This window comes from Saccopteryx bilineata, chromosome 6, assembly GCF_036850765.1.
Source record: "Saccopteryx bilineata isolate mSacBil1 chromosome 6, mSacBil1_pri_phased_curated, whole genome shotgun sequence".
Classification (NCBI taxonomy): domain Eukaryota; kingdom Metazoa; phylum Chordata; class Mammalia; order Chiroptera; family Emballonuridae; genus Saccopteryx; species Saccopteryx bilineata.
Genome location: NC_089495.1, coordinates 108,419,228 through 108,563,406, shown reverse-complemented (window position 1 = coordinate 108,563,406; position 144,179 = coordinate 108,419,228). Strand labels below are relative to the sequence as shown.

Sequence of the window (144,179 nt, the reverse complement as noted above, 5' to 3'; positions counted from 1 at the left end):
CCTTTGTTTGGAAGGGGGGTGTCATTATTTTTTTTTTGCTACAATGCTTGACTCTTTGGGCACAACTCAGAGGAGAGTAGTTCTGAAGAACTAAGGATTCTACCGCTCTAAACTTCCTGTGGCCCCTTTTTTAGCATTTGTAGTATTATTCATTTAGCCAGATTTATGTCTGACTCCTGACATCTCAGAAGACATTGGTAACCCCTTGTTTCTAGGCATATCCATACCGGCAAGATCTACACAAGATAAATTCATTTTACTTCAGCAAATATTAATTGATTTTTTTTTCCATTCTGAGCCAAGAATTGGGGATGGCAAGATGATTGCTGTCACAGGGCTCACTGTGAGTATCTTTCTGGTGGGACAAGGAGTGGGCTCTAGGCAATTGATGGAATCATCTGGGTCAGTCTGTTTCATTTATTAAGACAATCAAAGCAGCTTTCTGAAGAAGCAGAGTTTCTATTTTATAGACAATCTTCTTGAAAGATGTTTGTGACACTGCTGAAAGTATATGCAATTTACACATATTTATGCCAAATTTGAGCTGATATATGCTTTAGTTTATGACTGGGACAGAGAAATGTATAAAAAGAAACACATTTTTAAAACCTTTAATTTAAACATTTTCAGTTATGGTAAAATGCACACAAAATTGACCATCTGTCCTATTCCGAAGTGTACAGTTTGGTCATGTTGATATATTTCCATTGTTGTGTGGCTTGTCCCTGGAACTCAGGGAAGCACATTTCTTAAGGGTCAACTTCCCAAATGATTGAAGTTCTAACTTCACTTCCTAAGGGACTGTCTTGAGCTTGTTCCCAGCAGGTAATGAAAGCACAGCCCAACATCTGCCCCCCTAAACTTTCCTGGTAGGTGGTGCCTGTGGTTGTAGATTTGAGTAACAATTGTGAAGTCCAATGACCAAATACCCAAAGATGGATGTTTGCATGATGACCAAGCTTCCAAAGGCCACCTGTCAGAAATATCCCCAATCCTGGGGAAATGTGTGGGTCTCTGCAAACAGGATTCCAGTAGACAAGTAAGTAAAAAGTAAAAGTTCATCATGTCTTTTGTCTCCCAATCATTTTCAGAGCCTGCTGATGATGCTAGTGACACCTCTTATGGAGTCCTGTAGAGGCATTGCATAAAGGATGTTCTTTTAAAACTGGTTTTGTTTCTATGGAAACGTCACATTTCAGAAGTTTGAGTTTGCTTGTCAAGAATCTATTTATACTTGCCAAGTTCTAAAGTGATATATACATGTACATCTTTTTTGTTTATTTTCTGGAGAGTTCTGTTTCTTGGGCTAAAATGTAGACTCTGAAGACATAGTTGGTGTGTTTTTGTTATTGTTCTGTTTTCACTATCTCAAGTCTGCCCCACAAAAACAAAGAAGGCATCATGACCTTCATTCTTACCTCCATTTTCTTGATTTGTGTGTCTGGGGCCTGGGGTTGATCAAGCAAACTGATGACAATGCCCAGGTCAAAGGGATTTTTCTGCCGGGCTGTCCAGGGTTAAGGCCTCTAGCCTGTGTCAAGGGGCAGAGCCATTGGACTGTCTCATGAAATGGATCTCTACAGAAATCATTTCCTAGCTGACTCCATTTGTATCTTTATTTCAGATTTGCTGGGTCTCTTTTGTAAACATCTTTACCCTTATTACATCTACACAGTGAGAAAGCTACAGATAGAACCAGAATTCAAGGGCTTCTCTGATTTCAGCTTCTGGCTGATCCCTATAAAACAGGGGTCGGGAACCTTTTTGGCTGAGAGAGCCATGAACGCCACATATTTTAAAATGTAATTCCATGAGAGCCATACAAGGACCGGTGTACTTTACGCATTATCCAATAAAAATTTGATGTTGTCCCAGAGGACAGCTGTGATTGGCTCTAGCCACCCGCAACCATGAACATGAGCGTAGGAAATGAATGGATTCTAATACATGAGAATGTTTTATATTTTTAACGTTATTATTTTTTTTTATTAAAGATTTGTCTGCGAGCCAGATGCAGCCATCAAAAGAGCCACATCTGGCTCACGAGCCATAGGTTCCCGACCCCTGCTATAAAAGAAGAGCTCTCTCTGCTTTAAAAAAAAAAAATTCTGAGGAGCCATCAAAGCCAAATTAAATGTTTGGAGCCAAGACCTGTAGAAATCAAGGCCCCCACCTAGTGGGAAGGTAGGGAGCTGCCACTGCAGTCACTGAGCGAATTCGCGGAAGCTCAAATTCCCCACCAGCTCTTCCTGCCCAGCCCGGCGGCCTCTGCAGAAGCCGGTGGCAGACCTCAGGGCTGTCAGCTATTCTCCGTGAGCCTGTAGGGCAGGAGCGAGCATCCAGGAGCGCTTTGTCAGGGGAAGGCCAAGTCTCCCTCTGTGGAGCATGAGGTGCTCCCGGTCCCCTCTCCAGAGGAAAGGGAAGCCTGACTCAGAGTCAGGAACGGTTAGCCTGCAGGGATCCTGGGCCATTGGAAGGTTCTGGAAACCGGGGAGCCTCAACATTGGGCAACATAGGTGCCCGTGGGGAACTGTCAGGGCCGGTGCCAGAGGGCATTAATGCTTTCATTAATGCAGGCGCAGGGGTTCTACTGTTTCCTAAGGCAGGTCTTGCTCCCTGGAAGTGGATTCCTGTCAAGCCAGAAGCCTTACCAAGCCCTGGAGGGAGATTCTTTTTTTCCTTCTCGTACATCCCAGAGCTGCTCCCTCAGCGGTCCCCTCAGACGCCAGTGCTCCCACTCCCACCCCCACCCCCGCAGCCTGCTGGCCCGTGGGCTCCTGCTGCCTCCCTTTCAGGTAGTCGGCCCTGCCAGGGACTGTCCACTGTCTCTGAAGAAGCCTTTTCCTCCCGCTGTCGCCACGGTTCTCCTCGGGGCCCCTGTGTTTCCTTCCCAGAGCTTATTACAACTGCCCTCGTGTCACCCGTTTCCCTGCTTTTATCTCCCCGCTGGGCAGGGACTGTGTTCCTGTGTGGCTGGAACCTGGTGCAGGGCCTGGGACGGAGAAGGTTCTCCGTGTGTGTAAGCAGGGCTGGGAAGTGGGCTGGTGGCACAGGCCTGGGGAGACGCCCTCTGTGGGCCCTGGCAAGAGCCCTGCCTCTCCACTAGAGATTGTCACTACAGTTGTTAAGACAGTCACAAGGTTCTAAGTGCTCTGCAAATGCAAAGGTCTGCTTCATTTCCTTTCGCTTAGTTCCATTTACTGTAAGTGCCCCCTCCTCCTGATTCCTCTACTAGGGCAGAAGAGGGGTGAGGCGGAGAGGGCCCACTGTCTCCCCGACTCAAGGACCATGCAAGGAATTGCACATGTGAAGGGGAGCCCTTGGTGATCCCCCAATTCAGGGCTTCTGACACATCTGTCTGTCAGAATCAACTGAGCAGTTTATAGCCACAGACCCAGGCCTCACCCCAGAGGTTCTGACTTAATTTATCTGTGAGGAGGACGTTAGGCGTAGGTAGGAAATGGCTCTCAGGGCTGAGGAAGCCAATGGAACCCACCCCAGGCCTATAGACGGGTAAGCAGAGACCAGGAGGATAACAGTAGTAAGTTTCCCCAGGAGATCTGTGCACAGAGGAGGAGCTTGGCCATTGACTTGCAGGCAGGATTTGTCCTATAGCAGGACTGAATCTATGAGAGGCCAGTCTCTTGCCTTTAGGGTGAGGGAAGGTCTTACCAGGTAAAACTGGCAAGACTGGGTCCACATCACACCCTGTCTGTGGTCCACACTTTGTGAATGCCCCAAGCTGGGGACAGGAACCAGTGCAGCATTCAGATCTGGGCAGAGCACCTGGGATGGGGACAGGCAGAACGCCCCTGGAATGGAGTGCTTTTCTGGGCCCAGTGCCTGTGGCCCACATCCTTAGAGCTCCAGCTGTTGCAGCTGCAGCTATTTCCCTGCTTCCAGCAGGGCATGTGAGAGTGGCACAAGCCAGGGAAATGCTGGGAGTTTTTCCACTGGGCAGAAGTTCAAAGCAGGTTGAGGAACCCGGTCAGGTGAAAGATAGAGGCCAGATAGATACCAAGATTAAGGGAAAACCCAGAGCTTCTGGCAAGGGGTGATTCCATTTACATTTAAGAAGATACAGGAGACGTTTCGTTCCAGATGGAATACAGCTCATGGATGTAGAAGAGGAGAAAAATTCTTTGTAGACAAAAAAGGAGCCACGTTGGAAACCCAACAACTTTGGGGAGGTCTGCATGGAGGCTCTTACAAACCCAGAGACCTAAAATAACCACATAGGATGGTCTGAAATTAAAACTTTCTAACTAAAAGTGAATCTTGATGAGTAGCCATGTCCTAGGCCAGTATCTTCGTTGAAAAAGGTCAGTGTTAACCTTAACTGTCTATTGTCTTTTTGTATCTACGATAACATACCTTAGGAATTTCAGTGTAATCCTTTTTGTCCAGACCCCTCAGGGCACAACTTCCCACCAGAACATGAGACCATAGGACCTTCGCTGTTACCTTGTTTGCCTGCATATCATTGCTACGTGCTATAAGTGTTCATTGTTAACTATCCCGTACTCACCAAAGTAAAAGAAATATGTGTCTCTCCATTTTGCTTTTTATCCAATCTTAAGATTTTCTTGCTTTGCTTTCTCCTGCCTTCTTAATCTAACACCAACGGATTTCATGTAACCCCCTCACATCTTCCCCTTTGATTCGGAGGTATAAAATACGTGGTGAAACTGCCATTTTCCAGAGCATTTTATCAATCCATTGAGATTTTGCTTCGTGGCAATTGTCTCAGCTGGACTAAAAAAAACTCATAAAAATTTTCTACAGGTTTGGATGTTTCTTCTGTGGACACCTTCAATGCATGAGTCATTGTCCTGTGTCACTGTGGATCACATAGGGTTCTCAAAAACACCCACAAGTTAGAGGCTCTGAAGTGTAAAAGAAGAACAGACCACTTCTATTTTTTTGAAACATTTACTATATAAACATTGATTAATTCCAAAACAGATGAACAAATTGGTGCATTTTACAAGTTTATAATTAACAAACAAATGCTTTTAACACACACTCAAATATGCAATGTAAGATCGTTGTAATGCTTACAAGATAATTACAGGATTTATAAAAGTTTGAAATTATAATACACTACAAGTGATGGGTCTGATAATAGCAACGATAAGTATAATGACAAGTGTAAAGTTGTAGAGTGCACATCTCTCAGTTCTGTAGATGTATCTCTATGACTGGCTGTCTCTGTCGGCTTGGGCCACTATAACAAAGCAATATTGGCTGAGTGGCATCAACAACAGACATTTATTTCTCAAAGTTCTGGAAGCTGGAAATTCAAGATCAAGGTGCTGGCTAATTTGATTCTTAGTGAATCTCTCTTCCTGCCTTGAAGGCAGCCACTATTTTGCTAACTCCTCACATGGTGGAGAGAGATCTCTCTATTGTCTCTTCTTCTAAGTGTTAGTGGGAAAATGGCACCAGAATGTTACTGGCGATTAGCCCTTGTTTCGGCAACCTTGGTACATGAGTTCAGGCTAAGAAAGAATTTAGAGTCAAGACTCAAATATAAGCAAAAGATTATTTAGAAAGTCACAGAGGTAGAAGTGAGCCATGGAAGAAGTAAATCAGCTGGGCTGTGTGGGCTCAGGAAACAAGCTACAGAAGCAAAAGGAGGGCCCTGGAGCCCAGGAGAAGGAAAGGCAGAGACACACCTAAAGGAAGAAGGCGTTGGCAGCTTGGAAGAGACAGAGAAAGAGCAGACACTGGGTCCCTCTTGAGGGTTTGTAAAGGTGAGGACTTCAGGGAGGTCGCAGGGAGGAATTTCAGTAGAAGATTCATCAGCTCTGCAGGTGTGCCCTTTCAGGGTTGTGGTCTCCGTCGACTAGGTGGCGCTAGGGGTGGGGGTCATTAGTTATTGTATCTGGTTTTGATGTCAGCCAATGTGTCACTCCATCTGGTTTGCTGCTTTTCTAGGCCTGGAGCTGAAACACGGCTGCGACTTAAACGTCATTTCCAGTTTGATCAAAACTCTGAATGTGTAGTAAACAAACCCGAGGATTTGTTTTTAGATTATTTGTTGCGGGCCAGAACCTCATTGTCCTGAGGGCTTAATGCTTAAGAGAATGGTTGTGCAAGGGCTTGTATAGGAGTCATATGAGGCTATTTTCTGGCCCCTCTGTCCCTCTTCTAAGGGAGTCTATCACACATGACTAGAATTATGCTAGGGGAGGAAAGGTCATGGAAGGGTATGAACCACATGACCAACCATATAAAAGGTCAGATCATATGAAAGGTCAGGGGGTCTAAACTGCATGACAAGGAATATGCCAGTGAGGAGAGGTAACCCTACGGGCAAAGTCCTTGTTTTCCCAGTTTTTCTTGTTGGTAGGTATCCAGGGCTTTCTGCTCTGGTGACATGCCATACCTGGCCTATTGTTTTTACTCTGCTCATGACTGTTTAACTCTCTACTACATAAGGACAATGACCCCAGCCATGAGGGCTCCATCCTCATGACCTAATCACCTCTCAAAGGCCCCAACACTGCATGTCATCACACTGGGGGTTGGGACTTCAACATATGAATTTGGGGGAACACAATTCAGTCTGTAGCACTGGATATATCGCAGCATTTGGAAATTCTTTCAGCTCTCCTACTGATATTTTATTTTGAGCCCTTTATGAATGTACAGCTTAAGTCAAAGTGCCCCCTGTCCCCTCCTCTTCTCCAGAGTCTGCATTCAGCTTACCTACATTCTACAAGAATGTAGGACAGAAAGTGGGGAAGGAGAGAGGGAGCCCAGGTGCGGGGGAGTCAGAGACATTGTTGATTACATAAACCCTGATGCTTTTATACCATAGAATACTACGTAACCATTGAAAGTGACTCTGAGGAAAAATATTCAATGATCTGAGAAAAGGCACAGTCCGTAGAATATTGTTAAGTAAGTAAGGTGGGATTCCAAACTTTGTGCACACTGCCGGCCTGTTGCTGTGGAAGCGTATTCTTGCCAGAGTATGAAATTGGAGACTGATAGACTGGGGAACAATTTTTTTTAATTTTCTGTTGCATGAGGTTTTAGAACTATTTCTATATATATCTGCATCACTGATTTCAAATCTGAAATCCTTTTTTTGGTGCATGCTCTAGTTTTTATGCAATTTTAAATTCTTTTTGTTACAGTTAATGGCATGCATTGGTTTTTAAATTGGAGTTAAAGGGCAACGACTCTTGGATTGAACATAACCACAAGGCAATTAATGCTTTATCACTTTTACATAATTGTAGTTGTTTTTAAATGTAAAAAATTATTATCTGACAAAAACACCTTTTTATTTTGTTTTAAGATTTAATCATGGCTTCATCGACTAGGCGTAAATGTAAAAATAGTTTTGACACCTTCTGTTATATATGTGGCTGTTACACACTTCAACGTCAAAGGTGCAATATTTCATCATTTGTGACACGTGCATATATTACCTATTTTCAGCGGTTCCAATTGGTTATTCAACTCATCTGCAAGAAGATTATAATGACATAAAAATTATCCTCGACTTTCTAAAGTATGAGGAGCATAATTGGATCATTTGTGTGGATCTTAAAATGGTAAATTTCTTGTTAGGACAACAGAGAGGTTTCATGAAGTATCCTTGCTTTCTGTGTTTGTGGGACAGCCAAGCTCAGGAGAAACACTGGACACAAAAGAAGTGGCCAAAATGTGAAGCCCTAGAAGTAGGGATGCAAAATATTGTGAATGAACCTGTAGTTAATCAAGACAGGATCATTTTTCCCCCACCTCACATTAAACTTGGCTTAATGAAGCAGTTTGTTCAGGCTTTGAATAGAGAAAGTGAATGCTTTCAACATATTCTTTCTGCTTTTCCTGCCTTGTCTTTCGAGAAAGTAAAAGCAGGTATATTTGATGGACCTCAAATTCGAAGCCTCATACATGATGAAGAATTTGCCAGGAAGATGAATTAGGATGAGAAAGCAGCATGGCAGTCTTTTGTGGCAGTTACAAAGAATTTCCTTGGCAACAAAAAAGCAGAAACACATGAACTTCTGGTTCAAAGGATGCTGTTGGCTTTCCACGACATTGGATGTAACATGAGCGTTAAGATTCACTTCCTGGACAGTCACCTTGATAAGTTTCCTGAAAACCTTGGAGCTGTTAGTGATGAGCAGACTACTGCTGGAGCATCAAACGAGATTGTCCTCAACAAGTACACAAACGCAAGAGCTACAAACGCAAATTTTTGCCTGAATAGAATTTAAATAAGTTTTACGCAAATTTTATGATTAAAATGTGTTTTAATAAGTTATATTTCAAAACTGTAGACAACTTCTGATGCAATCATATCTTTTAGTGTATTAGTGTATTTACTGCATTATATAAGTTATTATATTTTCACAAAGGTGATGCCCAAGAAGACATTCTACTTCATTGTTAAACTAAATGTTGAAAATTTTACAATAAGATGAAAACCTAAAATCTTGAATTGCAAAAAAACTGTAGCTTACAGACAAAAACTAATGTCAGATTTGAGATCAGCACACTCGAATTAGGTAAGAACAAGTGTTTTTGTGGATGCAAAGTTTTGTTCCCAGTGTAGTATATGCACCTGGTGTGAGATTTACCTGTGGTTTTCCTTTTCTTTGTTGCGCTTCTCTGAAATTGCTAGTTTCCATAATAAATATGTATTATTTTTGCAATCAGATAAAATATATGTTGTTTTAATATGAAAGAAAAGAAGAAGGAAAGAAAAAGGAAGAAAGAAAGATAGGCATAGAAGAAGGGAGGAAAGAATGAAGGGAGGGAAGATGAGAAGGAAAAATAGAGCCCACTTCTTTTTCTGTGCGTGGTTAGTTGTTTGTCCTTCTATCTAGGAGCACCAAGAAATGGGAGACAGAAAAGTATAGAGAAACCAGGATGGGGCTGGGTCAAAGTTCAGCCAGGGAGGCAGAGGGAACATACAGTCCTTAGCACAGTCCTGTCCCTATACCCTTCCCCCTTGTGAGGTAAGATACAGACATGGTCTATGCTCTGGGTGGCACTGGTCACAGCCCTGTCCCGACATGGCAGGATTATCAATAGCCACACATGTATGTGGCTGTACTACACACACACACACATGCACACACAGACACACATACAGAAACACAGACCCACATATAGACAAATGTACACACATAGTCACACACATAGAAACATGGGCTCTCATGAGTCCAGGTGCCTGACTCTTGCTGCTCTCCACCCCTGCACCCTCCAGCTACCCCATGATGTCCCTGAGAGTCATCTTGCCACCATGGAGCTCTCAAAGGAGAAGAAGGGGCAGCAAGGAACTGACATCCAGTTTTCTAAGGGCCGAGGCCGTACTGTCTCACTCGCCTCTGTCTTCCCGGTACTAGCATACTGGGTGCTTATCGCATGTGTTCTGGGTGAATGAGTGACTGCATGAATGTACTCTCAGCACCTCTGCTTCACTTGTGGCCCTGAGGGTCTGGCTCCAGTGCTTACCCTCCTGCCCTCATACTCCTCCTGGTCTCACCGGCCTCACCCTAGGGCTGATGAAGAGGTCTATCTCTGTCTCTGTGAGCCCTTCTCCTATTAGATGTGTTGGAATCCACAGGAGTCTGAAAAGACAGAGTCACAGGCTTTTATTGAAAGGAAGAAAAGAACCCTGCCGGGCACTTCTCTGGGGAGAAGGGCACCCGTACAGTCTAAGGGGCAAATTTTATAGGGCTTGGAAGAGCCTGAGAGGATACTGAGTCAAAAGTTCTGGTATGTTCCCTTTTATGGTTTTAGGGTTTCAGCTTTCTGGAATGCTCCTTCTTGGGGCGGGTTGATCAGCTTTCTGGAACTTTTCTGCCTCAGGGGTGATTATCCAGTAAGTAAGGGTGAGGTCAGGCAGCCAGGTGGAACAACCAAAGGGCAGTTGGAATTTCTGGTAAATTCATATATCTATCAAGATGGTCCTCATCTTTAGAGGATGTCAACTCTAGAATGTCTGCCTAAACGCATTTGGGAAGCCTGCCAGACACCCAAGACTGAGACCTGGCGTAAGGCCAGTGGCCACCACCATCGTGGCCATGCAGGTTCACACTGGATTCGGGCAGACGGTAAAGAAACAGTGGAGCCAAAAAATGGTGGGCCATTCCTTTATTAAAGTCTCGCACCAGCAAACAAGCAAACACACAGGGAAAACACTTTCCTTTCACTCAGGGCTCCCAAAGCCTTAACGCATTCTCCGGTTCCACAACCAGGAGAATCTGCTCTGGTTTCCCCTGGAATCAAAGTCCCCCCATAAGCCTCACTAGGGTTCCCAAAGCCACTCAGCACTCTGCATCTGCACTCCTTCTCTCTCTGCAAAACTAGCTTCTTCCTCAGCACTCTGCATTCTTTCTGCTCCTCTGCAAAACTACTTGGGCCTACAAAGATCCCTCTTCCAGCAAACATTAGCAAAACAATGGCCCCTCCCAAGCAGGAATGCAATCTGCAATTTGCAGTCAACTGCCCAGCTCTGAGGGCAAGCACACACATGGCTGCCCACCGCCATTTTTCACAATAAATGTGAGCAAACTCAAAAAATACAAATTTTACAAATTCATTTGCCCAACACCCAGGAACCTGCTCTATCATCAGGTGCTTCTGCAGCAAGTAGCCTCTCCAGAAGCAGCATTTTATTATTTCTCTTCTTTTGGCAGCTCTTAGGTAGAGAACTGACCAATCTTTGACTCCCAGGGTCGAATGACTCAGAATCTAATTAGTTCAATAACTATTTCTTGAGCCTGCTATTCCAGGTCAAGAAAGACAAAGATGTATCTGGAGGCTGCACTCAGCCAACTTGGGTTTTGAATCCAAATTGACCTGGGTTCACCTTCCTCTTACTTGGGAAGGCAGGAGTTAATCTATAGGTCCCATCAGTAGAATGAAAATAACAGCCCAGGTGGCTGTGAGTGTTCAATGAACTAACAGAGGACAAGTGCTCAGCACACACGGGAAGTTGGCAGGCTGGGGGCCCTGCTGGCTGGGTTGGGCCAGCACCAACCTATGGGTCATTGTGGGCCAGTGAGGGAAAGGGGAATTTTCTAGTGGAGGCATCTGTTCTAGCTCCTCCAAGGGGAGCCTGGCAAAGACTCCAATAAGACAGGTCCTCTCTGTCCCTCCACCCAGCTGTGGATGTGGCTCCCCCTGAATGCTAATCTCCATTCACCCTAGTCTTGTGCAGGCCTTCTGAACATTCCACCACCCAGCAACCAAGCCCCTGTATTGGAGTCTCTCGTTTTAAATACACAAGCAATTCCTATGTTTTTGTTAGATCCTGATGAATGCAGAGAGAAAGAGCTACAGAATGAAAAGAGCGAGAGGAATTGAATGAATGGGCTTGCTGGGGAGGGAGCCATGGGCAGCGGCCGCTCAGAACCTGCCAAGCAGAGCAGAGCAAGGGTTCTGAGAAGGAGAGCCTCCTGGAGGTTTGCAAATGATGCAGAGGCCGAGGCTGTGGAGGGAGGACCCTCTTTCCTGGCCTCTCTCCAGGCTCCTCTGAGAAGCGATCAGGGGGTGTTGGATAAACTTTGAGCTGCAGAAGCAGGAGGTGGGAGAGGCTAGCAGCGCTTTCACTCATCCTCCTCGAGGACACAGGACTGCTCTGTCTGTGTTTTGCTGTGGAGGGGTGGCCAGAGGAACCATCGCTAACATCTGCTTCCCACCTGCCTGTGCTCCCGTCCTCTTCACTGTCATGGCCTGGGGGCCTTGCACCAAGAGAGTTCCAGGGTTTCCAGCGTGAGAGACAAGTCCAAAAAGCAGCTGGGGGATAAATTGTGGCAGTCTTTAAGTGGCACTTAAGGAGCTTATATCTACCTCATCGCTATTGTCCAGATTTAATGAGTGCAGGCACGTGATTAGAACTCTGTTGGCTATTATTCCGTCAGGATATGTGAACAATTGCCCCCTCAGTCCCTTTCTTTTTCTCCCCTTTCATCTTTCAAATTGCTTAGACACCTGGTACTTGACTGCTACTGAATTCCTTATTTGCCACAAAAGTCAGATCTGGTCTTGGTCTCTGTCCAGTAAAAACAAAATGAAACAAAACAAAAAACCTAGCAACCACCAACCCGAGTCCTGAGTCAGAACTCCCTTAGGAATCTCTTCTCCTTCCTGGCTCTGTACTCTGGGAAGCCACAGCCCAGGCCAGGACAATAAAATCAACACTGTCACAAACCTATTTTGGACCACGTGACGAGCTCCCTTTTTGCACAGCACCTTCCATTTGCAAAGATATTAGTTTGCAAATGAAACATCACAGAATCACAGAACCTTGGGTGCATGTGGACAATTTTACATATGGATCAGAAGCTAATGCTTTTTAAATTACTAGCTCAACTTGGTAATATCTTAACTTCAAGGAAGTAATTTAAATACTATCCCTTGCATCCCTCTGTCATCACCAGATCATTAAAATAGTTTTGCCTGAATGCAATTACTCTATTTTTATGCTATTATTAACAGAAAAGATCCTTTGTAAAGCAATTAAATGTCAGTTAACAAGATTAGAGGGAAATGTTTATTTTACTTAAGTGTTAAGATAAATTCATTTAATTGACATTTCTTTTCATGTAAAGTACTAGTTACAAATAATTCCTTATTAAAAGAAAAAAATTAAAGTGACAAGTACAATTTCTGTGATATGATAGGTATCCAATAGCAACTGTCTTTGCTGCAATGTATAAGATGTGAATATAACTTGAGGCTCCATCCATCCATACACAGACACAGGCAGGAACACACATGAAATTTGGGCACACTTATTAATTTGGATAGGTTTCCTTTACCTCCAACCTATGCTCATCTCTTACAAAGCAAGGATTGTCCTTGCTTTGCTAATCACACTGACCAGAACTAGGGTGAGCCTGTGAACATGCTGTCCTCTGGTGGAAGTTAGAAGATTTACATGTTCAGCCAAATGAAAGAAATCACGGTCAGCACCATAAGGGCTCAGTAAATATTAGCTAATTATGTTGTGGTTTTATTTATTTAGTGATTGACAGGAAGACAAAACTATGAAGGATACAGAGAAGGAGCAGTTGGAGGAAAAAGAAAATCTATGGAGCCTAAAACAGTGATGAGCACAGAGGAGTCTCCAGCGAATATTTGCTGATTGATTAAAAAGATAAGCCTGGGGGTTGTAGATAATGTTGATTCATAGACAGGCATGGGGCTCAGTGCTGGCAACTGAGGTGAGCTGACTAATTTTGCACCAACACTGAGAATCCTGCTGAATCTTGAAAATTTTCAAGGCACTGTTGGTTGGATCAGTGGTAGAGTGTCAGCCTGGCGTGTAGATGTCCTGGGTTCAATTCCTGGTCAGGGTACACAGGAGAAGTGCCCGTCTGCTTCTCCACCCTTCCCCTTCTCCTTTCTCTCTATCTCTCTCTCCCCCTCCTACAGCAAAGGCTCCACTGGAGCAAGTTGGCCCGGGCACTGAGGATGACTCCATGGCCTCCACCTCAGGTGCTGAAATGGCTCTGGTTGCAACACAGCAGTGCCCCAGATGGGCAGAGCATCGCCTCCTAGTGGGCATGTCGGGTGGATCCCGGTCCGGCGTATGCGAGAGCCTGTCTCTCTGCCTCCCTACTTCTCACTTAAGAAAAATACAAAAAAAAAGTTTAATATTCACTTCCAGTAATCTCTTTATCCAGCCAGCACTGCTGCAGAGTGTGAGGCCTTTCCATCAACTCTAAGGTAGATACAGCCAGCCATTTTTCACTCAAAGGGAGTTAAAGGATTTAGAGATGAACTGTGCATTATTGAACAGTGCAACCTATGTCACGGAACCCTGGTTCAACCAGGCATCAATATTCGATTCACAGTAACAACTTTACTCAGAACCCTAGGGGAGGGAAATAACGTGCTTTGCTGGAAGGGGCAAGCAGGGAGCTCAGAATGTAGTCAGAAGATAATGTGATTATTGGTCAGGATAGACGAGTCCCTGACACATTTGCCAATCTTTCTGCAAACCTTGGAAGTTTTACTGCCCCTAGCTAGACCTGTTCCTAATTTACTTGTCACAAATAAGAGTGGCACCTCCGCCCAGGAGAGAGGCTGTCACTGAGTTAGAGAGGTAAAGCAGGCTGCTAGCGGGCTCTCTCCAGAGTCTGAAACAATTTTTCATGCCTCCTTTCCAGGTAAGACTTGAGGAAGAGAATAATAGCAAATCTTACATGGAGGATTTTCCTACAGAGGAAAAATAACAGGTTTTTGGGGGGTATGACCCCACCAAAAAATTCCCATTGAACTCTTGGGAAAAACAAAGGAAGACCCAGTATTAAAGCCATTGCATGTTATACTAATATAGGAAGTAGGATGCCCACACAGTGAGAAGAGCAGGGGGAGGAAAAGCAGCTGGAATGTCATGGAAACAGCTGGAAGGGCAACCTTAAACATCTAAGGGGCATTTCTCTAAAGCAGGGGTCCCCAAACTTTTTACACAGGGGGCCAGTTCACTGTACCTCAGACCGTTGGAGGGCCGGACTATAAAAAAAACTATGAACAAGTCCCTATGCACACTGCACATATCTTATTTTAAAGTAAAAAAAAAAAGGGGAATAAATACAATATTTAAAATAAAGAACAAGTAAATTTAAATCAACAAACCAACCAGTATTTCAATGGGAACTATGCTCCTCTCACTGACCACCAATGAAAGAGGTGCCCTTCCGGAAGTGTGGTGGGGGCTGGATAAATGGCCTCAGGGGGCTGCATGTGGCCCGTGGGCTGTAGTTTGGGGACCCCTGCTCTAAAGTTTGGTAAGAAAGTGCTACAATTTTTAAGAATCTCTGGGAAATCTCCCACCCAGCCCGGTACTTGCCAAGAAGCATAGAAATCACAGGAACCCTGGATCTGATCTGTTGTGACTTCCTGAGAGCATCTGCCTCTCCTCACTTCCACTCTCCAAAGCACAGACGAGTCCCTCTCATTGGAAAACTAAGCACAGACTGTGGAAGGACGGGGATTCCAGGAGAAGAGGGTCCACTAGGAAGTACACAGTAGCATGGCAAGGTTGACAACTGACAGCACAACACAACCTTAAAGCCCCTAAATTCCTAGATTTACTTACTCATTGTGTGAGACAGGTTATTCATTCAATACATACTAAGTACTTTCTATGTGCCAGGCACTAGGTTAGATGATGGAGGCAGATTTAACTACGTAAAACAGTTTCCTGACCTGCACAAGCTCACATGGGACAGAAATGAGAGACTAGAGGTATAAATAAAGTATTGGAATGCACAGAAGTTAGTAGGGATGTTCACAAGCAGTCTAGTTCTTTTCTAGGTATATGCTAAGATTGTACTACCCCACCTGCTTGGAAGTTGGGAGAGACCACGTGACTCGCTTTGATCCATGAAGTGTGAACAGAAGGGAATTGTGTAATTGCACTGGGAAGGCTTAGGAAAACCTTTCACCATACTCTCTCCCCACCCCCATCATGATTATCTTATTCAGATGGAGCTTCTGTCACCCTGAGTCCCTGAGCAGGGCCCCAGTCAGCTTGCCATGAACTTGCAAAGTGATGGCAGGTGAAATGTAACAAGCCAATAAGAGTTTGGGGTCATTTATTACCATAGCAAAGCTAGCCACACTGACTGACATAAAACACATGACACCTGAGAGCATGTAGTGTGAGGGGTGCTGGGTAAAGGGAAGGATTATGATTTCTGGACTGTTTAATACACTGAGTAATCACCCACCACATGTGGCTTTGATTGAGCTGGTCTCCACAGAACATCAAAGAGGACTGATTAATGAAGGAGATACTGCAGTGAACAATACAGACCCCAGAACCAGCCCCCTTATTTCCCCACTGTACTCAGCAGAGTAGCTGCTTCCACCGGGTTTGACTTCGGGTGATGGTGAGCTAACGGATATAGGATCACTGAGGAAAAATTAAGGAAGCAGTCTTTTAAAAATGTTTTACAAATGATCTTAGAGACAAGAACAGAATTGAAAAAAAGTGATCAGAATAGAGATCCACAAGGTCCCAAAGATATACATCCAATTTTAAGACTAGTCAGGAAGTAGATGATTACAGATTATTCTGAGAAATTGATAAACCTTTAGGTTGGTGTATCCATAAAATCATTTTGCTCTCCCATGGAGGAGAGGTGGAAACTGCAGCGACAGCCACAGCACAGAAGGCTGGAGCTGGCAACCCCCATACCCGAATGCCCGAGGCAGCACTGGCAGAGGGGGTAGCAGGCCTGGAGACAGACCACACCTAGGGAACACAGAAGCCACACCCTTGGACTCCAGTGGCCAAAACCTTATACACAGACAAAATGAGAAGACAGAGAAATGCAACCCAAAAGAATCAAGAGAAATTCTCAGAAAAGGACATGAATGAGTCAGATATAACCAAATTGCCAGATGCAGAGTTTAAAATAACGATTGTTAGGATGCTCAAAGATCTTAGACCAACAATAGATGGTCATTACGAGCACCTAAATAAAGAGATAGCAAATATAAAAAAGGACATTGAAATAATAAAAAAGAATCAGTCAGAAAAGGCAAATACAATATCAGGAATGAAGACCACAATGAAAGAAATTAAAAGCAGGTTGGATGAAGCTGAGGATCAAATCAATGAGTTAGAGGACAAGATAAATGAAGGCACAGAAACAGAGCAGAAAAAGAAAAGAGAATAAAAAAGTCTGAGGAAACTCTAAGAGAGCTCTGTGACAACATGAAGAGAAATAACATCCATGTCATAAGGATTCCTGAAGAAGAAGAGAAAGAACAAGAGATAGAGACTTTGTTCAATCATATCATAGCTAAATTAATGCAGGAAAAAGTCTCACAAATTCAAGAAACACAGAGAACTCCATTAAAGAGAAACCAGAAGAAATCTATACCAAGACACATCATAATTAAAATACCAAAGCTAAGTGATAAAGAGAAAATATTAAAAGCTGCTAGAGAAAAAAAAGCTATCATCTACAATGGAGCCCCCATAAGGATGACATCTGACTTCAACAGAAACACTTGAGGCCAGAAGGAAATGGCAAGAAATATTCAAAGTAATTCAGAACAAGAGCCTACAACCAAGACTACTTTATCCAGCAAGGCTATCATTTAAAATTGAAGGAGAAATAAAAAGCTTCCCAGACAAAAAAACCCCACTAAAACCAAATCAATGCTGCAAGAAATGTTAAGGGGCCTGTTGTAAACAGATCAAAGGAGGAAAAGAATATAGCAAAAGAAGAATACAGCTTTAAAGAATAAAATGGCAATAAACAACTACATATCAATAATAACCTTAAATGTAAATGGATTAAATTATCCAATCAAAAGACATAAGGTAGCTGTGTTGATAAGAAAATAGGACCCATACATATACTGTTTACAAGAGACACACCTTAAAACAAAAGATGCACATAGACTGAAGGTAAAAAGATGAAAAAATATTCCATGCAACTGGAAATGAAAAAAAAGCTGGGATAGCAATACTTATATCAGACAAAATGGACTTTAAAACAAAAGCTATAGTAAGAGATAATGAAAGTCACTACATAATGATAAAGGGAGTAACCCAACAGGAAGATATAACTATTATAAATATCTATGCACCTAATATAGGAGCACCTAAATATATAAAGCAGACTTTGATGGATATAAAAGGTGAGATCAACAGCAATACCATAATAGTAGGGGATTTCAGTACCCCACTAATATCACTAGATAGATCCTCAAGAAAGAAAATTAACAAAGAAACAGCAGACTTAAAGGACACACTAGATCAACTGAATTTAATAGATATCTTCAGAACCTTTCACCCTAGAGCAGCAGAATATACATTCTTTTCAAGTGCTCATGGTACATTCTCTAGGATAGACCACATGTTAGGACACAAAAGCAGTCTCAACAATTTAAGAAGATTGAAATTATATCATGCATTTTCTCTGATCACAATGACATGAAACTAGAAATCAACCACAGCAGAAAAACTGAAAAATACTCAAACACTTGGAAACTAAATAGCATGTTATTAAATAACAAGTGGGTTAACAATGAGATCAAAGAAAAAAAAAAGATTCCTAGAAACGAATGATAATGAGCATACAACAACTCAAAATTTATGGGGCACAGCAAAAGCAGTCCTGAGAAGGAAGTTTATAGCATTACAGGCATACCTTAAGAAGCTATAAAAAGCTCAAATAAACAACTTAACCCTGCCTCTAAAAGAACTAGAAAAAAACCCAGCAAGTAAAGCTCAGAGGTAGTAAAAGGAAGAAAATAATAAAGATCAGAGCAGAAATAAATGACATAGAGGCTAAAGAAACAATACAGAGGATCAATGAAACAAGGAGCTGGTTCTTTGAAAAGGTAAACAGAATCTATAAACCTTTAGCCAGACTCACCAAGAAAAAGAGAAAGGACTCAAAAAAAAAATCAGAGTGGAGAAATAACAAAACTGACACAACAGAAATACAAAGGGTTGTAAGAAAATAATATGAAGGACTGTATGCCAAAAAATTAGACAGCCTAGATGAAATGGAAAAATTCCTTGAAACATATAATATTTTAAAAATCAATCTGGAAGAATCAGAAAACCTAAACAGACCGATTACAACAAATGAGATTGAAACAGTTATCAAAAAACTACCAACGAACAAAAGCCCGCGGCCCAATGGCTTTACAAGTGAATTCTACCATATATTCAAAGAAGAACTAACTCCTATCCTTCTCAAGCTATTTCAAAAAATTCAAGAGGAAGAAAGACTTCCAAGCTCCTTTTATGAGGTGAGTATAATTCTGATTTTAAAACCAGGCAAAGACAACACAAAAAAAGAAAATTATAGGCCAATATCCCTGATGAATCTAGATGTTAAAATCCTCAACAAAATATCAGCCAACTGGATCCAGCAATATATGAAAAAAATCATACACCATGATCAAGTGGGATTTATTCTTGGGAGGCAAGGCTGGTATAGTATTTGCAAATCAATCAATGTAATTCATCACATAAACAAAAGGAAGGAGAAAAACCACATGATAATTTCAATAGATGCAGAAAAAGCATTTGATAAAATCCAGCACCCATTCATGATCAAAACTCTCAGCAAAGTGGGAATACAGGGAACATACCTTAACATGATAAGGCCATCTCTGACAAACCCACAGCCAACATCATACTCAATGGGCAAAAATTAAAAGCAATCTTCTTAATATCAGGAACAAGGCAGGGGTGCTCCTTTTCACTACTCTTATTCAACATAGTCCTGGAAGTCCTAGCCACAGCAATCAGACAAGAAGAAGAAATAAAAGGCACCCAAATTGGAAAAAAAAAAGTAAAACTATCATTGTTTGCAGATGATATGATATTGTGTATAGAAAAGCCTAAAGTCGCAGTCAAAAAACTACTAGATCTGATAAATGAATTCAGCAAGGTGGCAGGGTATAAAATTAATACTCAGAAATCAGAGGCATTTTTATACACCAACAATGAACTGTCAGAAAAAGAAATTAAGGAAATAATCCCCTTCACTCTTGCAACCAAAAAAATAAAATACCTAGGAGTAAATTTAACCAAGGAAATTAAAGACTTGTACTCAGAAAATTATAAAACACTGATAAAAGAAATCAAGGAAGATACAAACAAGTGGAAGCATATACCATGCTCATGGTTAGGAAGAATAAACATCATTAAAATGTCTATATTACCCAAAGCAATTTATAAATTCAATGCAATACCAATTAAAATACCAATGACATACTTCAAAGATATAGAACACATATTCCAAAAATTTATATGGAACCAAAAAAGAACACAAATAGCTTCAGCAATCTTGAAAAGGAAGAATAAAGTGGGAAGCATCACACTTCCTGATATCAAGTTATACTATAAGACCATTGTACTCAAAACAGCTTGGTACTTGCATAAGAACAGGCATATAGATAAATGGAACAGAACAGAGAACCCAGAAATAAATCTATACCTTTATGGACAACTGATATTTGACAAAGGAGGTAAGAGCATACAATGAAGTAAAGACAGCCTCTTCAACAAATGGTGTTGGGAAAATTGGACAGCTACCTGCAAAAAAATGAAACTAGACCACCATTTACACCATTCACAAAAATAAACTCAAAATGAATAAAAGACTTAAATGTAAGGCATGAAACCATAAGTATCTTAGAAGAAAACATAGGCAGTAAGCTCTCCGACATTTCTCACAGCAATATATTTGCTGATTTATCTCCAAGGGGAAGTGAAATAAAAGACAGGATAAACAAATGGGACTATATCAAACTAAAAAGTTTTTGCACAGCTAAAGACAATAAGAATAGAATAAAAAGACAAACTACACAATGGGAGAACATATTTGACAATACATCTGATAAGGGTTTAATACCCAAAATTTATAAAGAACTTGTAAATCTCAACACCAGGAAGACAATCCAATCAAAAAATGGGCAAAAGAAACGAACAGACACTTCTCCAAAGAGGACATACAGATGGCCAACAAGCATATGAAAAAATGCTCAACATCATAATCATTAGAGAAATGCAAATTAAAACCACAATGAGATATCACCTCACACCAGTCAGAATGGTGCTCATCAACAAAACAACACAGAATAAGTGCTTGTGAGGGTGTGGAGAAAAGGGAACCCTCCTGCACTGCTGGTGGGAATGCAGACTGGTGCAGCCACTGTGAAAAACAGTATGGAGATTCCTCAAAAAATTAAAAATGGAACTCCCTTTTGACCCAGCTATCCCACTTTTAAGAATATACCCCAAGAACACCTTAGCACTGTTTGAAAAGGTGAAATGCACCCCCATGTTTATGGCAGCGTTTTTTACAATAGCAAAGATCTGGAAACAACCCAAGTGTCCATCAGTGGATGAGTGGATTAAAAAGCTGGTGGATATATATATATACACACACACACACACACTGGAATACTATGGAGCCATGAACAAGAAGGAAATCTTACCTTTTGCGACAACATGGATGGACCTGGAAACTATTATGTTAAGTGAAATAAGCCAGACAGGAAAATAAAAATATCATATGACCTCACTCATTTGAGGAATCCAATGAACAATGTGAACTGAGAAACGGAATTGAGACAGTGGAGGGATCAAAGGGACCAGAGGAAATGAAGACAGAGGGAGACAGGATAATAGGATGGGATAAACCTTCTGAAGGGAAGGGGGGAGGGCGCTATGGGGGAGAGGGGAAGGGAGATGTTGAGGGGAATACGGGGGAGGAGGGATGCATTCGGGGCAAACTAGAATCTATGTAAACATAATAAATTAAAATCAATAAAGAAATCTTTTTGCTGTGAGCATAATTAATTAAAGGATAAAACTAAAGAACGAGTATTTCATAACCAGATGGTGACAGTTTAAAATTTAAAGTTTATATATTGCCTTTATTTTTTTATCAGATATTCCAGTCACGTGTATATTTCTGATGTGTATTTTTTATATAAATATGTAAATGTATATTCAACATTTGTTAAATTTAGCATTTAGTTTTTCACACACTATTTTCTAACTTGTTTTCTTTGAACATACTATAATTATTTCTTATGTATTGTATTATTTTTTCCACATAACTTAAAAATAACGCATTTGTATTTATAACAAAAACAATACATGGTATATTTATTACAAAGATACATACAAAAGGAAGTAGATTGCACACTTTTACATTGGGGTTTTCTCATTTGTTACACTGTGAGCATCTATTCATATTGTTACTGTTGTTAGGGTATCATCTTTAATAACTGTGTTGTGTTACTTATAAGCATAATTTATTTAGCTAATTCTCAGTTATAAAAAACATATGACCAAATAGTTGTGCACATTCATGATTTATTTAAAGGATAAATAACTAGAAGTGGAGTGGCTGGACCAAAATAAGTGCCAGTTTTAAGGATTTTGAGATGTGTTTCTTAACTATCCCCATAAAAGTTATTCCAACAGGTACTCTTACTGAGAGGGTATGAGAGTATCTATTTTCCTCTTCAACTCTCCCACCCTTGTGACATTAAGTGTTGTTGTAAAAGTCTTTTTCAACAAGTGATTAATGTTATTTTAGGTTAAATGTGCATGATCCTCAGTGAAGTATGCAATTTGGAGTAATTGCATCATCTCCATTTCGGTTCTAGGTCTCTGGACTCTGGGTCAGCTTAGTTGACTCTTTTTTGTGTCCCTTAGGACAGATCCAGTCCCTCATCAGTGTGAATGGCTGACTTCTCATCCTGTTGTCAACCTTTTATTAGTAGCTCAGCTACCAACTGCCACAGCCTGGGAGGCATGAGAGTCCTTAAAAGTTTTCCTGGAAAGTGCAGGTAGGGCAGGGTTTGTTATGATTCCCGTTTTACTGACAAAAAAACAAAGGCTCTCTCAAGATTACATAACAATGATTAACAGATATGGAAATAGAACCTAAGTTTTCAACCTCCATCCACATCTGGAGCTTTTTCCTGACTTCTTAAATCAGAGAGAAATGAAAGGGCCTTTGCAGTGGTGGAAATGGAATATCGGCTATGGGGGCATGGCATCTCACCCCAAATGAAAAGAGAACACGCTACTTCCCTGAAGGTATTTCTCCTTTGACAAATATTCAGCTCACAATTTTTGATGACCACAAAATGGTTGATTCATTTATTCAACACCTATTTATTGAGCACTTATTATGTAACAGTGCGGATCCAGCAGTAAGCATGAGAGGAGAACATACCTGCTCTTCCGAGCTTATCGTGACCTGGAGAACATGCCAATTTTAGCAGTGTAACCTCTAGGGTCCTAATCTCAGCTCCATCACTCAGTGGATAGAAAATGCCTGTGACATTCCTTAAACCAGTGTTTCCCAACCTTTTTTGTGCCATGCCCCACCTTAACCTTTCTAAAATTTTTATGTCCCCCCCTATGTAACATACATAATTTTTAACATTAAAAAATTGATTTGTTCACTTAATAAACATAAATGATAGGTTCTAGGAAGAAAGCACTATGAAATTGTTAACAAAACACAGTAAGTAAAATTTCAAAACATATAATGAAAAACAGAAATTTAAATTCCAAATAATTTTAATACAGATTTTTCTATATTAATTTATTATTTTAATTTAGTGTGATCCTTGTGCTTGATGCTTGCCACACAGAGATTTTATATTAGGTTCCAATTTGGTTAGCTTTAGTCTCAAGTCTCCACGTTGTGTTATATCCAGCTGATTTCTTTTTTTTTACCAGTAAATCATTTACAGCACTAAATCCACATTCAGCTAAAAATGAAGATGGAAACGGTAGCAATAGTTTTCTTGCACATTTGATTGAATTTGGGTATTTGATTTCTGTTTCCTCACAAAGCCATGCCATCGCTCCTTTGATATTAAATAAAGCTTTAACTGACTCATCATTTTGCAATTCTGCGAGTTCTTCTTGATACTGCATATTTGATATATCAGACAAATCCACTAACATTGGCTGCATTATCCATGTTGGGAAATCAATTTGTTTTAAATCAGAAAATCTTTCTTTTAAATCAGCCGATAGAATATTCAAATGATTGACAATAACAAGTAAAGTGGTATCAGTTACTTCACATTTTTGGAGCCAATGAAACTGTTTAAAGTTTTTGTTGTTAATATGTTTCTGACATAACTCAATATTGGTAATGAAACCAAATATCTTTGCTTTTGCATCGACAAGAGTTTTATTTGTTCCTTGAAGTTGCTTATTTAATATATTTAGTTTTTCAAAGATATCGGCTAAATAACTCACAAATGCTTTACCATCTATTGTTAACAGATACTTCATTTCAGGTTTGTCGCTTAAAAAATCACTAAGAGTATCAAACAGTTCCATAAATATTTTCAAACAGTTTCCTTTAGATAGCCATCTTACTTCAGTATGAAGTAAAAGTCTCACATGGTCTTCATTTTGTTCTTCACAAAATAGCTTGAAAAGACGCTCACATTTGGCACTAGCTTTAATAGCATTAACACACTTTATTACTGTATGTAATACTTCATTCAGAACAGACAAGATGTTTTTAGCTACCAAGTTTTCCCTATGAATAACACAATGCACAAGAATCATTTCTGGATTTGCATCTTTCATCAATTTTAAGCAGCCATTTTTCTTGCCCATCATATTGGGAGCACCATCTGCAGCACAAGATGTTATATTTTTCATTGGTATATCATTGACATCTAAGTAGTTTTTTAGCTTATTATATATATCTTTGGAGGTAGTGGTGCTTTCTAATCTTTTACAGAACAACACTTCTTCAGCAAAATGTCCTTTATCAATATATCTTACATAAGTTATCAATACTGCCTCACTGTCTCTCAAAGTTGATTCATCCATTTGCAAGGAGAATTTTCTTGTTTTCAGCTTTTCAATAAGTTGTTTTTCAATATCCTCACTCATTTCGTCTATTCTTCTGCTAACAGAATTGTTACTGAGTTGCATAGCTTTTACATCTTTGTCATCTTTTTCAAGAACCGTTTTAAGAAATGCTGATATTGATGGTTTTATTAAATTCTCTCCTATAGTGTGATTTTCTCCAGTTTTAGCGATGAATAAAGAAATTTGATAACTAGCCCCAAGAACACGATTATTAGTTGAAGTATGAGCAGTAAATAGAGACTTTAATGTTGTTCTTTTTTCAAATTTTTTCTTTAAAGTTTTAAAGTAACTCAGATCTGAATTAATATGAGCACTATGTTTCGCCTTCAAATGCGCCTCAAGACGACCTCGTTTCATTGATTTGTTGGTCAAGCATTGCTGGCATAAAAGACAAAAAGGAATCCGCTCATTGTGAACAGCGGGTATGAACCCAAATTTTAAATATTCCTCCGAATTCTTGCTTGCACCACTCATTTTATTATGGGCTATAATAAAAATAAGATCAACTAAAAACTAATATTAAAATATGTGTTAAAATATATTCAATGTGACATAGAGTAAACGTATACTAAAAATTCATATTTATTTAAATGTATATAACACATTTACTACACTACCACCGCAAATCAAAAGGTATCTATATTTTTTCCACTTGACAAAATTTTCTGGAAAGTTATGCTTCTAAAATTAAAATCGTCTTGCATGCACTATTATAGCCCCAATAATATTTATAAAATATTAGTGCTTTCTAGCCCCGATGCAAGAAGTACTTAATAAAGAGTTTAATATTGATAAAAATAAAATCAAATACTTACCAATTATATCTATACAATATATATATATATGTATATTTATTAAATCAACGAGCTTTTACAACAGTTTTGACTGACACTTATTTCAAATTAACACCAACTGAATGATGTGAAACACTACAGAAGTTGCGATGGGCCAATTAGGTGAGAATAACTGCGTTGTTTAGCGAGTTTTTAAAACATTCGGGGTTCCCCGCGGCAGACGGCACGCTCTGCGGTGAACCCAGGACGAAGTTTACTTGACGACACCAATCACCCAGTTGATATTTTGTTCTCGTCAAATGAAATTATACTTAATAATTATTTACCGCAATTATTTAAGAATTGCATTTTTTGTTAAATTTGGCACTGATATCTAGCATTGCATTTAAATGGCCCAGGGCGAAAGAGTTAAAGTCGTGTTGAGTTCATTTTCAAATTGCCCCCCTTAACTATCGAATTGCCCCCCTGTGGGGCGTGGGCCCCACGTTGGGAAACACCGCCTTAAACTGTCTGCTCCAAAATGTTCTCATTTATACAAGGTGGATAATGATCATTCCTAATAGCTAATGAGAGGATAAAATGAGATAACACAGCTAAAAGCCCAACATACCTTTTCATTGCTTGAAAATGTTGACTACATTTTCACATGAAAATCTCTACAGAAAAAAAGTTACATTATTAACAACAGCTACTACTATTGTATGGCCATTTATTGAATGCTTATAAATAAAGTGTAGACTTAAAAGCTCTACATCTTATCTGTATGAAATAGCAGAGTTTCCTAAACTTTCTTGATAATACTCTTGTGAGTTGTCTGTTAAAAAATTTCCTGATTTATCAGTTTCTCTAGGTCAGTATCCTTGAGAAGCTACATTTTTTTTTGAGAAGCTACATTTTTAATGCAAAAAATAAATTAGATAAACATAAAATCTAACATTTTAACCATTTTAAGTATACTCCCCACTGCGCAGAAGCACGTTCTTGTCTGGGAAGGAAAAGTCAGAAATACTTTCATCTTTTTGCAAAAACCTGAAAAATAGTTTTTTCTCCCTCTATTTCTCTACTTAAGTGCCAGAAGAAGAATTTTCTTCTTCATCTCATTTTCCCTTCTTTCTTCCTAACATCATGAACAAAACCAAACCACTTACACAGAGATTGCTAGTTGCTCCTGCAGTTTTTTTTGGCAAAAAAAGCTGAGATGAACACAAGTCTATAGAGTGAAAAACAACACTTCTCAGCTTCCTGTGCAGCTTTAGTAGCCAGGTGAGTAGATTCTGGTCAATGGAAGTGAGTAAAAACAAGAAGAGTTGCACAGCCTCTACTTTCCCATTTCCCTGTTGCCTAAAACAAGGTTTCCTTACCTTGAGTCATCTTGGCCAATGCAGGCAAGAACAATAAGCCTTGAAAATGAGGGGCAGCAGACTGAGAGGGCCTGGGCCCCTGGATGGGTCACACCACATCTACCGGGTTATCTTCCTCCACTCTGATACACAAGAGAAAACAAAATGGGCACATTATCACTGTATGGAAGCCAAACAGATACTGTACTCTAATCAATATAATACCCTCTAGTTGGAGAGAAAGGGGAAGGAGAAAAAATGGTAAGGGATAGGAGGCGCAAGAGAAGATGCAACAAACAAAGAGGCAGATAGTTTATCTCATTCCAACCCCCCAAACGCTGTCAGGTCTAACCTTTCCCTGGGACTTTGGAAAATCACACCCAATTTTTCTGTTGATAGTCATGTAAATGTTTGATAAAGAAACATGTGTTGAAGTTCATGGTCACATGAAGTGGAGAGGACAGTTGTGAGACTCACATATAGTTGTAAGGAGAGTATCATGGTGATCTGGAGACATGATTATTGCAGGGACAGTGCACCAACCACAAGAACTTAATTTCATGAACAAGCTAAAGTGGCATTCAAGAGCAAGGCTCCAGTCTTCAAGTTCAAGATGTCAGAGTAGGAAGATCTTGAATTCACCTCCTCTTATTGACATAAAATCTACAACCATCTCTGAGAACAACCTGAAGACTATCAGAACAGATTTTCTACAACAAAGGATATAAAGAAAACCATATTGAAATAAGTAGGAGGGGCAGAGACTCAATGTAGTCAGGATGCACCCTATCCCTCATGCCTTGTGCAGTGACTTGCAAGAAGAAGGACTATCACAATTGTGGAGTTAACCCCTGAAGAGCAAGGGGTCCAAGCCCCAGCCTGGAGGAACTGCTTTGGGAAGAGGAGCCTGCATAACACCTGACTTTGAGGGAGAGTCAAAGGGCTATAGGAAACCAAGGTGGTGCTCCTTCCAGGTCCTAGTGCAGAGCCAGCAGTTTGAAAAACACCTGGGTCATACGTAAAGGTGATACATTTACTAATTTTAGAGTGGGTGCTGGAGGGGCAGGGATCTGTTGGAACTTTCTCTAAGGACAGAATTGCTGGTGGGTATCATTTTTTTCCCTTTCTTTACTCTCCTTCCATCTAGCTGATTTGAGTCTAGCAGGTACCATTCCTGACACTCTCCATTAAATGGAAAAGAATGAGGATAGCATAAAGGACTATGGGGACAACATGGGCACACTAATATTTGCATTATAGAGGCTCCAGAAGCAGAAGAGAGAGAGAAAGGGACAGAAAACCTATTTAAACAAATAATGACTGAAAATGTTCTTAACCTAGTGAAGGAAAAAATCTTCCAAGTCCAGAAAACACAGAGAGCCCCAAACAAAATTACCCAAAACAGACACATACTATGACAGATCATAATTAATGTCAAAAGTTAAAAATAAAGAGGCTCCATTTTTATTTTATTTTGTTATTTTGGGTTTTTTTTCTGTATTTTTCTGAAGTAGGAAGTAGGGAGGCAGATAGACTCCTGCATGCACCTGACTGGGATCCACCAGGCATGCCCACCAGGGGGCAATGCTCCACCCATCTGGGGCATTGCTTCACTGCAACAGAGCCATTCTAGTGCCTCAAGCGGAGGCCATGGAGCCATCCTCAGCGCCCAGGCCAACTTTGCTCCCATGGAGCCCTGGCTGCGGGAGGGGAAGAGAGAGACAGAGAGAAAGTAGAGGGGGAAGGGTGGAGAAGCAAATCGGTGCTTCTCCTCTGTGCCCTGGCTGGATTTCAAACCCAGGACTTCAACACGCCAGGCTGATGCTCTACCACTGAGCTAACTGTCCAGGGCTTAAAAAGAGACTCTAAAAAGCAATAAAAGAAAAACAACTAGTTATGTACAAGGAAACCCCCATAAGACTATTATCTGATGTTTCAGCAGAAATTTTGTAGACCAGAATGGAATGACAGGATATAATAAAAGAAAAACCTACAATCAATAATACTCTACCCAGCAAGCTTATTTAGAATTGAAGGAGTTAGTTTCCCCAGATAAGCAAAAGCTAAAGAAGTTTATCACCACTAAACCAGCATTACAAGAAATGTTAAAGGTAATCTTTTAAGTGGAAAAAAAAGGTTAAAATTAGGAACATAAAATGTATAAAAGAAAAAATTTTACTAATAAAGGCAAACATATAATAAAGGTAGTAGACCAACCACTTATCAAGCTAATATACTGCTCACAAAAATTAAAGGATAGTTCAAAATGAACATGAAGCAATAAAATATCCTCTAATTTTTGTGAGCAGTATATTAAAACAATTAAAATGGCAATAAGTACATACTTATCAAAAATCACATTAAATGTAGATAGAGTAAATGCTCCATTCAAAACACATAGGTGGCTGAATGGATCCAGAACAAACAAACAAACAAACAAACAGCCACACATTGCTACCTACAAGGTAATCACTTCAGCTCTAAAGGCACACAGACTGAAAGCAAAGGAATTAAAAAGTAGCCCATGAAAACAAAAATGGAAAGAAGGATGGGGTAGCAATACTTAGACAAAATTTACTTTAAAACAGAGACTGTAACAAGAGACAAGGGTATGATGTAATGATAAAGAAATCAATTCAACAAGAGTACCCAACATTAGAGCTCCTGGATACATACAGCAAATATTAACAGACAAAGTATGAGACTGACAGTAATACAATAATAGTAGGGGGCTTAAACACCCACTTACATTAATGGATATATCATCCAGAAAAAATCAACAGAGAAATATTGGCCTTAAGTGGCATATTATACTAAGGGAATCAATAGAGATATACAGAATATCCCATCCAAAACAGTAGAATTAATACACATTGTTTTCAAGTGCCTATGGACATTCTCCACAGTAGAACATACGTTAGGCGACAAAACAAGTTTCAATAAATATAAGATTGAAATATCAAGCATCTTTTTCAACCACATTGATATGAAACTAGAAATCAATTATAAGAGGAAAACTAGAAAAAATACACATGGAGTCTGAACAGCATGCTACTATGGGTCAATGAGGAAATCAAGAAGTGCCTTGAAGCAAATGAAAATGGAAACAATGTTACAAAATCTGTGGGAAAATCATTCTAAGGGGCAGTTTATAGCAATACAGACCCACCTAAAGAAACAAATGAACAAACAAAACTCAAACAATTTAAACACCTAAAGGAACTAGGAAAAGAAGAATAAACAAAGCTCAAGATTAGTAGAAGACAGGAAATAATAAAGACCAGAGTAGAAGTAAATGAAATTGAAGTTGAAGATCTTATTTTCCCTGATTTTATACAATACTACAAAGCTATAGTTATCAAAGCAATATAGTACAGCACTGGCACAAAAACAGACACATAGAGAACCCAGAAACGAACCTATGCTTTAAAAAATAAATTAAAAGGCCCTGGCCGGTTGGCTCAGTGGTAGAGCGTCGGCCTGGCGTGCAGAAGTCCCGGGTTCAATTCCCGGCCAGGGCACACAGGAGAAGCGCCATCTGCTTCTCCACCCCTCCCCCTCTCCTTCCTCTCTGTTTCTCTCTTCCCCTCCCGCAGCCAAGGCTCCATTGGAGCAAAGATGGCCCGGGCGCTGGGGATGGCTCCTTGGCCTCTGCCCCAGACGCTAGAGTGGCTCTGTCACAACAGAGCGAGGCCCCAGAGGGGCAGAGCATCGCCCCCTGGTGGGCAGAGCGTCGCCCCCTGGTGGGCGTGCCGGGTGGATCCTGGTCGGGTGCATGTGGGAGTCTGACTGTCTCTCCCCGTTTCCAGCTTCAGAAAAATACAAATAAATAAATAAATAAAAGAAAAAAATAAATTAAACTTACAACAAAAGAAGCAAGAATATACAATGGAAAAAAGTCTTCAATAAGTAGCATAAGAAAGATTGGACCACTGCTGAGATCACTTTCTTGTACCATATATATATAGAAAAAAAAAAACACAACAAAATCTCAAAATAATTTAAAGACCCCAAACCATAAAACTTCTAGAAGAAAACATAGGCAGTAAACTCTTTGAGTAGGTCTTAGAAATAAATTCATGAATGTTTCCCTTCAGTCAAGAACAACAAAATAAAAAGTAAACAAATGAGACTACATTAAACCATAAAGCTTTTGCACAGTGAAGGAAACCATAAACAAAATGAAAAAGTAACCTACTGAATGGGAGAAGATAGAGTACTTGCAAATGATATAGCTGATCAGAGGCTAATCCAAATCAACTCCATATAAAAAACAAATAATTCAATTAAAAATGGATAGAAGACCTGAACAGACTTTTCTCTAGAGAAGGCCTACAGATGGCAAGCAGACAGATGAGAAGATGCTCAACATCAACAACTTGTGAGGGACATGCAAGTAAAAACCACAGTACTTGTCAGAAGAAAAGCCTCATATCTGTTAGAATGGTTATCATTGAAAGGAGAAGAAACAGCAAGTGTTGGCAAGGAAGAAAAAGGGAACCCTTATGTACTGTTGGTGGGATTGTAAATTGGCACAGACACTATGGAAATAGTATGGAGCTTCTACAAAAATTAAAAATAGAACTATCATACAATTCAGCAATTCTAGTTCTGGGCATTTATCTGAAAAAAAAATGAAAACACTAATTTGAAAAGATATATGTACCCCTATGTTCATTGTAGCATTATTTACAGAAGCCATGAAATGGCAGCAACCTAGGAGTCCATCTATAGCTGAATGGAATAATGAATGTGATGTATATATATTATATATAATATAATGAAATATTACTCAGCCATGAAAAAGAAGGAAATCTAGCTATTTGTGACAACATGGATAGACCTAGAGGGTAATATACTAAGTGAAATAAGTCAGAGAAAAACATGCTATAACATTTTACTTCTATGTGATATCAAACTAAACAAATAAAATATACTCCTAGATACACAGAACAAACTGAGAGTTGCCAGAGGTTGAGAAGTAGGGGCGTGGGAAAAACAGGTGAAGGAGATTAAGAGGTACAAACTTATAGTTTTAACATACATAAGTCACAGGGTTATAATGTACAGCATAGGGAATATAGCCAATAACATCGCAATAACTTAGTAAAGTGACAGATACATACTAGACTTCTCATGGTGATCACTCTGTAAGGTATATATAATGCTCTCGTTTCTCTTCAGATCGCATAAATCTTTTGCCTTTTACTCTGTAAGGTATATAAATGGCAAATCACTATGTTGTAGTACATCTGAAACTAGTATAATATTGTATATCAACTATGCTTTAAATTTTAAAGAGATTTACACTTCAGAATGAAAATAAGGAACATAAGTGTTCATGAAAAGACTTTTTTCTGAGAGTTCTGCTAAAAACTGCGGTGTGCCATTATGAAAATAATTTAGAATAAGATTTATCTGAATTTATCTTTATATTTATCTTTCCAAACATTATATAATTCACTCCTAATTATCCACATTCCTTTTATATTTTGAAAAAGATGAGACCTATTCTTATAGTGACTTATGACATTTGTATTGGGGTAATATACTCTATTTGCCATTTATCTTAGCTGAGTGTATTTGGAAAGGTAAACTGACAAGATATATAAGATATCTCAAGTCAAATGTAAATAATTTGGAGATCATCCTTAAAAAGAAAAATTTATTCACTGCTTGCTGTCCAGTGAGGTCCTCACAACTCCACCTGGCTGGCCATCATAGCTCCTTAACAGACTGCAATCCCATTACCCTGGTGGCCTTAGTGAGCCATGCCTCCTAACACTCATACCATTGTGTAGTCCCTTCCCCTTAATCTGGTCCTGTGATTTGACTTAATCAATAGAATGCATGGTGCTCATTCCCAGATTAAGCCTCAATGTTGGCAGTTTCTACCTTTGCACTGTCGGAAGCCCTGGGCAGCCATGTAAGAGTGATGGCTACCTGGCTGGAAGGACCATATGGAGAGGGGTAGAGCCTGCAGTACCACCTTTCCAGCTGAGCCTCGCCCCAGCCTACTCATCTATTGAATGCAGGCACAAGAGTGCCACTTACATGCCCGTCAAAAGCCCAGCTAAATTGTAGAATTGTGAGCAAACAAAATAACTATTGTTTTAAGCCACTATCTGGAGATGCTCTGTACATAGTAATAGATAAATGAAGCATTAGCTTTTAAAATATCTTACAGAACTCTTATTTAAGGTTTCTAAGTGGAATTTCTTATATCCCATTTGCCCCAGCATTCTCAGCTCTAATTCCTGGAGCAGTCAGGGTCGTCATAGATAGTTGTTTGGGTTGTGCACTATACCAAGGTACTTGCCAAGGGAGCCGATGGGAACGCTTTACCTGCCCTTCACCTGAGGGAACACTTTTTGTAAATTGCATGAATATGCCTTATTGGCTCCCAGAGCTCTGACAAAAAGTATGCAGTTGAATCAAATCCAAAATTGTTGACCTGGCCTCCAAGCTTCCTTTATCTAACTGCTTGATGCCAGCTTTGCTCTCCCTTAAACTTTCTCCAACCCAATCTCTCATTGCTTGTCTCCAGTCTTGGTCCAGTGAGGCTACCCGACCTCTACCCTCAGACATTCCTATTTTGCCTTCCAAGGCCCAGCAGCTCCCATACAGGAGCTGTGCCTTCTAAGAGAGCATACAAGTGCAGCCACCAAGCCTCTGTGCACTCAGGCACGGGACATTTTCACACTTGTAAACCTCAGAGGATCTGATGCTTGCTTACAGGTGTGTTTGCCGGAGGGGAAGGGGAGGTTCCAAACATGTTAAATTAAGAAGGGGTGGCAAAAATCATCCATTATTTCATTTTCAGTCTCCAGATGTGGAGGGCAAAGCCCAGGGGACATGAGCTACTCTGCCCCAGGGAGGCTGAGCTGTATTGGACAAAAGTCCAAAGGCATAGGACACTGAGTCTGAGCCAGGGAAGCTAGTCTCCAGGGGAAATTCTTTTCCTCACAATTCGTAGCACAACCAAAAAGCAAAATGTTCCAATACGCTGTGCAAATGGACCAACGTGATATGGGATACACGTTGTCGAACTTTGTAATCTTACCCTTCATTAAATATTCAACATGGGTGATTTGATCTCTTCCTTTTCTCAGCTTCCCCCTTCTTCCTCAGCCTTCCCTCCTCCTTTGTGCCTCCTCTCTGTCTTACCTGCCTGCTTGGAAGTGCCGACTCAGAGTTGCTCCCTTGTTAGGGACACAGCCAAGGAGACTTCTAGAACTGGATGAATGTTCAGATTGTTTTCTTTGACTCAGGGTTCTTTATGGGAAGTGCAGGTGCAGCCTAGTGGAACCACTTGGAGATGGGTGTCCCACTGAGAATATTCCAGATTGTACCACAGTGATAGTCAACATGCCACCATGTAGGAGGGAGGTAATTAGGTGCTCACCTAACTTAATGTTGGAAGGGGTTGGGCTTCCACCTGGACAGCTGGACAGCAGGTGGGCCGTCCAGGACAACCAGTATCTCAGGGAAACTCAACATTATTCAGGGTGGTGGGTTAAACTAGCTATCTCTAAGCTGATCATTATTAAGCTGGCACAGCTCTGCCTGTGCTCTTTACAAATACTGAAGGATGAGAAGCCTGGGTGCAAAACATTTGCCTGGGACCATAATTTGGTAGCCATAAGCCCACCATAGAAATAGCTACAAAACAGAAATAGTAATAATAATATTTTATATTACTATAAAAATAATAATTGGTATTTTAGATTGAGCAAATCTGACATGTTAAATTCTATCTCTCTACTACCTCATTTAATCGTTACAACAACTTTGTGAAACAGATAACATCTACTTTTGAGGATGAGAACACTGAAGTTCAGAGTTTAGATAACTCTCCTGAGCTGATAGGTGGCAGACCTGGGACCCTGCACCAGACTCTGAGCATCACCAGCTCCAGCAGCTCAGACCAGGCTCACCGAGAGACAGACAAGCATGATCGCCCTGCTCATACCTTCTGCCCACAACTGCCATCCCGGCACTATGACAAAGCAAATTCCCGGGGCTGCTCTACCTCTGCCTTGGAGTCTGCTCTTTGAGTTGGAGAATTCTGGAATAAAGAAATGTTTGTTACACTGAGACACCTTATGCTGATTCTCTTGGGTCCTGGTCAAGGTCAAGTTTCAAGAATTCTGGTGCTACATAAACAACAGGTCTGGCCCTGGCTGGTTGGCTCAGTGGCTCAGTGATAGAGTGTCGGCCTGATGTGTAGAAGTCTCGGGATCAATTCCTGGTCAGGGCACACAGAAGAAGTGCCCATCTGCTTCTCCACCCCAACCCCTCTCATCTCTCTCTCTCCTCCCCTTCTGCAGCCATGGCTCAGTTAAAGCTAGTTGGTCCCAGGCACTGAGGATGGCTCCATGGCCTCCTCCTCAGGCGCTAAAAAATGGCTCCAGGTGGGCTTTCTGGGTGGCTCCCAGTTGGGGCACATGCAAGAGTCTGTCTCTGCCTCCCCTCTTCTCAATAAAAAACAAAACAAAACAATCCCAGCAGGTCTGGTCTATGTGAGGGAGTGAGGGAGGGACTCAGCTAGGCAACCAACCCCCCAACCCCCCTCCCCTGTTCCAGCAGGGCTGACTGTGGGGCTGAACTGGGGCAGGGGTGCAGGCCCTTCTCCCGTTCCAACTTAGGTGTGTGCCCAGCATTCTCCATGAAGCAAGGAAGAGTCAAATGGGTGCCTTATTTGGGATGAAGTGGGCATTTGTAGTGTCCTCGAAATACATTTTTCAAGACCATCAGTTGACTTCACACTCTTTTCTTCTAGTGAGGCCATGTGAAAATCTAAATAAGGTATAAAGGTAGTTCCCACCAAGGAATGAATTTTCTTGAGCAGAGTTGACAAGTATTTCTGTAGGTAGAGAGCATTCTCTCCCTTCCACTCCTTCAGAAGGAGCCCCAGAGAAAGGGACAGCTTTGAGGGCCGGGTTGGTGCAGTTGGCAGTTGGCGAGAGGGTCACCGAGCTGCCTTACTGTTCACGAAGTGCTCTGCAAGTGACGTCACCACAATTTTCTTCACACGTCTGACCATCAGGGAAATTCCAGCAGAGAAGTAGGGATAGGGAGGAAAATACAGAAGAAGATAGTTCTATTCTCTTCACGACCAAGAGGTTAGTTTCTTGTGACATGCTACATCTGATATAGATTAGATTTCATTTTTTACTATTTAAACTTTTTCTAGATCCAATTAGAGTAATTATTATTATAAGCCCGTTGGCAAAGGTACTGAGAAAGGCCGTATGGTCACAGTTAATGGATTCCTCTAAGAAGAAATTTGGTCAGCACTTGTCCATCTGGGTGCTTAGATATTGTGCCCATGTAAAGTCAGACAAATGGGCTGGATAGAGACCCCTCAGGAGACCTCGAAGCACATGACTCACACACCTCCCAGGCACTCACACACCTCCCAGGACCTCCCAGTCCAGCTTCGCCTGAACCTGGAGCCATTGGTCTGAGGTCTAGTTTCTCACTCATCCAATTGAGACCTTAGTCAAGTCTCCTAATCTCTCCTGGCTCACCTTTTACTCCTGTGAATTCAGGATCAATAATGATGACAATGGAAATGATACTTCTCTCTCAAGAAAGCCATAACGATTCAGTAAATTTATTTATGTGAACGTGTTTCATCAGCCCTAAAGCACTCTGCAAATGTAAGGTGCAAATGTTTCCATGTATTTGGGGCCATCTCACCACAGTGCCTAAGCAGGTGCCACATTTGGAAGAGGTGCTCAATACAGATGTTTTTAATGTCCTTTTATAGCTATATTTTAAAAAGCAAGGTTACTGTTCTAGAACAGGATAGACACCTTTTTAAATTTCTTAATTCAAAGACCTTTTTGATTATCTGATAAACTACGTCTCTCAAAAAAAATGAGGAAAAATGAACCATGTATCCAATAACATTTTGCATACCATTTCTAGGGACTATAGTTGCCTCTAATGTTTACTGCACTTTAAGGAAATGCCTGTGCTAGAAATTGACAGGATTCAGCTCTCTGAGTTGAAGAGACAGACTGCGTACAAAAATGAGTGCAATAATGATATTTAGCATTTGCCTGGAAAAAAAATCCTAGGCGGAATATCCCTGAGATTCTAATGTATTTAAATGATGCTTCTGAAAAAAATAACTTGTGTCTGGTCATAACTAATTTATTTAAATGAAAATGTGCTCAAGCTAAAAAGAATAAGTCTGCTCTATATATGTGGCCGCCCTGAGCTCACTGAGGCTTTTATGCAGAAAGCTGTGTCCTGGATACCTGAATCCTCCTATGTCCACAATGGGCTGCTATCTGGTGACTGCCGAGAGGTCTCCTTACCATGTGAGGCGCCTGCAGGGCGCTCCGATGCCTGCTCGGAGCCCAGCTTATCGGGGATCTGCAAGGCAGCTGCCAGCGCCCTGGCTGCGTGCGCCCTGGCCCAGCTCAGGCAGCGGATTTTACCTCAAGCAGCACACTGCTTTTGGCTGAGTGGCGTCCTTGCAAAGTAGGATTTCATTTTGGATACTGGAGTTCAGGACCAGGGCTAGCTCAGCCCAGGTGGAAACAGTAAAAAAGAAAGAAAAAGAAAAACCACACCGAGATCAAGGCAAACGGAGACCATATCCAGTCATGGAAAATGAAAAGGAAAGAAAATCGTTGAGCAGAAAAAGCATTGTCACGCTTTCCCTATCCAGCTGGGGACTCAATTGGAGCAGTACGGAGGGTATTTGCCTCCAGAGGTGCTGAGAACCAGCCAGAGCGCCTGCTGTTAAGCTCCCAGGATACTCACTACCTCCAGGCCTCAGCTGATTTATGGCATCTTGGTTACTGGGGGTGATTATCTCCCCCATGAGAGATGGCCAGGTTGTCTACCTGACTGAGCCCACCCTCGCTCCTGGAATTCCGGAGATCGGGGGCCTCCCGGGAGGCAGATGGCAGGAGGCCTGCACGCTGGCTTCTCCACCCCCAGCTAGATCAAGTGGCGCAGCCGGCAGCTGGAAGGCACCCACGGAGAGAAACCGAGCACTATGTTCAGAAAGCTCCACTCCCTCTTCAACGCCAGCCCGCAGAGGAAGGCGGAGGTGGCCGAGAGCGCCTACTACGACGGAGCGGGACCCACAGTGCGGCTGATCCGCAGCAGCTCCATGTACGTGGTTGGGGACCACGGGGAGAAATTCAGCGAGTCCCTAAAGAAATACAAAAGCACCAGCAGCATGGACACCAGCCTGTACTACCTGCAGCAGGAGGGCGACCGGGCGTGGATGTACTCCCGCACCCAGGACTGTCTGCAGTACCTGCAGGAGCTGCTGGCTCTGAGGAAGAAATACCTGAGCAGCCTCAACGACCTGAAGCCCAAGCGCGCCCAGGCCTTCTCGTCCACCTCGTCCAAATCCTCCAAGGGAGGAAAGAAGGCCCCTGGCCAGTCCGCATCCAAAGGAATAAAGGTAAGTGCCGCTGAGAAGTGCAATTGAGATGAGAGGTCTTCCAATGCCTGTTTGAAACCTGCCTCATCCATGCACAGCTCAGCGAATGTGCACACTCAGAGCGATGGCGCCGTTGTCCGCAGAAACTGCCCATCGCCATCTCCCAGCCTGGGAAGGGTGGCTGGTTCCCTGTTGGTTTCGCACGTGGAGGCAAGGGGAAGGCACAGTTCCTGGTGGCCCAGGCAGAGCCGCCCGGGGCAGGGTGTGGGCTGCGGTGCCAGGCAGCACTGCGCTGCATGGAGCACCTGTCACTTACCGCCCATTCCACGGATGAGATCGTGCTTGGATGGTGTTCGGTGACAGCAAACCCTTTCTCAGCAAACCATTGCTGTTATTTACATGGTTGCAATCACATCTAAAAATCCCAGCGAAGAGTGAAATATTCATACGAACAAGATGTTTCCAAATATCTATCTGCTTAGCCCCATGTGAACCAAATAACTGGAGGCTTCGCTCCCTCAGGACCCCGGCCCAGGTGTTTTGGGGACCTGTGCAGAGCCACAGAGAGAGTCTGTGTCTCCACGTGCACTGGAGCCTTCAAGCCCAGACAAACTGACTAACCAGGAAATGGGTGAAAGAAATAACTTGCATTTGTCTGGTCGTTTTTACCCACCACAGTGATTGTATACGGTTCCTTTAGTTGAGCATTTCAATGACACTGGAAGAGAAGAGGGTGGCGGCACCCTCTGTGCCACGGAAGAGCAAGCTGAGGCCCAGAGACCTGACTCCGACAGGGCCTCCAGTTCACTCAGTTCCTCATGTCTGTATTTTCTCATATATCTTTTTAATGCCTGAAGTTGGAGGCTGTTTTGTTTTCTATTTCCATTCACCGTTTTCCAGATGATGGGACTCTAAGGCCTGTCTCTCCCACATCCTGAATGTGTCCCTAGAGTGTCCCGCAGGCCATGTAAGCCCCATTAACGTTGAATGACTGATTGGCCCACTATCAAATCTCCAGGGGTTGGCCTCCTCCAACTGGTTTCAACTGTCTGCATTTTATCTCAAGTGGGGGCAGTTTAAATAATCAATTTCTCTCCCACAGTACATTAAGTCAGGGTCCATACAAAGACCCTATTTTTAGGTCCTGATACTGGACCTGCACCAGCTAGCTGTAGATTTGTGGGCCAGTCACTGCTCTTTCGGGGCCACTTCCAATGACAGAGAGGTTGCAGTGGCTTCTGGACTCCCTTCCAGCTTGAGTATCCTGGGGTTCTAGGCTATGGTTAGAGCCCCTGTAAGCACTACCTTTTCCAGCAAAAAGGAGTCCTCTCTGTAGCACCAAGCTCCCTGCCTCCCTCCCTAGTTCGGCTATCTGAAGACAGAGAGAGGGTTAGAGGCAGACTGACAGCTCTGGCAGAGTAGGAATGGTGGGAAGGAGGCTCACAGACCCAGGGCAGTGTATGGACCTCCTCTGGAGATGCCTCTTATCATGGTGTCATCAGAAAAGAGGTTGAAAAGGGCTTCGAAGTCAGTCAGAATGAGGTCTGAAATTTAATCCAATACTTACAAACAAAAGCTGTGTGCCTTTGTCAAATCTCTCTGGGCTTTTATTTCTGTAGTATATGAGTGGAAATATATAATCAGGCATTTGAAACCTGTGTAAGCATGTTAACCAGTGTCACCCCAATAAATTCAATATAAAAAATCTACCTCATGAGAAGGAAGCAAAGCCCTGCCTGTGATAGGACCCGGAGCACACAAGGTAGTCCAGTGTTCACTGACTGAACTGGGACGTGCAGCCTGCAGCCTTCAGACAGCGGCTCCCCGTCATCGCTGCTGAAGAGAGGGCTGTACACGGGCATACCTGAGAAACACTGGGGCAGGCTCTGTGTCCTTGCAAGGCCAGGCTGGCACAGTGCTTTGTGCCTGCCTGGCTCTCTGAGTACCGCAGGGACAGGGGACCAGGAGAGCTCCTTCCTTCTGCATTGATAGAAAATGATGTTCAAGGTTTGGGGCGCACACATTTTTTTCTTGACCCCCTGCTATGTGCCCAATTGTGTCTCTCCCAAATCATATGTTTATGTAATACCTGCTACCTCAGAAGGTGACTTTATTTGGAGAAAGGGTGATTACAGATGTTATTAGTTAGGGTGATTGCAAATGACTAGGATGGGCCCCTAAACCAACATCACTGGTGTCAGAAGAAGGGAAAGTTGGGACCCATGCATGCACAAGCCATGGAACTATCAGAAGCTGGGAGAGGGCCTGGGACAGCCTTCCTTAGCACTGTCAACAAGAGCATGCCCCTGCTGACACCCTGATCTCAGACTCCTGGCCTCCAGAACTATGAGAGAAGAAATTTCTGTTGGTCTAAGCTGCCCAGTTGGTGGTACTTTGTAATAGCAGCCCTAGGCAATGAATACACTTCTCTATAGAATCAGCCTTTTTTTTTTTCTTCTCAAATGTTAGTCTAAACTCATCTCTAACTCTATTGTGGTTGTGAACATGTCCATCTCCCTTGGTGGATTGCAGTGAGCTTGGTGAGCTTGATGGAGCTGAAACTGTCTTTGTCATTTTCCTAGCCCCCTCTATCCTACAGAGCCTAGTGCTGAGTACTTATTTGGCACTTATGGATGCTTCACAGACTTAAGAGTCTGTTGTTTTCATGCAAGCTCTCCCTCCCTCCTCACAAATATTAGCCACGGAACCTAAGTTCTCCTCTCTGTCTCTTATTTTGGGGGAATGATAATGGCTTTTAAACTGTTTTGTTTAAAACTATCAGTAAGAAATAGATTTTAGATGTTTACCCAAACAAATGTTTCACGAAATAGATTTATTCCTATTCTCTGTTTGGTATTCTGATGTTTATTTTTAAATGTTGGTCATGACACACTAAATTGATTTTACAAGCCACCACTGGGTCAGACCCATAGTTTCTCACAGCTCCCAGGAAGGCATTTTAATAGGTTCCACTGAAATGATAGTGTGCATCTAAGACATGATGCACCAGGGTACCAAATGGTATGTTATCTTAGCCCTCCGGAGATGCTGAGAGCCTGGAAGGGCACCTCCATGGACCGATAGAAGGAGGAATTGAGGTGAGCCTGGGATAGGTGTTGGAGTACCTCAGGGTCTCCCCATGGAGAGTCTTGGCCAGGCCTGTGACAATCTGTTCCTCTATCAGCATTATAGGTAATTACAAAAAATGAATGAAAAACATTTTTTGCAACATTTTAAAATCAAAACAAACGAAAATTTCCTATCTGTGGAATTGTGTGTCACTGTTGGGCATAAGCTGTGATTTGGGACTCATTTAGATTGACCAAATGATTCAGTTGGTTTGGATGAGACTCAGTTGGCTTGGATGACAAATGTTAGAATTTTCAGCACAGTGCAAAATTCATGTGGCAGAAGCATGGTGTATTTGAAATGGTCCTGTCCTGGAACATAGAGTTTCAGAACATACAGGGCAAGGCCATCCGACCCTCCTTCCCTGGGCACCTGGCTCGTTTCTGCCATCACAAAGGGACAGAGGAGACTCCTTTACACCAACCTCCCCTGTTTCTGTGCTGAAGCCCAGGCACAACTAGGAACAATCAGCATTTATTCCTGACTTCTAATCATCCTCCAAGCCCAATGTGTTGAGTATTAGCCCCACATTTCAGATGGAAAAACTGGGGCTCAGAGACAAGAAGTGATTTATGTAAGGCTGTACAGCTGATGAAGAGAGAACCAGGCTCTATTGTGCCAGAACTCACACTTTTGTTAATATATTGATGGTGCCTTTCAATTGCAAAACATAGTTTGAGCTTGTGTAGTATATCAGATGCAGGAGCATACACATCAGGATGAGGTGAGGCGATTGCCTCATCCTGCAAATGTGGGCCTGGGAGAGTCATCCCGCCCCACGTGGACTCTGTGCTCAGGTGCAGCTCCCACACGGGCTGCGTGGCCTGGGCTGTCTCTGTCCAGGAGAAACCTGGACCAGAAGTGTGGCGAGAAGGTATGCTCCAGGCTCTCTCCTCTCCACAACTCATCAGTTAAAATTCCCTCTATCTTGACACCTTCTCTTCACATGGCTAACTCTTATCCCCCTTTTACTCTTGGTCTCCTTAGCATTGAAATGTTGAGTTTGTACAGCCTATCTTTGCACTCATGGAAACAGCTGGGGAAGCAGCGTGAGCACTGCTGCACTGGGAGCTTGATAATGGATAGATAGTGTGTCTCCAAATGATCCCCACAGAAATACTTTCATACTTCCCAATTCATTCTACACAGTATCAGAGTGAGTCACACATCAGCAGAATAAAGTAGCAACGGAGGTTGGAAAATCAGGAGAAAAAAGAATCAACAGAAAACCAAAAGACTATGCAGATCATGCAGCCAATTTAGCTGCTATATGTGAGCTTCATATTTGGCTCTGTACTTCCTGGAAGCTACAATAAAAAGGGAGCTGGACTCGTTTCAAAATTCTACCTATCTGAGAGGAAGATATAACCATTGCTTAAGGAAAGCGTTATTTTCCTCAGCTTTAAATTTCAAAATTTCTCATATGAAAGAATACAGGGAACCAAATGTAATGTGGCTGGTAATTCTCTCAGTGACATTTTAGTAACATTTAATCAATACATATATCATTAGCTCATTCTTCATCCACCAACACATTTATTGAGCATATGTGTTAGGGATTATTCTAGATGCTGGTAAGCAAGTCGAAGTCCCTGTCCTCATGGGTGATCACTCTTGTGGGAGCACTAGGTAATGCACCAATACACAGATTTCTGATGGCATTGTCTGAGAGCCCCGGCTGTGACAACCAAGGGCACAGCATTGCACCGGGTCTTAGTGAGGACCTAGGGAAGGATGTGTACTTCTGCTGCTGCCTCTGGGTCCAGCGAAGAATTCACATGCTTGTGGCATGGATGGACCACATAGCCTTCCCAGATCTTTGTCAAAATCCTCTGACTATGTAGCTTATCCGATGAAAGAAAAAGGCCTGTAAAAAGTAAAAAGTTGTCCTATTGTTTCCTGCAATTTCCCTCCCTCATCCCAGCATTTCAGAAAGACACGACTGGAACCAGACTGGCCTTGGCCCCTCACCCTCTTGTTCCCATGGTAATTTCTTCTGGCTGCTGGGAGGGACTGTGGGCTGCCTCACTTTCCACTTCTCACTCCTCCTTGTGGGCATCGCTCCTCTCAGCTAGTCTGTCTTTTCTTTTTTAAATAGCAGCTTTAATTTACATGCCACGGAACTTACCCTTTAAAATATATGACGAGTGGTTTCTAGTATTTTCAGAGCTCTGCAACCATCAGATAGTGATCTGATTCCAGATGTTTTCATCACTCATTTTAGCATAGTTTGTGTATGTGTATGTTAAAATAATAAACATAATATAAAATTGACCATGATAAAAATAGCACTTCATAGCTCCTTAAATGAGCACTTTTCAGTGTCTCCAGATTATGGGCAACAAAGTTCATCACAGTTAATGAATTCTTAAGAAATTAAGTGCTTTTCTTTGAATGATTTTATATAAATTTCTTTTCAAGAACAATGTATACCTTTTCAGATTGTTGTCAGACAATAACCAGAGGTTACCACCACACTAGACTTTCATGAACTTTTCCAGATTATCATTTATATAAGCCCATAATAATTCATCCTAAAGACTATTAAACCTTAATATATTTTTGAGACCTTATGTATGTATATATAGTTAGAATTTTATGTAATATATTTATAGTACACTAGAAAATAGGTTCCTTAAGAGGTCATGGAAGCTCTAAAACTAATTCATTTAGAAATTAGGAGAATGCTTTCATAAAAGATTTGACAATTTTTAACTTTTTTAAAATATAAAGTAGTCTTTTAAGTAAAATACTTAAACTTTATTTTTGTATTCACTATTCAAATAATTTCAAAGTGTACAGTAGCATTAAGTACATACACAATAGTACAGCTAACCACTATCTATTTCCAGAACTTTTTTTTATCACCCCAAACAGAAAGTCTGTATCCATTAAACAGTATCTCTATACCTCCCTCCCCCATCCCTGGTGACCTCTATTCTGTTTTCTGTATCTATGAACTTGCCTATTCTAGGAGCCTCATATAAATGGAGTCATACTGTATTTGTCCTTCTGTGATTGGCCTTTTTTCACTTAGCATAATATTCTCAAGGTTCATCCATGTTATAGCGTGTGTCAGAATGCCCTTTCTTTGCATGGCTGATAGGTTTGGGTATTAGAGGGAGATGAAAACGAAATGTTTTAGATTATGCTCTGACTCGGACCAAATGCACATTGGCATCTGGGGTCCTTACTGAGGTCCTCATACTTTATTTAAGCCCAGGTGACTGGCAAACAGTCAACATTCTACTATGAGAACAAGGCTACACAGGCAAGAGCCTCAGGGAGCCAGGACGGGCCCAAGGAGGCAGTTGGGTTGGCTGCAGTGCCCCCTGGACAATTGCCCGGATGGTTTGGCCTGGACATTTTTTGAGGCCGGGGTTACCCATCACCTACCACACCAGAAGAAACTTCATTAATTCTCTTGTGAGTCCTCTGGTTCTGGGCAGCTTAGATTCCTGATTTGTCTGCCTGGATGAACTAATTTCAAAATGTTATCCCTTTCCTTGCACTACCCCCCCCAACCGACCCCCTGACTCAACTGAAAAAATTCACCTACCACAAGAATGATTTTAGAAGAACCAATGGGATTCTGGAGAATACCTGCCAAAAATGATTGATTTGTATTGAAAGTAGTTTTATCTTGACAATAGTCAGCTTTCAGAATCAATTTTCTATAGAGGCCACTTAATCTTGTTTCAGGAAATAAGACCATGTCAACAGCCAATAGAAGATCACTCTCCTCTATGACAGGAGAGCCTGAATTTAATTCATCTGAAATGATTCCAAATTATCTCTCTATAAATTGCACATGGGTAAGGAAGCAGGTTCTGGATCTGTTTTACACAGCTGAGAAATATTTTTCCAGATTCTTTGGGAGACTTTCTGCAAGCACATTTGATATTAAAATGCAGGCGTTCTGGGAGCATCAGTCATAGGGTGGCGGCGGGGTCTCTATCACGTGGCCTGTATCTGGTTTGCAGAGCTGAAAGGCAGTAAAAATTCAATATGAGCTGCAAAGAATATTCCATTATGCTTGGCAGAGCTCTCCACAAGATGACAGACAGTATAATAATGATTGATAACAGAGCATATAATTCCTGTAGCCCCTCTCAGGCTGCTAAATGGGTAATTATATTTTCCAATCTATCTTTCCGGCACACGCTGTTTGCAATGCTTCCTCCTCACTTTTTTCTCTCCATCATGTTCTGGTCACCTGGTTAACTTCTTACCTTTCTCAGGAGGAAGAGAAAGCCTTCCCCAGGAAGCCATTTCTCACATTCACAATCTAATCCAGTGGGTTTCCCTCCTCCAGCGTCCGACCGCCGTCTCAGCACTCAGCACCCAGCACTACTACTCCGCACATAGCGCTATCATAGTCTGTTCATTTGCCATTTCTGCTACTGACATTGAGTCTTATTTATTTTTTCATCACCAACCTCTAGCAAGGCTCCAGGCACATAGTAGATGTTCAATAAACCAATAATCTGAGAAACTCCAACTGTAATTGAAGAAAGAAACTTAAAAAGTGTGATGGAAGATCTAGAAAAATAATAGGTCTATGGTTTTTAGTGAGTGAAAAATTACTTTTTGTCTTTAATGGAGTAGAATACAGTTTGAGTATATTCATGTGGAATCAGATCCTAATAATTAAAACATCCAGTGTATAATGGATCAGAGCTCACCATCAAAAGGACACTTTTTTAGGTAAACATAATTTTTCTGATGATAAAGTTGTATTTTCTCATTAGGTGAAATTTGCAGAATATAGAAAAGTATACAGAGAAAATAAAAGTAACTTAGAACTCTATAGAGATAACCACTATAAATGTATAAAATATATTTAAGTGAATAATTTGATAAGCTTTGGCATATGACACAGCCCTGGAACCAGCACCACAAGCAGGATAATGAACACTTCCTAACCCCTAAAGCTTCCTTCCTTCCCCTTATAATCCTGCTTTCCCTCCCTCAACCTCCACCCCATCCCCAGGCAACCGAACCTACTTGTGTCACTAGAGATTACTTTGCATTTTCTAGACTTTTATGTAAGAGGAATCATAAGTTATGTGCTCTTTCTTGTTTCTGGCCTTTTCACTCAGCACTGCTATTCTGAGATTCATCTATGCTGTCGCATGTATCAGTAGTTCATTCCTTTTGCTTCTCCACTCACTGGTTGATGGACATTCAGGTTTCCAGTTTGGGGCTATTCCAAATAAGCTGCCAAGAAAATTTGTGTAAAATTTTTGTATTTTCATTCTTTTAAAAGAGAAATGGCTGGGTCATATGGCATGTGTGTGTTTAACTTTTTAAGGAACTGCCAGACTGTTTTTCAAATTGATTGTACCATTTTACACAGCTAAGGCAGTGTATGAGAATTCCAATCGCTTCACATCTGATATTGATCTGGTATGATCAGCTGCTTTAACCTTAGCCATTCCAGTGGGTATGTTAGTGGCATTTCCTTAATAACTAATGATGCTGAGCAGCTTGTCAGGTGCTTGTTATCCATGTATCTTTTGAACAGATACTTAACTCAAAAATGTATATTTTCTTTCAATCACTATTTTCTGTATTTTTGTATATATGTATATTAGGGTTGCCAGATAAAATAAAGATGAATATTTAAAATTGAATTTCAGACAGATTTTTTTTTTACTGTAAAAATGTCCATGCAATATTTTGGTATATATTTATACTAAAAATGTATTCATTGTTTATGTGAAATTGAAATTTAATTGCCATTTGATATTTTTATTTGCTAAATTTGGCAACCCTAATGTATGTATATGTATAAATTGACTACGTCTGGTTCATGCCATATACTAGATTTCCCCATATATAAGACGCACCCTTTTTCAAAAAATCTGGGGTCTAAAAACTGGGTGCGTCTTATATAGTGCTTGTAGATTTTTTTTACTTGCATTTCCCGCTTTTTTGTGCTTCTTTTTGCGCTCATTGTTGTAGATTTTTTAACTTGCATTTCCTGCTTTTTCAGGCTTGTTGTCTTTGCATTCATTGTTTTGCACTTGCTACCTATATATTACTGTAAGTTACATTTTGCCCCATTCTGCCCCGAAATGGCTCTGAAAATATTTTTGTACAGTGCTGAATTCAAGTTAAAAGTGATTCAGTTCACAAAGTGAATGGAAATAGTGCTGCTGAATGTAAGTGTGATCCTCCTCCAGCTGAAAAATCAATCCAAGACTGACTACAGGAAGAAGAAACCCTACTGAAAACACCACAGCAGAAGAAGGCCAGGAGAGGCAAGTCAGCAAAATGGCCTGATTTAGAGAGGGAATTGAAGATATGGATTGAAGAGCGAAGGGTAATTGGAATTCCTGTGTCCACAAAGATGGTTCAGCATGAGGCAAGAAGAATTGCTGATGAAAAAGAAGTTACTGATTTCAAAGAAGGACACAATTGGTGCTTCCGGTTCATGAAACAGAATGGACTAAGCATGCGTACATGCATCAGAATTGCCCAAAAGATGCCTAAAAGCTATAAGAAAAGGTCCTTGAAGTTCATCATTTTGTCATTCAATGTTGGAAGACACATCAGTTTGAGTTGGAACGGATTGCAAATATGGATGAAGTCCCCCTTCAATTTGATGTCCCAAGTAACAGAACTGTTGATAAGAAGGGGGTTGAAACTGTAACTGTGAAGACAAGCAGACATGAAAAGAGTCATTATACAGCTGTTCTAGCTTCTTGTGCTGATGGAACTAAGCTGCCTCTTATGCTGATTTTCAAATGCAAAACAATGCTAAAAGAAGACATTTCTTGAGGAGTGATTGTCCATGTTCATGAAAAGGGTTGGGTGGATCAAGATGGAATGAAGATCTGATTTGAGAACATGTGGAGAAGGGAACCAGATGGGCTCTTGTGCAAACTTGCCCTATGGTGCTTGATCAGTGCAGGGCACACATAACAAAAAACACAAAGAAGATTGCTGCAGAGCAAAAACAAAACTTGCCATCATACCTGGAGGCTTGACATCCCAGCTCCAACCACTTGATGTAAGCATTAACAAACCCTTCAAAGCTGCCATGAGAGATGAATAGAACCAATGGATGAAGTCTTCTGGGGACAATTTGACACCAGCAGAAAGAATGAAGAAACCAACTTTAGGAGAAGTTTGTACCTGGGTGAAAAAGTTTGCACATGGGATAATATCAAGATTGAGGTAATTGTCAACTCATTTAAGAAGTGTGGCATTTCAAATGCCATAGGTGGAACTGAAGATGAGGCAATATATGAAGATAGTGATTTGTCATCAGATACAGATGAGGACAAGATAATGGATGGGAATTTTGACATTGATGAGGAGTTGTATGAATTTTATGATTAATAAAACTTGAGTTCAATAACTTTATGTAATACATTTTTTTTCAAATTTTGGGCCTCATAATTAAGGTTCGTCTTATACATGGGGAAATACGGTACTTGTTACAATCTCTCTTTTTAGTTAATATTATATATTGTTGGTTCTTTCCCATCTCATTAACTAGTTTTTGAAAACTCAAGTTTTAATGGAAAATATGTAATAACTTAGAGTTTTTAAACAGTTGTTAAAAATTATAAACACATTCATCTTATTCTATATCTATAAGTCATTTTTAGCAGTGAATCTTAAAGAGTGATTAATGGGTCAAGAATTATAGGTCACTTATTTTAAAAGAGTTTTATTCATACTGCTTTCAGAAACATTTTATAATTTACTCTTTTATCAACAGCGAGTTAGAAAACCCTTCTTTTCTACATTTTTAAAAATTATAGTTATTGGGGTGACATTGGTTATTAAAATTATATAGGTTTCAAGTGTACAATTCTATAATACATCATCTGCATATTGCATTGTATGTTCACCACCCAAAGTCAAATTTTCTTGTTACCATATATTTGACACCCTTTACACTTTTTGACCTCCACACCCCCATTCCCTCTGGAAATCACCATACTGTTGTCTGAGTTTTTGTTTGTTTGTACTGTTCGTTCATTTGCAGCTTGCAGTTTTACATCCCACATATCAGTGATATCATATGGTTCTTGACTTTTCCATTGGACTTACATCTTTAGCATGATGTTCTCAGGGTCCATCCATTTGTCACAAATGAGAAGCTCTTCTTGTTGCTCTTTGTCACACCACGTATTATCATTAATTTAAAAGTTGATTGTTGTAACAGATGAACTGCATTATTTTATGTATATTTTTATTATTGCTCAAGCAAAGAATGATCCTTTTATTTTATCACTCCAATGTGGTATTTCTTATTTAATGGGTTGTTCATTTATGTCTTTATAAATTTTTTGGCTCTATTAAAGATTTATTATTTACTTATATGAAATGTTCTTATATTAATGATATCAATACATTATCTGCCATGTCTGTTAAAAATATTTTCTCTAAGTTGTCATGTATCTTTTAACTTTATTTGACATTATCTGTTTTAGAAATACTACTGATTTTTATGTAGTCAAATATTTCACTTTTCATCTTTGATAGTTCACTATTACGCTTATGCTTAGGAAGTTCTTCTGTGCCTCAAGGTCAGATGCATATGTTCCATTTTTCTCCATTTTTAATAGTTTCATGAGAAAACTCCAATTCTCCCATTAATCAACAATTTATTTTGACATGTAGTGAGAAGTGAGAATTCAAATTGAATTTTTCCCAAATAGCAAAGTTTTCCAATATTATTTATGAACAAATCCATCCTTTCTTTCATTGCATGTTAAACTTATTGGATGTGAAGATTTCAAAGATGTTAATTCAATTCTATCAGTTTGGCTTTTAACAGTTTGATAAATATGATAAAAATATTTTCACTCGGTGTTTTGTTAAAGTGAAATGGCCATTTAAATGATATTTAAGACGAGGAGTTACCAGGTGCTAGCTAAATAAATAAATAAATAATGACCTTAAGATTATAAAGCTGGGAGAAAAAGGACCAAATTTATGATCCTGTAAGTCTAGAACCTCTAATGCCAAAGATAGAAGACGTGCTTCCAAAATGATTATGATGTTTAGATATGATAGGTAATACCAAGGCTAAGTTGTGACAAACTTTCTTCTTTTTATCTTTTTGACGTGATTTTTTTAAGCTCTATTATTTGCTTCACTGATTTTTTTTCCCCTCAGTTCTGGCCAGTCTACCATTTAGCTTATCTATTGAAAATTTGTATGTGGCTATTTGTATATATGTTTTTAAATTTACATAGTTATATATTTTTTCCCATAATTATATCTTTTTCCAAGTTATTTCTCATATCTACACTTCTTGTTTCATAAACTCTCATTCTTTTTTCACAAACTCTTATTCAGTTATGGGAGTGCATTTCCTTAGGTGCTCTAATATGAAAGGGATTAGGTAAATATTTGTTGAATATCTATGGTGAGGATGGCAGAAGGCAAAGTGGATGAATTAGTCAGAGCTCTTAAGATTTATTCTTTTATTAAAAGCTTCTTTTAATGATATTAAATTCCTTGTAGAAAAATTTGCACTATTTTGCCTTTAATGTCACCCAGCTGAATGATACAAAGGAAAGTGATCTCTCCATTCTAGACTGACTCTACACTTGATCCTGGACATTTTATCTCAATTATATTGGCATTTAGATTTCCAGGTATTATTAGTTCAAGAGATTATTATCAGTATTCCATAAAGATAAGGAGTACAGAATTCTCAAAATTTGCCAAACTAAATCCAAGAGTAAACATTAGCAACATGCAAACTGGTTGGAGAATATAAACATTAGGTAATGGCATGTGTACAGCATACATTCATTCTCTCAACAAATAGTTATTATTCCATACCAGCCACCAAAATATAGGTGCTTGACATTCACAGATGAAAAGATAATCCATCTGCCCCCAAAGCAGCCCATACCACAGTCTAAAGCTGCAGTTGCAACACCATTACCTGGACCAGACTGGTGTGTTGAGTTTCCTTAGAGGAGAAAGAGGTAGAATTACAACCAAGAATGTTAGAATCGTGTATGTTGTACAACCTGTCTCATGCATGCAGGGGCTGGTGGTGAGCATTTATTAATAGACAATTTTTTCTATGAGTTGTATTTGCCAGAGCTATCTCAAACAAGAGTTTAAGGACACTGGTCTGCTGGGAGTTACGAGGGTATAGTACCATGTGCTGTGGTGACTGCTCGCACAGGCAGGATGTGAGCATGAGGAGAGGGGCCCACCACTGTTCGCTGCAATGAGTGAGTCGGCCCTCTGAAAAGGTGAGGAGGGTTGCCAAGGAGTGGTGAGAAAGAGGCTAGATGTTTAGTGGTGGTCCTCTTGGCTTTGAGTGGGCTTAGACTGCCCCCCCTACTACCCTAACCTTTAAAACAATATTGCTCTTTACAACTGGAAGTATATTTTGTAGAATCTAAATCTCATGCAAGCAAATACTGACAGATGCCAGAAGAAAGCGAGCAGGTGGAGAAGGCCAGGTGCCCAGAGGGCAGGTGTACCAGCAGGATGGCAGCTGATAGGAAATGCAGAAAAAGATCATAAACTGCCCTGGGCAGACTCAGAAACTAAAATTAGAAGTACAATGGGGTTTGGATTGGAAAAATGCAAAGGTTTCCATTGGGGCAAAGTAATCTGAGAGCCAGGCCTGGGGTGAAGGGGTAGGACGGGGAGGCTTGGAAAACGATAACCCTAATGCGGGTGGAGGTGAAATGTGAAAGGCAGACTGGGGCGGAGTCGCCACGCAATGCAGATGCTCACAGAAAGCGCCTCCTCCCCAGGTCTGCTGTAGAGCTGACGGCCTGGAACATGAGCCCCTGAAACTCGGGCCTGACCGGGTGCGGGAGGGTGCAGACTGCGTTACATGCATTACAGCGCTCAGGGCTAGAAAAAAGTCAAGTTTGAGAGGGAAGCAATCCCCTTTTATCTGGAGTTCTGAGTTCAGGGGAAAGGATTATTTTTCTCTCACCCAGGGCTGTTGATGACTGATGTCCCATTGTATACTACCACCTGTTTGTAAAGTAGATTTTCCAGTGGTATGAGCCCGAGCCCTGACCCTTGAGCCTCAGCTGATGTAGCCCATGTGCTAGTGGTCTCTGTGAGCATCGATCAAGAGAATGTCCTTGTAGAGGTGAGAGAGGCCCATGGAAGCTGTGGGAAGGCTGAAAAAGCTAGACTCAGCCACGGGTCCCTCCCCCATGCCCCTTCCCTACAGGGTGGTGGCTGTCACCTGCTGTGCATTAGAATCACTTGATTATCTGAAGTAGTTGGTCAGGGAAAGGGCCAGGTAGAGATATTCTTAACAGCCCCCCAGGAGATTCTGATGCCTGCCTGGAATGGGGCTGGACTGTCACAGAATTGCCCTGACAGGGTTGAGCGGGAGGCATCCCCTCTCCGCCTCTCAGGCCTGGCTCTTAGACTTGGCCAGAGGCTGGACTTTCATTTATAGGGAAGAAAGGCACGGCTAAGTAAGGAGGAGAGCAAATTGCTTACTCATTAACATTTATTTATGTCCCTACCTCATTGCATGAGGGGTTTGGGGAGATCTGATGAGGGTAATTGGGGTAAGGGGTGAGGAAAAGCCCTCCTTTATGATGAGACTTGCGGTTCATCCATAAATAATGTCACCAGAGTGTACCAATGTCTTGTTCTCCAGCCACATCAGTATCTAAAAGCTCTTAACAGAAACAAGTTTTATAATGCAATGTATGGAATGACTCAGTAGAAACCCTGGAAATGGGACCTAGAGAATGGGACTCTTCGTGTTGTCTAAGGGACTTGTCAGTGTCTCAGGAAGGCAGTCTCTGCTGAGCACAGCAAAAAGGGCAAGGTACAGTGAGGGATGTGATTCATTCTTTTTTTCTCAAAAAGAGCTTTATTGAGTTATAAGTTACATATAACATAATTCACCCATTTAAGTATACAATTCAATGTTTTTTAGTATATTCATGAGGTGAACACCCGTTACCACAATTTAATTTCAGACAGTTTTTTTCCCCCTTAATAAAAAAATCTCATGCCTATTAATAGTCAGTTTCTGTTTCCTTCTAACTCCCCAATGCTAGCCCTAAGCAATGACTAATCTACCTTTTGTATATGTATTTGCCCATTCTGAAAATTTCACATGAATGAAAACATACAGTATGTGGTCTTTTATGTCTGGCTTCTTTCACTTAACATGTTTTCAAGGTTTGTCATGTTGTAGCATGTGTCAGTACTTCATTCCTTTCTGTTGCCATATAACATTCCATCGTATGGATGTATCATATTTTGTCTATCCATTCAGCAGTTGACAAACATTTGGGTTGCTCTAGTTCTTTAGCTATTACAAATAATGCTGTTATAAGCATTAATATATCAATCTTTGTGTGGATGTCTGTTTTCGTTTCTCCTGGGTATATATACACTTAGGAGTGGAATTACTGGGTTATGTGGCAACTAACTCTACATTTGCCTTTTGAAGAATTGCCAAATTGTTTTTCAAAGTGTCTGCACCATTTTACATTTCCACCAGCAATGTATGAGGGTTCTAATTTCTTCAGTTTCACACAAACACAAATCATCTGTCTTTTTTTATTATAACTTTTCGGTAGATGTGAATAGTATTTTATTGTAGTTTTGATTTATATTTCTCTAATAATTAATGATTTTGAGCATCTTTTCATGTATTTATTGGTCATTATGCAATATCTTTTGTGAAGAAATGTCTATTCAAATTATTCACCCATGTTTAAAATTGGGTTGTCTTTTCACTATGGAGTCCTAAGAATTTTTTATTATAGGTACATTTCTCATTTCAGATATATGATTTGAAAATATTTTCTCCCATCTGTGGGCTGCTTTTTTATTTTTTAATTTTTATTTTTTTATTATTAATTTTAATGGGGTGACATTGATAAATCAGTGTACATATGTTCAGAGAAAACATCTCCAGGTTATTTTGACATTTGATTATGTTGCATACCCATTCCCCAAAGTCAAATTGTCTTCCATCACCTTCTATCTGGTTTTCTTTGTACTCCACCCCTATAACCACCACACTTTTGTCCATGTCTCTGAGTCTCATTTTTATGTCCCATCTATGTATGGAATCATACAGTTCTTAGTTTTTTCTGATTTACTTATTTTACTCAGTATAATGTTATCAAAGTCCATCCATGTTGTTGTAAATTATCCAATATCATCATTTCTTATGGCTGAGTAGTATTCCATAGTATATATGTACCAAAGCTTTTTAATCCACTTGTCCACTGATGGACACTTGGGCTGTTTCCAGATCTTCGCTATTGTGAACAATGCTGCCATAAACATGGGGGTGCATTTCTCCTTTTGGAACAGTGTCCTTGGGATATATTCCTAAAAGTGGGATGGCTGGGTCAAAAGGCAGTTCGATTTTTAATTTTTTGAGGAATCTTCATACTGTTTTTTACAGTGGCTGCACCAGTCTGCATTCCCACCAGCAGTGCAGGAGGGTTCCCTTTTCTCCACATTCTTGCCAGCACTTACTTATTCTGTGTTGTTTTATTGATGAACACCATTCTGACTGGTGTGAGGTGATATCTCATTGTGGTTTTAATTTGCATTTCTCTGATGATTAGTGATGTTGAGCATTGTTTCATATGCCTATTGGCCATCTGTATGTCCTCTTTGGAGAAGTGTCTATTCATTTCTTTTGCCCATTTTTTGATTGGATTGTTTGTCTTCCTGGTGTTGAGTTTTACAAGTTGTTGGGGTGTGATTCTTGAGTCCTAAAGCTTGAAAACAATCAGCATGTTTGAATATTTGGAGTGACTAATGAGTGTGCAGCTGAAAGAGACTCTCTCCACCAGTTTTGATGGACAGAGTTCAGTGGTTAAAGTGGTGGTGTTTATGCTAGTGGTTTGTGTAAAGCCAGTAACTACAGCTGCCATTAAAGCCGCCTGGCCAACACAGGTTCAGGTTTGATTCGGACAGATGGTAAAGAATTAACAGAGCTGAAAACTGGTGATTCTTCTTCTTCTTTTTTTTTTTTAATCCTAGCTCGCACCTGGCGAGTGAGAATATATACACAGTGGAAAACACTTCCTTTTCCATTCAGGGCTCCCAAAGCCACTGACTTATCTGAGTTTTCCTAGAATCAAAGGCTTCCACTTTACCAGTCTTATTCACCTCTGTTCCCCATCTCCTTCTCCTTCATGAACTGGCCTCTCCTTCCCTCATTCTGCCATTTTGGCTGCCTCGTCCACATGGCCTCCCTGCCCTGCTCCAGCATGGGTTGTTCCTTTCCACAAAAACGTGATCACTCTTCCTAAAATGGCCTCCTAGCGTTTTGTTTTAAAACCTTTTGGCACGAAAGCCCTCTCCAACACATATTAGCATAACCACACCTCTTCCCAAGCATGAAGGCAATTAATATTATTACCTACCAGTGGTCAGCAAACTCATTAGTCAACAGAGTCAAATATCAACAGTACAACGATTGAAATTTCTTTTGAGAGCCAAATTTTTTAAACTTAAACTATATAGGTAGGTACTTTCCTTATCGAGGTAGTGCCCGCACATGGTATTTTGTGGAAGAGCCACACTTAAGGGGCCAGAGAGCCGCATGTGACTCATGAGCCGCAGTCTGCTGACCAGGGATCTAGGCGATGACCATCCACATGGGCAGCACCATTTTTAACAAAGTGAGCATAATATATCTTATCTGCCCAACAGTTTGTTTCTTTAATTTGTAAATATTATTCTTGGAGGATAATACTTGAGGAGGTTCGGGAGATTCATAAGAGGTTACGGCAAAGGACTCATGTTAATGTAACTAATGGTAGTGTGCTCACTATTTTCCAGCCCTTTGATCATTAACACACCAAAGACTCTCTTCTAAACCCTTCTAACTGAAAGCAACTGCTTTGGGCTGCTCTTAACTGATTGCTAAAGTCTACTTCCTGGAGCTGTTAAGGAATGAGTGGCTTGCATCTGATGTAGGGTGGCCCAAATAAAAAAGGATGTGATGCCCACATGCAAGACATAGTCTTTTGCAGTAAGCCGAACACTGATGGCCATTGCTACTGGAGAATTAAGACACATACTCTCCATGAGGAGATGAATTCTGAGATGCAAAAACCTATGGACCTGGCATTCCTCTTAAATAGTATTCATACTTTCTTTGGGGCTCAGTCCAGATTGGTAGCTTTTTTCCCTGTTTGTTTCTCTCTCTTCCACTTCACAAAAAGAAATCTCTAAAATGGTATGTCTGAGAATTGAATTAGGAGAAGGTGATCTTCCTGGAGAAGAGGATATCTCAGTCAAGTTTCTTTCTTTCTTTCTTTCTTTCTTTCTTTCTTTTTTTCTTTCTTTCTTTCTTTCTTTCTTTCTCCTTCCTTCCTTTCTTTTTTTTTTTTACATTCAGTTTTATTTTAATTAATTTCAGGTGTACAGCATAGTGGTAAGACAGTCATATGCTTTACAGAATGTTCCTCCCAATAGTTCTGTTACCAACTGGCACCATAGGTAGTTATTACCATATTATTGACTGTATTCTCTATGCTGTACTTTACACCCCTGTAACTATTTGTAACTGTCAGTCTGGACCTCTCAGTCCCTTCCCCTTTCTCCCCCAGTCCCCAACCCTTCTCATCTCTGGCAGCCATCAGTCTGTTCTCTGTATTTATGTGTCTGTTTCTGTTTTGTTTGTTTATTTATATTTTTCTTTAGATTTTACATATGAGTGAAATCATATGGTACTTGTCTTTCTCTGATTGATTTATTTTAATTTGCATAAATACTGTCTGGGTCCATCTATGTTCTCATAAATGGTAAGGTTTTATTCTTTTTATGGCCAAATAGTATTCCATTGTATATATGTACCAAGCTTTTTTATTCACTCACCTATTGATGGGCACTTGGGCTGTTTCCATATCTTGGCTATTGTAAATAATGCTGCAATGAACCTAGGGGTGTGCGTGTTCTTTCAAATTAGTGGATTTCTTTGGATAAATACCCAGAAGTGGAATTGCTGAGTTGTATCAGCCAAGTCCTGATAGATGAATAGGAGTCAGCCAGATGAGACATCCAAGGCAGTGGGGCCAGAAAGAAAGGACACAGGGAAGATAAAAGAATATTGACTTGCCTATATTTATGAGCTCCCCTGTTACCTGACTATAAGGAGAATGCATGGTGGCCTGGATTGCTGTGCTCATATAGACTTTCAACCAATCCTTTATTAGTCCTGCGTCCTACTCCCCACCTTAGTGTGTCTGGTGTTGTCAAGTCCGGAGTATTTTTAGTTTCTAAGATATAAAACGTTTCTTTCCTCAGCAGCTCTTCCCACCCATGAGGCTCTGAGAGGACAATCCCTCTGCTCTGTTACACCAATTACCCTTCTGCTGCTGCTGTCCAACTGACAGAGCTTTTTGGAAATCCATCTTTCACTGATAGCCTCTCTTGCTCTTTTTATCCTTGGGTTTCTACTTTCTGCACTCTTTGCTTTCATTTTAGTAGGCCTTTTGAAGGGGGAAGGATAACCACATTTGAATAGTTTCCAACCTTTAACAAAAAAGATTCAGATGTATGTTGTGGTTCTTTAATATTTTCTGTAAAACAAACAAACAAACACAACAAACACTTGATCCAAAAATTTTTCTAATAGTACAATATACATACATTTCACCAAAATGTTGTACATTCATTTCCTAATGTGCCAGTCTGTAATAAAATCATATTTATTTTTAATACTATCCTACTTTCAAAACGCCCACCTAAAATAAAAGAATTCTACTCCTTTGCATATGCTCAGAATAGCCCAGCTTAACACATATTGTCCCTTCTGAATTCTCTTATTTCTTGAGTTCCTCAGAGAACTTTTTATTAGTTCATGCATTGATTCTGTGCCTCTCATGGTGAGTTCTCCACTGAGGTCTACCATGATGTCAGTCACTTGTGGCTCTTGGTGGGCTCCTGTGTAGATGATAAGGGGAATGAATCAGGGCAGAGGCCAGAACCTAGCTGGGCACTCAGTAGATTTCTATTAACTATACACAATAGTTTATTACTTATTACATTTTTCAAACAATCATACTACTTTCTCTTCAATTTATTCCATGACTTGAGTGTAAGTTTTCCCGGTTTAGGCACTGACAACTTTTAGGGAGTCCTTCTAACATACCTTGTGTTTCTTTCCTCCTGTGAGGAACAGTTTAATTGCCTATTTGGGTGTTTATCAGCAGGGAACAAAAAAGGGCAAAGAAATACTAAGTATTTTGCCTAATGGTCAACAACCATCCTTGACTAAGAGAGAGGCAGATCTTTTTATCCTTTCTCTTGAGATAATTGGTAATCCACTGACCCATAGCAATGTAGACGTGGAGTATCTATTTTCCTTACACAGAGCACTTACCCAAATTTACCTTTTAAACTCTGCAGATCTAGAACTTCGCATACATTTAGTTTCAGCAACATTTCATTTTTTTGGCAGTCACGGCTGACTGGTGTGAGGGCGCTATCAGGTTGGCTCAGGCCTCTCTCTCTGCTCCCCTTTACCCGTAACAGAAAGCAACCCCCAAGAAATACTCGCAGTTCAGCGCGGATGTGGCCGAAGCCATGGCCTTCTTTGACTCCATCATCGCAGAGCTGGATACAGAGAAACGGCCGCGGGCTGCTGAGCTGGAACCCCCGAATGAAGACGTGGACTTCGATGGTGAGTGCCATGCCTGGGGGCACAAGGTGGGGGCGTTGCGGTCTCTGGAGCGCACTTAGAAATGAGGTCTCGGGAATCCCACCTCCCGATTACAGGGAAACTCACCTCTGTGCGCCAGAGCCTGGACCTGAGCTTGCTCTTCTGTTGGGCGTTCCCTGCTTGAGTTGTCTCTGCTGCCACTGCCTCAGCCTGCCCCGTCAACCCATATTTGGATAAAACTTCTTTCCTGACGTCCATTGCCCCCGCTGAGACAGGGTGAAACTCTTGTAAGACTCCAAGAGGCAAAACTATAGAGAAATGATTGAAAGAAGACATTAGATGGGGAGGTGTTAAATGGGCACAGAGTTTCAGTTTTACAGAATGAGAGTTGCGGAGATCTGTCACTTAATGCAAATATACTCAGCACTACTAAACTGTCCATTTAAACATGGTTAAGGTGGTAAATTTTATGTGATTTGTATTTTACTACAACTTTGAAAAAAAGAAGAAAAAAGGACAAACTATATATTTTTTTCTTAATTTATTATTACTTTTTTTAAGTGAGAGGAAGGGAGACAGATTCCTGCATGCGCCCTCGACTGGGATCCACCCCTCAACACCCTTCTGGAGCTGCTGCTCGAATCAACCAAGCCCTGGTCACTTCTCATGTGTGCCCTGACTGGAGATCGAACACAGGATGCTGGGCCAATGCTCTATCCACTGAGCCGATCAGCCAGGGCCACGAACTGTATTTTAAAATATAGCTTCTTACCAGACCTGAGCAGCTTGCCCCTGTTGCAAGGCGTCACCCATTTTGTCATCCCTCTGCACTGCTTCCCCCAGCATTCCCTCTGTGGCCTTCATGAGTCACCACTCTGGGAGGATGTGCAGGGCAAGAGAGGACCAGGGTGGTTGCCCAGGCCCAGCATGGATAGCCAGAGAGGGCGTGAGGTGAGGGCTGGGGGCAGTGGTTTTCTCCTTGTCTGGGTGTGTCGTGACTCTCCTGAAGGAGGGAAAAGAATTCAGCCATGTTTGTGAGTAGAGGTGAGTAGAGGCCAATTTTAAATTCCATTACTCAACTGTCAGTTTTCTTCATCTTTGACTTGCCCCTCTTGATGTAATTAATGGTGATTTTATTCAGAGCTGACTGAGGTAACAGCTTTTGGTACCAATATTAAATAGTTCTTGAGTATTTTATCTAATGATCAGAAGATTATATTCTTGTTGTTTGTTGTTTTCTGGCCCCGATTGCCCTTACTCTTCGAGACTTCTCTTCTCACTGGGTTCTGCAGAATTGCGGAATGTCACGGGTTACTCCTGCTCTCCGAGCCTGCAGGGCGGCTGCCTGTGCTCCTCTCCACCCAAACCCTCAGTCCCCGGCAGAGCAGCCCCCTCCCTAGGACCTGAGCCCAGTGATGCAGGGCACTGGTGAGAGGACAGCAAAATCCACTGAGGATGCAAGTGTCATCTTCTGTCATCTTCACAGTTATAACTGTTTGCAAATGACATTATGGTTTTCCTCTGATTGCAATAGTATCATATGGCCATTGTAAATCAAAGGAACCAAACGACACCAAAACCTGAAGGAAAAAGTAAAGAACATGATCTGTAATACTGCCATCCAGGGAATAATAGTCACTGTCAACATTTTTAATTAATTAATTTATTTTGTATATTTCTGAAGTGAGAAGCAGGGAGGCAGCAAGATAGACTCCCGCATGAGCCTGACCGGTATCCACTTGGCATGCCCACCAGGGGGCAATGCTCTACCCATCTGGGGTGTTGCTTCATTGCAGCCAGAGCCATTCTAGTGCCTGAGGAGTAGGCCATGGAGCCATCTTCAGTGCCCGGGCCAACTTTGCTCCAATGAAGCCTTGGCTGTGGGAAGGGAGAAGAGAGATAAGAAGATAGGAGAGAGGGAAGGGTGGAGAAGCAGATGGGCGCTTCTCCTGTGTGCCCTGGCCAGGAATCGAACCCAGGACATCCACATGCTGGGCCAATGCTCTACCACTGAGCCAACCGGCCAGGGCCACTCTCAACATTTTGATGTATGTCTTTTCAAAAAGGTTTAAAAACAGATACACAGATTCACTTAAAATTTTAAAAACAAAAAAAGGATCTCTTTGCTATTTTGTCATCTTCTCGCCTAAAAATTTACAGTACATCGTGTGCATCTTTCCAAGTAAGTAAATATAGGCCTGTGTTCTTACTTTTAATTGACACAACTTCCCGCTGTATTCCTGGACCATGATTGCAGTCACACAGTCCCTTTGCTTGGCTCTCCAGTCCTGTCTAGGAATTTGGTGCTGTGTATATGCATTTGTTGTAAGTTCTCAGCCATGTCCACTATCTCCATTGGTTTCTGCTCCTCCTGATGGTGAGTTCTCCTTTCTGGGGCCCCTGCTTCTCTTTTCCAGTGGCCACGAGCTCCCGGGAGCACAGCCTGCACTCCAACTGGATCCTGCGGGTGCCACGCCGGCACTTTGAGGACAGAGCGGTGCACACCGTACACACGACAGACGGCCAGTTTCGAAGGAGCATGGAGCGCAGAACCATTGGCACTCAGAGGAGACTTGAGAGGCACCCCATTTACTTGCCCAAGGCTGTGGAAGGGGCATTCAGCACCTTGAAATTTAAGCCCAAAGCCTGCAAAAAAGAGTAAGTGCTTGGGTCACACAGTATCACCAAGATGTCTCATGTCCCTCAGATTCTTGAGATGGCTTTTAAGATGCCTTGAGTCCCTATCTCACAAGCCAAAAATTATTGCTGTGTATTCTGGATACAGAGTCTTAGTCAAAATAATTATTTTTATATTATATACACTCGTCTCATTCACTGCTGTCATCACTCTTGTCGCTTTGGCTTCAAACTCCCTTTCCTTCTCTCTGGCCCACTTGGTCCTAATGCCTTGTGCCACTTTCTCGCCTTGTTTCCCCTAAGTGCTGCAGGCATGCTGTGTGCTAAAAACTCTAAGGAACAGTTTGGGGTTGAGGAGGACATAGCACCAATTAAGAACCAGCATCAGACCTATTAGAATGCCCTTGCCTTGGGAAGGCTCAGATAACTTCTTGCTGGCTGGACCCTTCTTGCCATCTTGCCACCATTTCCTGGCCCCTCTCTCTCTCCAGATCCTTCTTTCCCAAGACAGGTGACCATCTCTAGCCCCAAATTCTGCGACCTCCTCATTCAGAAAAGTACGTGCTCTCTTGCCTTGGTCAACCCAGGCCACCCAGGGGATTCTCCCCGTCTACAACAGAAAGGCCCAGGTAGGCTTATCCTCCTGTTTCTCTTTGTTTCTCCAAGAGATAAATACAACGCTGATGGATCCAGGGTTTTCTAAATGGCATTTTCCTCCCATAGTAATGAACCATGTGCTGGACATGTTAAAACAGTGCCCCAGACCCATCACCTACCCTTCTCCTTCAAGCCCAGCTCGAGGTCCAGCTGAGGTCCATCCATAATCCCCATGATAACACTGCGTTGTCCTCCACAAGGCCCAGCACTGGGGGAGTATCTAGTGGTCTCCAGCAGAGGGGTAAATCAGAGCAGCCTTTCTCTGTGCAGCTGGCCATGCCAAGCTTAACCCCTCCACTGCCTTCCTCCTTTCCAGCCTGGGGAGCTCCAGACGGATCCTCTTCAACTTCTCCAGAGAAGACATGGAGTGGGATGCGGAGCTCTTTGCGCTGGAGCCACCGGCGTCTCCCGGGGAGGACTACTTCGAGACAGAAAATCCCAAAGGGCAGTGGCTGCTTCGAGAGCGACTGTGGGAACGAACAGTGCCCTGAGTCCCTCAGCCCTTCAGCCTGGCTCAGGCTTCGGTCCCAGAAAAGGTGTCTGCTTTCAGCACAGAATGAGGTTATTGGTAGTTAAAAATGGGAACCTCAACAAAGTCAAGTCCATGAGCACACAGCTGGTGCCCAGATCGTGCCAATCATACCCACATCTCCCAGGACTCGCCTTTGGAGACTTTGGGAGCTGGGCTTCCTCTGCACAGGCACGTTAGCAGGTGGTAACAGCCTGACTGGTCTTGAATAGCAGAAGGAAGGGAAGGCCTTGAGTGTGAGTGCGCAGGCTCACTGCCTGGCCTCTCCTGGCCTGTTCCTAGCTCTCCATGCATCTGGCCAACGGGCTGCTAGCATCATGCTTTGTACAGGAAACAAACTCGCCCAAGGATTTCTGGGCCAAAGTTTTCAAAGAGGAAGTTCCTCTCTCTATGGGGCTCAGAAACACTCTGGATATGTACTGAGGTTGCATTTTTTTTTGGGGGGGGGTGCAGAATGCAGTTCAAGAAGCAGCTCCTCTCACCCTAACACTTCACAGTGTTCTAGAAACTTCTGCTGGATTAGGCTAAAGATAAGCCCAGTTCTGTGGCAGTGGAATGGGAGAAGGAATGTGTTGGACACTGTCTTAGGGCTATGCTGTTTCCCCCAGACCCAAAACTCAGCTCAAGTTCTCATACGCAGTTCGCTGGGAAAGGAGAGAGATGAAGTGGTGCTTTATCTTTCTAATTCTCACACAGACAATTCTTACAGCTACCTAGGTTATGATAGATTATGTCTCTCTCTCTTTCCTTAATTAAAAGGGCACTCAGAATCATTAAGTTCTTTTGGACTAGAAAATATTTCTGTGTTTCAGTAACTATTTGAATCAGAGTTACATTTTTAATGTATTCTTTTTATTTCTCATATTCTTTTTACATTTTTGTTTATACTTATGCCTGCCCAGGTTTGAGAGCCACTGGTTTGGAGACTACACAGCACTTTGTCCATCCTCACCTATTTTTTTTAACAGATTAAAAAATTTTATTGAATTTATTGGGGTGACATTGGTTAATAAAACTTTATAGGTTTCAGGTGTACAGTTCTATAATACATCCTCTGTGTATTGTATTGTGTGTTCACCACCCCAAGGCAAGCCTTCTTTCATCACCATTTATCTCCCATTTACTCTCTTCCTCCTCCCCACCCCCTTTCCCTCTGGAAATTGCCATACTGTTCTCTGTGTCTATGAGTTTGTTTGTTTGTTGCTTAATCCCTTCACCTTCTCACCCAGCCCCAAAGTCCCCTCACCTCTGACAGTTGTCAGTCTATTCTCTGTATTTATGAGTCTGTTTCTATTTTGTTTGTTAGTTTATTTTGTTCATTAGATTCCACATATAAGTGAAATCATTTGGTATTTGTCTTTCTCTGACTGGCTTATTCACTTAGCATAATACTCTCCAGGTCTGTTCATGTTTTCATAAAAGGTAAGATTTCCTTCTTTTTATGGCTGAGTGATATTCCATTGTGTAAATGTACCACAGCTTTTTTACCCACTCATCTAGTGATGGTCACGTGGGTAGCCTCCAGGTCTTGGCTGTTGTAAATAAAGCTGCTGTGAACAGAGGGAGCATATATTCCTTCAGATCAACAATTTGCATTTCTTTGGATGTAGTCCAAGAAGTGAAATCACTGCATCATAAGGCAGTTGCATTTTTAATTTTTTGAGGAAATTCCATGCTGTTTTTTACAGTAGCTGCACAATCTAAATGTCCACCAACAGTGTATGACTATACTCATATCCTCACCAACATTTGTTGTTCTGACAGGTATGAAGTATTATCTTATTGTGGTTTTAATTTGGATTTCTCTGAAGATTAGTGACATTGAGCGTCTATTGGCTATCTATTTAGCCTCTTTAGAGAAGTGTCTATTCATGTATTTTTCCCATTTTAAAATTGAATTGTTTGGTTTTTGGTGTTGAATTTCATAATTTCTTTATAAAATTTGGATATTAACCCATTATCAGTAGTATCATTGGTGAATATGTTCTTCCATTCAGTGGGTTGTCTTTTCATTTTGTTGATGGTTTCTTTTACTGTGCAAAAACTTCTAGTTTGGCTTGACCAGGCAGTGGCACAGTGGATACAGAGTTGGACTGGGATGTGGAGGACCCAGGTTCGAAATCCTGAGGTTGCTGGCTTGAGCATGGGCTCATCTGGCTTGAGTGTGGGCTTACCAGCTTGAGTGCAGGGTCACCGGCTTGAGTGTGGGATTGTAGACATGACCCCAATGGTTGCTGGCTTGAGCCCAAAGGTCACTGGCTTAAAGCACAAGGTTGCTGTCCTGAGTCCAAGGTCACTGGGCAAGGGGTTGCTCACTCTGCTGGAGCCCTCAGTCAAGGCACATCTGAAAAAGGAATCAATGAACAACTAAGATGCCATAATGAAGAATTGATGCTTCTCATTTCCCTCCCTTCCAGCCTGTTTGTCCCTCCTTCTCTCTTTCTCCTCTTTCTCTAAGAAAACAAACAAAAAACTTTGTCTGATATATTCTCGTTTGTTTATTTTTGTTTGTTTCCCTTGCTGAAGGAGACATTTCAGAAAAAATATTGCTATGAGAAATGTCCAAGATTTTACTACCTATGTTTTCTTCTAAGATGTTTATGATTTTAAGCCTTACATTGAAGTCTTTAATCCATTTTGAATTTATTCCTGTATATAGTATTAGAAGGTGATATAGTTTCATTTTATTTGCATGTATCTGTCCAATTTTCCCAACACCATTTATATAGACTATCTTTACCTCATTGTGTGTTCTTGCCTCCTTTGTCAAATATTAACTGAGCATAAAGGTGTGGGTTTATTTCTGGACTCTTTATTTTGTTGCATTGATCTATGTGTCTGTATGTATGCCAGTATCATAGTGTTTTGATTACTATGAACTTGTGTAATTTGATATCAGGTAGAATAATTTCTCTTTATTTGATCTTTATTCTCAAGATTGTTGTAGCTATTCAGGGTCTTTTTGTAGTTTCGTATAAATTTTTAGAATATTTGTTCTAGCTCTGTGAAATATGCTGTTGGTACCTTAGTAAGAATTTCACTGAATCTGTAGATTGCTTTGGGCAGTATGGCCATTTTAATGGCATTAATTCTTTCCATCCATGAACATAGTATATGCTTCCACTTATTTGTATCTTCTTCAATTTGTTCTTCAGTGTCTTATAATTTTTTGAGTGCAGGTCTTTTACATCCTTGGTTAAATTTATTCCAAGGTATTTTATTTATTAGTTTGTTTATTTGATACAATTGTAAATGGGATTGTTTTCTTAGTTTTCTTTTCTGATAGTTCATTATTGCTGTATAAAAATGCAACTGATTTCTGGATACTTATTTTGTATTCTGCTACTTTACTGAATTTGTTTATTAATTCTAATAGGTTTTGGTGGAATTTTTAAGGTTTTCTATATATAGCATCATATCATTTGCAAATAATTACAGATTTACTTCTTTCTTTCCAATTTGGATGCTCTTTATTTCTTCTTCTTGTCTGATTGCTGTGGTTAGGACTTCTACTATGTTTTATAAGAAGGGTGAAAGCTGACATCCCTGTCTTATTCTTAATTTTAAGAAAAATGTTTTTAGTTTTTACCTATTGAGTATGATGTTGGCTGTGGGTTTGTCAAATATGGCCTTTATTACATTGAGATATGGTCCCTGTATGCCCAGTTTGCTGAGAGTTTTTATTATAAATGAGTGCTAGATTTTATTAAATGCTTTTTCTGCACCTATTAATATGATCATGTAATTTTTTAATCTTTCATTTTGTTTATGTGATGAATCACTTGAATTGATTTGCAAATATTATTATCAACTGTACCTCCCTGGAATTAAGCCCACTTAATAATGGTGTATTATCTTTTTAATGTGTTGCTGGGTCCAGTTTGCTAATATTTTGTTGAGGATTTTAGCATCTATGTTCATCAGGACTATTGGCTTATAACTTCTTTTCTTTGTAGTGTCTATCTGGCTCTGGAGTTAGGATAATGCTGGCCTCCTAAAATGAGCTTAGGAATCTATTCTACTCTTGAATATTTTGGAATAGTTTGAGAAGGATAAGCATTAATTCTTCTTTGAAAGTTTGGTAAAATATATCTGTGAAGCCATCCAGTTCAGGACTTTTGATTGTTGAAAGTGTTTTGATTACTGCTTAAATTGACAGTTGTGGGAAGGGGTGGTTAGGGGTAAAGTAGGTGAAGGGATTAAGCAAAAAAATAAAAATAAAAAAATAAAGAAAAAAACTCATAGACCCAGAAATCAGTATGTTGATTACTATAGAGAAAGGGGGTGGGGACAGGAAAGGTGGGTAAAGGGAGCATAAAAGGTGACTAAAGGAGACTAGATTTTGAGTGGTAAACTCACAAGACTAATGATGAATTATAAAATTGTATACTTGAGACCTATATAATTTTTTAACCAATGTAACCCCTATAAATTCAATTTTAAAAAGTCACCTGGTTGGGGGGGGCGTGCATGACCACAAATGCGAGAGTGTTAGTGGGCATCAGGGACAGACTAGGAAAACCAATCATACAAATTAGCCAGGACGCTCCCAGGTGTGGCCAACAGTTTGTGCCCCCAGGCCAGATTAGAAAAAAAATTTTTTCACAAGCCAGACAAAATATTAAAATTAAAAAATGTTAAATACAAAAATGATTTGTTTAAGTAAACAAAATTTTATTATGTAATTTTTTTATAAATAAATGTAAGTAATTTATAGTACAAGTTAACAAAAAAACTAATGTGACACGTCGAGGCACTTTGCATCGCCTATTATTTTTTTAATATCTGGCTCTATACTTGTAGTAGCTATTCTTAACACAGCCTCCAAATGTAAATCATTCAATCTTGATTTTGTTGTACTTTTATTTAGATTTATTAAAGAAAAAGCTTGTTCACAAATATAAGTTGAGCTGAAGATCACTAAATATTCTTTGGCAAGTTTTTTTAAATTTCCATATTTTTCATTATTCAATTGCTTATAAAAATTGCACAGACGAGTACAAAAGTTGCAAATCTTTATAATGGAATTTTTTTAAAAAATAAAGAAGTATCGCGACTCCATTCGACCAATTATTGGAAGTTAACCCTAGATTAGTCACACACAGAATTCTTTTCCACGTATCACTATCTTCTTAAATATCTTGATTTCCAAATCAAAGATGCTTCCACTTCTGAGTAGCTGAGATTTTAACTTTCATTGTTGTACAATGGTTAGATATCATAGTTGATGTATAATGATTTAAAAGTACCATTTATTTCATTTTCACAGTGCGTCGTGCAGAGAATATTAAAAATTTAATCGCAGGCCACATAAACTCATTCCGCGAGTCAGATCTGGCCCACGGGCCGTGTGTTGGCCATGACTGCCTAGGCTAAGGTTACTCTGGGAAGTAAATAAAGCTTCCTTTGTGCCAGGCCCATGTGATGATATTCTTATTGTTCAATGTTTTAAGAAAGAACCTTTTATTTATGTGAGTCTGATTACGTGAATCTAAGTATTTATAACTTCTATAGAAAAAAAAGTCCTAATGAGTATGTGGCATTCTTATAAATTTTATATCAACACATTTTCAGAATGAAAATATACTGGAAATGCTTTAATACTTGCCTTTATAATTTTTTGAGTGCCAATGTCAATGTCTGGGAAGTTTCTTTCATTTTGTTGCTTATACTAAGCCTAGTATAATAGAAGCTTAATTGAAAAATAAATGTTTGGGAGATTTGTTTTATAAACAACATTAATGCACACCAAGTTGACATCTCCATGTATCTTTCTTTTTCCCCAAATGTGGCTTTGTTTTGAAACCTCCACAAATGAAAGTTCACTGCTGCGGGTAAACTCAGAAGAAAGGTCTCTTTACTTTGCCTCTTATCAAACTATCGTTTATCTTAGACAGACCCTCACATTATGTGGTAAAGACACTGTGTACATTTTGCTTTTGCAGATAAGAAAAAAATAAACATGACAGAGAGGATGTTTGGAGTCTTGCTTTTTTTTTAAAAGCATTTAATGCTATGGGACATGAAACTATGTTTTTCTCTTTTCCTTCATTTTTTATATATTTCTGTCTTTAATGAAACTACACAGAAACTGCATGAAAAATCCCATGGTTCAGGAACATAAAGCTGGCTTGTAATAGGGATGATTTTGAAATTGGTGGTAAACCCCAGGATCTGGGCTCTGCCTGGGGAGCCCTGGGATGGTATCTTCTGGAGTTTTGACATAAGTTAGTCAATTCAGTAGAATAGCTGATTTGATTGATTTGTTTTCCCCTTTGAAAAGGCCAGGTATTTGATCATCTGGTCCCTGGGGCACTACGTTAGTGTCTTGAAATTTCCCAGCACTGTCTCAGTTTTGATCTGTGAAAATCTAGACAGAATATCTAAAAAGAAGATGTGGGTCCCCCGCATCTGGCTCGTTCTTTAGTCCTTGGTCTCTAGCTCCCACCTCAAAATGTCTTCTCCTTTGTGGAAAACAATACATGGAGGCTTTAGATTGAACTGTATATGCTCAGCCCTTTTCTTGGTCACTGGGCAACCAAGAACATGGTGCCTCCTCTTAGACACAGATCCCAGAGTGGTTCTAGGAGGAGATGGCACTCCTGTCATTATTTATGGCCTTTATATGGTGGATTAGTTTCCTGTTGCTGTTGTAACAAAGTATCATAAATTTATTCCTTTACAGTGTAGAGGTCAAAAGAACCAAAATCAATTTCACTAGTATAAGTCAAGGTGTGGGCAGAGTTGGCTGCTTCTGGGGGCTTTGAAGAGAGAATCCATTTCCTTAGCTTCCCCCACTTCCAGAGGCTGCCTGCACTCCCTGCTGGTGGCTCCTTCCTTATACCACTCCAACCTTTGGCTTCTGTTGTCACATCTTCAACTACTCACTCCGATTTTCTGCCTCTCTCTTGCAAAGACCTTTGTGATTACATCAGCCCCACCTGGGTAATCCAGGATAATCACCTCATCTCAATATCTTTAATTTAATCAACCCAGCAAAGTACTTTTGCCATGTAAGGGAACATTCTCAGATTCTGGAGATTAGAGTGTCAACCTACCACGCATAGTATCAGAAGATGTTCTAGTCATTTTTATAAACCCAGCCAAAATGCCTTTTCAATCCTAATTGTAACAGCCTAATACACTAACTTAGCTGTCATTTCCAAATGCCTTTGTTTCTAGTTGCAACCCTGTAATTTTATTAAAGTGAAATTTTATCTAGTCTGACAGATTTCTATTTCAGAAAGACTTTTCAATTATACAGAATTCCCATTAGAAACAAACATAGGGAAGCAACCAACAGCAGAGACAAAGAAACAGGCCCCAAATGAAGGAATAGGAGAAATCTTCAAAAAAAAGAACTAAATAAAATGGAGCTAAACAAACTGCCAGACACAGAGTTCAAAATAATATTTATAAGGATGCTCAAGGAACTTAGAATTTCAATAGCATGAAAAGGGACATAGAAACCATAAAAAAGAACCAGTCAGAAATTAAAGATTCAGTAACTGAAATAAAGAATAATTTATAGGGAATCAACAATAGAGTAGATAAAATCAAGAATCAAATCAATGGTTTGGAATATAAGGAAATAAAAAACATCCAATCAAAACAGCAAAAAGAATTCAAAAAAGTGAAGATAATGTAATGAAGTTCTGAGAGAACTTCAAGTGTACCAACATTTGCATCATGAGGGTGCAGGAAAAAGAAGAGAGAGAGTAAGAAATTGAAAACCTATTTGAAAAAATAATGACAGAAAACATCCCTGGAAGTGCAGAGAGTTCTAAGCAAGATGAACCTAAAGAGGCTCTCACCAAAACACATCATAATTGAAATGTAAAAGGTTAAAGACAAAGAGAGAATCTTAAAAGCAGCAGGAGAAAAGCAGTTAGATATCTACAAGGGAGCTCCCATAAGACTGTCAGCTGATTTCTCAACAGAAATTTTGCAGGCCAGGAGACAATGGCAGGAAATATTCAAAGTCATGAAAAGCAAGGACCTACAACCAGGACTACTCGACCCAGTAAAGCTATCATTTAGAATTGAAGGATATGTAAAGAGTTTCCCAGACAAGAAAAAGCTAAAGGAGTTCATTACCACCAAACCAGTATTACATGAAATGTTAAAGGATCTTCTTTAACAGGAAGGAAGAAAGGATAAAAAATATGAACAATAAAATGACAATAAATACATATTTTCAACAATTGAATCTAAAAATCAAAATAAACAGCAGAACAGGAACAGACTCAGAGTACGGAGAACATTTTGATGGTCACTAGATGGGAGGGTGATTGGGGGACGATGAAAAGGGTGAAGGGATGAAGAAGTACCACTTTGTTACAGAACAGTCATGGGGTGTAAAGTACAGCCCAGGGAATACCGTCAGTAACTTTCTAATAACTATGCATGTTGCCAGATGGGTGTGAGATTTATTAGGATGATCACTTAGTAAGTTATACAATGTCTTACCAATGGGTGTATACCTCAAACTAATATAATACTGTATGTCAATTGAAAAATAAAAGAAATCATAAAATAAAGAAAAATAGCTGTAAAAGAGAAATTCTAAAATGTTTTGGACATAATTGAAAAAGTGTATCACCTCTGAAAAAAAATGGAAGAAGTTAGCACTGAATCAGCTTAAGGTTGAGTGGGCTCTGCTGTCCGAGATCTGGCTTGAATCTCGGCTTCTCCACCCACTGCTGGATGGCCTTGGACATGATACTAAACCATTCTCAGCCTGTTTCCTGACTGTAAGATAACACAGCCCTAGTGTCTATTTCATGGAGTATTATAAACACCCGAAACAATGATGCTTGTACTTAGCACAGTGTCTGGCACACAGCAAACATGCAGTAAATATTGCAATCTGCATTATTCTGGGCTCTGGGAAAAGCATCAATATATAAGTGATGATGGTCCCTAGATCACATGCTTCATTTGCAGCCTTTCTAAAAATTAAATAGAAGTACAGTTAGGTTAGATTTGAAGATTGCTGAATTTGGTTTTAATCGGGCCCTACCAGTAGTGCCACAGCCATTGTTTGACTCCTCATTTCTGTAGGTAATGGTGCAGAGGCAAATGTATAATCATTTCATGGTTCCCGCACTGCTGTCTCACCCTTCCAAAAGCTCAGAGTCCCATTTTACACCAAGAGAAATTGCCACTCAGAGGAGACAAGTGACTTTTCATTACTAATCTTGACCTCGGGTACCCGTCCCAGAGGGCAGACTCAGACCTCTGTCTGGTGCTCTCACCAGCAACCACCTGGTCAGGATTTGTGGGCTGATCAAAGCCACATATCTGGCCTCCCTTCTGGTGGAGAAAACATGCTGTTGCTATGTGGTGTGGTCATTTGGCCACACGGTGGCGCTTCGTGTCTAGCTATTCCCCTGGTCCTTGTTCTTTATCGCTGAGGGTTTAAAATTCAAATAGAAAGGAAAGGAGCGTGACCTTGGTTGGAATGATACAGATAGCTGTGCCAGAGGTCATGGGGTTTTTAGGGATGGTGGAAGGGAGCTGGGTTCAATAACTGGGGAAAAGCCTGGGCTTTTATTGATTTCATAAGTCTTAAGGGCAGAGCCTATTTTTCAGGATCTTGCCCCAACATTGCACCAACTCTACGTAAGAAGTTAAACATCACCTACTGGTGTGGTAGGTGAACGAAATGTGGCCCATGTGAGCTGGAGTTTTGAGTTTCTTGAAAAAAGAGATTCTTCTGAAGATTTCACCTGACTCCAAGAGAGGCCTCAGCTTCTTCCAGAAAAAAAGAGAGGGGTCATTACCCACTATTTTCATTCTTTTATTAGAGGTTATTTAGGACATGGGGTTGAGTATGGATACCAGCTCTTAAGGAAGATTAATTTTGTAGTATTCTAGCCCACTGGGAACAACCAGTGTCATGTGAAAAAAACCTACTCAAGACACAAACTGATGTCAAGAGGAAGAGGGTGAAGCCTGCCAAGGAGGCAAAGAAGACCTGAATTTCCTTCTCCCTCAGCTTTTATTGATCAGAAGCAGAACAGAGGTAACAAGATTACAGGGAGGGAGGTCAGATGATAAGGGGAAAGAATGACTAATGGGACTTTTTGCAGACTTGGAGAAAGTGCTAATTTGGGTCAGTACATTCTTTTTCTTTTGCTAATTGACAAGCACAAAGGGTGGGCAATCTAGAACCTATAGGCCAATTTTCTAAAGCCTGTTCACATGCATTGCTTTGTGTCTGCACAAAGGCCACCCACTCACAAGGCTTCTTGGTGTTTGCATCCAAGAGATATTCACTCAGGGCTTTTAACTAAAGTTCCCCAATCCAAGGCATAGAGGGTTCAAGGTTAGATAGGTGATTCCCTACATAACTTAACCTCTCTGACCTTGATTTTCTCATCTTTAGAGAGGATTGGTGATAATAAAACCTACTTTATAGGATTGTGGTAAGGATGAATTAATGTTAAGTTGAATCAAATGAAATCGTCAATATTCAATGGTCTTTGATGTAGAGGAGAGGCAGCTTCATGTGTTTCATCCTACAGTTCTTGGTTCCTGCATGTCAGGGAGGTTTGGTAGGAGTGAGCTGTTACCACGCCCAGCACATAACAAGCACTGTCTATGAACATGTAGAAAATAAACTGCCCTGTGTTCTAGAAAAAAAACTTTTGTTCCTGAAAGTTCTTACTGATAGGTAACTGAGTCTGTGTGCTGAGGTTCAAACTATGCCTGAAAGAAATCTGGCTCTCTACCACAGCTCTACCTTCAGCCAAGTCATCCTGACATCAAGCCATCTCAACAAGACAGTCGGGGCCATCCAGGGAGAATCAAGGCCAGCCAGTACCACCTGTGACCTCAGAAATGCTCTCACTTTCGTCCCCTTTCTGTCACTATCTGGGACCTCCCATTGCCATCTCTTGCAGAACTTGCTTTCCAAGAACACTCTACACTTTGGAGTGATATTGAAATTGCTCTCTTTTAGTCTCTGTAAAGCTAGTATTCACGGCCACCATCACAGCCGTCTGGCCATGCAGGTTCACATTTGATTTGGACAGATGGTGTTGGGCGGATAAGGTATATTATGCTCACTTTGTTGGGGATGGTGCTGCCCACGTGGAGGCTGTCACCCAGGTGATGTTAATGTGTGTTGGGGGTGGGCTAAAGGCAGGCAGAATCCTTGTAGCCTGGGGCTTGGTTTTGGGATTAAGCCTTTCCCACCCATCTTGATGTGGGGTGGTACAATCCAATCATGCCTCAGAGAAGTGACTTTGTATTAGAGACTTCCCTGTTTTGTATATTGGACTAAAGGTTTGGATTTCTGCACTATAAAATAGGGGCAGAACGGGAGCTTGTGCTCTTGGTTCCTGGGATGATTAGCATGAGAGAGCAGAGGGAGCAGAGCAGAGAGCAGAAAGAGGCCATGTGGCCAGGAGAAGCAGCCAAGATGGTGGAGTGCTGAGTGAGATGCCAGTTTGTGTAGAGTTTGTGTAGAGAGAAGGAAGGAGATGGGGAACTGAGGAGAATAAGGCTGGTGAGCTAGAAACCTTTGATTCTAGGAAACTCGGATAAGTCAGTGGCTTTGTGAGCACTGAATGTGAGTGGGTTTTGGAACCCAGTGTGTGTTTTTACTTGCCCGCCGGGTGCAAGCTAGAATTAAAAAAAATGGCCTATCAGTTTTTGGCTCCATTGTTTCTTTACCGACTGTCCGAATCCAATGTGGACCTGCATGGGCCGGGCGGCTGTGATGGTAGCTGTGGCTTCTGGCTTTACAGACGGTAATGAAACAACAGAGCCAAGAACTGGTGAGCCATTAGCTTTAATCCTAGCTTGTACCTGACGGGCAAGTAAAAACACACAGTAGGCTCCAAAACCCACTCATTCAGTGCTCACAAAGCTACTGACTTATCCAAGTTTCCTAGAATCAAAGGTTTCTAGCTCACCAGCCTTATTCACCTCTGTCCGCCATCTCCTTCTCTCTGCAGAAACTCTGCACAAACTCACTTCTCCTTCAGCACTCCACCATATTGGCTGCTTCTCCTCTCTTCCGCATGGCCTTTCTTTGCTCTCCTCTCTAATGCTAATCTCAGGAACTGAGAGAGAGCAAGCTCAGGATCTGCCCCATTTTATAGTGTAGAAATTAAAACCTTTAATCCAATATACAAACAAGGAAGTCTCTGATACAAAGTCACTTAGGATGGGAAAGGCTTAGTCTTAAAACTAAGCCTTAGGGAATAACAACCCTGTCTGCTTACAGCCTGTCCCTCACACCCAATGCAAACTATGAGTGAGAAAACATATATATCATATTTACAAACTTATTTGACCAACAGTCTCTCTGATGTGTGCACATCAAAGTTTATCTTTTCTGTGCCCTGGTCCATTTTAGCAGTGATGGGATTAAAATAATTTAACAACTAATACTCTACCCTAATGACCATTTTAAGTATAAAAACAGTATACCTAAAGGTCGTTTGTTATTTCACGCACTTAATACTTAAATAAAAACAACAAAAGAGGTATACAAAACTAGATTGTTATAAGAGTTTTAAAATATTAACAAAAAATATTTACTAATACCTGACAAAAAACCAATAAAACTGTTATTTAAGATATTTTCATATTGTTTCTTGATTGGCATCCTCACTGCAATTTTTCTTCACTTTTATCTGAGCATTATCTGCTCTGTGATTTATCCTTAACCATCTTTTGACTGTAGTAGTTTATCAAAGGTATAGTGAGTGTTCTGAAGTGAGTAAATAAATATTACAAGCATAGTTTGGTCAAACTTTTCACGTGTTGGACGAAATGAACATTATTGTGGTGCTTAGCATATTCTGCTATGAAGATGAACGTTTAAAAAATAGTAAGGAATGTAAATTTATGATTCCCACATTGGGCGGCTGTCTAGGAGCCCACCTCAGAGAGAGCCCTGATTACAAGTGCCATTTTAACAACCGGTTCACTGAACTCAACAAAAAATTAGTTATCAGTTCTGCTGAACCGGTGTGAACTGGCTGAATCCCACCACTGCCTCTTAGCAAGCCAGGTGAATACTAGCTAATTTCATTAGCCAAAGGAATACAGTATATGCTATTTTTATTTTGTTAGAGGTTTTCAAAGCTGTATCCAAAATCAGAGAGAATTTCACACACCCAGCAGGCCCAGATGGGGGATAGTTTTGATCAGAGGGGCCTCTGGGAGCCCAGCAGCTTGGCTACATGGCACCCTGGGGTCCCTCTGCATTAGGCCCTGCAAGGAAGTCCATGGCAGCTCTGAAGCCGGAAGCCAAAGGCGGACCGGGAGCAACAGACTGAGAGTAGGTGTCCCCACCCAAAGTAAGGCAGCTACAGTCACAGACATGCAAAATGAAACAAACAAAACTCACGTGGTGGTGATAGTTTATCAGAGAAAAGTTCCCCTGGGGACTCTTTCCCTGCACGCTCCCTCTCATTTCTTTCCTCACACTGCACAGATTTACTCTATGAAACTCTCTGTGGTATCCCCTCCCCCCCCACCCCCCCACCCCCCGGAAGTAAAAGGCTTCCACTTCTTACTGCACATCAGACCTACATCACAGGAGCGGAGAGGTGTCTGTAGGATCTCATTAGGGGTCACAGGATACGGAGCAAATGAGGCTGTGTGTTTAGAGATGTGTGCAATTTGGGGAATGAGGTTTGAACAGTGCACCAAACTTGGGTTAAAAAAGTTAAGAAGCCGGACCCAGACGAAAACGGACTGAATGGTTGAATTTATAGAAGTTCAAGCAAAATAGTCTACCGAGATAGTCACGAGAACAGTGACTGAGAAGGGGAGCCAGGGAATTTCTGGGGTGATAGACATATTTTACCTCTTTATTAGGGTGTGAGTAACAGGGGTAGACATTTGTTAAAGTGCACAGAACTGTGCACTGAACATCAAAGTGCCCTTCAGAACAGCACTGGCAGCGAGGAAGGAAGGCCTCGCGTTGTGGGAGAGAGAAGAAACTTTCCACATACCCCAAGTTCCTCACTAGGCGGTCTGAGCCGTCGACAAACAGAAAACGTCAGCCAATTTCCCAAGCAGCTTTCAAATCCAGGGACATTTTTCTTCGTGCACGCACTGCCTATGTCTTTTCAAATGTTTACAGAATATGTACAAAAAGTAGTCCTTTGGGGACAGTTGTAATTAGGAAAACTGGCGGTGAAAATTTACACATACCATAAAAGAGGGATAATGACTCCACTGCCATATACAATATTATTATCAAATGATATTCACCAAGGAACCCGGTTGGTCCATAGCAGCTCAATCTCGCAGTCCCACGGACGACCCCCCTTCCTTGTCACCCTGAGGTTAAAGCTGCCATGGCCCACGAATGATAGGCCACCTGGGACTGAACGTCAGAATCCAAATGAGCTTGTGCTTTTTTTGTGTGAGATGCTGAAATTTATTAGAAAATCAGAAAGCCTAATTTCCACCAAGTTCCTGAGACCTGCCATCTGCTGCATGAGAAAGAAAATGGAGGTGTTTTTTTTAAAAACCATTACTTATTGTGAAATGTGAGAGTGCTGATGTGTTTGCAAAAGCAGGGTTGGGGGCTGAGTGGAGGGGGCTCAGGAGAGAGAGCCAGAGCAAGCCCACTTGGCAGGGGAGAAAGGAGACTGTCAGCTGAATGGTGGCAGAGTGTTGGGCAGCATAATTATGGAAATCACCTATCCCAGAGCCTTTCTTCTCCCCCGGCCACATGTTTTTTCCACACAGGAGCAGCATAGAGAGGCCAGCTTTTGAGAATTCAGAAAGGAAGACTGCGGGTTTAACCAGTCTCTCCAAGTATTAGGTCCTGCCATGGGGGCGGGCGCGGGGGCGGGGGCAAGTCATTCAGGAGGGAACAGACAAGAATGCCAGAAAAGCTTAATGGATGGGGAAACAAAGAGAGCTTTCTAAGGGGGGAGGTGAAAGAGGTGGAGCCAACAGTGGAGAGGGATCTCATGTGGGGGCAGTGCAGGAGTGTCTATTGGGAAGGGAGAAGTCTTTCCACGTTGTTTGGAATTTTACTGTCTGTGTTGGGTGTTGGGAATCTAAAGGTAAAGATGCTTTGTACTTTAAGGAGGGGGTTCCTTTCAGGGGGCTGCCTCAGTGTCTGGCATTATCGGGTTCATGTGACGCTGCCTTGACCATGAGTCACATTCGTGGGGCTGTCCTATGTCTCAGCAGAGCACTGAGCCCCAAAGTGCTCACCTAAGCCTTTGATTTTATTGGATTTATTTATCTTTACTCTTGTTTTTGCACTGAAGCCGGCATGCCTATTGGAATTGCTGTGGACTAGTGACACTCTCTCCCTTCTGATCACGCTGCTCAGGACACAGACCTCTGGCCAGCAAGTAGCCCGCCTGAGCCTGGAACGGAGTGGGGATGGGGACGAAGGTGAAGCTTTAAGGCAACACGAATTTCACATGGTAGTCAAGTTTTGGCCAAGCAGGCCATTCTTGGATCATATCCAAGGAAGTTTAATTAAAGAACTTAAACAAACAAATAAACAATATCATCTACAAGGCAGGCTTCCAGCAGGATCCCAGGGGGCTCCTCAACGACAAGTGCAGGGATCTAGGGGGCTCTAGGCCAAGTGCCCCACACTGTTCACCTGGAGCACAGCTGACACCCTCCGCCCCTACACTCCCCCATGCTCATCATGACACTATCACAGCGGATGGCCAGCAATGAAATGTGAAAGGAAAAGATAAGTTACTTTGCAAAAGACTGCCATGTTTCGGGAATCCTGGCGGCCTACTTGAGCCACTCTGGGAAAGAATGCCTCGTGAAAAGTCAGCTGCCAGTCTCTCTGGAGAGGACTGCAGGGGACAGGGAACAAAGAGAGCGAAGGAGCAGCAAGATGAAGAGAGGAGTGACGATAAGCGCTCGAGTCCCGCATGATGCAGATGCGCTTGTCCTCCCAGCCTTCTCCCACAAGAGGGCAGCAAACTGGAGAGAGCCGCTGCCCCTTCCCCCCCGCCGCCAGCCCAGCTCTGCAGGTTTCTGCCACCTTCAGGCCCAGGGGCTCTGAGCTGGCAGCATGGTGCTGTTGTTGTGTTGGCACCTAGGGGACAAGATCAGGTTTTAGACTGACTCCCCCCTCCCGCCCAGGGCTTAGCATTAACGGTGTGCGCACCTGGGGAGCCTGGCAGCAGGTCCCACAAGATGACCTTCAGGGCAGCCTTCCTCTTCATTCCCTGGGCGGTGAAGGGCCCAATAGTCAGCTCCTTGCCTGGAGGCCCCGACAAGCCCCTGATATCCCTGTGGACCACGGGACCTCTACAAGACAGGCTCTACTGGGGATCCTCGGAAGGACAGGGGCTGACAGGACGCTCGGAAGCTCAGTGCCCTCCAGGACCGCCGGCCCGCGGACCGCTGCTGCGGCACCATGGTGAGCAGCTGCAGCACCCTCGCCCCTGACTGCCCCGCTGAGTCCGTCTGTGCAGCCTCTAGGGCTCAGAATGGTATGCTCTAAGAAGAGTTGTCATTTCCTGAGCATTTGCAATATTCCAAGTTCCACATACCTATTATCTCACTGAATCCTTATGGCAACCCTGTGAGGAAGGGGTTTTCTCACCCCCATTTTCCATACAAAATAACTGAAAATGAGTGAAATTTGGTGAAGGGCCAAGGTCACTTGGTGAGACATGGGGTCAGCAATCAATCTGTGTAGTGTGACTCCAGAATCTATTCAGTAACCCCAACAGCGGCCTTCCAAAAGCATAAGCACTATTACTCCCAGCTTCAGGAACCTCTAAACACCAGAGACCAAGTGCTGTCCCATGTCTGACGGACCCCAAATTCATCAAACTGAGACACCGTGCCATGTGACTGTAACCCAGAGCAGACCACTGCTCCCTGCGCCCGTTTCCTCTGTGGACACGAGGCAGGTGTCACTGGTGCTCGGGACCCAGGCAGTGCTTCCCTCTGACTCTTTTGCAGAGATCACTGGGATAAACAGTTGGTATCTTTGTCCACCTTGGATTGCTTTTAAATGCCTGGAGGTAATTAAAGATTTTTATGAATTCAGATTTGAGGTTTCAATTTAATATTTATTTAATAAATATTTATTAAATACCTACTATGTGCCAGGCACTGTCTTGGCACATGAATCAAACTATAGATAAATTACACCTACTTCCTGATCCCAGGAAGCTTGTAATTTAGCAAAGGAGAGGGAAACAATCTATTTGTAAAAATAACAAAAATAATATATTATATATAATGTATATTATTTACGTATCATATTATTTTTATGAAGATACCTTTTTAAAACTGGGCTCCTTGGGTGCTTTCAAATATAAGCCAGTAAAGACACTCTCACAAGCCCCTGTGCTGCGGACAGTGCGGGGAGGCATGGGTTGTACGCCCTTCACTAAGCAGTGACATTTCGGGGCCCTCTTTTTCTATTAAAACTTTTTTTTACTCTGAAGGAAGGCGAGAAGGAGGATCACAGATTAATGAGCAATCCTAGTAGAAAATGCTTGCTGTTAATCCTTGTATTCTGTATTATTGTTGCCTCTCCTTTCTTTTCCTCCACTTTTTATGTCTTGCTCCATACACACACCCATCTGTAGATCCATTTCTGTGAAGAAAATTGTCCTTTCACTGCCTTTTTGACGTGATATGAGTTGAGTGACCTTGTCTTCACCCAGAGCATCTCTTTTGCCACTGTTGTGTTTTTGAAGTTTTTGTTTAGCCAAACAATTCCCTGCTTCAGGGGTGATTACAAGGAACCACTTCTAATTCTAATCTGATTTCAAACTTAGTTGATATATTTTATCTTTGAAAATGACTTTTGCCCAAGCTAGGAATGGACATAGCTATTAAACAAGAAAACTGATGAGGAATAGAAACAAGGTATAATAGTCAATGTCAATGACGGGAGATGTCATGCTTTATTAGCAACGTTTCCCCTCTTGTTTTGTGTTCTAGTATGGATTTATCAACACCTGTCTACAATCTCTTGTAATAGAGAAATTTGGTGAAGAGACATGGGATAGATTGAAGTAAGTATATTAAAGGAAAGATGAAGAACTCCCGGTACAACTGGTAAGGTGCCTTTTTTTTTTTAGGGTTACGAGTTTTTATTAATGTTTTGATTAAATCAGCAAGTTGTTACTAAGGAGATCAATTCCAGCACCTTAAACATACCTATGAGAGATACAGAAAAACCTGATACAGTCTACTTGTTAAAGATATCAGTTTCAAACCAGCCTTACAACAGGGTTCCAATGTGAATAATCCCAACATTATTCTACCTTGTAGTCCATGAATGAATTCTTATTTGTGCTTTTAGTCACAGAAGAAGAAGCAACTACATTACTTCCATTGCACATAAATAGGGCTGCTGGAACCTCACAGAAGAGGACGTATCCCTTCAGGTTTAGCCAGGAATTCCTCCTTAGGTATTCTTTCGTTAACTGTAGAGTTTTTCCTCTCTGCCTCCCTCGGGTGAACCCGTCACACGGTTATTTACACGACCATCCTGTCTGATTCCTGTAGTCTTGCGTTTCCCATGCTTTTTGGGAAGCCGCCAGCCTTACAATGTTAGAGGGTGCAGCTGAAAGGGTTTCAGAAATCATGTGGTCCTGTGAAGAGGGAAGAACAACTACGTGGAAAAATGATCAGGCTCCTCATCAGTCAATGGCATGCAAGTGAAATCCATTAGATGCTGCTTTGCCTATTAAATCTCCAAAAAACGTGAAATGATATAATCCATTCTGGTTAAGATGAAGCAAAATGGTAACTGTTGATGGCATTGTAAATCAGTGCTGCCCTTTGGGAAAGCAATTCAACAGGCACCAAAAGCTTTGAGGATGAGGAACTCCTTTGAAGTAGTAATTTCATTCACAATCATTTATTCCATAGAAACTCACATACCTATATACAACATACGTGTATGTGTGTGTGTGTGCACGCATGTATGCAGTGTAATGTAGCCTTATATTTATAAATAATTAAAGAAAAATCGCCTTTAACATTCAAAACAAACCAACCGACAATTGGAATGGCAAATGCAATATGCGATCATCATTAGATGCAATGATTAAAAAGATCATAGAGCAGCCTGTATAATTTTATGACAATCTTAAGAAAAATAAAGAAACACACAAAACAAAACCTCCCAAAACAAGACACAAACTTATGTAACCACTAGGTAAATCATGCAAATAAAAAAAGGACCAAAATAATGATAGTGATTTAACTAGAGAGATGAAACTCTGGATGACTTATTTTTTTGTATGTTTCCATAATTTTATATGTTTTCATTGCTTTGGTAATATAAAAACAATTTAAAAATCTTAATGTAAACTTTTTCCCACCCTACCCCTCCTCTCGTTTTGCAAACGATAACCAGAGCTGAGCATGCCCGGGACTTATGTGCGTGCCCTGGGGGCTGGTCTGGGCAGGAGCCTGGCGCCATGGCCTCTGCTGCTCTGCACCCCCACCTTGGGGGCGGGGCACGTGCATGCGCATGTGGGGCCTGGCTTCTTAGGGCAGGGTAGCCCCAGGCCATTTCCATGGCATCTCCAGGGTAATTCACTTAGCTACAGTTTGGGTGAGAAAAAGAAGCTCTGATCGCATAGAGGTCACATAATTCTCATCTCCTAATATTTCAAGGGTGAATACTGAGTAATTACAATCAGAGAAAGCTTGGGAGATCAGGTAGCCAAGATCTCCTCACTTTACAGGTGAGAAAAACGGGGCCGAGAGACATTAAGTGACTTTCCCAGGATCGCACAGCTCAGGACACAATGTCATCATCTCCAAGGGCTCCCTTTCAACCCCCTGAGCTGCACTGAAGAGGGGAACATTTGAAGACTCTGAGAATACTTTTTTAACTGGTTATTATATTGTTAAGGCTAACAGGAAAAGTCAGCGAGGACCTGCAAGGCAGGCTAGTGTCTCCTTTCACCCAGGAGGAAACTGAGTCCCAGAGAGGACCTTGCTGAGGCCACATAGTTAGTGAAGTCACAGGCCTGGGACTGACTACGGAGGCTCCTCTTTCCAATGGGCCACACTGCCTGGGGGAAGGAAGAGTGACGAAGCAGCAGGAATGAATTCTCGTTCACATGGAGTGTCTGGGGGAAAAGAGACACTCTTTTATAGTGTGCCCGGCGCATCTGAAACACAAACATGGGACTAGAGTCAGGGAGAGACATCACATGTATGCTTGAGACACAGGAACTAGATAGTGGAGGCCCATGACCCATGGGACACTGAGATCCTTTGCTCTGTCACCAACTGGACAGGAGCAGGTAGGTCAGTCTGCCAGGGGGTTGGCTGCCCCTACCCATGTACAGTCAGTCCTGAGAGAAAGAAGAAAGGACAGGTGGTAAGTGCAGAATGGTCATTGGGTGGACATTACAGGACAGGCTGGGAACCAACTTGGGAAACAGGATATTTGTACTATCAGAAATCATTGGAAATGGCTACCAGGGCCTGGGAAGTCGTAGCTGGTTTCAGCAAGGACTCTGAAGCTTGGGGTTGAAGCCAGAGTCGTTGCTCACAGTACATTGACTTGGGAAGTTAGTTAGGCACTCTGTGACCCAGGTGCTTCATTATAAAATAATGATAATAAAACTACTTAGCCCTGGCCAGTTGCTCAGTGGATAGAGCATCAGCCCAGCGTATGGACATCCCAGGTTCGATTCTGGTCAGGGCGCACAGGAGAAGCGATCATCTGCTTCTCCACCCCTCCCTCTCCCTCTTCTCTCCCTCTTCCCCTCTCACAGCCAGTGGCTCAATTCAAGTCCTGGCTCTGCTGCTGGGCACTGTGCATTCTTGAGCAGGTTGCTCCACCTCTCTGATGCTCTGCGTCTTCACTGATAAAAAGGGAAAACTGCACCTATCTTATAGGGATGAGGAGAGGATTGAGTACAAGGGAGGTATTCAGTAGGTGTTGTTTTTCATCATAAGGTGCACCAGTAACATCAGACTACATTTGACATTAACAGGCACCTATTTGCTGCTGGTCAGATTACTGTGCCTTTCGTCTTGATGAAGCAGAGGTTTCCAAGGCATCCTTTTTGCCCAAAGGAAATCTGGCTCCCTAATCATTGGTACCTCTGCTCCTCTGTTTAGATGGGTCTTCCCAACACCCAGTGTGGGCCATTATCTAGCCCTGCCTTGAGGACCCCCATAAATACTAGTAACCAGCCCATTAGAGAGAGGGATAAACTTATATTGATTGATATTTGACTCATAATCCTGTGCTGTCTGAATTCTTGGATGGGACCTTTGGCCCAGAAAAGTGTGTCCTGACTAAGGGAGAGGTCAGGGCTCTGAAGTCACCTGGAAATAACTAGATGTAACTGGAGCACTGAGACACGAGTGGAGGTAAAACAACAAGGTGTTCTGGAGGCTGAGATGTGCTATTTTTTTTAAATGAGAGGGGGATAGTGAGACAGACTCCTGCATGTGCCCCAATAGGGATCTACCTTGCAATCCCCATATGGGGCTGATGCTCGAGTACTGAGCTATTTTTAGCACCTGAGACTGATGCACTTGGACCAATTGAGTTATCCTCAGTGCCTGGGCCCATGCTCAGACCAACTGAGCCACTGGCTGCAGGATGGGAAGAGGGCGTGAAGGGGTAGAGGGAGGTGGGGAGAAGCAGATGGTGGCTTCTTCTGTGTGCCCTAACCAGAGATTGAACCTGAATGTTCATATGCCTAGCTAATACTCTATCTACTGAGCCACCGGCCAGGGCCAAGATATGCTATTTAAAGAAGGCCTCTTAACCTCTCCTACATTACAAAGCACAGGTAGCATGACCAGGACCCTGATTGGTTGATATAGAAAATGTATCTTTGCAAAGTCGGGAAGAACACAGCCTGTCATAAGAAGTGGATGGAAGGGGCATTTCCCATTTTGGATCTTTGATGTAACCTCACTGGAAAGAATGGTACATTTTCTCTTCCTGCTCTTAGAGAAACAGTTCTCTCAGCATTCCCAAACAGACAGGAAGCCCTGGAGTCCACTGGAACTTCAAGGCCATAAGGGCATTTGGGTGAGTGATGCAACAGTATGCGAGGGCATCAGAGAGACATGTCTTGGGATGGAACATCCAGTGAGACTATGTCCTGAGTTTGTGTCACTAGGTTTTACATCTTAAATCTTGAAGTACCACCTGACTAGGTGGTGGCACAGTGGATAGAGCGTCGGACTGGGACGTGGATCCAGGTTTGAGACCCCTGAGGTCGCCAGCTTGAGCGTGGGCTCATCTGGTTTGAGAAAAGCTCACCAGCTTGAACCCAAGGTCGCTGGCTCGAGCAAGGGGTCACTTGGTCTGCTGAAGGCCAGTGGTCAAGGCATGTATGAGAAAGCAATCAATAAACAACTAAGGTGTTGCAACGAAAAACTGTTGATTGATGCTTCTCATCTCTCTCCGTTCCTGTCTGTTTGTCCCTATCTGTCCCTCTCTCTGTCTCTGTCACACACACACATACACAAAATTTTGAAGTACCAATTCTCTGCTTTGTTGATTCTCAAAGGATATGGTTGTATATAGACCACTAGACACCTAAGAGATTGCATTAAAAATGCATCTTTAAACCAAAGGCAAAGCCTAATAAGCTCAACCAGCCATGAAAATTGCATCATACTAAAACTTGTTTTTAAAAAACAACTATAGTGCAGAGAACTCAACTTATAAAATGCAAATTAAGATGAGATTATTTGCTGTGCAAAAGGATTTGCTTCAGGCTACATTTAATAACAAATTCCCTGGTGCTTTTAACATAAAATTTTATCTAAAACAAGAGAAGTGCATCAATTCCTACACAAATTTTAAGAAGAAATAATTAGGTAAAATGAGGTATGTCTCCAAATTTTATGACATAAGTTTTACATAAAATAATTAATAACAGATTTGTCCCCTCCTTTGCGTGCATTGTTTATTTCCCTCTCATATAACCTATATTTATAGATTTCTAATGATGTGAACTACTCTCATATAACCTGGCTAAAACCTTTATCAAGACTTAACAGTGAGGAGCACTGGGATGAGTGAGGCTTCTAAATGGAGTTAGATGAAGCTCTCTAGTTTTCCTGGCTCATTTACCAGCTGTTTGACTTGAGCAAGTTTATTTATTCAGCAAGTATTTATTAAGCTCCTAGTATGTGCCAGACAGAATTCCTAGCACTGGGAATAGAGATGAAGGAAACTGATAAGTTCACTCTTCTGTAGGAATGTGCATTCCAAGGTGGGAAGGCATACTGTAAACAAGTAAATTTTAAAAATAAGCAACAATCTCTCAGATGTGCTAAGTGCTATAAAGCTATAGGGTACTTGGTAATGACCAGGGAGAGAAGATGTCAGTTTCCCTGCAGTGGTTGGAAAAAACTTCTTGGCAAAGGTGGTATTGGAGCTGAAAGTCAGGAGGAGCCCACCAGCTTAGAGTCAGAGAGGTAGGTGTTTCAGGCAGAACACAGCAAGTGCCAAGGTCCTGACGGGGGACTTTGGTGAATTTGAGAAGAAACGTCATTGTGACTGGCATACCACAAGCCAGGGTCTGGTAGGAGATGAAAGTGGAGGCGTTGTTCAGGATCAAAATACATAGGTATGTGGAAGGTAGAGAGGAGTTGAAATTATATTCTTACTGCAATGGTTGCTGAAGTCTCAGAGCCTTGGTGTCCTCACATGTTAATGGGAATAATAATGGTGCTCGCCTCATCTACTTGGGAGGACTGGGGTGACTAATGTAGGTGAAGCACCTGGCACTTTGGTTATGGAACTCACTCCAGAATTTCGTTTGCAAGGATCAGCAGTTCATTATGCAAACCAAAGTTCACAGGAGTTAGGAGGACCCAGGGGACTCAGCTCAACTGTGGGAAGGACAGAGAGACCTAGAGGAAATGGAAGATCAGGCCACTGGCTATTTCTGTGCCTATCTTCATATTTACTCTTTTTCTGGCTCTCTGTGCAAGTCTCTTGATTTCTAGGGATCACCATCACCCGTTTGGCTCAGTTTCTCAGGGTCTCAATTCCAGATGCCTGAGGCAGAAGATTGGATGGCCAGACTCTGGTCAGGTACTTGGAGTCTGAACAGGTGGACTTTGGAGAGTTCCTGAAAAGAGGTTATGAGGAGAGCCGCCATGACTGACATGTCTTCTTCATATATAAACAAATGCATGGAAACAGAATGCATCTATATGCATATAAATAGAAGATAAATCAATAAATGGTTGATCGATGGATGACTTCCAAGCTCAAACCAATCCATTTGGGACAGAGGTGGATGGGATGACATGGCTTTTCTCTGTGTCAGGAGTTCTTAACCAGAAATTCACAGATGGGCTTGAGAGTGTCTGGGAGCCTCTAAATCACCTATGAAACTGTGTACAGCTAGTGCTTGACTTACGACCATGATTTGGTCCAACAGACTGGTCGTAACACGATTTGGTCGTAATTTGAGTAGGCTATATGTACAGTACTGTGAAATGATGTTATAAAAATCTTTAAGTCAAAGACAAAGACAATTTCCTCTTGGTAGATATCTTGGGAGGGGTTTAATGAAAAATATCCAAGACACAAAACACAAATTGCTGTATTGAATCTGGGATAACAGTTGAAATGGTGCACACGGAGATGGTAATGCTGCCGGAAGATGGTCCGCACTGTCATACGCCCAGCTGGGCAACGTTTGTGCTGCCAGACGCGGAGCAGTTGTGGCTAGCGATTGTGGTCATAAAGTCGAACGGTCGTAAGTTGCATAGGTCGTAAATCGATCAATACCTGTATATATGTCTACATGTGTTTTCTAGGGAGCGGGTCCATAATAGTCATCAGAATTCCCTAGAGCTTTGTGACCTAAAAAGTTCAAGGATCCCTCCTTACACATTTTGAGATTTTTGTTCTTATTAGGTAAGATGCTCCTAACGTTCCGACATCTTGTGAAGCATCCCTTCAAATACATGGAAAAACAGCCTGAGCCAGGAAAGGACGGTTCCCATTCATTCTCCTTGGCTCTGCCTCCTCAGTTCCACCAGCTCACCCCTTTCTTATAGGCTGAAAACACTGACTCCTCTCTACTTTGTCTATAAATAAAGTCTAGGTAAAATAGGGCTGAAAACAGAGAGTTTCTACTCTCTAACTTTTATCTAGTAATGCTACCTGTCTCTCCACTCCTAGTCTGTTCCTGGCCCTTAATGTTCGTTGATTTCTCTGGCTGTCTAAAGTCATAGGCCATTAGAACTAGAAGATCCTGAAGAAACCCACCTGGTTAGGATAGCTCAACTGGGTCCAACTTACTCCCCAAATCATACCAGAGTATCTAAGGGCTTAGGGAATTTAAAAAATATAGTTAATATTATGATATTATTATACATATATGAAATATACATTATTTTCCTAATAAAGGGTATTGAAGATAAAACTTGACAAATATTTTTATTTAGTGGTAAAAATGGAAGATAAATTTAGCAGGAGTAGGAACAGATATTATAAGGCTTGGACTTATGTAATTTGGAGAGTCTGTTTACTTTTTTAAAGAGTATAAAATTGCAAATAAAAATTTAGCTACAAAAGTGAGTATTGATTTAGAATGACAAAAGTTTAAAAACCTGACAAATAGCATAAACATTAAAAACCCTAAAGGTAACATTTATTTATTATTATTATTAAGTAGCTATCTTTTATGATATTTCCCCTGCATATTTGGCTGCTTTTGGTTTACTCATTCCTATGACAATGATTTAATAAGATCATTTTTTTCATAAAGAGAATAAAATAAATACTTCTCTAACATAGCTGGCTGAAGATTATTTTATTGTGTTTTATTTTTATTGGTAGCTTAGACAAGTTTCTGCACATCTATAACTTTCTCAGCAGTTTTGTTGTTTGTTTTGTAGAGAGAGTGCTCCTCTCCTGGTGGCAAGCTCTAGCAGCACACCAGCTCTTACTCCCCCTCTGCACGTCTCACCCCTCACCCCCCACTTTCCCGCTGCTGTGTTAGGGCAAGTTCTCTGGGCACCAGAGAATTGCAGCCTTTCTTGTGGATGCCTTTTGGGGGGCTTGCATGAAGAACTGGATGCTTGCTGTGTCTACCAGGAGGAAGTGGCTCTGAGGACTGTGTGACCTGCAGTCCCTCCCACAGGTGCCCAGGACCACCATCAGGGCATACAGGGAGAGCCCCCAGGCTGAGGATGGCTCCAAACTAGAGGGGGCGGGGCATGGCTGCTTCTCTCCCAGAAGACTTAGCTTCATGAGCTCCCAGAGCATATCGGATTCACTCTGGCTTTAAATTAGAAGTTATTGAAACATTTTGGACTTAGGAAACCTTTTTGCTCTTAAAGATTATTGAAGACCCCAAAGAGATTTTAGCTATCAGAATTCACAATGTTAGAGATTATTTATTTATTGTTTTATTTATTTATTGATTGATTGATTGATTGTATTTTTCTGAGGTGAGAAGCGGGAGGCAGAGAGACAGACTCCCGTATACGCCCAACAGGGATCTACCAGGCATGCCCACCAAGGGGTGATGCTCTGCCCCACTGGGGTGTTGCTTTCTTGCAACTGGAGCCATTCTAGCACCTGAAGTGGAGGCCATGGAGCCATTTTCAGCGCCTGGTCCAACTTTGCTCCAGTGGAGCCTTGGCTGCAGGAGGGGAAGAGAGAGATAGAGAGAAAGGAGAGGGGGAAGGGTGGAGAAGCAGATGGTCACTTCTCCTATGTGCCCTGGCTAGGAATTGAACCCAGGACTTCCACACGCAGGGCCAACTCTCTACCACAGAACCAACTGGCCAGGGCTCACAATATTAGAGATTAAAAGCTGAGAAATTTTAAAATGGCTATATTTAATTCATCTAAAATTAACAATAATATTGCATTATGTAAATGTACCACAGGTTTTTTATCCACTCATCTACTGATGGACACTTAGGCTGTTTCCATACCTTGGCTGTTGTAAATAATGCTGCAATGAACATAGGGGTATATATACTACCTAACCATAAAAAGGAGGAAATCTTGCCTTTGCAAGAGCATAGATGGACCTAGACAGCATTATGCTAAGTGAAATAAGCCAGGCAGAAAAAGACAAATACCACATGATTTCGCTCATGTGAGGAATCTAATGAACAAAATGAACTAAAAAGCAAAATAGAGATAGACTGCTAGACAGAGAGCAGGCTGACAGCTATGAGGTGGGTAGAGGGACTGGGCAGAAAAAAAACCCCAGAAAACAAACTCGTGGACACTAACATCAGTGTGGTGATTGTGGAGTTGGGGGAAGTGTAGGAGGGACAGGGGGTAGATGATAATGAACAGAGTTCCTTGGAGGGTACTGAACACTGTATGGTGTACAGAGATGTGTTGTATAATTGTGCACTTGAAATTTGTATAATTATGTTCATCTGTGTCACCCCAATACAATTAATTTAAAAGAAAAAATAAAAGAAGACTTAGGAGGGAGACCAGGAAGCTGGGGCAGCTAGAAAAAAAAATAACAGTAATAAACTTATTGCATGTCCGCATAAATAATATTTTTATGAAATAAAAACTAGCAAGAAGAGTGACTTTCTTTTTCTTACAGTTTTGCAACTCTCTTTAATGTTTGACTTACCAGAACATAGCAACATTCTATTTTCTGCACTTTGTTGTGATCTTTGGTTTTTCACTGACATACAAGAAGACAATATAGAAGGAGGAAGTGCTTTAATACTCTTTTCAGATAATTGTGGAGTCTTTTAAATCTCATAAAAGATTTAAAAGTTTCTCAAAGATCAGTTACAGTGTTGAGTGTGAAACCTTACCAGTGACCTTTTTCACACTCCATTCCATGACAATCCTGGGCCTGTGTTACACTTTGAAATAAACTTCACTGTCATTTGGTAGTACCGTACGTTAGTCATTTGAGAAATACTGGCTCGTCAAGTTTTGCAGCTCTTATAAATTTTGACATAATACATTATACAATATCAAATCATTTGTCAATATCATCACACTCTCATCAAAGCCTGTAAAAATTGAGAAACTAATGAGCTCTCAGTAGCAGATGCAAATTTTACAAAATTCTAGTTTTCACTCGAAAGCTTGAGTTTTCTCATTGGCAACAAATTCTGTCAGCTATTTTCCTTGAATGACAAGCTAAGTTTGTTCTTTTTTTTTTTTTTTAAATGTCTGCCAAATATCGAAGTCTTAGGAACTGTTGTTCATCTGTCAGTGATTATTTCAAACAGAAGTGATGTTCCATGGAAAGGGGCTAATTCAGCTACAAAAACAACCATAACAGTGCTTTTCCTTGAGGTGACCATCCGTGCTCTGTGTACAGCTGTATGTGCGGACTTTCCGTTTTGTTACAGAGTATTCAAAAGATGTGTGCTCAGGGCCAAGATTTAATAAAGTTGACCATTGTTACTGCATCATTAAGGACAATCTGAAGCGAAACTAGCGTTTTCTTTCTTTCTTTCTTTCTTTCTTTCTTTCTTTCTTTCTTTCTTTCTTTCTTTCTTTCTTTCTTTCTTTCTTTCTTTCCTGCTAGTGTGTGGCAGTGAGGAATACACAGCCTACTTATTACAGATTAGTGCCACTTCCTCAATTCATGGTCAGGCCCAGCTATTTTACCCACCAATGCTTTTGCACAACTAGCACTAACATCAACCAGCGAAAAAGGCAAATAATGTCTTAATTTTATTATGAAAATAGTTTTGACCTGATGTGTACCTAGAAGCATCTTAGGGACCCCCAGAGCTTTCATGGAACATACCTGGGAAACTGCTGGTTTAAGTGCCAGCATTTGTTTCAACAAATCTCATCATGTGTTGGCTGGGAAGAGCGGAGGTGGGGTTAGGGGAAAGTTGAACATCCAAATCTCCATGAAAACATTGAACTGACTCAATGCTAATGTTGTAAAGATGAAAAAATGGAGGCATGCCTGACCAGGTGGTGGTGCAGTGGATAGAGCGTCAGACTGGTATGTGTAGGACCCAGGTTCGAGACCCCGAGGTCACCAGCTTGAGCACATGCTCATATGGTTTGAGCAAAACTCACCAGCTTGGACCCAAGGTCGCTGGCTCGAGCAAGGGGTCACTCAGTCTGCTGAAGGCCCACAGTCAAGGCACATATGAGAAAGCAATCAATGAACAACTAAGGTGTCGCAACAAAAAATTGATGATTGATGCTTTTCATCTCTCTCCATTCCTGTCTGTCTGTCCCTATCTATCCCTCTCTCTGACTCTCTAAAAAGAAAAAGACAAAATGGAGGCACAGTGAGATTTGTTCTGAGTCATTTAGCTCAACTCTGGTTGAACCACAGCTCACTCCCAGGACCCCTCACCCACACACCGTGAACATGCAAGCCTCTGTTAGGCTAAGTCTCACAGCTCCTAAATTCTCTGACAAATCTCTATTGAGCTCCTATTGTGTGCCAGTTACAATGCTAGGTATTGAAGACTCAACATGAAATGACACTTTCCTGCCCTTTGGGACCGTGTAGTCTAACAAGCATGCGGACAGGTAAATCAAGTGTTATATGTGCAGCCAGACAGGTAAATTGGGAAGGCTAAGAGGCTCAGAAGAGGGACGTCTGAATCTGACTGTGGCTCTGAACCAGCAGTGTCAGTGATCATTAAGCTAAGTTGGAAGGAGGAACAAAGATTAGCCAGATAAGAGAGTGAGGCCCCTTCCGGTGGAGGGAGAGTCTGGGAAGGGTAGGGAGGAAGGAAATGTCATGGCCCATCACAGGCACCTTAGGTAGAATGGCTAGGGAGTTGGGTGGAAGTAGATGGGGTGTTGCAGGTGGAGGATAGTATGTGACAACCAGGAAGTCTGGACTTTACCATGAAAGCCTCAGGGAGCTAGAGAGCCCCTGGACTAGCTGGAGTGATGATTAATTGGTGCTTCCTCTAGGTAGCAGAGGATCATGATATCAGGACAAGCTCTTCAACTGTCAGGCCTCACTTCCCCAATTACAACTTTTTAAAGATTTATTTATTGATTTAAAAAGGGGCGAGAGAGAGAGAGAGTGAGAAAGGGTTGGGAGGAGTCGGAAGCATCAACTTGCATTTGCATCACATATGTGTCTTGACCGGGCAAACCCAGGGTTTCAAACAGGTGACCTCAGCATTCCAGATTGACGCTCTATCCACTGCGCCACCACAGGTCAGACCCCAGTTATACCCGAGGCACACAGTGACACACGTTTGTTATGTGAACTGCCCACCTACCAGAAGGGAGCTCTGGACGGAACAATTGCTCATGGCTTGGAACTGATCCATATTTTTGGCCTACAATTTGCTACAAAGTGCTATATGGCTCACTTCAGACCCTTAGAAACCATTACATCAGTTTAATACTGTTGAACAATGTAAGTTCTAATTTTTTAATTTGTTGCTTTGTCAGATTAAATCTTAGAAAGTGTGTTGAGCAGTGATTTTTCAAACCTAGGGAGTCATCTGAGACAATGGTTTAAATGTGTGTGTGTGTGTATTTTCAGACAGTAGCCCCAGGCCCAGGAATCTGTATGTTCATTTTGCTCCCCAAGTTATTCTGGAACATTTGTTGGGTATCACTAGTTGGAACTAACAAATGAAGAACACACATTTACTAGTTGACTGTTCCAGTTACGTATTGATTTGTCACCTCTTCTGACATGTATATATGACCACCTATGTGGTTGACATTGTTCATGTTACGTGAAATGCCCTCCTCTTCGTGCACGCTGGAAATGTCTCCTTCTTTATTTTCCACATCTGTTGCTTTTCCAATCCCCAATCTCTTTGAAATGTTTTCTGATGGTCATTTTTCTTTTCTTCCCTTCATATCGCAGGTGTGGCTACATCATTAGCAGAATACAATTGGTTTATTTTTTTAAATCTTGGTGAACATATTGTTCCAGTAAACCAGTTTGAATGGCTGTATACGCTAGTATGCACTGGCTCTGTGGGAAGTGTTATATGCAAGATTACGGAGATCAATAAACAAGGCTGACAATCCCTGTGTAATCATAACAGTCTGGGCTTCTCTGGCATTCCAGAAACGTGCAACATATATACAAACCAAATAAATATTTGACACTGAAGTATTATCAGTTCAGCTTAGAGGAAAGCAGAGGCCCCCAGCTGCGGAATGCATGCATGCCCCCACTGCAGGCTGGGGAGTGCTGCATGGGTTGTCACGTTTCCCAGTGTCCTGGAGACGGCATATTCCTTCTGGGGCCTTCAGAACAAATGACGACAACACATCAAGTTTAAACTTGGGTCGTGACCATTGTGTCTCTATTTTGTTCCCAGACACAAAAGGAGGTCACACTTTGTCACAGAGGGTCTGGGAGGTGGGGAGGGAGATGCCAGCGGGCCGAGAATACCGTGGCGGCGGGTGTTGAACAGCATCTCTCACCTGCCCTGGGCCTCCAGTCAGCTTCTCTAAACATCTGACCCTGATGGTGCTTAGAGGCATGGACCGAGCCAGGAAATCTTGCAGGTGGAGGGACACTCAGAGAGCTTCTAGTTCAGTGATGTTCATCAGAGGGGGAAGAGCCTGGGAACTGTTTGAGAGTCTTCAGAGAATGTGCATGGGAGGGAAACACGGATAAAAAAGGAGGGTGAGGGTCCTGGCTGGTTGGCTCAGTGGTAGAATGTTGTCCCGGCATGTCGAAGTCCTGGGTTCAATTCCTGGTCAGGGCACACAGAAGAAGCAGCCATCTGCTTCTCCACCTCTCCCGTTACCCTTCTCTCTCTCTCTCTTTCTCTCTCTCTCTCTCTCTCTCTCTCTCTCTCTCTCTCGTCTCTCCCCTTCCTGCAGCCATGGCTTAACTGGTTGGAGTGCATCAGCCCTGGGCTCTGAAGATGACTCCGTGGAGCCTTCACCTCAGTCGCTAAAAATAGCTCAGTGAGAGCATGGCTGCAGATGGGCAGAGCATTGACTGCAAACAGGGGTTGCTGGGTGGATCCCGGTCAGGGCGCATGGGGGAGTCTGTCTCTATCTCTTCTCCTCTCATTTGGAAAAGAAGGGGGGAAAAAAGAAAAAGAAAAAAAGGAAGGTGATAAGTGCTGATCTCATTGGCCACCTCCCTTATTTCACACATAGGGAAACTGAGGCCCAGAAAGGGAAGTGATTTTCCCTGAATCTCACTGGTGTCCAGCAGAGGCCTGAAACCGCAGACTCCTGGCTGCTGGGCATGCTCACCCCATAATGCACCATGTCACCTCAACGTCCTCGTCATTGTCACAGCTCCTCCTGCCCACAGGTGTGCTCCTGCTTTCTCCGAGCTCTCTCATGTCAGTTATCCTGTCCTCTCCTCATTGACACTCCCGTCAGAGATATGGGACAGGTAGCATCTCTCCATTTCACAGTGAGGAAGATGCATGAATTCTGGAAAGACAAATGAGTGTTTAGCCTAGAAAATAAAAAATAAATAAATAAAGACTTAAGAATAAATAAGCATCATCAAATATTCGAGGGCTTAATGCCCGAAGGTGAGGCCACTGGTTTGCATTTCCCCAGAGGTCAGAGCTGGACCAGTCACTGAAACCACAGTGGCAAATGCAGGAGTTATTTGGGCACAGGAGCCCAGAGCCCAGAGCCTTCCCTTGTCCTCTGGGTGGTCTTTACCCTTTCTGAGCATCAGTTTCCTCTGCAGTAAAAAGGATGATCAGAAATAATCTGTCATCTCTTCGGCCAAAGGAGATGCTCAACAAATAGAAGGCATTATTAGGGCTTAGAAGATTTTATTTTGACATAAGAAATAACTTTTTATCAAAGAAAAGAGTCTGTAAATGGAATGTGCTGCTTTGCAGAAGAGTGAGCTTTCTGTCACTGGAAGCATTCAAGAGGCAACAGGAAGACTAGCAGTCAGAGATAGTGTAGGGTGGAAAGTGAACAATTAGGAAATTTTACAACTCTCCCATCTCTGGGAGTCTGTGATGTGTCCTGGGATGAACTCAGATGTTCTGTTCCCTCTTCTGTTCATTCTCTCTGCTGCTGTGGAGCCTGTGCTTCCTTCACGAACCCATCCTTCAGCCTCAGTCCAACCTCCCTTCTCAGGGAAGCCTTCCCCATGCAGCCTCTTCCCCTTGAACTGTCTGAATTACTAACTCCCATGTGATGGTTCTCACAAGGACCAAGCCTACAGGGCAAGCTTTCTGACTACCAGGTTAAGCCTCTTTTCACCAGATTTGGTTAGTTGTTCCATCAGTAACCCCTGCAAGCCAGCCAACCACATGGTAAAACAGTGAGATTCTCAAGGAGCGGCTCTGCCCAAGTCAAAGAACAAGGCTTCACAACCGCCGAGTTCCAAGTTCACTACCATGTATTGGGTTCTCGCCATGTGCCAAGAGCAGCACCCTTTGCTAGGGGTTCAAAGGTAAAAATAGCTCATGATCAAGGAGTCTAGGCTAGGGGATAAGACCAATAACCTTGACTTATGTTGGGGAAACACATGACCTACTGTGGGTACTTTAGAAGGGAGTCTTTGGTTCCAATTTGGGTCTAGGGAAGGCTTCTTGGAGGAGTTTGCACCACAGGGCTCAATTGCCTTGCGTTCTTTATGATAAGGAGTGTTCTTGCTACGTTATCTGTTCCTGGGGCAAAGCTCCAGTTGCTGGGTTCTTAGAGCACCATGATTTATGTTTCAGAGCTTCTGCTGAAGTGCAGGATGCCTTCATGATGTACACAGTGTATGACGACAGCATCACCATGAAGCTCATCCAGGAGGCCTGCAAGGTTCTGGGTGAGTGTGAAAAGGGCTTGTGTTGGTTTCCTGGGGTTGTTGTAAAGAAGTACAGTCAGTTCTCATTATTTGGAGGAGTTCCGGTCCTTAAATTTGGAATACTGAATTAGCAAATACGGAGCCATTGCTCTTGGGGGAAATGTAGAGCTAGGTTCCTGGGAACCTACGGTCACGTGGTCACACCTTTTCATCAATTGATAGATATCTAATCATGTTTTGTGTGTGTTTCTGTTTAAAGACCCCTTTGTTTAATATATATTATTATTCCTTAATATTGGACTCCCTGCCAACAGCACTATAACTTATGCCTGAATGAAGTTTATCAAATGCACCTATTTTCTTTGAAAGACTTTCAAAGAAACCTTTTTATACTGAAGAATGTAGGACAGCACTTCAGCACTATGCTTGGGGGGCATTTGAAACAGGAGAATCACAAACTAAATGTATAAGAATGTAGAAACATAGCACTAAATAGACTGCAAAAAGGTCACTTGTTTATGGTATAAGAACTGAAACAAGAACACAATGTATTGCCTTGTTGGACCTTAGCTAAATATGTGCATTGGGCAACTCAGATATTTCTCTGCTTTGTACATGTCCGTGAATGGATTTGAAATCTCTGTGAGTATTGATTTTGGACTTACAAATACATTTTAGCAAGTATGTAAATTTTCAAATACAGAATCTGGAAGTAATGAGGATCGACTGAATTACAATCAATATACTACCACAGACTGGATGGCTTAAAACAACAGAAATGTATCCTTTCGTAGTTCAGGGGACCAGAGGTCCACAGCTGAGGGCTTGGCAGGGCCATGCTCCCCGGGAAGGCTCTAGAACCTTTCCTCCTCCAGGCTCTGGTGCCTCAGGTGTTCCTTGGGCAGCACAACTCCAATCTCTGCTTCCATCTTTCATGGCATCTTCTCCCTGGGTGTTTATGTTTGTATATCTAAATGTCCTTCTTCTTGTAATGACTCTAGTTGTATTGGATTTAGGGCCCATCCTAATCAAGTATGATCTCATTTTAACTTAATTAGACCTACAAAGCCCAAGTTATCAAATAAGGCCACATTCATAGGTTCTGGGTGGTCGTGAATTTTTGAGGGACACTATTTAACCCGTTACAGGGCTCATATGTTACCTTTTCCATTTGAGCAGCCTGAGGCTTCTTACAGACAAAAAGGATGAATGTCACTGAGTTTCACCATCCATACCACCACCAGCATGTCAGGCCTCGGTGTTGGCTTTGACAGGTTCTGAAATACCTTTGCAGTGGATAGCCATAATTATCTCTGGGTATCAGGAGGGGCAGCATTGAGAATCTTGTTATTCCAACCACATTCATGTTTGTTTGTAAATGGACACGGTGAGCTTTCTAAGGAGCTGAGGGCCTTTCTCCCCATCTTCTCAGCCAGGGAAACATCTCATCTGCCTGGACATTACAGTGCCATTGTCAGGGTCATAATTGGGGGACCATGTCCTCCTTACAATGCACATATAATACCAGGATGATTTCTCCCATGGATGTATTAGCAAAAGATGACTTATTCTTTTAACTTGCTCCCTTCCTGGGCTCTGAGGGGAAGAGGAACAGGACAAAGAGAGAATGTAGCTCTGCCTCCTTCTAGTTTGATGACCCAGAACAAGTTATTTACTCAGTAAAAGTTTTTCATTGGTCAAATAAGAATAATAAGAATAATGTTTACCCTTCAGAGTTTTTTTGAGGATTAAATGAGATAATGCATGTGAATATATCAGAGGTGGTATCTGATATAATAAGCTCTTAAAAACTTTTCTTCCTTCCTTCCCTCTGTCTTAGTTTCCTAGGGCTGCCACAACAGGACCCCAGACGGGGTGGTTTAAACAGCAGAAATGTGCTTTCTCACAGTTGTGGACACCACAAGTATAACATCAAGGTGGCAGCAGGGTTAATTCCTTCTGGAGGCCTGAGGGAGACGACTCTCTGTCCCCTGACTCTCCTGGCTTCTGGTGGCTGCTGGCAATCCTAGGTTATAGCGGTGCCACTGCCACCCCTGCCTCCACCTTCCCATAACCCTCCTCTCTGTGTGTCTGCACGCACTGCCTCCACCTTCCCACAACCCTCCTCTCTGTGAGTCTGCACGCACTGCCTCCACCTTCCCACAACCCTCCTCTCTGTGAGTCTGCACGCACTGCCTCCACCTTCCCACAACCCTCCTCTCTGTGTGTCTGCACGCACTGCCTCCACCTTCCCACAACCCTCCTCTCTGTGTGTCTGCACGCACTGCCTCCACCTTCCCACAACCCTCCTCTCTGTGAGTCTGCACGCACTGCCTCCACCTTCCCACAACCCTCCTCTCTGTGTGTCTGCACGCACTGCCTCCACCTTCCCACAACCCTCCTCTCTGTGTGTCTGCACGCACTGCCTCCACCTTCCCACAACCCTCCTCTCTGTGTGTCTGCACGCACTGCCTCCACCTTCCCACAACCCTCCTCTCTGTGTGTCTGCACGCACTGCCTCCACCTTCCCACAACCCTCCTCTCTGTGAGTCTGCGCGCACTGCCTCCACCTTCCCATAACCCTCCTCTCTGTGAGTCTGCACGCACTGCCTCCACCTTCCCACAACCCTCCTCTCTGTGACTGTACGCAGCTTTCTGGGAAGGACACATCGTTGGATTTAGGGCTCACCGTAATCCACTGTGATCTATCTTCATTTAACTACTTAGAACTGCCAAGACCCCAGTTCCAAATAAGGTGACATTTGGAGGTTCCAGGTGGACTTGGATTTGGGGAAGACACTACTCAGCCTGTCCTCCCTCCTGCCCTTTATCTTTCCGTCTCACCACTTCCAGGCTCATTGACAAAATGCCTCTTTCAACCCCGGTTGACATTCCTTTGCCCATTCTCACAGGCAGTGTGGCTTTGGGTCATGGCAGACGGCATTTAGGGGTCCTTGCAGGCAGGTGTTTATCAGCACCCTCACCTGGCGCCTGAGGCCCTAGGGGAGACCTGTTCGGAGCTCGGGTGAGGCTGGGAATGCACAGCTTTCATGCTGGTGCTGTGCAGCCTGGAGAGGGTTGGGCAGCGGGCAAGGCGGATTTACCGGTGGGTGCACGGGGCGCGCACCCTGGGCCCCGACTTCTGAAGGGCTCTGCAAGCCCCCCCAACTTTACATTTTTTTCTAATGATGCCAACTTTGGTTTCATATGTGCAATTTTAATGTTAATAGTACATAATGTTTTTTATTTATTTAAAATATAGTTAACATGTAACATGTATTTTTATTTTCTCTGTCTCTCTTTCCTTTTTTTTTTTTTTTTTTTTTTTATTTTTGCATTTTTCTGAAGCTGGAAACAGGGAGAGACTGTCAGACAGACTCCCGCATGCGCCCGACCGGGATCCACCCGGCACGCCCACCAGGGGCGACGCTCTGCCCACCAGGGGGCGATGCTCTGCTCCTCCTGGGCGTCGCCATGTTGCGACCAGAGCCACTCTAGCACTTGGGGCAGAGGCCAAGGAGCCATCCCCAGCGCCCGGGCCATCTTTGCTCCTAATGGAGCCTCGGCTGCGGGGGGGGGGGGGGGGGAGACAGAGAGGAAGGTACGGCGGAGGGGTGGAGAAGCAAATGGGCGCTTCTCCTGTGTGCCCTGGCCGGAATCGAACCCGGGTTCTCCGCATGCTAGGTCTCTTTCTTTTTTTAAGGGGCCCAATATTTTCTTCTGAACCTGGAGCCTCAACCAACCTTAATCCGCCTCTGACAGCTGGGGCTGTGGATTCCAGCTGCTGTTTTTTGTGTCTCTGAGGGCCCCGCAGAGCTGCCTGCTGTCCTCGGGGGCTCTTCCTGAGGCAGTTACAGGAGAAAGACTTTCATGCAGGAACCAGACCTCAGGGGTTAGCTCTGTACAGCCAGTGCTGCCCCCACTTCGAGACTCAGCTCAGCTCCTAAGTAGCGGCCTCTCTGCTAGAAACATCACTTTAACACTACCTGCCAGAGATCTTGTGGTTTATTTTCTTAACCATTGCTTTTTAAAACCTTTAAAATACATTATTATGATGTTAAATATGCTTTATAAAATCGAATAGGTGGACACTTGAGCCCTCCGCCACTCTAATTTGCACTCCCCCACATGTCCGAGGCCTGGACGCAGCCCTGCCCTGGCGCTCCACGGGGATGCACTCGAGTGGGGCTGCCGGCCCTCGGTGTGCCTGAATGTCTCTGCACTGGGGGTTCTTTGGGTTCCAACAGTCTTGACATACGATGTTTCGAGTTTACAACACTCAATCTCATAAAAACTTAAAAAAATTGAGACATGACTCTTTTGGCTTTTAGCATTGTACTTATGGACTATGTTAGTGAACTAGTTTTGTTGCATCCAGCAGAAGAATGCACAGTAAGGCGGCGCATGAGTGAGGGATTTGGCGTCCCCTAGTACGCTTACCTACGCCATTTTGGACTGTTAAAAGTACAAGTGTTCCGTTTGTGTTAGGGTAGGGTGTGTTTCGACTTACACCAAAATTCAGGTTACATCACTGTTGTAGGAACGAAACTGTGTCGTAACCCGAGGACCCCTATAATTGCCTCCTTTCTTCTCACTATTGGGTTACCTTCCTTCTACAGAAAGAAAAAATCCTCAGGTGCGAATTCTGTACTGAGAGCTGACTATTGAGACTTGACCCAGAAAGCTAGTGTTTCTATAGTTTAGAAAATAAAAGAGCACGAAAGCTTGGACTGGGTGGTAGAAAGAAGCCTGCCTTCAGTCATTTCTTAATTTTATTTCCAAGAATCCCCGCAGCAGTCGGCTATGTGGCTACCTCACCCCATCTTAGTCTGTCTCAGCTCTGCTGGAGGGTATTGTATTGCTATTGGACTAGAACGAGCTTGAGGGGTTGAATTCTGCTCTGTTGCCAGCTGTGACCTTGGAATTTCACTGGGAGCTGATATTCCTTTCAAAAGGGAGTAATATTTACCTCAAAGGGTCACGGAAAGGAATGAATTAAATCAGATAACAGATGTAGCAACATTCAGGTCACAGAGGTGCTCAGCAGGTGTGAACTGAACGGTGGACCTGAAGGGGAGGCAGGGGCTGTTGTCCTCAAAAGTAGGGACAAGTTTTGCTGTTCACCTTAAATGACTGCACTATAAAATAATGTTCTGAGCTCTCTGAGCAGTAGTCAGCAAACTACGTACAGCCTATGCGCCAAATCTGGCCCCTTGTCTGTTTTTTGTAAATAAAGTTTTATTGGAACAAAGCTACACATTTTGTCTGTGGCTGCTTTTACACTACAATGGCAGAGTTGAATAGTCATGACAGAGACCATATGACTGCAAAATTGGAAATATTTATTGTTTGCCCTTTACTGAAAGTATTTTGTCATCTCATGCTCTAAAGATTAGATCTATAACACACAGATCTTTTTGAAGATTTTGAAAATCTCATTTAATTGAGAACTAGTATTGACTAAGTTAGGTCTCCTTCACCCACTCCTTCACCCTGGAGAAAAAAATCATGTGTTGAAAACCCAAACCCCCAATATGATGGTATTGGAGATAGGGCCTTTGGGTTATAGTCAGGTTTAGTGTGGTGATCGGGATCAGAGCGCTAGCTTGCTCACACACCCTCTTCATCCCCCAATCATGTGAGGACACAGTGAGAAGCCAGGGAGAGAGCTCTCACTGGAACCTGACCATGTTGCACCTTAATCTTAGACTTCCAGCCTCCAGAATTGTGAGAAAATAAATTTCTCTTCGTAAGCCACCAGCCTACAGTTCTGTGATGGTAGCCCGAGCAGAATCGTACATAAACTCTAGGAAGTATTTCATACCAGGCCACTTTTGTAACTGTGTGGGTGTGACGCTGTGTGGTACAGCAGCGTCTTTGGCAGAGAGATGCCATCACACACCTGCCTGACTGCATTCACTTTCTCAAACCAACTGACATAGTCAGAGGCAGAAACAGGTTTATAGTCCGAGGTAAGGGGCTGACCCACATCACCTGTTTACCAAAAGCCAAAGTATATCACTGTGATTTCTTCCTGTCTACCTGTGAAAATCAGAAGAATATTTTCTTCTTGTTTATCTCAGTAACAGGTGTTGCCTGTGCCTGAAAGGGTACATAGTATGGTGAGTGCATTTTTTTTCAAATTAAAAGCTGGGATGCAAAAATTAGGTAAAGACATGCGTGAGTCTTGGAATCAGGATGCTGCTTCAACACAGGCCACGTGGTCTCTGTGTTTCTCTGTCTCAGTCTTGGACTCTGTCTCTTTCTGTATCTGTTATCTATCTATCATCTATCTATCTATCATCTATCTATCTATCTATCTATCTATCTATCTATCATCTATCTATCTGTATCCCAGGAGTGAGAGAGAGCAGCCCCTGCCAGAGGGAAGTTTGAAGGAAGGACATTAAGTATATTTCACTGTCTTAAGAAAATCTGCCGATCAGTTGAGACTCATTTCTCTCTTAGACAAAGAGGAGAGCATGCTAAGTTAGCGCCCGGGCTTCGCCTTCTCAGTGGGCTCCCTAATGGCCTTTCCTTCCTGTCAGCCCGGGTTGTGAGTTTCCCACCCACTCTGCCGCACAGTCCTGGGCTTTCTTATTAGCATCGCTCCGCTGGGACCAGATGGCAGGCTGAGCATTGCGTAACGAATTGTTCTGTATATGAATAAGTGCCTACTTAGTGTGTAAGTGGGTTATTAGTGATCTGATGTGACAACACACACAACAGCCATTTGGCACAGCTGTGTCACTCTCGACTTTGCTTGCTAAGAAACCAGCAGTAAAACGCATTTCAACAGTTAGCTATCAGCAAATGCCAACAAGCATCTCTGCACCTACCTCTTTAAAAATAAGAGGAACAACTTAAAACTTACAAAGTCCTGAAATCAGGCATTAGAATATATACTCTTTACTATGACTCTCTGTGGTGAGACAAGTAAACCCGGCCATGTGACCCACTGAAAATGGAGACTGGACCTCCGCCGTGCTGATTTGCAGCCTGGTGCTGAAGCCTGCAGTCTGGAGGGGCAGTTGACGGGGTGGGGGGTGGGGGCATGAGGTCTCTAGCAATGGCTTTGGAATCAGATAGACTTGCATGAGCCCCCTGGCTATATGGTCTCCTAATAATGTCACACAGGGCAAGTTCCCCATTGGTAATCACAACAGCACCCACCTCAGAGATGATTGTAAAGATTAAATCCACCCTTCTTCCTGTCCCCTTCTCAACGCCCCCCCCCCCCCCCAGTAGACTCCTGTTTCTGTGCTCTCTCGTCCTTGGTCGGGCTGACTGACTTCTCTGTTCCAGAGTTTCCAGGGAAGCCGACTGCTCATCTACAGGCTTAAGTGAGACTCACTCCCGCCAAGCTTCTCTACGCCCAGTGACCTTACTGAACCCACCTTCCCGATTCAGTCTGTCTCCTCCTTGCAACTTCCAGTATCAACAAGGTTTCTGTTCCTCTCCAAATGACTTCTCTGTCCATTACCTCATACCCGGCTTAAGTGACACCATTTGATAAAGAGGGTACTCTAGATGAATGGCTTTCTCCAGATATCTGAACCTTATTTCTTTGGATACTAAAGATTTAGAAAAAAATTACCCACTTTCAATGAAAAACTTTCTAAAGTGCCCGGCATACACTTCCCTGTCCTGTGGAGGACTGCGAGCGTTTCTGGGTGGCTGAGGTGTGTTGCCATGAGGAATGGCCTTGCTGCCTGTCTCTGGGCAATGGGAGGTGGGCAGGGGCTCGGGAGCTCCAGCCCCAGCAGAGCCTTTGCCCAGGAGGCTGTGGAAGGCAGCGGTGGCTCTGTGGCACTCTGCCTACCCTCACTCGGGGCTTAGCGGGCCTCTCCTCCTTGTCCTGGACAGCCACCCCTGCTGCTCCCAGGCCCTTCAGCGGTCACCCAGCAAGAAGTAAATATTTCCTGGTGACAAGGAAGAAACAAGCCTGTGAAGACAGAACGCTTGAATTTATACATCATTCTAATGAAAAGCTTCTTAGAAGTCTCCATGCCTTTCCTGGGAAGCCAAGGGCAGGTACTTAGTAGCAATTATTTTCCTGCCACCAACGAAGTCTCCTATTTAAACAAAACAAAACAAACAAACAAACAAAGAACACTTTTTCATAGAATGTTGAACATGTCCACAAATGTAGAGAGAACTGTGTATTGAAGCCCTTGTAGCCTTCATCCCAAAATTAATGTTTTGCCAATCTTGTTTCATCTCTCTGATCCCTCCACCTTTTCTAGTTTTGTTTTTGCTAGAGTGTCTTAAAGCAAATCTCAGGTGTCCCCTAATTTTACTCATAAATATTTCAGTATGAGTCTCTAGCAACATAAAGACATTCTAAAACATAATCATAACACCCTGATTACACCTACCCAAAATCATAACGTTACAGAGGCCGGTCCCCACCAGCTACATCTCCGCTGGTGATGGCTAACTGTGGTCTTTGTGGCCTTATTATAGATTTCTTAAGGTCTTTTCAGGACAAACAGCGAAAACCTTTTTACTTTGACAGAATTTCAAACTCACAGAAGGTTTGCAAGAACAGTACAAAGAATGTCCATATCCTCTTCACCTATATTCCGCAATTGGCTCTGTCCTATCTTGATTTGTACCAATAATGTATTTTCTTTGAATTGGTAGTATGACACAGACACAATGTCTCTTTATGCCTAAAAATTCTCTTACATGACTACACTGCGACTATCCAGCTTGGGAAATAAACACTGATACAGCTGAGACTTTTCTAATTGTCCTGATGATGTTCTTTAGAGCAGAAGAAAACCCTGGATTGTGTCAGTTGCCATGTTTCTTCAGCCTTCTTCCGTCTGAACAGTCTCTGAGTCTTCCTTTGTGTTTCCAGAAATCTTTGGAAAGTTCTGATCAGCCATTTTGTAGCATGCCCCTCAATTCAGGATTATACGGTATTCCCTTCTGACTCAATCCAGGCTAGCCTCTTTTGGCAGAAGGACCACAGAAATGATGTTTTGTCCCTTTCATTTAATCATATCAGGAGGCATGTTATGTCAGTTTGTCCCATCATTGGTGTTAACTTTGATGGCTTGGTTAGGGTGGAGGCCACCAGGGTTCTCCACCATGAAGTTACTCTTTTCCCCTTTGTGATTAGTATCTTGTGAAAAGATGTTTCTGACTATGTAAATAGCTTGTTGCTTCTCAGGCTCCTCCTTCCCTAGTTTTAGTACTCGTTGAGGATTCTTGTTGGAATCAGTAATTCTGATGATGGTCAAATGGTGATTTTGTAAGTATTATCATTGTTTTTACACTTGTTAGTTGGATTTCTACTATGAGGAAGAATTTCCCCCTCTTCCTCATTTATTTATATTAATGTGAACTCTTGGTTCTTATTTTAAAAATAGGTTGAAATCCTTTACTTTCATTATTTATTTTGATACTCAAATTCTCCAAGATTTAGCTAGTGGGAGCCCCTGTCAGCTGGCCCTTGAGTCCTACCATGATACTTTGCTCATTGCTTTTACTCTCTGGAACGACAAGATGTTATACACTTATTTTTTTCCTGCCCCAGCCCTGAAATTTGACATTTCTCCAAAGAATTCTGACCCCCCCCCACACACACTCACACTTTTCTTTCTCCTTCCCTCCCTCCCTCCTTCCTTCCTTCCTTCCTTCCTTCCTTCCTTCCTTCCTTCCTTCCTTCCTTCCAACTCCTTCCTTCCTTCCTTTCTTCCTTCCTTCCTTCCTTCCTTCCTTCCTTCCTTCCTTCCTTCCTTCCTTCCTTCCTTCTTTCTCTCTCTCTCTCTCTCTCTCTCTCTCTCTCTCTTTCCTTATCTATCTATCTAGCTAGCTATCCATTTATCTATCTAAAATCAGATTTGTTTGTGGTCTTGCTAAGGTAGGTTTTCTAATCTACACCACAGATTTCAATCTATTCTCTCCTTTCCATAACTATATTCTCACGAAATGAGAAGCCAGGCTCTCATCATCCACAATGCAGTTACTTAGATACTTAATACTTGAATATTCAGAAAATCATTTCAAATTGCTAGCCCATACCATGTGAAAAGGAAGTCTGCTGACTACAGTTAAATATTTATTTAAAGTTCTTTTTGCCTTTAGTTACCAAAATACTATGTTCAAATGTTACTAGGTTAATTTTTTTCCTGGTTAATTAGGTTAATTCAGAGCTGTTCTGTAGAAATATTGTTCTGTTCATCTGTTTCTGTTTGTATTCCCTCTTAGGGTATTTCCTGTTCTTAGTGATCTTATTTATTTTCTCAAAGTATATGAGTCATTAGTGCAATAACCTAAACCAGGACTGTTCAAAAGCTAAGCTCAGAGCAATGCCAGTCCCCCAACCCAGCCAACAATGTTTCTCGCCTTTCTATCTCATTCTCACGGATCCCTTGTAGGTCTGTCCATGTTATTGTAAATGATCCGATGTCATTGTTTCTTATGGCTGAGTAGTATTCCATAGTGTATATGTACCACATCTTCTTTATCCAGTCCTCTATTGAAGGGCATTTTGGTTGTTTCCATGTCTTGGCCACCGTGAACAATGCTGCGATAAACATGGGGCTGCATGTGTCTTTACGTACCATAGTTTTTGAGTTTTGGGGGTATATACCCAGTAGAGGGATTGCTGGGTCATATGGTAGTTCTATTCTTAATTTTCTGAGGAACCACCATACTTTCTTCCATAATGGCACTAATTTACATTCCCACCAAAAGTGAATGAGGGTTCCTTTTTTTCCCACAGACTCTCCAACACTTGTTATTACCTGTCTTGTTGATAATAGCTAATCTAATAGGTGTGAGGTGGTATCTCACTGTAGTTTTGATTTGCGTTTCTCTAATAGCTAGTGAAGATGAGCATGTTTTCATATATTTGTTGGCCATTTAAATTTCTTCTTAGGAGAAGTGTCTCCATTTTTTTTATTGGATTATTTGCTTGTTTGCTGCTGAGTTTTGTGAGTTCTTTATATATTTTGGATATTAACCCCTTATCTGAGCTGTTGTTTGCAAATATCTCCTGTTTAGTTTGCTTTCTGTTTTGTTGTTAGTTTCTTTTCCTGTGCAGAAGCTTTTTAGTTTGATGTAGTCCCATTCATTTATTTTTTCCTTTACTTCCCTTGCCTTTGGGGTCAAACACATAAAATGTTCTCTTCAACCAAAGTCCATGAGTTTAGTACCTATGTCTTCTTCTATGTAATTTATTGTTTCAGATCTTATATTTAGACCTTTGATCCATTTTGAATTAACTTTTGTGCAAGGAGACAAACTGTAGTTGAGTTTCATTGTTTCACATGTGGCTTTCCGATTTTCCCAGCACCATTTATTGAAGAGGCTTTCTTTTCTCCATTGTGTGTTTTTGGCTCCTTTGTCAAAGATGATTTGCCCATATATATGTGATTTTATTTCTGGGCTCTCGATTCTGTTCCATTGGTTTGTTGGTCTATTTTTCTGCCAATACCATGCTGTTTTGATTATCATGGCTCTGTAATATAATTTGAATTCAGGTATTGAAATGCCTTTGGCTTTGTTTCTTTTTCTCCTCAGGATTACTTTGGTTATTCAGGATATTTTATGGTTCCATATGAACCTGGTGATTTTTTGTTCAATTTCTTTAAAAAATGACATTGAAATTTTGATGGGATTGCATCAAATTTGTATATTGCTTTGAGTAATATGGCCATTTTAACTATATTTATTCTTCTTATCCAAGAACATGGGGTATTTTTCTGTCTCATTGTGTCTTTTTTGATTTCCTTTAATAATGCTTTGTAGTTTTCAGTATATAGGTCCTTTACATTGTTTATTATGTTTATTCCTAAGCATTTTATTTTAATTTTTTGCAACTGTAAAAGAGATTATTTTTTAGTTCATTTTCCAAAGTTTCATTGTTGATGTATATAGCAATAGACTTCTGTATATTAATTCTGTATCCTGCAACCTTATTGTATTGGTTTATTGTTTCTAATAGTCTTTCTGTGGAGTTTTTGGGGTTTTCTATATACATGATCATATCATCTGCAAAAATTAAACCTTTATTTCTTCGTTTCCTATATGAATGACTTTTATTTCTTTCTCTTGTCTAATTGGTTGCTCTGGCTAGAACTTCCAGCCCTATGTTGAATAGGAGTGGAAGGATGGCAGCCTTATCTTGTTCTTGATTTTAGAGGAAAAGCTTTTAGTTTTTTACCATTTAGTACAATGTTAGCTGATGGTTTTTTGTTAATGGCTTTCATAATGTTGAGGTATTTTTCTTCTATATCCATTTTATTGAGTGTTTTAAACATAAAAGGATGTTGTATCTTATTGAATGCCTTCTCTGCATCTATTGATAGGCTCATATAATTTTTGTTTTGTTTTGTTGATGTGGTGTATTATGTTAATCATTTAACATATGCTGAATCATCCTTGTGCTCCTGGGATGATGTCTAGAGGTGGTGGGAGAGGTTGCAGAGCCGTGCACTGCCCCGCGGGTGTGAATCTCATCCCAGACCCAGCCATTGTGGGGATGTGCAGCTCTGCGTCCTCTCCGGACCGTAGGAAAGTTTATGCCTCAGGGGCCATGGAAAAGATCGAAGTAGAGTTTGAGGGGACTTATGTTTAATGAGCACCTACCAGGTGTCAGGACTGCATGGAGCTTCTCAGTGTTCTAACAAGCACTTTACTGGTGAGGAAAGTAAAGTCGTAGGAGGAGGACATTAATGTATCACACAGTAAGGAGTTGAACTCTTTGGAAATAAATGAGAACAAACACTTGCAGGTGCTTTTATTTTGAGGGTTTGCTTTGGATTCCTTAGGTGTCTCCGTGGAAGCCATTCTGAAACTCTTCGGAGAATACTTCTTTAAGTTCTGCAAGAAGTCTGGCTATGACAGGATGTTGCGGACACTGGGAGGAAATCTCACAGAGTTCATAGAGAACCTAGATGCCCTGCACAGCTACCTTGCACTTTCTTACCGGGTAAGGTGATCTGAGACTGGTCTTGGTGGTCCTGAGAGGAAGCAAATGTCTCTAATCATTTGGGGCTATTCAGTGCCATCTTCCTGCCTCCTCAAAAAGGGGGCAGTTACAGGGAGCTTGCAGAATGCTTGGTACCTAGTGTCAGTAGACTGAGAAGTTTTCTGGGGGGAAGGAATGGAAAATCAATACCTGCTGACCACTTGGATAAAGTCGAACAGTCAAAGAAGGGTGAGCTGGAGAGGTCAGCTTTGTAATGGAAGATGGCCTGTTTTGATGGGGCTGGTGTGGGTTTGGAAATAAATCTAGAAGATCAACTGCAATGGGAACAAAGGCTGGGACACAATCATGTTTCAGGGGATTTGCAAAATCTCTCCTCAGGTTTCCTGGCCTGGATGGAGCTGATTAACAGCTCCTGTAGCCAGAGTCATTTATTCATGTTTCAGAAGCAAAGGCTTGACAAGGCCAAGATCCAGAGTCAGACACCATCCAACTCTGACAACCTCCGGGGTGACTGCCTGAGGTGGTAGTACTCATTTCCCTGCTGAGAAGTTCACTCCTTGGTTTTCTTGTTTGTAGAGATCATTGGAAATTTAAATGCTTAGGGAAAAAATGCTTCAGTGAGAAGACAAAGCAGCATTTACACATACCATAATAATGGTTTCTTATTTTGTATTAAATAGTTTATATTTATGTTTCAGGCCCTTTATAGTTTGCTAAGCTTTTTCTTCACCGTTTTTGTATCTAACACTGATAACCACCTTTGAAGGATTTTTATGAAGATAATGTGGGATTATGTGTGCTAAAACGTCTCATGAACCATCTTATTTCCTCTAATTTTCAAGGAGGGAATAAAAGGCTTGGGAACCTAATGACTTCTAGCAGATGAGCAGTTGGGTCTTTCCTGTTGTTATCGTATGAATGATTCAAAAGTAGGGACAGTGGAAAGAGCCCTGGCTCGGGGTCAGATGCTGCCACATACTGGCTGGTGGTCCCAGACAAGGCATTTTTCCTCTCTGGGCATCAGTGTTTTCACATATTTATTTAACAAATATATATTCACCACCTACTCTGTGCCAAGCACTATCTTAGGCATTAATGACAGATTTTTTTTATATCACATTGTTCATCTGAAAATTTGGCTAACATTTTAAGTCGCAGTTCTAGAGAAGATATTAATAGTCTTCTATTCATTCATTAAATCAAAACCATTATGGCATATCTCTTATGTTCCAGATACTGGTCTCAGCATGTGACTGTCGTTCTGATAAGAGGGAAAGGACTTGAGGTTCTAAAGTACCAAGTCCATTGTTTCCGAACCCTTCCTGCTATCCTTCTTCTGGTGGTTATTTCTTCATATGCCAAAACCAATGCTAGAGAAGCAATAGAATGAAACTTCTGTAGGACTAAGTGAAGATATTCTGCATAAAATAAAAAAAGACACGTAAATGTTGTCATATGCAAGTTGAAATAAAATACAGACAATGATAACTGATGGCTACACCGTGCTGCTTTATATTGGGCAAAACATTATAAATAGTCTCTTTTGGCAAAAATAAAATAAGAAAATGCTAACTTTTTTACGTCTGTCTCTAATGATTTGGCAATCCCTTAAGGTGTGCATTTCTGGTTACAACTGTGCCTTTAATCTGGTTTTTTTTAAGGTAACTTTCACTGAGGGCTGATTATGAGGCTGGGATTGGGCTAAGTAATATATAAACATTGAATTATCCTCTTAACCCCTAAGGTTAAGTACTCTTACTTTTCCCACTACACAGCTGAGGAAACTGAGGTCCAGCAAGGTCAAGAAACTGTAGTGAATCGCTCAGGCTGCGGGGGCTGAGCGAGGACCCCAGCCCAGGTGTGCCTGTAGCTCATTATTTTCCCTGTGCTCTGATTCTCATTATTTTCCCTTTGCTCTGATTCTCCACTTTTATAAAGCCCTATTTTAATCAAGAAATAAAAGTGTAATTCTATTATCTGGAGAGTTGGAGCCAGAGGTCAGAAGAATTGAAAGCACAAACTGAGAGTGTCTCTGGGAAGGCGGAGGCTGTGAGCGAGAAGTGAGGGCATAGACGATGCTGGCAGTGGGAAGGGGAGACTGCGAGAGAGAAGAGAGGGCATCGACGGTGCAGGCAGTGGGAAGGGGAGGCTGCGAGAGAGAAGAGAGGGCATCGACGGTGCAGGCAGTGGGAAGGGGAGGCTGCGAGAGAGAAGAGAGGGCATAGACGGTGCCGGCAGTGGGAAGGGGAGGCTGCGAGCGAGAAGTGAGGGCATAGACGATGCTGGCAGTGGGAAGGGGAGGCTGCGAGCGAGAAGTGAGGGCATAGACGGTGCCGGCAGTGTGTTGATTTTTAGTTTAGCCCTTCTGTACTCTCTTATTTTTTTCCCACTATTTTTTTTGGATAAAACTTTTAAAATAATTTTTAATTTCCTGTTTTATCATAGGATTTTCTATGTGCTACTTCAAATCTTTAGGTTTAAGATATAAATATAACATACAGACAAACATATACCTTTTCCATATACAGTATATTCTTTTGGAAAGATAAAATAAATGTTTGAAAAATAAAACCCTCTCATTTTAACTAGCAACCCTCCCAACACACACCTACCCCCACCCCCGCCCTCACCCTCGCCACACCTCACCACAGGACTGAGCAAAGGGCTCAGAAAGAACCCACTTCCTTCATCTGTCCCTCACTCAGAGTGACAGCTGTGAGCCAGGGTGCTGAGCTGCCGACCGATCAAGCAGGGGAGAAACTGCTTCTCTCAGAACGCCCTGCCCCAGACAGAGTCTTTGTCCTCATCTCTTGACATATGTCCCGTGTAACATCATGCATTCTTGGATGGCAACATTCATTCCTGGAGAGAGATGATCTCTGTTCGTGTGTCCTTGATTTTCCAAATGTGCAACTTTTCAGCATACAGGACATTATTCTTCCAGAACAAGAAATGGACCCTTCTCCACTTGCAAATTCCTCCGAGCCTCCGATCTTTCTGAGAATGAAGATAGCTGTGCTCACTTGGTCGCAAACCAAGCACGGCACCTGTTGGAGTGTGGGGAGGAGCAGCATGACATGGGGGAAAGTCTCATTGGAGGGTCAAAATGTTGTTCCATTAATGTAGCCTTAGCTGCCCTGTTACTTTCCTCCTCTTTAAACTAGGGATCACACTTGCTATATAGAGTTGGTTAGGGGTTAGGTAGAATATGAAATTTCAGACATACAGAGGTAAAGACCATGGTAGGTTTTATTTTTGTGTGACTAGAGGGGGATTTGGAAGATAGCTCTGTGTGATATAATGGATAAGTTCTTTTGTTTCACAAAAACTTAAAAAGCATAATTTAAACAACTTGCGTTCACGGGGAAAATTCTGTTTTATATTTTAATTAGGACATGAATGCACCATCGTTTCGTTTGGAGAGAAGAGCAGACAGGAAAATGCTTCTTCATTACTATTCTGATAGAAGTGGTCTGTGCCACATTGTACCAGGTATGGGGACAGCTAACCACTCCCACAGCTATGAGATCTCTGGAGGGAAGATGGCTTTCCCCAGACAATCTCCAGGATGGCCTTTGGGTAGGACATTAATACTCCATCTTTTCCAGAGTCTGACTCTTTGCCATCTTGACCATTACTCCCAAAGTAGGAGTCTATAAAATAAATTTTTGAAGTGCCAGAAGAAGGAATAATTTTCACTTTTATTTCAACACTTAAAATTATGCTGGCTTTTATATAATTGTGTTAATTCTGCATATATTATTTTGTATCAACTTTTTTTTGGTATTCAGAATTATAGGAAAATTATCCTTCTCTGTTCACATATCTGCAAAAACACATCTTTAATGGCTGAATGATATTCAATGTTATAATTAATTAGTTCCCTATTGTTGAGATTTTAGTTGATACAACTGTTGCTATTGTAAACAATGCTGTGATGAACATCTTCAAGCATGCTTTTACCATTTTTTATAGACCTAGGATAGATTCCCGAGGAACACTTAAAAAGCATGATCATTAATGCTCCTACAATGAATTCTGCCTACAATATCTCCAGAGTTTATGTATTTGTTTGTTTAATAAGTTAAATGCCTTCCTGAAATAAACCAACACATGAATATATGCTGAACTAGAAATTAGAGTGGTAGGAATGTATTTTGTATCCAGCCATATGTAACTTAAATCTCTGTAAAGTTATTTTGTTTTTAAATTTTATTACTGTGTCATAGGCTGCCTGTCTTGAGGCAGGCCCCAGACTTGGTGAACTCTGAAATATTCATTGGAAGTTATATAACTTGATTTTTTTATGTTTTTTGCTGACACAGCTGCCTTCTGCCACCCCTCACTAAAAATGTTCTTTACCTACCTGGCTGCAGGGATCATTGAGGCTGTGGCCAAAGACTTTTTTAACATTGATGTGGCTATGACTATTCTTGCCATGAATAAGGAAGTGGAGAGGACAGGGAAGAAGGAGCATGTTGTGTTTCTGATTGTGCAGAAGCCTCACACACAGATGAGCATGGCAAAACCGAACAGCTTACAGGACACTCAGGACATCCAAAGAGACCAAGAGGTACTGGGTTTGATGTTTTCAGAAAGCACAGTGCGCCCCAGTGGGACAGGCAAGTGGACCTTCCAGTAGTGGAGTGAAGGCAGGGTTACTCAATCTCAGCTATTGGCATTCTGGACCAGATAATTCTTTGTTGTGAGGGGCTGCCCTGTGTATTAGAGGAGGGTTAGCAGTACCCCTGGTCTCTACCCACTAGATGCTAGGAGTACCCTGCCCCTAACTGTGACAATCAAAAATATTTCCAGGAATTGCTAAAGGTCCCCAGGGTAGGGACATGAGACAAAATCACTCCTGGTTGACAGCCACTGGTTTAAGATAAGCTGGGTATATGCTACAAGGCTTTCTGGGGTGTACCTTAGCCTGGGAATTTTTCACCTGTAAAAATACCAAGATAAAGGGCTTGAACTTTGGGTCTTGTGGCTTATTTTGTAATCATCCTAACATAAATTGAACTTTCAAGTCACTGGTGCCCCATTTCTGCAGCTGGGGCCAGCAGGGGTCTGTTGTCAATTCATTAACCTGTGGTTGGCGCCTCAGGTGTGACTCGTAGAGTGTCTGTAATCTCTGTTCAGGTGCCACACGAGTTAGGCGCACACCTTTTCTGTCCATGTAGGTTGTACAATTACCCAGCTGAGTCTGTGATTCCTGTAGCACACCAAGTATATCTTGCTGCGTTCAAAGCCCACCTCAGGTCTGTTCACTGTAGAGCAGGGGTCCCCAAACTTTTTACACAGGGGGCCAGTTCACTGTCCCTCAGACCGTTGGAGGGCCAGACTATAAAAAAAAACTATGAACAAATCCCTATGCACACTGCACATATCTTATTTTAAAGTAAAAAAACAAAACGGGAACAAATATAACATTTAAAATAAAGAACAAGTAAATTTAAATCAACAAACTGACCAGTATTTCAATGGGAACTATGCTCCTCTCACTGACCACCAATGAAAGAGGTGCCCCTTCCGGAAGTGCAGGGGGGGCAGGATAAATGGCCTCAGGGGGCCGCATGTGGCCCGCGGGCCGTAGTTTGGGGACCCCTGCTGTAGAGTCTTCAGCCACAAGAAGAAACCATGGCTGCATGTGATTGTTTTTCCAGCCCCCTTTTGAGATTTTAGAAAAAGTTCTTGCTGCCTTTGAGAGAGAAACAGTATGAAGATCAATTATCATATATAAAAGTCTTGGAGCTTAAGAAGTCTTTGTAGAATTGATCTTGCAAGGCCTTGCTGTTCCTGTGCCCCAGTCACAGCAAATGGGGCTTGTGCCTCTGCAGTTCCACTACCAATGGCCAGTCACATGACCAAGCACGCGTTCTCTCCCTGACATCTGCAGTTCCTTGAGCCAGCTTTCCTGAGGATGAAGGAGAAATATTTGAGTGTGTCTGTTTGCCCTGTGAAGAAATCCCCCTGGGAAGTTGTGAGAAGTAGAGTCCTGTTTGGAAAAGGTGAGTGGGCTATTCTCCTACCTTGGCTCTCTGAGCGCAGTGATTGCTTGGTGCGTACAAATGGGCAAAGTCCTGGATCATTACTATGACACTGATTCTGCAGAACTTGACTATGGCTGACATTGTTTTTAATGTCAGACTCTAACTCGCCTTCCTCTGCCCCTTTCATTTGTGCTGGGTGACATGGAGACCCAGTCTCCCCAGATCTCAGGGGAAGCCACGGGAAGGAGGACTGGAATCAGTGCCCCCTGGTGACTGTGCTGAAGAGAAGGAGGAGTACTGACATAGTATCAGGAACAATGATCTTTTCACGGCTCCTCAGGCTTCTGGACTGGCCTGCATTTCTGGTCTGGAAGTCTGTGGACAGTGACCATAGTGTCCAGTAATGCAAAGGGTACTGTATCAAGAGCCAAGAGAGCAGATTTCTGGCTCTGTCCCTGAAGAGTTATATGGCCTTCAAGGTCCTTCATCTTCCGTCTGAAAAGTGAAGGCGGTGGTCTTGCTGCTGGCTCGTCTCACAAGCAGCACCTGGTGCCTGAGTCAGGGTAAGGGCCCCACGGGGAGAGGGAGCTAGAGTGTCCTCATCAAGTCCCCATGGATCATGATGACATGCGTCTGGGAGAAGGTCTGCAGGGCTCAAAGGGCTGCATTTTAAGTCCTTCCAGCCATGGCAAGCGACTCAGACACACAGTTGACATCCTTTGTCTAGGAGATTTTCATATCAAAAAGGCTCCATTTTGAATCTCAACGCTTTGCCAAATAGGGCTGTTGGTTAAATTTTAATGTGCCACCCCAAACTGTCAGTCTAAAAAGCTCCATGGCAAATGTCCCTGACGCTGGGCCGGGCACACATACCCTGCTCTGTGAGCTCATTGTCTGGCTGTCACCCTTTCAATGCAGACTCTGTTTTCATGGTGAGACGTTCTCAATTGGCCTAGAAACTCCTCAGCGTCAGGCAGAAACTTGGCGGGGGCATGGGCGTTTCTCAACCCGGTAGCAAGTTTTCTGTTTGTTTTAATTTGGAGGAGGAATTGCCATGGCCATCTGGAGATGCTGCGGGAGCCATGCGGAAGGGTGGGGACTGCACTTTGCCTGGAAAACATTTAAGACATGATCCTGAGCCCCGCTCTGTTCCAGGTTGGTGGCACGAGTTGCCTCTGAACAGGACTCTGTTTTCGTACATCCAGGGCATCTTCGGAACACCTTTGTGCCGGTTTATCCTGAGCAGCTCTGGATTGAAGTTAAGACATTCTGCAATGCTTTTCCTTTCCACATCGTATTTGATGAATCAGTAAGAGGCCCTTTCCTCTGTAGCTTGGATTGGGGTTAGTCTGTTGTATAGTCTTTGTGGCTGGTATTTGAGGAGTCCTTGGGGTTTGGGTGACCAGGATTTAGCTTGATAAGACCACTGACTTCCTTTTTATTGTGGCAGCCTCCAAAACCAGAATGCCTGATCTTCTTGGTAGATATAGGAGGAAGCAATGCCAAAGGGTTTGAACCAGTAAGTGCATGAGAAAGTTTGCCATTAGAGAAAAGGAAAGTGACACTAAAATTCACTGTACCAAAAGACAAGATAATTAGTCAGTAGCAATGGCAGGGGAATTCTAAACGTGCCCACTCATCATCCTTATGGCTGCCATGGCATGTCAATCCCATCGAGCTCCGCCTTCTGCATCTTCAAGGTACGGAGAGGTCTGTGCCCACTTACGCCACTGTTCTTTGAGTGTTGTAAGAATGACCATTAATAGGTAATGTTTGGTCATTTTCTATTTTCTTAGATAAAATATATGTCAATTGAATTGATTATGAACACATTTAAAAGTCATTTAGGCAAGACCCTGGCTGGTTTGCTTAGTGGTAGAGTGTCGGCCTGGTGTGTGGATGTCCTAGGTTTGATTCCTGATCAGGGCACACAGAAGAAGCACCCATCTGCTTCTTCACCCCTCCCCCCTTGCTTCTCTCTCTCTCTCTCTCTCTCTCTCTCTTTCTCTTTTTATTTCTCTTCTCCTCCCCTCCTGCAGCCATGGCTCAATTGAATGAGTTGGCCCCGGGTACTACTGAGGATGGCTTCATGGCCTCGGCCTCAGGCACTAAGACCTTGGTTGCTGAGCAACGGAGCAATGCCCTAGGTGGGCAGAGCATCACCCCCTAGTTGGCTTGCTGGGTGGATCCCTGTCAGGGTGCACACGGGAGTCTGTCTCTGCCTCCCCCCCCCCCCCGCACTGGATTAAAAAAAAAGTCATTTAGGCAAGTGAAATTGGTCCAAAAAATTAGTTAAAATGCTATCAGCCATTGTGGTTTTCTCTGATATTTATTTGAATGCATAGATATGTTGAATCATCACTTCCAGGTGAATTGCTGGTAATAGGTTCTAAGACACTTACTCATTTAAGGATCATCTCTCTCTGCTTGCAAAGAATTGATCTGACTAAGGAAATCAAACATCCCATAACAAATAACTAGGAAATTATAAAGCAAGGTACCTTGGCTTTTCCCTGATGCCATGAGGACATTAGTACTGTGAATCTTAGTATTTTAAATTCCAATCTACTTTAAAAACTGTACTTCTTTTTAAGAAAATTTGATACTATCATTCAGAAGGTTGGGTTGATTTCTCTAGCCTCACAAAGTCCCCATGGTTCGTTAAGCATTCTTGGACAGCTAGTGCCAGCACTGGGCATTTCGCAGAGAGGGCACTCTGCTCCTTCCTCTCTGTGTTCCCTGGATGTAGCAGAAACAGTGTCTCCCAAACTTCTTCACCCAGGCCTGGGTGTCAGGCCCAATGCTACAGAATTTGTAGTTTCTTTATCAATTAATTTCAAACAGAGGGAGCAGGAGAGGCAGAGAAAGAGAGAGAGAGAGAGAGAGAGAGAGAGAGATATCTCACAGAGCTAAAGAAACACTGTTAGCCAAATTGAGAGCTTTACTTCTGTTTCTTGTTAGTCAGAAATGTGCTTTTGAGCACTTCAATGATATCCTTTTCTCTTTCAGAGATTAGCTGCATATTTTACTTTTAAAATAATATTAGTACTTCCCTGGTGTTTATTGCCTTGCTGACCCCTTTCCCCCGAATGAGTCACGAAGCATGGCCAGAGTGACATCTCCAAAGGGGGGCCGGCCGCAGTGCAGGCTGCTTTGCTCTCTTCGGTCTCACCTCTGTCCTCTGTGCGCAGCTAAGGGTCAAGCAAGCTGGAGTGAATATCCAGAAGTATGTCCCAGGACTCCAAACCCAGAAGATTCAATTAGATGAGGTTTTCTCCATCATCCATCCTCAAGTTACTTTCAACATTTTCAGCATCTGCAAGTTTATCAACAGTCAGTTTGTCCTGAAGGCACGGGAAGAAACGAGGCCTGAAGCACAGAAACATCAGCCCCTGCTCAAACTCAGAGGTAGAAGCTCCCTCCTTTCCCTTGCTCTCCGCTGTTTGGAGGATTGCTTAGAAAGGAAAGAGGCAGAGCCTTCCAATGTCCTCAAAAAATTTTAGATAAAAAGTGGGGCTGGGATGGCATTCAGAACAGTTGTTTTTCTGACATTTCTATTGTGCTTGATATGTAATAAATTCATTTTATGTCCTTAACCATTTCAGGTTCAGACATAAATGGACTCTAAATATCTATCTATATCTATATCTATATCTATATCTATATCTATATCTATATCTATATATACTATTTTCCAGAATTTTTATATATTATATATTTATATAAAATATAAATTTATTTAATAAGTATATAAATACATTTTAATTTATAAAATATATAAAATATATTTATTTTACATGAAATAAAATTCTGTTACCAAAAATTTTGGAATGCACATTGATACTAACTTAATGTCTGTTTTTTGTATAGTAACATGGTCATTTGACCTACTGTCAATAGGGCGTATATTTGCATTTGTTTTTGTTTCTTTGTAAATTTATTTCTTTGTAAATTTTATATAACATAAATACAGCAAATCAAACAAAGGTTAAAGACAAAGGTTAAACAATGTATCAAATTCAACTCAAACTATAATAAATAGTTAGACACAAAAAAACAAAAAGGTCTAAACTATGACAACAATAACATAAAATATTAAAGGGGAGTAAAATGTAGTTCTTATAGAATATAATTGAACTTAAATGCCTAGCCAGTTAGAACAGTCTTCTATAGGTAAATAATGATACACATGAGCCTCACTGAAAACCACAAACCAAAAACCTACAAAAGATTTAGAAAGAATAAAAAGAAAGGAAATGAAAAAGAAAAGCTCTAATAAAAAACAAAAGACCCACAAGGCAAGAGATCAAGAAAAGATAAGAAAAAAGGAGAACCATAAAAACAACCAAAAACAATGAACAAAATGGCAATAAGTACATGCTTGTTGTTAATTACTTTAATGTAAATGGATTAAATGCTCCAATAAAACAACATAGTTAGGGTGGCAGAATGGCTTAAAAGCCATGAGCCATCACATGCTGCCTACAGAAAACTCACTTCAGGTCAAAAGACACATACAAATAGGAACGAAGAGAAAGCTGGAGTACAGTACTTATATCAGACAAAATAGACTTTAAAACCAAGTGGAATTGCTGGACTGAGGGTCATTCTATTCTTCACTTATTGAGGAACTGCCATACTGTTTTTCAAAGTTGCTGCACCATTTTCCGTTCCCATTAGGAGTGCACAAGAATCCCACGTTCTCCACATCCTCAGGACCACTTATTATCTTCTGGATGTACATATATAGACACAAACATATGCTGCAAAGTACTGACAGTAATTATATGGTAAAATTATGAGTAATTTTTATTATTTTCTTCTGCTTTTTTCCTTTTCTGCAACAAACGTATATAACTTTTATAATAAAATAATAAGCATATCTATTTTTAAAGAAATAGGCATTTTGAGTCTGGAAAGCCAGGTTTCCTCTGGAAATGCAGTCTCACTGTCAGCATGGTGTAGGAGGCAGCTGTAGGATGCTAAAAGGCAAGACTACAGGACAGATCCCTGAGGAACACCAACATTGAAGGAGTGCACAACAAAAAATACCCAAAGGAATGACTGGGAGAAGTAGGGGAGATCTCAGGGACAAAGCAATGTCAGGGACATCCCTGGAAACAAGACTTCAGAGATGAGGGCCTGCTTGGCACCAGCAAGCAGCAGACTGGCTGAGTAAGGAAAGGACAGACACACCTGTGTCAGAGCAGGTGGTTGGAGGCCATGGGGGGAGGGGATGAAAAAGTGAAGGCAGAGAATATAGATAACCTTTGCAAAATTTGGCTAAAAGGGAAGGAGTGAGACTGTGCAGCGAATAAGAAGGCACATTGTGTGGTGGTGATCTGGTGAGCCAGGTCATCTGCTGCTGGTGACACGCTTTCTCGTACGTTTCTCCCGTGATGGAAGGCCAGATGATCTGGATGGAGTCCGTGCGGTGCATGGCATACCTGTGCTCCCCGAAGCTCCGCAGCCTGCAAGAGCTGGAGGAGCACCGGATGCATCTGTCCGACCTCGCGCCCCATGACACCACCAGGGACCTCATCCTGCTGAACCAGCAGCGCCTGGCGGAGATCGAGCTGTCCACCCAGTTGGAGAAGAAGAAGGAGGAGCTGCGGGTCCTCTCTAAACACCTGGCCACAGAAAAGAAGAAAACAGAGACCTTGCTCTACTCCATGCTCCCCAAACATGTGGCCCAGCAGCTGAAGGAAGGGAAAAAAGTAGCTGCAGGTAAAATGCTCCCTTCCAGTCACAGGGACCTCTGAGCGCAAGGCAATGTGCTTTAGTGCTTAAGGGCATGGGATCTGAACAAGGCAGATCTGGGTTTGATTTCTGGCTCCATCACCTGTGGGCACTGGGGTCTTAGGCTAATTACTTCAGCTACATATCCCTGGTTTTTCCCTCTCAATGTTGAGAACAATGAAAATAATACAATAGTAAAAATGGATTAAATAAAAATGCTTGCCAACTACACCAACATGTAAAACTTTCTCTAAGAATTTAAAGCTGTATCCTAAGACTGGCCTCTTTGTTCAGTGGCCATCACTGGAAATGCTCGCCTATACATTAAATCGTGGAATGCCTCTTAGGACTCTTCTGAGGCAGCAGCCTGTTTCTGGAAGGAAGGATACCACGTTTACTCTGAACTCACTTTCCATTTGTAATGGCTGTGTTTGTTCACCAGACCCGCAAAGTGAACTTACTCAGTGCTCGTGCATACTGCCCAGCTGAGCAAATTTATACTCACCCCAGTTTATGAGTAAACCAATAACTTCATCTTATTCCAAAATACGAGCTCTTTCCACCATATAGGGTGCTCTGGAAACACAGATGACAAGGAGATGAACAGTAAATGGATGTCAGAACAGAAAGGCAGGGTAGGGTTGTGAAGGCTTATATAAACTGTGTGGCACTTGAGTTGGGCCATGAGGCTGAATACCAGCAAAAAACCTGGAGGAGGCACTTCTGGAGAGTGGGAATAGCAAGAGGAAAGGTAAGGCCATGTAAAAAGACTGTTGGTTTTGTCCTTAGAACGGGGGGTCCAAGGCAAAGTGGTGCCATGTAAAGCGGGCTCCTAGGATGAGGTTCAGGTCGTACATGATGCGTCTGGAGTGCCATGGGAAAGTCTCTAGTATTTTAGATGTGGCAGTTCAGTGGAGTTATTCTTTTCTTGCAATGAACGTGACATGATTAGCTTTGTAAATATGGTTTTGGTTGCAGTGTAGTGCACACATGCGAAGGAGGCATACCGAAAGCTTGTCGGAGTGCAGGTCAACGATGGAAAAGGCTTGAATTAAGGCAGCATGAGTAGAAATAGTAGGATTTCATAACTGATAAGATGGAGGAGACAAGAGATAGGAGTGAGTGGGAGGTTTCTAGTGGGGAAAGGTGGGGTGATTTATCCTAAGACAGAATCAGGAAGAACAGGCTTGAGGGCGGCAAAGTAGGTCAGTTTTAGAACTGTTAATTTTGAACTGCCTGTGGGATGCTGTATGTAACATGACTAACTGGTAGTTAGGAATTGTAGGGAGAGCTCAGTGGAAGTTCTAGGACAGAACTATGGATCTGGGAGTTACTCCAGGGTGGGTGGTGGTGACATAGACCCTATGAATGATGGATAAGGTCATCTTGGGGTAGGAAGTGAAAAGAGAAGACAGTTGGGTACTGAACCTTAGGGGACAACTGTTATGTAAAAATGGAGAAAAGCCAGTGAATATATATAAAACAAGGAGATGAGAAAAGAAGTAAAAATATAGAGGGAATGGTAAGCCAGAAACCAAAGGGAAGAGAAAGTTAGATTAATAGGTTATTGCCATAAATATAAATAACCCAGAAGGCACCCAGCTCTATTCAAGGAGATATCCATTTAGTCACTCAATTTATTGAACATCTACTATGTGCCAGATCTTGCTTTAGGTACTGGGGATAAAACAAAGATCAAAACAGTCTCTCATCTCATGGAGCTTATGTTCAAATGAAAGAGATCAGAAATAACCTAATAAACAATTTTATATGAAATGTCATGCTACATAAATCTTGTGGGGTGAAGGGCAGCATTCAGGCTAAGAGGACAGAGATCTAGGTACTGTTATTTAGATAAGGGGATCCATAAATTTCTCACTGAGGTGGTTACATTTGAAATGCAGAGACAGAGCCGTGTGGGTATTTGAGAAAAGAGTGTGTCAGGCAGAGTAAATAGCATGTGCATAGGCCCAAGCAGGAGGCACTTGCTGTGCCGGAAACACCAGGAAGGCCAGCGTTGCTGAACTGGAGTAAGCCAGAGGGAAAGTGTGGAGACGTGAGGTTAGAGAGGCGGTGGGGACAGAGTGGGTCCCTTGTTGGGCTATGGTAAGGCTTTTGTGTTTTAGTCTAAATGTGATAGAAGTCTTGGAAGATTTGGGTCAGAAGAATCAGGGATCTGACTTAAGTACATCACCTGGCTGCTATATGGAATGAGCTGTATGGGGAAAGGAGCGGAAGCAGCCAGAGGAGTTGAGGACATGCTGAGGATATGGGAGCTTCTCCACTGAGCTTCGTGGTATCCTGTTTCTACCAGCCCTAACTCTGGGTCTCCTGTGGGCAGGCTCTGCCTTGACCTGATAGGGCTTCACTTATGTCAGAGTCTGCCCAACCCATATCTGTCATCCATGGCATTTGGCACATCTTACTGAGTATCTGCTTACCTGTCTGTCTCTGTCTCTAGACTGGCAGCTCCTTTAAAGCAGGGTCTGCATCCATTCATGTTATATCACTTTCCCAGCTTGATGACTAGCACATAGCCGGCACTCAGTAAGCATCAGCTGACTGAATGGTGCATGGTCAGTGGTGTCTGGCTCCTTTTCCTCAAGGCATAGTCAGATTTAGTTCACAATGGACTCCTGAATTCAGAAGTTACAGAATTATTATTCTATAACCTTGGCTACTAGTAATTCTTGGTTTCTGTTGCAGGAGAATTTAAAACCTGCACAATCCTTTTTAGCGATGTGGTGACATTTACAAACATCTGTGCTGCCTGCGAACCTATCCAAATAGTGAAGATGCTGAATTCAATGTACTCCAAGTTTGACAGATTAACCAGTGTCCATGAGGTCTACAAAGTAAGTGTCTAAGTAAGGGTAGGCAGGCACTTGGTGACAAGTCTTTCCCTTCACTGGTCAGGGGGTTGGTGTGAGTGCGAACAGGCGTGGGGAAGAGCTAACAGGAAATTGGAGGTATTTCAGAAATTTTAGTTACTTAGAAATTCTTCATCATATCCAATGCTAAGATGCTCTTGACAGTACACTGCTTTCCTAGAGTTCTCCTACTCCTTAAAGCAGCACATCTAACCCAAGTAGTACATGTTGAACATACAGCCTCACACCCTGACCCTAGGAGTTTCATCTTCTCCGGGCTTTGTTTCCAGTCAAAGTGAGGGTGGGGGGCTTTTGGCTCTCCCTTGGTTATTTTCTGAGTCAACTTTCTCCTCCCCCCCACATACCTCATACTCGTAGCAAATAATCACCACTGTTCCAACAACATAGGAAAATATGAGAAAAATGTCTAGTGATATGTTTGGTGCATCTAGGAAAACCTCTGAATGTTCCTTTTTTCCCTCCTTACAGGTGGAAACAATAGGAGATGCTTACATGGTGGTAGGGGGTGTACCAGTGCCTATCGAAAGCCATGCTCAAAGAGTGGCTAATTTTGCCTTAGGGATGAGAATTTCTGCAAAAGAAGTGATGAATCCTGTTACTGGAGAGTCCATCCAGGTAGCGAACAACTGAGTCCTTTATGTAACACCAACCATCTCACACGAAAAGTAGGGTTCTGTTTATGAGTCTGCTCAGATGGTTCTTGGGTATGTTACAGCAATCCAAATGAGTGATTTCTCCCAGCTCTTCCCTTCTCTGGCATATATGACTAAGTAATGGAGATATTAGTCAGGATATAATTGTCCCAACTTCTCTCAAATTTCAGAAGAGGCTTTGGAGCTTGGGATTTTCATGTGATTCACTGCAAGTTTCTTTGTCTGTAATTTAGGACAGAACTGAACACCTCTTCTCATTTATTTTGTAGGTTTCCATTCATCTTAGAAGCCATCTCATTTATAATTCCTACTTTTTTTTTGTTCACACATTTCAACAAGTGGTCAGGTTTATTAAATAGCCAACATTCCCTGCTTAGAAAAACTGTGTATCCAACTTGCTGTCTGACAGGTTCAGAACTCAAACTGAGGTGTGAAACTGCCTCTAGCCAGCAGGCCAGACTCTATGGTGCCATAAGATATTCAGAATAGCTTTCCTTCCACCACGTGGCTATTAGTGAGACATCTGCTCTCCCTTCTCACAGGAAGCTAGCTACTCTTATAGCTTGTTCACTTTATAAAAGTTGGACAGTTTTAGAGATGAAAAGTAGGTCTGCCCTCTGTCTTCTCAGCAGATCCAAACTGCCCTGAGATGGCTTACAGTGGTGTCTCTTCCTTTTAAAACCTACTCACTTCCTCGCTTCAATCAGTCTATCTTCAAATATCCAACTAAAAATAAATCAAATTATGAGACACAATATGATTTTTCCAATTAAAAGCCCTATGCAGAAGATTCTGAAAATCTGTGCCACTTACCCTCACCACAATAATTTTGAGGCTGAGAAATACTGCTGATCCTGGTTATTGTGTCCACTGTGGTCTTCTGAGTCCAAGTTGGCTTTAGGTGATTTCAAGAATATGGTGTCCACAATACTTGGCCTGTTGAATGCACACAGATACATCTGTTAAATAAAACCTCCAATGTAAGAGAAAAAATCAAGATGGGAGGTAATGAGGGAGTAGAGATAAGAGGTAAGTGTTTCAGTTAAAAGACCAGTGGAAGCTATTGAAGAAAAAATAATTGAAAATATACTGTTGTGTAAATAGTGTGTGTGAAAGAAGCATAGCAACAGAGATATAAATCATGCGACAACTATAGGAATGAAATTGAATAATGAATTCCTGGAAACTGTCAAGGTGGATTTACCAAGAAGAAAACAGGAAAAGATATAATCAATTCCAAGATAAGAATAGGGACATAGCTGGGAGCATCATTAAATATCCACTAGAAACAGCATGTCATGTGAGTTTATTTAAGAAAGTAGGAAAAGGACTAGAAACATTTTCTCTCTTAAGATAATTGTGGTGCATTTCTCTTTTTTTTCACAAGATAATGAAACACAGCCAATTTTATTCAAATTCTCCAAAACTTATACGCAGTATACTGTTTCCAAAATGTATGGCATCCTTTATATAATGCTTTTATTATTCAATCTTTCCTTTATAGTTTTTTTTATTTTTTATTTTAGTTTTTGGTCTTTTCTTTACATTCATCAGTAAAAGCCAGAGTCTTGAGTTACCAGTTAGAAGCCCCTGACCTACTATTCTGATTAAGTTTCTTCTTAATATTCATGGCCAACATCTGGCTTCTAAACGAAAGGCTCTTGGTTTTCCCAGTGACTTGCTGATGGGTGAGACCACATTGTTCCCCACAACCATATGACCTAATTTAGAATCAATCTTGTCATCTGGTCTTGCATTTCTCATCAAATTTAAAATTCACCTCTCAGGTTCTTCTGGAGTCATGTTCAGTTTATCTTGTGCTACATTTCTACAGGTTTAAAATTAGTGCTCTTTGAGGTCTTCTATTATTTCACTCATATGGCCTTTAATATACATTTATAATTGTCATACTATGCATGAGACAATATTACTAGGTACTTTGAAGGATTCAGAGAAATATGTAACAGACTCCTTTCCCAGAGGAATTTATAATCATGAAAACAAAATGACAAGTAAATCTGATTAGGATGTAGAAGGCTCCAAGAGACTTCTATTTCAATATTAGCTCTTAAAAAACAAAAACAAAAACAAAAATACCTCAGAGAGCAAAGAAATATAAATAAGCTAAAGTCTGGAAATTGACAGGCCCTTTCAATGAGAAGGACCCCATAATTACATTCACCACTAGTAGAGCAGCAGAAGAAGTAACCCACCAGAGACGAGGGTAAGGAGAAACCAGTCTAAATTTTAGTGAACTTTTCATGGCCACATTAGGACTGAAATGACAGGTTAGAATCCCCCAAATCCTGTCCTTGATATGCCCTCATTACAGAGGCTGTACCCATCTACCAACTCTTATCCACAGGCCCTCACTAAGTATCAATACATTAGGTTATTCAGCCAAAGGCTAGGAATAAGGAAGGAGAGTTGAGAGAGATTTCAGTTTCTGAGGCATATGGGGCCTTCCTCAAATGCAAAGAAGTGGGGCAAGGAAGGATGGTATTACAGTAGAAGAACTAAGGGAAATTCCTTTGAGGTACTCGGCTTTCAGCAAGTACACTACAATGACCCTTTGAAATCTGGAGGCACAGGGAAATCTCCTCAGGTAGAGAGAGCCATGGTAAGATTGATGAGTAAGGAGAATCCTCAAATCTCACTGTTGGTCTATAAAGCAGAAAGAGATCTCCAATAACTCAGAAAGGTGGTGTGACTGTGCAGTATGAAGAGGTTCTCAGAGCCTTGCTGGTTCTCAGATCCTAAGCTCAACTGGAGAGAAAGTCTTGATATACCTATGTAATATTTGAAGTCAGTGTTGCATGGAAACCATCAATATCTCAAGAAAAGCCCAGACCCCACTCAAATATATATTAGTTCATTCAGTCTCCATTCTTGCAGTCTGACATTAGAAAGGGTATAAAATTTTCTGAGGGGTAAACATTATCTACTTCAGTATCTATTGTACTTTCACATACAATATGGGATATATAATTACATAATTTAAAATATGAGGTGCAAGAAGAAACAAAAAAGTAGCCAAGAGAGGAAATAATCAATAAAAACAGATCCAGAGATAGCTTAGATGTTAGAATTATCATTCAGAGTCTTTAAAATAACTATGATAAATATTTTAAAGGATCTACTGGAAAAAGGGAAGAAGTTTGATTAAATCATAAATACATACACACTTTATCTCTTTTTACTCTATTATCTATATATCATCTATCTAGCTATCAATCTATTAATCAATCTATCCATCCCATGGAAATTAAAAAAAATGATATCAGAAATCAGTAATAAAGAATTTATTTTATAGGATTAAAAGAGACTAGACACAGTAGAGGAAAAAATCAGAGATTTTGAAAACAGACAAAAGAAATTATCCAAACTGAAATACAAAAAAGAAAACAGTGAAAAAATTAAACAAAGCATCCCACAATATCAAGTGGATCACCATATGTGGAACTGGAATCCTAGAAGGAAAATAAAATTCAAATCAGTTAAATAAAATATTTGAAGAGACAGTGGTTGAAAAATTTTAATGTTGATGAAAGATATCACTCCACATATCTAAGAGCTCAGCAAACTAAACCAGAAAATTACAATAGATCTAATATATAGTCAAGTATGTTGAAAGTCTTACCAGCATGTTAAAGCAGAAAAAGAAATATAACACATAAAGACTGGAAAGAAGTAAAATCGTCATTATTTATAGACCAAATAATGTCACATCTAATAAACCTCAACTAGTTGTGATAAACTACCAGATCTAAAAAGTGTCATAAGACACTAGGACGATACACTAAAATTAGTTGAATTTTTATATTTAAGGACAAAATGTTGGAAAATGAAATAAAAACAAACTATTTAAATGTAGTCTTAAATCTTAAAAAAATAAAATAAAATTAGAAGACTTATGCTACCTATTCTCAAGCTAGAGTAACTTATTTATTTATTTATTTATTTACAAGAGACAGAGAAAGAGAGTGGAGACAGACAGACAGGGAAGGAGAGAGGTGAGAAACATCAATTCTTTGTTGTGTCACTTTAGTAATTCATTCATTGCTTTCTCATATGTGCCTTGATGAAGGCTGGTGGCTCCAGCTGAGCCAGTGATCCCTTGCTCAAGCCAGCAACTTTGGTCTCAAGCCAGTGAGCCCATGTTTAAGTTGGTAACCTCAGGATTTTGACCTAAGTCCTCAGCATCCCAGACCAACACTCTATCTACTGCATCATTGCCTGGTCAGGCTCAACCTAGAGTAATAATGACAGGGAAGAATTAGCAGAATGACTGGAAAATAATCACTGGAGCATTATGGCATGTCAAGCAGTATACAGTATACATATTTAAAGCCAGCTAATTTTTGACCAAGGCATCAAATCAATTCAGTGTGGGAAGGAACCCTTTTTGAGAAATGTTTCTGTTACAATTTAATATTCATGTGGAAAGAAAAGTATACCTAAATTCTATCTCAGTTACATATAAAAATTAGTTTAACATGTATCACAGATTTAACATAAATGTTAGAACTATCAATCTTCTTAAAAGGAAATATAGGAGAGTAGTTTCATGGCTTAGAGTAAGCAATGATTTCTTAGAACACAGAAAGCACTAACAGTTAAAGAAAAAAATAGATAAAAGGCAATGTTATGGGACTATTATTTCCCCCCGCCCCCTGAAATTTGTATGTTGATGGTTTAACCCCTAGTACCTCCAAATGTAACTATATTTGGAGGCAGGGTCTTTAAAGGGGTGACTAAGTTAAGATGAGGCTGTTAGGATATGCTTTAATCCAATCTGACTGGTGTCTTTATAAGAAGAGGACCTTCGCATACATGAACAGATTCCAAGGCTGCATGCACACAGGGAGAAGACTATGTAAAGATGCAGCGAGAAGTGGCCATCTGCCAGCCAAGGAGAGAGGCTGCAGGACAAACCAAACCTGCTGACATCTTGATCTTGGACTTGCAGCCTCTAGAACTGTGAGAATGTAGATTTCTGTTTTTTAAGCTACTCAGTTTGTGGCATTTTGTTATGGCAGCCCTAGTAAACTAACATATTCTTAAATTTTTTAAATTTCTGCTTATTAAAAGAATTGAACATACAAATTCACAGTATAGGGAAAATATTTATTAGGAAAAAATATATATCACATATCCAAATATATATAGAACTCTCATATATATATATATATATATATATACAATAAAAGATAAATACCTCAATTTTTTAAATGAGCAAAAGTCCTGAACAGACTTTTCGTGAAAGAAGATATGTGAACGGACAGTGTATGCATGAAAATGTGCCTAATATCATTAGCCATAAGGGAAATGCAAATTAAAACCACAATGAGATATCATTTCATGCCCTTTACAAGACCAAATGTTGGTGAGAATGTGGAGCAACTAGAAGTGTCATACTACTGATAGGAATGGAAAATGGTCCAAAGACTTTGGAGAATTGTTGGGCATAATTTCTTTCTTTCTTTCTTTCTTTCTTTCTTTCTTTCTTTCTTTCTTTCTTTCTTTCTTTCTTTCTTTCTTTCTTTCTCTTTCTTTCTTTCTTTCTCTTTCTCTCTCTTCTTTCCTTTTTTCTTTTTTTATCTCTCTTTCTCTCTCCTTTCTTTCTTTCTTTTTTTGTAGCATTAAATACACATCTACCTTGTGACCCAGAAATTTCACTTCTAGGTATTTACCTAAACAAACAAAAAAAAGAAAATGTGTGTCCACAAAAAGATCAGTGCAAGAAAGCTCATAACACCTTCAAATTGGAAACTGGAATTAACCTAATAATGTTCATGCTCATAAAGAGGAGACTAGATAGGTAAATTGTGGTATATTCTTATATTAGAATAACATTCAGCAAAAATAATGAATGAACAACTGATACATACAACAATATGGAAAATCTCAAAGATATTATGTTGCATAAACAAAGACTGATTCAAAACATGGTATACTATATAATTCCATTTATGTGAAGTTCTAGAATAGGTAAATTAATTCATGATAAAACAGATAAAAAGGCCATTGCCTCTGCAGAGAGGAGAGAAGTGAACTGGAAGGGGCTTGAGATAATTTTGTGAGGTCTATGTTATAGCCTATATTTTATTTTGAATGATAGCTACAGGATATATCAAAATACTTACCATCTGTCTTTATTTTATGTAAATTATTCTTTAATTTAAAAGTAAAAGCAAGAATGTTTAATAGTCTCTTTTCAGTGAGGTTTTCTCTCTGCAGATCAGAGTAGGAATTCATACTGGGCCCGTCTTAGCGGGTGTCGTGGGGGACAAGATGCCACGGTACTGCTTGTTTGGTGACACTGTGAACACAGCTTCTAGGATGGAAAGTCATGGGCTTCCCAACAAAGTGCATCTTAGCCCCACGGCGTACAGGTAACCACTCATTTATCCATACCTTCCTTTGTCCCTTCTTCTAGACTTACAGAGGGCCTAGCAGCCATGGGACGGGGTAGTGGAGGAAACCAGTGTCTTTCCTCCCATGCCACACCGGCTTACAGAGGAATGTTGTTAAGTCTCTGCTATAGGTTAGTTTTTGTTCTCAAAGAGTGTAAGATCTGGTGGCAAATTACAGCCCACAGGCCAAATCCAGTCTGTCGCTTATTTTTGTAAATAAAGTTTTATTGGAACACAGCCATGCTTTTAATTTACACACTGTCTATGGCTGCTTTCATGTTACAGTGGCAGAGCTGAGTAGTGGGGATAGCTTGTATGGCCCACAAAGCCACTGTCTGTTCTTTTACAAAAAATGTTTGCTGATCCTTGATCTAATATTCACAGATCGTTATTTTAGAAGTGTAGTAAGAACAATGGTAAAGATATGCATAAAACAATACTTAGGGTTTCTTGAGAACTTAGAAGAGGTGACATTCTGGCCTAAGTTCTTTTACATGTGTTAGTTCATTGACTGTTTCAGCAACCCTATGTAATAGTAAGATATACTGTTATAATTTTCCTCTACAGATAAAAAAAATCAGGCAAAAAAGGGTTATTGAGTTGCTTTGAGTTGCAAGCAGGCTCGGAGGAGAAGAGCCTGGATGCAGCCCAGGGGTGAGGCTGGAGGGGGTCGCAGTGAGTGCCAGGGAGCCTGGGCAGGGTGCGACAGGTACAGAAATTCTTTGAAGGAGTGTAGTCCTGGGCTGAATCTTGAGCAAGGAGTTCCAGAGTCAGATCTAACCCAAACTGGAGTACTGGGGATGGAAAACAAGCAGTGCAAACGCTGAGGTGGAGGAAGTACAGAGAATGATCACACAGCTAGCTTACTGGAGTGGAGCATGTGCCACAGAAAGTGGCGAGACTTGTGTGTGCCTCACTGAATGGCTAGGCCCCCGAGGGGTGTGCGATCAGACACAATGGCAAGGTCAGGGTCATTTTTGACACTGACCACTCGGGACTAAGGAAGGACTGATATGAGCGTCAGGAAATGGGAAAGAGAAAACCAGTTAGAAGTTTGATTTGAATCAGAATATTGGCAGTGAGAATTTGGGTGAAAGTAAAATCAGCTAAACCTGGTAATTGCTAGAAATGGAGAATGAAAACGAGGAGGTGCCTCGAATGTTCCCCAGGTCTCCACCTTGGGTGAGTAGGACCTGAATCTCGCCATCTGAAATAGCACAAGTCAGAAGTATTCTAGGTCACTAGAAGGTACAGAAGTTCAAAGGACTTGTGGAGAATCTTGGTGAAGATATCACAAAGTGGATGAATAAAATTTATAGTGGAGTTGGCTGCATCCAGACGTGGAGGAAGCACTGTATTGGTAGTACGTAAGCCATGAGAGTTGATAAGATCCCATTGGGAGGGATTCAGTATGAGAAGAACAGGGGCAGATGGAGAAGGAGGAACCCACGTAAGAGGTAGAAGCAATAGAACAGAACCAGAGAAGTTCAGGGTGAGAAGCACCCTCGAGGATATTTTTAGGGAGGAGGAATTGAACAAAGGTGTCAACTATATTATAGTTAACAGGACTGAAAATCGTTCACCAGACGTTTAGGGGACATTTTCAGAAGCTGTGGTAGAATGGTGGGTATAGACACTGGAGTATGGGTTGAAAGGTAAAAGGAAGAGAGGACTCATACGAGATTAAAGCAGGAGGTAATTAAATGTAAAGTTCTTGGTTTCTATTTAGGATGATAGAGACCTGAGCATGCTGGTAGGCTGTGGGGACGATGCAGATGGAGAGGGAGTTGAAAATCAGGGGAGAGGTGCTGGTGAGGCCGGGGCCGGGGGAGGTGGGAAGGGAGCATGGATGGGGGTGCCTCCTGCTCTGAGACTGGGGATAAGGGTGATGTGGTGAATGCGGCGAGGAGTTGCTGCATCTCACCTATAATGGTTAACATTTCACAGCTGGACCAGATCATGGAGTAGTAGGCCTGGGCAGCTGCTCGAGAGCAAGGCAGGAAGGCGCCAAATGAGGGAAAGTGAGGAGTGTGGAGAGTGTCTGAAACCTGCACAGGGCTGGCCAAGCACAAGGGAAGGTTGATTAGTGCTGAGAACTGGCGGAGGCAGCTGACCATGAATTTGAAACATTGCCCATTTGCAGTTCTGTGGTTCTTCTCCAACATCTCTCAGGGGCCATTAAATGAATAAACATTTTCTAGTTCTTCTATAACTCTGTCTTTTTTCACAGTCCCCTTCTTACCCTCTTCTTCTTGGGTTCTTTGGCAGCCAGAGATCGTGGAGAGGCTTGGGTGGTTAGAATGAGCATGCTGGCCCCGCAGGGTACGTGGGGTACTTGAGGAAGAAAGGGGCTTGAGGAGGCGCTCCTAGGAGCCTCCTGCTTCAGAACCATGTGAGGACAGTGTGCACACAGGCATTGGGATGTGACTGTAGAGGTGTGAGGGCCACGGCATGCGCTGTGTGCTGGAGGGTTGAGAAGTGGTGAGTGGGTCACAGCATTTTGGTGGGACCCCTGGGCTCTTCCTCTGCCTTCAGCACCCGGTTCAGAATGTTTGAACACATCCTCCCTTCTCTTCCCTCCTGCCGTTGGTCCCTCTAGCAGGCCCTGCTGATGTCTCAGAGCCCCACTCCTCAGCCGTGTGCCCTGCATCTCAGACTTCCCTGTTGTTACCCATCTTGTGGTGGTCAACTCTCCAGTTACAGACTCGTGATCTTTAATATCTGGTGCATTTATTTTCCCTCTGTTCAGAGCCCTGGAAAACCGAGGGTTTGAAATCATTGAGAGGGGTGAAATTGAAGTGAAAGGGAAAGGGAAAATGACCACCTACTTTCTGATCCAGAACTTGACTGCCTCAGAAGATGAGATCATGGGGAGACCTCCAACTCCACTCGCTCACAGAGGTAAGCAGAGAAGAGAAGCCTCATTGTGCGTGTTGAACACGGTATTTTTCCCACCGACACTGGCAGCTCTGTTGAGTGTGGCCCTCCGGTTTGTAAGGTCAGCATGGGTATCATCCCTCCCCACAGCAAACTGCTTCCTTCTGGTCAGGAACGCTCCAGAGAATCAGTGCGACCAGTATGCCCGCAATGCCCTTCCCTTGCATTCCGGATGTAACGATGTTCTTTGAGCTGGGCTGACAGAACCAGCCTAGGGGTCTCCCAGGTGTTTTTCATCAGGGTTCTGCCCTGTTCTAGACATGGGCTCTCCCTGTCGGCCTCTCCAACAGCTGGGAATGACTCTGGAGTCTCCCCAACCTCAGAGGTTCCAGATCAGACTTTCTGCACACACAGGCATCTTTCACCTTCCTCGTTTTCTGCTGGCTTCCAAAACTGGGAGGAAGGATAAAATCTGTGACTCACCTAGCCCAAGAGTGACTAAAGAATGAGTGTAGGTTAAAACCACCTAGTGCTAAGCTGGACCAGGGATCACCGTTTGGCTAATGGTGATCAAAAAAAGCAGCACCTAAAATTCAACAAGGAGGCCTCTGTCAGCTGCAAGGCAGGTCCCAACCACCCCAGCGGTCAGGGCCCCTAACAGCGACCCTGGTCAATGCTGGGAGATCCCGACCAGAATGGGAAACCCACTAGTAGGAGGTAGGTCATCGTGAACCTCTCAACCGGGACATAGATTCATTTTGACAGAAGCTAATCTTTAGCTGCTCCAGGGCCTGCAAAGAAAAATATCTAAATCCAGAAGTTTCCTATTTACATAGCTAATATATGCAGGATGTCTCTTTGGGACATGAAATATGGCTACTATTTTTAAAAGTAGAGCTGCACCAATGAACAGGTGAGTATTCGAAGAAGTTTTCCAATTGTCCTTATAGTGTGTTTTTATTCTAATACCAGCTCACCATAGTTGTCTTGTGAGCTGTGATTGGGTTTGGCCACATTTTACTGATGAAGATACTGAGATAGAAATATCTAAACCAAACACTAGAAATAACTGGCGAAATAACTGGCTTTATTATAAGTTATTCACCACTTATTTCTGGAAGTCACCCCTTCCTCCAGGCTGATGGCAGCCCTTACCCCCAGCCTGATTCCCTTGGCCAGGTGACTCTGAAGAGAAACAGCATAGCCCTGTGTGTGTGGGCCCCAGAGGTGGGCTCTCCGCCTCTTTCTTTGTACATGTGCACATTTCCCTCACCCCCTTCCTCCTCAGCATAGGGTCCCCGTGGCGAGCCCCTGCTGTCAGGCTCTGGGGCAGGTGGTGCGGCAGTTCTGGGCCTGCCCTCTCATCCACATCAGAGCCAACACTGGAGGCTCTAGCTGGAGCAGGAAGGGCTGGGTCCCTCAGAGGAGACCGTGCCGACACTGCTTTCTGTGTCTCAGTGGCTCCAGAGTGTCACCCATGACCCAGCAGGGGCTGAGTCTCTCACAGCCAGTGATGGAGGAGGGGATGCAGAGACAACAATGTGCATACGAATGCCCTTCCACATTGCCTCTTTCCTCAGGTTAGCTCTGACAGGACATGCACACTGGCTTTTCAGGCGATTTGCGGGAGGCGTGGGAGGGAAACCAGGAAGATGAACTTGAGGTGATCTGAGTGTGCACCCAGTGCTGAGAATTATGTCGTAGGTTGCAGCAGTGCAGAGGGAGGGGACCTCAGCAGTGCCTGTCTGTGTCCTCATGGGCGGATGCCCCTCCCCTGGCTCCCTGTTGGCCTGGCATGAAGGTACCCAGGAGGCAACAGGAACAAGGAAAGATGGCGGCTAGGAGAGCTCTTCCTCCAACCATCTTCATTTCCTCCCCTTTGTTCTCAAAAGCGGGTGCATTTGCTCATTCTTCCAGGTGGCGAATGCATTAAACATATTAAGTGTCCTGCAGCCTGCCCAAGAATGACATTTCGCAGCGGGACCTCTGTCTGTCCAGTCCTGCACACAATGGGCACCTGAGGAACTCCCCAGGGGCCGTGATGTCAGAGGCACAGAAATGCCCCCTTCCCTGCCTCTGCTGCTCCCGGAGGCTGCTTGCCCTGCTCACTTTTCCTTCTCACACTTTTTTGCAGAATCAAGTGCTCAAGGAAGTCAGGACAGCAGAGCTGTCACTGTCATGCGGTACCCAGACAGCCAGCAGCCGCCCCCCGGGAGGGCTGCAGCAGATGGTGAGTGCAGCAGCCGGTGGCAAACCCCGGTGCTGAGCTGCGTGTGGACAGAATTGTGGGGTCAGAGGTGTGGGTGACGGGAGATGGGAAAGAGCCAGAAAGACACAGCCTGGGTGCAGTTTGGGGCCCTTATGAGTTGCTTGATGTATTTTGAGTAAGTTTTTATATGTTCCCCCAACCCATTCACCTCCCCCACCCCCTGCCTCAACTATCCCAGGAGGGCGCTCTGAGAATCTCTAACACTCAGAAACACTCATTATTCTCCACGTATCCATGAAATGAAGTTACTGTGGACACTGCTGTCACTACAAAGTGCTGGAGACTCCTCACTGTCCCTGCCCTGAGCTGTTTCACTGAGAACCCAACGCGCTGGCGCTACCTCGAAGCGTTGGCCCAGTGGCCCTGTCGCCCTGTTTGTCCTCAGAGGTGGTAGGGACAGGAGCTTTCTCTCAGTCTATGCCTGTGCCTGACTGCCTTGATGAGCCATTCAGTCCCCTCACATGATTCCGTAGCTGCCCCACGGGAGGCCGTGGCTTCTCGGTGGCCCAGCCATGCCTTTCTCAGACCCCCGTCTGGATGGATTTCTGATTATGGTGTGGCTAGCAGATGTATCGATAAGGACTAGCTTACACACTGTAGGGACGGACACGGTGTGCAACATGAGTCAGAGGCTCGGAGAACCGAGAAGCAAGCCAGCTGGGCCATTGAACCTCACTCCTGCTTCCCAGATGCCAGGCCTGTTGAGTCAGCATTGCTTTTTTGGCTTCCCCAGTAATCTGAGTAGGAATTTACCATGACACAGTCTTCCTTCTCATCTCTAATGGACGGCAGCAGACATGGATGGAATTCAGCCCCGAGGGACTTGAGTCGACTGCCTTGAGTGTCTGCCTTATCATAGTTTGGGTCCCTGTTCTCCCGGACTTTTGCTGTGTTCAATAATGTCACGCTTAGTTCTGGTGTAGGTGAAGGCTGCCACAGTCGCTGTGGAAGCCCCCATTCCACCTCCAGCCCCAGGGCCATTCCACCTGGCCCTAATGGGGGCGTCATTCTGGGAATAATGTTCCCATCAGTAGCCAAACCTGTCAGAACTCCAAAAATTAAATGGCTGTTGGATCTGGCTACCTCAGACAGCTGTCTGTCTCCCAGTCTCTAGGTAGTTGGGAGAACATTCCAGGCTCAATGCATGGATCACATCTGTCACAAACCTCACCAGATTGCATTTCCTGGTGACAAACTTATGACCTCTCTCCAGGGGCATTTTCATTTGACGTGGCTTCGCGGGGTGGCAAGCAGGCTCTGTCCCGCCTCGGGCTGCCTTGTGAGGACTCTTGCTTCTGGGGACTCTCTCCAGGCCTTGGCAGCCTACGCAGTGGCTGCAGGGAGAGAAGCACACCACACAGAGCCCTCTCTGAGGGCCAGCTGAGACGTGATACTCACCCCTTCCTTCAGCTTGCTTTCTCTACAGAGGAGGTGGAGTGAATGGCTGGGAGGCCCATCCAAAGTCTGCCCATCAGCTGGGACACTAGGAAGCACTCCTGGGACCCAGGCCTGCAGGCTGCACCCAGGCCTCATTTGCACTTCAATAACATGATTTTCTTTCACTGCACTTTCTATGTGGGTGTTAGATGTCTCTGTGGGGAGACTCCCCAGTGCAATTAAACGTGAGCATTGAGCAAAGTGAAATCAGTGTGTGTCAACTTGGATATGTAAGCAACCACCTTTCAGTGTTGACTACAAAATTGGCCTTCCAGCTGTCCCTGCTGGCAGGCTTTCCTGGCGTCTCATCAGGCCTCTGTACGTGTGTTTTTCAAATTTTAACTTGCTTCAACTGGTCTCCTCACTGATTTTCCCACTGACTATATTATGGGTCCCAGGCTGACCTGGGTACGGCACGGCACTCTGTTGGTGTTCCCTCGTAGATCATAGGCCAACAGTGTGCACTTGCTGAGTTCCTGGCAGGTGAAGCCAGTTGGAGGACTTCTTACAGAAACTTCTAATTGTCCCTCTGGAGAACCTTGGTGACAAAGGTCTGTCTCCTGGTTCTCTCTCTCAGGGTTTATCAGTCTGCCTGCTTGGGATGGGTGGGGGAGGGATTGCCGATTCCTCCGAATCTGACTCGACTCAACAGGAAGGACTTTCCCACTATTTGCAGTCCCCCTGATGGTTGATTCCTGGCTGGGCTTGTGGTCACTTTTTGCCAGGTCCTTGCCCCTCACTTTGCAGAGTCTTGACACTACGAGCGCTTTCCTTCAACGTGTCCAGTGAGCTGGGGTCCAACCTATGCCCCTATTCTCAGCCCTTTAACAGCCTTACCATGGTCTTCATTAGTGTGGCTATTAACTCCTCCTGACCTCCCCTACTCAGGGCCAATGAATGGCATAGCTTCTTTTAACCTTGGTCTTCCTAGGAGTCAAGCTGTTAACACAGCAATGTTCTATAGATGGAAGATTGCTTCATTTTTATCATCCTGAAAGCTGAGGTCAGAGAGTGCCTGCTTTCTGGGGTAGCCTTGAGGACTAGATGAGATATTATAGATCATCTGAACACTGTAATTGCTGAAGACATATCAGGTATGCCAACTGCTTAATCATTTAGGGAGCTTACTGTTGGGAATTCATTCACTTAACAAATATGTGAGTCTCGACACAAAACTGTAAGAGGTACTATAGGCATTTAAAAGAATAAGAATGACCTGCTGCACACAGGGGCTTTAGATCAGCAGGCAGAGGGTGGTCCGCATGGAAGTCAGGACCTCAGCCTAGTGCAAGATGCTACAGGGCCAACAGCAAATGCAGGTGACACTGGGCATCCTGAGGACTTGGAAAACCTCTGGGAGAAGGTATGGATGATGACAGGAATGGGCACAGAAAAGATGTGGCTACTGTTCTGATCTCTGTAGAATGCCGGGGCTTTTGGAAACTGGCCATTTGGCCCTCCAGGGTGTGGCCTCTTGCCCATGTATAGAAATAGGAGGCAAGGGGGTGGGTGATTCTAGAATGGCAACCTCTCCTGAAACCTGGAGAATCCATTGCACCCTTTTTATTACTAGGATGAAATTCTCCCACTGGTGGAATTTTTCTCCAAAAATATCACTCCTGGAATTCAGGGCTCTTTTCTCTGTTCCCAACTTTTGTACAGACAACCTGGCCCTTCCTCAGAGCAGGTACATTACTGTGAAATTAGCCCAGGTGGAACTGACTGGGATTAGACGAAGTGCTCTGCAGGTGTGGAGAACAAACAGAAGGCCAGGGCGGGCCAGGCTGAGAGGTTCAGAGGGGTGGGGCGCCCAGCAACAGGCCCTATGCTGAGAAGTACCCGGAGGAGGGGCCTGGACAACCGAGGGGACTCAACTGAAGGTCTGTCTTTGGGCTCAAGCCAATTCCCCCGCCCATCCTCAGTGATGTGAAGTCACAGTGAAGCCAAAATGTGGTTTCCTATATCTTGTTCTGTCTGGGAGGCTAGAAAGAGGAACAGAAATGCATAAGAAATTATTTTAACTGTCAATGTAAGAATTCCCTTATTGTAACCCCAAATCATGCACTTCATGACCCATGAAGCCCTGTCTGTAACAATGGGTCAATGACCCAAATTCCACCTCTACTTCTCAGAGCAAGAGCATTTCCCCAAATGCACATTGCTATTACTTGTACATCGCCACCCCCTCCCCAGTCATGTCAGAGGACATGACTCATGTGAGGGTTGTTCTTCAAAGAAAAAAATAATTTCTCTGCAACCATGCTTTTAATTTAACACATTTTTAAACTATTGGAAGTGGGTATCAGTGGTGCTTTTTTTTTTTATGTTTTCTTTTATTGATTTTTTAGAGACAGGAAGGGAGAGAGTAGGTGAGAGAGACAGGAACATCTGTTTCCATACGTGCCCTGACTGGGGACTGAACCAGCAACCTCTGTGCTCCGGGACAATGCTCTAACCAACTGATCTATCTGGCCAGGTCTCAGTTGTGTTTTTAATTCTGTATTAAACTGCATTGGTTTGTCTAACTATAAATGACTTATTCATTCATTCATTTATACTACAGAGGTAACATTTAAATATTATTATTTTTTGAAACCAGAAAGTACAGATAAACCAAGAAAAGACAACAAAAACATCTGTAATTCCATTACCCAGGAAGACTGCTATCACAATTTTGGTGCCTGTCTCCCCAGACTTGTGTGTGTGAGTGTGGGTGCTTATGCATATACATATATACTTTTCTTACAAAATGGGGATTGTCATACATACACTGTTTTATAACTTGGCAGATCATAAATTTCTTTCTTTTGACCATTTAAACACATTTAAAACCAGAGGAGGGAAATTTTAAGAAGAGATATGTTCCCCATGGTACACATGCACGTCCCATGTAGCTCATGCTGTCACACACCCAAAGCCATATTTACATCATAACAACGGAAACACCCAAGGATCTTGTACGTCTGCACATTTCCAACACGTCTGCAATGACCCTGCTGTTCTGTGAGTCCTGACGTTTCCTCTGAAGCTTCCAAGAAAGGTTAATTTTGTTCAATTTAGCTTTGGTATTTAGATTATTCTGAGCGTCTAGATATTAGTCATCTATGGATGATGTACATTTCAATACTCAATCAGAAAACTCAATTAACTAGAATTATACATTTTTCTATAATGAACAAATGTTCAATAATGAACATTTACTATAGGAAAATAGAAATTCTTCCACCATCTGGATTGTGGAATTGGATTAAAATGTCAAATATATACCTGTAGATATTTCAAGGGCCTTGCAATTCATGGGTCTTGCAAACCTGTGCTGGCCAAGTCTTCTTTGAATCGTCAGTGTCATGACTCACACTGATGGAGGCAGACTTGTCCTGTCCAGCTTGCAAGATGCCATCTCAGTTCTCTTCCCAACACAAGCCTGGCTCATCAATTTTTCCTCCATGTTTTTTTCTTTGCACCTTTCCGAAGCTGGAAACGGGGAGAGACAGTCAGACAGACTCCCGCATGCGCCCGACCAGGATCCACCCGGCACGCCCACCAGGGGGCGACGTTCTGCCCACCAGGGGGCGATACTCTGCCCCTCCGGGGTGCCGCTCTGTCGCGACCAGAGCCACTCCAGCGCCTGGGGCAGAGGCCAAAGAGCCATCCCCAGCGCCCAGGCCATCCTTGCTCCAATGGAGCCTCACTGCGGGAGGGGAAGAGAGAGACAGAGAGAAAGGAGAGGGGGAGGGGTGGAGAAGCAGATGGGTGCTTCTCCTGTGTGCCCTGGCCGGGAATTGAACCCGGGACCCCTTGCACGCCAGGCCGACGCTCTACCACTGAGCCAACCGGCCAGGGCCAATTTTTCCTCCATGTTGATCAGGGGACTTTTCCTCAAGGAGAGAAAAAGGAAGGAGGAAAAATAGTTTAATAGAAGTACAAGAAAAATGGAAGCAGAAATGGAGAAGAAGGACCACAGATAAGATACAAACAAGAAAATGAAAAATGCCAGGTGGAAGGAAGAGAAATGAGTTCGTAAAGAAAAAGCTAAGTGAGAAGTCTTTGAGAAGAGATATTAGAAGGAAGAAAAACATGAAGTGTTAAATAAAGTAGAGACTAAGAGATATGAGAAATATATTCTAGTGTTGAGTTTACTTCCAGAATTCTTTGTGAGAGGTTTTAGGGCAGAAAATAGATTATTCATCTTGGTTACAGAGAAATCATGGTGCTGTCAGGCCACGGAGAGCATTGTAATCAGACCCTGAGTGATGTTGATGTGTTCAGGTAAAGGTGCCTTTGCTATATTTCCTTTTTTTTTTTTTTAATTTGGCAAGTCCAACCTTCTGGTTGTTTTGTGGTTTTTTGTTGTTGTTGTTGTTGTTAGGATAACCCACCTACTTGGTTAAATTACAAAGATTACAAAGACACCAATAAGTTCTGTTATCACAGTAGTATTCTGAGGATATTTTTCTCTCATAAGTCCTTTTAACATTTCTGTGAGTTGAGTGGGAGGTAGATGTATTATTTAGTCTCCTTTCACATCTGGAGAAACTGAGGCACAGAGAGATGTTAGATGGAGTACTGAGGAACATTTATAGTCTGGAAGGCAGACAGCCATATCTTCTAAATAGAAAAAAAAATCTTTTTTAGCTGTAATCAACTCCTTTTTCCTCTATTTTCAATGATACCAAAACAATACAGATCTCAAGCTTTTTCATCCATTCTTCCTTATCATTTATCCTGCCTGTTTCCACTTTTGAAAATTCAATTCCTTTTATAATTATAATACTGCTTATATCTTAAAGAAAAACAGTCTTGTAATAAACTCTGTAATTCCAAATGAAAGGAATAAAGCATAGTTGGAGTGATGAAACGAGCAGAGAACTAGCAAAACAAAAAACAAAAACAAAACTCCATATCTGAATGATTAACAATTTCCAAAGATTTTGCTGAACACGATTCAGTCTTTGGGGTGTGGGGGGCGGGAAGGGTGTGCTGTAGTGCCCAAATTAATGCAGCTAATAACACCCCCACTCAGTTGACTCCAGTTTGTCCGTACCCTATAAAAATGTATTTGAAGGTTTTTATGAACCTTGATTCCTTGCCAGTTTAGCCCCAATTTATGCATGAGCTAAATACTTTATGTAAATCATTACCGGTGACATGGTTCTGCGTGTCCCAGGAATGACTCCTTTCTTCCCCAGAGGATCCCCCTCTGAAGTGCTCACCTCATCTTGGGTCTGAGACTGGAAAGAGACTGGGGAGAAGTCCAGTGGCCCAAACTTTTCTACATGTGTATCGTTACTTATGTTCATTATTGACTAGTACATTATTAGCACATTGAGCTTGTCTAAGTCTAATTGTGATGAAAACTACCCGTTGCTTTTGATCTTTAGACAAAGTTAATCTCTGACCCCTAACAATAAAAGAAGCCAGGCCTGACCTGTGGGTGGCGCAGTGGATAAAGCGTCAACCTGGAAACGCTGAGGTTGCCAGTTCAAAACCCTGGGCTTGCCTAGTCAAGGCACATATGGGAGTTGATGCTTCCTGCTCCTCCCCCCTTCTCTCTCTCTCTCTCTCTCTCTCTCTCTCTCCCCCCCCCCTATAATGAATAAAAAAAATCTTTAAAAAAAATAAAAGAAGCCATTCTTTCATTTGGGAACAGAAAGCTAAAGATAGAAGCCTCTCTCACATTTTCTGATTCCTAGGACACTAGAGCCTCAAATATATATCATATGTGAGCCTCTCTGAATTTGAATGTCTCTGGAACAATGCTTAGCGTACAAAAATAAAAAAGCATGAATGACATATGACTTTAAAATCTTAGATGCTAAGCTTTCCAAATGAAAGTGCAGACGGAGCAGGGGATGAAGACAGAGTCTCCTGTCCAGGCCTGTGTCCGCTTCTCCCTGCTCTCCTTCCGTGTCACTGTCCCCGAGGTGGCTTCTCCCAGGCTTGCTCCCTGGGCTCCTTTCCATACTGAGAAATGAGACGACGCATCTTTGACTTTGTACTCTATGCGGGGCCCTGTGTTAATCACTTTATATAAATCATCTAATTTAATTATCACAATGACTCTGGGAGGCAGGTATAATCATTATTTCCCCACTTTTCAGATGATGACAAATGAGGCCCAGAGAGGGCGATGATGAGCTGTGGCCCTGCTAGGGACGACCCTCAGCCTGAGTGACGCTGCCGCTCAGACCTCCTAGTCACTGGGCAGCAAGTCTGAAGGCGTGGTGCTGTTCTGTGAGTTACGCACACATAAAGATTGGTATGTGGCCGACAAGAGGTCACAGCGTGGGATGAAAAGAATAGTATAGCAACAAGATTGAAGTGTGTATGTGCCTTTGCGGCCGGGGCTGTGAAGATCTCCTGCCCAGAAGGTGGGAAGCGGAGCCCATAGTGCCCACACTGTTTCCTGGAGCCTGGCTCAGACAGAAACGCCCTAGCTGCAGAGGCCAGACTGAGGCTTGACTGATTTGCTCTTCTTTCTGTCTTGTTTCAGCTTCTGACGAATCAGCACCTGAGGGGAATCCAGCCGCTGGACAGGATTCCATGGAGGCAGCTGAGGGAGCGCGGTCTTCGGATCGAACCACGACACGTCCCTTTCCTAATGACACTCTGCCCTCCGGTTTCTGTGCTCTGTTGTAACAGAGGGAATGTGAACCCCTTGACTTAATTTTTCCCCTACTCAGTTTTATGGTGATAAAGAGAAAGTAACTTCTCTTCATTTCTCAGCTCAAACCTTCTTAAGCTGTGTCTCTTCCTCACTGTCCCTTTGAGAATAAAAGTTTACGA

General features: G+C 42.2%; 2 protein-coding genes across 2 annotated transcripts; both read left to right on the top strand.

The window, feature by feature from the left end:
- The first annotated feature begins 37,548 nt into the window (after nucleotides 1-37,548).
- Nucleotides 37,549-62,481, top strand: C6H13orf42 (chromosome 6 C13orf42 homolog). The gene is made up of 4 exons (XM_066234896.1): nucleotides 37,549-37,965; nucleotides 58,570-58,717; nucleotides 61,114-61,354; nucleotides 62,307-62,481. The coding sequence occupies exons 1-4, from the start codon at nucleotides 37,549-37,551 to the stop codon at nucleotides 62,479-62,481; spliced, it is 981 nt and encodes a 326-aa protein (XP_066090993.1).
- Nucleotides 62,482-78,677: 16,196 nt separating this feature from the next.
- LOC136309355 (guanylate cyclase soluble subunit beta-2-like) lies at nucleotides 78,678-136,542 on the top strand. The gene is made up of 17 exons (XM_066237527.1): nucleotides 78,678-78,903; nucleotides 79,455-79,516; nucleotides 80,448-80,521; nucleotides 96,096-96,190; nucleotides 108,958-109,118; nucleotides 112,511-112,610; nucleotides 113,495-113,691; nucleotides 115,018-115,129; nucleotides 116,317-116,420; nucleotides 118,303-118,519; nucleotides 120,518-120,838; nucleotides 123,557-123,705; nucleotides 124,210-124,356; nucleotides 130,635-130,789; nucleotides 133,560-133,711; nucleotides 135,822-135,917; nucleotides 136,430-136,542. The coding sequence occupies exons 1-17, from the start codon at nucleotides 78,678-78,680 to the stop codon at nucleotides 136,540-136,542; spliced, it is 2,481 nt and encodes an 826-aa protein (XP_066093624.1).
- Nucleotides 136,543-144,179: the final 7,637 nt, after the last annotated feature.

Coding starts and splice junctions, on each gene's coding strand:
- LOC136309355 (XM_066237527.1), top strand. CDS start 78,678: ATGACCTTCAGGGCAGCCTTCCTCTTCATTCCCTGGGCGGTGAAGGGC. Junction 96,191..108,957: donor GGAGGCCTGCAAGGTTCTGG/GTGAGTGTGAAA, acceptor TGGATTCCTTAG/GTGTCTCCGTGGAAGCCATT. Junction 118,520..120,517: donor GCCCCTGCTCAAACTCAGAG/GTAGAAGCTCCC, acceptor CCGTGATGGAAG/GCCAGATGATCTGGATGGAG.
- C6H13orf42 (XM_066234896.1), top strand. CDS start 37,549: ATGTTCAGAAAGCTCCACTCCCTCTTCAACGCCAGCCCGCAGAGGAAG. Junction 37,966..58,569: donor CCGCATCCAAAGGAATAAAG/GTAAGTGCCGCT, acceptor TACCCGTAACAG/AAAGCAACCCCCAAGAAATA. Junction 61,355..62,306: donor CCCAAAGCCTGCAAAAAAGA/GTAAGTGCTTGG, acceptor CCTCCTTTCCAG/CCTGGGGAGCTCCAGACGGA.